At 61.8% G+C, this 110,780-nt stretch overlaps 6 protein-coding genes across 17 annotated transcripts; 4 read left to right on the top strand and 2 right to left on the bottom strand.

Annotated features, from left to right (window-relative positions):
• Positions 1–1,877: 1,877 nt before the first annotated feature.
• LOC135994997 (E3 ubiquitin-protein ligase RNF182-like) lies at positions 1,878–2,591 on the top strand. Its single transcript, XM_065645958.1, has one exon. The coding sequence runs from the start codon at positions 1,878–1,880 to the stop codon at positions 2,589–2,591; it is 714 nt and encodes a 237-aa protein (XP_065502030.1).
• Positions 2,592–7,282: 4,691 nt separating this feature from the next.
• ZNF335 (zinc finger protein 335) lies at positions 7,283–17,240 on the bottom strand. 5 transcript variants are annotated; one of them, XM_065645566.1, is made up of 28 exons: positions 17,132–17,240; positions 16,406–16,628; positions 15,810–16,083; positions 15,357–15,434; positions 14,228–14,557; positions 13,948–14,082; positions 13,725–13,871; positions 13,379–13,637; positions 13,103–13,280; positions 12,917–13,029; positions 12,731–12,749; positions 12,421–12,537; positions 12,259–12,335; positions 11,978–12,138; positions 11,664–11,887; positions 11,482–11,554; positions 11,325–11,404; positions 10,951–11,225; positions 10,706–10,844; positions 10,248–10,637; positions 10,021–10,163; positions 9,571–9,704; positions 9,032–9,135; positions 8,830–8,907; positions 8,598–8,681; positions 8,381–8,446; positions 8,181–8,262; positions 7,283–7,996 (listed from the first exon to the last, which is right to left on the bottom strand). In XM_065645566.1, the coding sequence occupies exons 2-28, from the start codon at positions 16,595–16,597 to the stop codon at positions 7,887–7,889; spliced, it is 4,062 nt and encodes a 1,353-aa protein (XP_065501638.1). In that variant the 5' UTR covers positions 16,598–16,628; positions 17,132–17,240; the 3' UTR covers positions 7,283–7,886. The 5 variants fall into 5 exon arrangements, with proteins under 5 accessions (XP_065501638.1, XP_065501639.1, XP_065501640.1 ...); XM_065645567.1 differs by lacking the exon at positions 17,132–17,240 and adding an exon at positions 17,012–17,036; XM_065645568.1 differs by lacking the exon at positions 17,132–17,240 and having other exon boundaries at positions 7,283–7,993; positions 16,406–16,854.
• Positions 17,241–26,510: 9,270 nt separating this feature from the next.
• Positions 26,511–30,923, top strand: MMP9 (matrix metallopeptidase 9). The gene is made up of 13 exons (XM_065645573.1): positions 26,511–26,692; positions 26,902–27,140; positions 27,483–27,631; positions 27,830–27,958; positions 28,040–28,213; positions 28,296–28,469; positions 28,605–28,778; positions 28,886–29,041; positions 29,130–29,361; positions 29,508–29,647; positions 29,735–29,885; positions 29,992–30,095; positions 30,349–30,923. The coding sequence occupies exons 1-13, from the start codon at positions 26,549–26,551 to the stop codon at positions 30,456–30,458; spliced, it is 2,076 nt and encodes a 691-aa protein (XP_065501645.1). The 5' UTR covers positions 26,511–26,548; the 3' UTR covers positions 30,459–30,923.
• Positions 30,924–31,617: 694 nt separating this feature from the next.
• On the top strand, positions 31,618–59,942 carry SLC12A5 (solute carrier family 12 member 5). Of its 4 annotated transcripts, none has more exons than XM_065645963.1 (27): positions 31,619–31,780; positions 45,732–45,826; positions 46,077–46,208; positions 46,381–46,527; positions 47,152–47,206; positions 48,181–48,311; positions 48,488–48,729; positions 48,805–49,016; positions 51,264–51,431; positions 52,175–52,273; positions 52,431–52,488; positions 53,157–53,331; positions 54,184–54,302; positions 54,647–54,745; positions 54,858–54,977; positions 55,114–55,218; positions 55,290–55,458; positions 56,282–56,477; positions 56,557–56,726; positions 56,812–56,943; positions 57,130–57,237; positions 57,397–57,519; positions 57,600–57,787; positions 58,066–58,080; positions 58,612–58,745; positions 59,234–59,331; positions 59,483–59,942. In XM_065645963.1, exons 1-26 carry the CDS (start codon positions 31,672–31,674, stop codon positions 59,323–59,325), a joined length of 3,393 nt encoding a protein of 1,130 aa, XP_065502035.1. In that variant the 5' UTR covers positions 31,619–31,671; the 3' UTR covers positions 59,326–59,331; positions 59,483–59,942. The 4 variants fall into 4 exon arrangements, with proteins under 4 accessions (XP_065502036.1, XP_065502035.1, XP_065502034.1 ...); XM_065645962.1 differs by having other exon boundaries at positions 59,234–59,344; XM_065645964.1 differs by having other exon boundaries at positions 31,618–31,780; positions 57,397–57,486; positions 59,234–59,942.
• Positions 59,943–64,259: 4,317 nt separating this feature from the next.
• Positions 64,260–81,169, bottom strand: NCOA5 (nuclear receptor coactivator 5). Of its 2 annotated transcripts, XM_065645590.1 has the most exons (8): positions 81,088–81,159; positions 73,520–73,586; positions 70,113–70,436; positions 69,736–69,851; positions 69,414–69,540; positions 67,559–67,758; positions 66,540–66,857; positions 64,260–66,147 (listed from the first exon to the last, which is right to left on the bottom strand). In XM_065645590.1, the coding sequence occupies exons 2-8, from the start codon at positions 73,555–73,557 to the stop codon at positions 65,510–65,512; spliced, it is 1,761 nt and encodes a 586-aa protein (XP_065501662.1). In that variant the 5' UTR covers positions 73,558–73,586; positions 81,088–81,159; the 3' UTR covers positions 64,260–65,509. The 2 variants fall into 2 exon arrangements, with proteins under 2 accessions (XP_065501662.1, XP_065501664.1); XM_065645592.1 differs by lacking the exon at positions 73,520–73,586 and having other exon boundaries at positions 81,088–81,169.
• Positions 81,170–82,663: 1,494 nt separating this feature from the next.
• Positions 82,664–90,548, top strand: CD40 (CD40 molecule). Of its 4 annotated transcripts, none has more exons than XM_065645604.1 (9): positions 82,664–82,814; positions 84,195–84,276; positions 84,923–85,048; positions 85,158–85,301; positions 85,529–85,628; positions 86,554–86,615; positions 86,884–86,982; positions 87,386–87,411; positions 90,105–90,548. In XM_065645604.1, exons 1-9 carry the CDS (start codon positions 82,767–82,769, stop codon positions 90,291–90,293), a joined length of 876 nt encoding a protein of 291 aa, XP_065501676.1. In that variant the 5' UTR covers positions 82,664–82,766; the 3' UTR covers positions 90,294–90,548. The 4 variants fall into 4 exon arrangements, with proteins under 4 accessions (XP_065501676.1, XP_065501678.1, XP_065501679.1 ...); XM_065645606.1 differs by lacking the exon at positions 90,105–90,548 and adding an exon at positions 87,945–88,293; XM_065645607.1 differs by lacking the exon at positions 90,105–90,548 and adding an exon at positions 87,720–88,293.
• Positions 90,549–110,780: the final 20,232 nt, after the last annotated feature.

Raw genomic sequence — 110,780 nt, 5'->3', positions numbered from 1 at the left:
GGGCCCTTCGCCCCAATGGGAGGAGCAGCTGCGGGGCTCTGCTGGGGGCTGTGATGGAAGGGGTCTGTCCCGGGGCTGCTCTGCGCTGTTCATGCACAGACTGTCCCACTGGGCTGCTTGTGCTTCAGCTGCTGCCATTGACCTCGCCCTGTCCCGGGCTGCTGGTTAAAGAACCGTCTCCTCTGGCCTGACCAGGTGAGTGTGGCTCTGGGGATTAAACCAGCGCGGTTGTTCTCTGACCCAGCTGCTCTGGAGTTTGGGAATGTCCCAGCTCTAGAGCCTCCGCTGCCTCTGGATGGGCTGCGCGCTGGTGGGAGCCCTTCCCCCTGGTAAGAGCAGTGCAGTGGGTTAGTGCTGCCCGGCAGCCCTTGGTCCTGCTGGATCCAGCCGCGCGGGGCTGCGTCTCCACATGGATCTAATGGGTTGTTAGGTTTGTTAATTAAAAGCTGGGAGATGAGGAAGTGCTGTGAATCCTGGGTCTGGGTTGTGCACATGATGCTCTGCAACCAGCAGTGCCGGTGCCGTGGCAGTGCCGGTGCCGTGGCAGTGCTGGTGCTGTTCTGTGGTGGGCAGCAGAACCTCGCCTCATGCGCTGCCTGATCCCGCTATCTCCACAGCTCCCAGTGTCTCCACAGCTCCCGGGGCTGCTTTCAGCAGTGGAGATGGGGAGTCATCGGTGTCCGTTAACAGCACTCGGGCCTTCTGGGAGCTCTGGCAGTGAAAGCCGCCGTTTGCAAAGCCTTTTTTTCCATTTATTGTTTTGAGCCAAGGCAGGTTGCTCCCAAAGTGCAGGTGACCAGAGACATTCTGGTGCTGGGAAGTGTCAGGAAACCTACGAGTCCTGAGGCTGATAGCTAATTACCTTGTTAAGTGTTTAATTGCCGTAATGTCACAGGGGAGGTGTGACAGCAGCAGCCCGTAGCCCCATGGCAGAGCCTTCTCTGAAGAACCGCTTGTTCATCCCGGCAAAGCAAGAGATGGTACAAGGGGAGCATCAAGATGACCAGCGTGGGTTGCGTGGGCACTGCCATTGCTGACATCTCATGCAGCTCAGTGAATAGAGCCCTGCATGGAGAAAAGAAAACGTAATTTTCCTGTTAACCGGCATAGACATCCTGTTGTGTGGACCCAAGGGGCTGGGAGCATCAAGAGGTGACCCCATCAGTGACGAGGGGCTGGAGCCCCCGGCAGCGCCTGGCTCAGGCACGTCCCCAGGTTGTCTATTGCTGCATTGGCGTCCCCACCGTCACCCCATGTGTGCGGGTGCTGCTGCCTGCGGCGGGCGCTCGCTGCCGCTCTCCCGCCCGGCAGCGCAGGGGTCCGGTCGGAGCAGCCGCCCCCGGGCCGCGTTGCCGGGCCAACGGCGCTGCCGGCAGCCGGTGCCGCCCGCGCGGCGTGGCGGGCAGCGCGCGCCTCACGCCGCTCATGGGGCTCGCGCCGCCGCCGGCAGCGCCCGCGCGGACCGGGACCGCAGTCCGAACCCCCGCACCGGCCCAACCGGGAGCCCGCGCCGAGCGCAGGTACGGGGGGGGCGGCGCCGGCTCGGGCTGCGGGGCGGGGGGTGCCCCGGGAACCCGCACGCACCGGAGGGACAAACCCAGCAGGACCCTGCGGCACGGCGGGGCCCCGGGGCCGCTCCCGGGCCCCGGGAAAAACGCGCGGATAGGGAGGGCCCGAGTCCCGGCGCCGGCGGCACGGGGCGGTGCTTGGGCCGGGCTGTGCCGCTCCTGCCCGGGGCTGCGGCAGGTGCCGCTCCCGCTCTGTCACCGGGCCCGAGGGGCGACCAGGACCCAGCCCGTGTGTGCAGCAGGACCCGGGAACCCGCTCCCCCCAGCCCTCGCTCACGGCGCCTTCCCTCTCCCGCAGCCCCGGGCAGCATGGCCCAGCGGGGGCCGCGGTCCCCAGCACCCGCTGCCCCCGAGCTGGAGTGCAAGATCTGCTACAGCCGCTACGACGCCCGTGCCCGCAGACCCAAGCGGCTCCGCTGCGGCCACTGCCTCTGTGCCAAGTGCCTGCGCAAGATGGTGGCACTGGGGGACACGTCACCCCACCAGCTCCGTTGCCCCTTCTGCCGCCGGCACAGCCCGGTGCCTGGTGGGGACGTGCAGCGGCTGCAGGATGATGGCGAGGTGCTGGCGCTGCTGACAGGCCGTGAGTGGGCCAAGAAGCGGGATCCCCCTCAGTCCCCTGAGGTTCTCCTCTGCCCAAGCGTGCTGGAGCCAGCACCCAGCCCCGACTGCCTGGTGGTCACCATCCTGGAGGTGCCGGAGGACATGGCCCCGCCGGAGGGCCTGGGCGGGCTGGAGGTGGTGCGGCTGTACCGCCCCACCAGCCTGGGCACGCTGCCCTGCCACAGCCCTGGGCCGAAGTGCCGCTCCTGGGGGTGGAGAGCTGTCCCCCGCTTCATCCTGGGCGTCCTCTGCCTCCTCTACTTCAGCTCTCTGCCCTTCGGCATCTACCTCCTGCTCATCGAGCACCATGGCCTGGGCATCGTCCTGGTCAGCCTTGTGCCCTCCACCCTCCTCCTCTGCATTGTCTACAGCCTCTGCCAGTGTCTGTGCCGGGAGGTCTTTGGGCTCCCCCACTCCTGACCCTGATGGCTGAGCCCTGTGCCCGACCAGGGAGGCTTTGGGCAGCTTGGAGCATTGTCGCTTGAGGTACAGGTGTTCCCTTGCCCACGGCTGACCCACAGCGTGACAGTGTGCCTGGACCACAGGGAGATTCTCAGTGCCTGTTGCCTTCCCTTGAAGAACAGTGTGGGCTTTGCCAAGTGGGAGCCCATGCCGGAGCGGCTGCAGGAGCTCGGTGCAGCCTCCAGGCGTTCAGCCCGACCCTCAGCTCCTCGTCCTGCTCCACAGCAGACAAAGAGCAGGAGCTGGGCTGAGAGCAAAGCAGCAGCTGGGGAACAAACCTCAACTAAGGATGCGAGTGCTCGGCGCCACAGCTGGAGGGGCCCCGGCAGCTGCCGCAGCCAGCACCAGCGGGAGAAGGATGGGCAGAGCCCGGGGGCTCCCGCTGCTGTGTCGGAACCAGCACAGCTCCATGTCCATAGTGTAAATAGTTGTGTCCACGGCGCCCGTGCTCCTGGCAGGGCTGCTCCCGGCAGGGCTGCTCCCATCGCATCCGTGTTTCTTTCCCTTGTGTGTGAGTCCCATGTTTGCTGACGCTGTGTACCGTAGAGGGAGGAGCGGAGCAGAGGAGTTTCTTTGGTGTGTAAAGATGTCTTTGCAGCTGTTTTGTAGTTGTTGTGGTTTTTATGTGGAGCCTCCGGCCTTTATTTAACCTCCTTGGGTTTTGTTTTGTAAGGATTAATTTAACACAGCTAACCATTTTATTACTTTTATCAAGAAGAGCAAAGTCTATTTTTGATTTCTGTTTCACCTCTGGCATGTCTCTCCCTGTGTGTCCCCTCTTGTGCTTCCCTGTGGTGCAGGACTGTGCCACTGGTGACAGCCACCCCATGGGTGACCCTGGATGTCCACGGAGGGGAAAAGGGAGGAGGCATCAGGAAGGCACTGAATCACCTGAAAACGCTGCAGCTCTTCCTCTGCAGAACAGGGGACCCTCTCTGGGGACCCCAGCTGGTGGCAGGGCCAGCAAACCCCTGGCAGCCTGGCCAGGCACACAGCGGGGGGGTGGGGAGCGTGGGGACGTCACCATCGGGCAGAAGGAGCTGGGCTTGGGGCAACTCCAGGGGCTCACGGCAGGACTTGCCCTGCTCCCCGCAGTGGTGGAGCTGCCGGCAGCAGCACAGGCAGTGGAGATGCCCCCATCCCCACTGACATCCCCAGTGACATCCTTGTCACCATCCCCACTGACATCCCCAGTGACATCCCCATCACCATCCCCACTGACACCCCCGCATCCCTGTCAGCACCCCCACATCCCCACTGGCCTCCCCGCCGCAGACAGGTGACACCGGGAGGCCCAAGACAGAGCCACGTTTATTAGTGCCCCGTGTGCCCTCCTACCCACACCTCCCACTCTCTTCAGCTGGGCAGCTGCCGGGTCCTGTGTTGTCTGTCCTGCTCTGCCCAGCCGTGGGGCTGTCCCCAACCCACGGCCACAGCCCTGGCCCCCACCCGGCCCTCAGGGACAGGGCGAAAGTGCCCCAGCCCTATCCCTGCTCTGACACCCCCAGGAAGCGCCCGCTCTCGGTGGAGGGAGATGCCAGCATGGCCGCCACGCTCCAGATCTTGGGTTTCTGGGGCTCCTTGCCCTGCCCAGGGCCTGGCCCCACCTCAGGGCTGCCCCCGCACCTGTCCTGCCCAGGGCTGGGGACTGGGGGGGCACCCGGCGGGGCCCCCTCCCCCTCGCTGTCCTCGCCGTCTGAGGCGCCATGCGGTGCCCAACCAGCCTTGTTCTCCTTCTTGAGGCGCCGGCGGGCGTTGGCGAACCAGGTGGAGACCTGGGTGAGGCTCATCCGGCTGACCAGGGCCAGCATCACCTTCTCCCCCTTGCTGGGGTAGGGGTTCCGAGGGTGCCGTGCCAGCCAGGCCTTCAGCGCCCCGGTGCTCTCCCGTGCCGCCGCTGCCTTCACGCGCCCCGGCTCTGCGGGCAGGGGCTGCCGGCAGCAGGGTGGGCAGAGCCCCGCGCTGGGCAGCAGCCCCAGGGGCACCTCGTAGGCTGGTGACACCTGGAGGGGACACAGGGGTGTCAGGGCAGGATGGGGCAGGGGCACCCACGGCTGGAGGAAAGGGGCTGGGGGACTTGGGGGCTCGTCCCTTTGCACACGGGAAGGGGAAGAGTTGGGTCCTGCCCATCCTCGTCTTCTCCTGTGCCCGGCACTGTGCACCCCAGGGTGCGGGGGGCCAGGGGGATGCCAGGGGCGTGCAGGGGACCCAGGACAGCAGCTCCCCATCCCTGACCCCCCACCGCCCCACAGCCCGATCCCAGGAGGCATCCCGTGTCCCGGCCTCCTGGGAGCTGTCATGTGGCACTTACCGAGGGCTCCAGCAGGCTCAGAGGGGTTGGCAGCAGACTGTAGCCCCCCAGCACGGGACAGGGGCAGGGACAGGGCAGCAGCACTTGGGGGTGCCCCTGCAGGGCTCCCCACGGTCCCCTGCAGCTACCCAGCTGTTGGTGTGAGCTCCCCTCGCCCCGAGGAGCTGCCATGCTGCAGAGAGGAGCTGAGGAGCTGCCTGTGGGGGTTTTATAGCTGCCGGGGTCCACGGTGACTGACAGCTGATTAGGGGGTATTAGCACCCATGGGCAGCAGGCATCAGGGCAGCCGGTGCCTCCCCCTCCCCTGCTATTGTCAGGCAGGGACTGTCCTTCCCACCTGCCCGTCACCAGCCAGGACGTGTCCCTGACCCACACCAGGACCTCGGTCCCCCCAGCCCCCCAACCCTGCGCAGCCCCAGCGATGGGCTGCAGCGGCACTGGGGGCTGGTGCACGGGATCCACCTGAGCCCCATGGACACTCACAGCCCCGGGGACACAGCTGGGACACTGCACACCTGGGGCTCTATTTCAGTGCCAGGAGTCATCAGTCCCCATCCTTGAGCCCAGCGCTGCCCTGGCCCCAAGCAGGGGTCAGCAGAGCCCCCCACACCGCAGCAGGCTGGGCGGGGGGCTGGGGGCTGGTGAGGGAGCTTGTGCCCGGCCCAGCAAGACGTGGGTGGTGCGAGGCGCTGCCTGGCGCCCGCTGCTCCTCCAGCTCAGCCGGGTCTGAGCCCCTGGATTCCTGGGGGAAGTGAAGGGGAAGGGGCCAGGGACCCTTTGCCGGGGGGAACCCACAGACACTGGGGCGTTCCTGGCTGCTGACGGAGCAGGCAGGGTTCGGGGGCAGCTGTGCGAGGGGCCCCGGGAGCCCACAACCCCCTGAGCCACCCGGCTCCTACCGCTGCACCACCCGCTCAGCCCAGGATTATCCCGCAGGTTGTATCCGTCATTAAATACCGACTAATAACGCTCTCAGGATATTAAATATGTAACAAACCCGCTTAGCGCTGGCTGGGGACGGGAAGGGGAAGGTCACCCGTGCTAATGAGCCCTGCGGTGTCCCTGGGCTCCCTGCAGGCCCCCAGTGACAGCACAAGGTCCCAGGGCCAAGGTGGCAGTGTCGGCAGAGAGGGCTGAGTCCCCAGGTACCCTTGCACCCCATGGCCAAGCCCCACAGCACCCGGAGCTCCCCGTGTGCCCTGGTCCCATCCCAGCCCCATCCCCACTGCGGGTTGGTCCCGTCCATCTCAGCCCCACAGCCCATGTCACTGGACGGGAGGGGACAAGGAGGATGGCTGGGACCAGCCCTGGCCACGGCCCCACAGCGGCCCTGTAACCTTGTCCCCATGGGACTCCTCCAGCCCTAATCAGTGCCGTGGATCCGCTTTATTAGATAATGGGGCTGTAATCTAGGAAAGCGCCTGCAGATTGCCACGGCGTGCTATAACCCTGCGCCGCACAGCTGGACAGGGAGTGCCACAGGCAGCCATGGCAGGCAGGCACAGCTGGACAGGGACAGAATGGTTGGGCTTGGAAGGGACCTCTGGAGATCATTTAGTCCGGACAGCTGCACACCAACATGGCGGGCAGGGACAGGGACAGTCACACACCAACAGGGTGGGCAGGGACAGGGCTGCAGCAGAGCGAGGGCAGTGGGACATGACCAGGACAGTGGGACATGACCAGGACAGTCACAAACCACAGGGCTGCTGGCCCAAGGGAGGTGCAGGGCCACCCCCTCCCTTCCCCAGGTGCCCACAGCCCTGAGCCTGGGGACAGTGGCAGCTCCACCAGCAGCCAGGGTGCTGCTGTCACCTCAGGCAGTGCACGGGCTGTGTCTGCAGTGCTGTCCCCAGTGCTGTCCCCGTCCCCTGCATGGGCTGGACCAGGAGGCCGGCGCTGGCACCGCAGTCCCACAGCTGCAGGCTCTGGCCTCACACAGCTCTTGCTGAAGTTGGGTGGTTCCAGCCCTTTTTCCCCTCCATGGATAATCGCTTTAATGCAAAACCACAGAACTAAAACTCTGAGATTAGCTGTTATAATCACATGTAAACACTCCCAGACAATCCGCTCAGGGAGGGGCAGCGTGTGTAGTTTGGGGCAGAGTTACATGGGATTTGGGCTGTTTACCACTCGATTAAATCATGACTCCAGCCCCAAACCCAGTCCTGCACCAGCTGCCTGGTTCATGGCTGGAGTCAAGGTCACCCAGGCAGGAGAAAGCCAAGAGCACGGGGCAGCCATGGTGCAGCGACCGCCCGGCCCCAGCACCGGGCTGGGGGGACCCTGGGGGACACGTGGGAGGTGGCAGCAGGACCACAGACCCCCAAGGCAGGCACAGGTTTCAATCCCTTTTTATTCATAAGCAGAGTCAAAGCTTGAGAATGTCAGAATCGAACCCCTCCCACAACCACCAACGAACCAACTGCAGAGTCCATGACTCTTCAGAAGAAAAATAGAGTATCTTCCACCTCCCTGCTCCGGTTCCTCCAGTCCAAAGCCCCGCTGGTGCCTGCCCGCAGGCCAGAGTAGCCAAGGGGGAGCGGCTGCCCCCGCCCCCAGTGCTGTGGAGCAGGGAGTGTGTGGCCGCGGCTGCACAGCCCTGGCACTGCACCCCACCACTGCGCTCAGCCCCATGGCTCTGCCAGGCAGATGCTGATCCCGGTTTGGCCCACAGACGCGATCCAGGAAAAGGGATTTCAGACCCTCAAGTGCAACAGGTATAAAGACCGTCCAAACGAGAGAGAGCGCTGCCCCGTGCGGCCCGCCTCGCTGCAGAGCAGTCTGCTGGAGACGGCTGCCCACGCGGGGGACGCGCAGGACCCCACAGCACACGGCCATGGCACACAGCCATGGCACTGGCAGCCCCGAAGCGATAAGGCAACTGCTGGCTGAGGCGAATCCTGCCTGGCCACGGTCCTGCCCAGCGGGGTGGCCCAGCACTAGTCCGTCAGCGTGATGACGTCATAGTGGATCCCCTCCTGCAGCTGCTCGGCCGTGGCCTCGGCGCTGAACACGCCCTGCGCCTGCACCATCGCCGCGTCGGCCACTGCTGTGGAGAGAGGGGGGTCAGAGCCGCCTCTGCCCGGGCCCCCTCCACACTTGCCTGTCTCCAGGCGTACAGCAGCAGCACAAGGGCCACCAGGTGTGCACGGGGAGCCGGGCGCTGTTTGCTCTCCACACACACCGGGGTGTCTGCGCCTGCGGCAGCTGCAGCAGCTCCCACACAGGCCTACCTGAGACTGCTGAGTGCGCAGCTGCCTCCAGCTGTGCCTGGGTGACAAGCTGCTGCTCCGGCGAGACTGGCATGTACTGGATCTGCAGGGGGTGACCAAACCGGGGGGGTCCAGCCACAGCCGCGTCACCAATCCCCTTTCCCTTCCAAATTCCTCCCTCCGTGCTGTGCACCCAGAGCCTGTCCCACACCACCCCTCACCTGCGGCTCCGGGAGGAACTGGCCACCCTGCTCATACTGGATGTGGGTGATCTGACCGTCCTGTACCTAGGGACAAGAGCCACAGTGACATTGCACTAGGGCTCACAGGTATCCCTGCTTCTGAGCGAAGTTGTGACTGAATGGAGCAAGCACCAGCCCCACAGGCAACACCACACTAAGCCCCATCCACCGCGCAAACGGAGCAGCTGGCGCTCACCTGGATGTGATGTCCCTCTGGGACCACGACGTACTCGTGGGGAAGCAAGTGCTGTACGCCATCCTGTGCAATGATGTACTGAACCTGCAAACATGGATTCACACCCAAATGGTCTCCACTGTCCACCCTCCACACCAGCACAGGGCTGGTTCTTGTCCATCTTTTGTGCCCATTTCCACCCCACCTCTCTGCCCTGCTCCAGCTGCGCAGAACCTGGACATGTCCCCCTCACCTGGTTGTCAGAGGTCACTAAGTGCTGCACGGTCTGTCCATCAGTGGTTGTGATCTCCTGGATGTACGCGGCCTCCTCCTGTGGGTCAGCAGGAGCCCAATGCTGTTGTGGGGGGGCCTGACTGCCAGCCCCTAGGAGGGAGCCCGTGCAGCTGGCAGGAGCAGCCGCACAGGGCGGGACAACACTGATGGGCCCGACTCACCTGGCTGGTGACACGCTGCTCCTGTGCAACGATGATGTGCTCCTGCCCCAGGGCCTGCTGCAGCTGCTCAGGAGCCAGCACCGCCTGGCCGGCTTGCAGAGCCGCTGCAACACAGAGAGAGCTGGTATGGATGCTGCCAGGGTCCCACCAGCGCTGCTCCCCAGCAGCCCCCACCCCAGTGTGCAGCACAGGATGGACTCATAGCTCTGCTCACGATCAGACACTAAAACAAACACCGCCAACGCGAGGAATACGAGAGGTCACTGTGGGCAAAACACAACCGCCAAGTCAGGCTGCAAACTTCACTTCCTATTTCAGCCCTAAGCTGCTCACAGCACCGCTGCTCCCACAACGACTGGGACCTGCCTGGGGAAACACTGGAGCCCAGCTCTGCACAGACACACAAGTCAGCGCCTTGCCGGGAGAGCTCCCTCCCCAGCCCTGCCAAGGGCAAACCAAACCTACACAGAACCTGCTGCACAGAACCTGCCGCACAGAACCTGCCGCACGGCCAGCCCTGCTCACGAGGACCCTCTTACTCTGCAGGGTGGCCAGCGTGTCCTCGTCACTGTTCAGGATGATGGTCTGCTGGGCAGCAGCCGCCCCTAGCCGCTTCTCCTCGGCGCTGTGCAAGCGCTGCATGTGGAACTTGAGGTGCCCATTACGGTTGAACCTTCGGGAGGAACAGAGCGGGGTGGAGTTTGCCACAGGCAGCACAGGGGCTGTGTGCGCCACACAGGCCCCAGTCACGGGCACACAGCCTGCCCCAGCTCTCAGAATGTTCCCATCAGTGCCCAAGTTCTGAACGCTCCTGTGCAGAAATTCTTGCAGACAAAGCTGGGTCCTCCTGCAGCAGAAACTGTTCCCCAGGGTAGCGTCCCCTCTAGCAGGGGCAGGCTCGGGGCAGCTTTGCCAATGTCCCGTCTCCTCTGGAGCCTTGAAGCTCTACAGGATCTCCCGAAGCAACAACAACCAGCGGCTTCCCTCACCTCTGCCCGCAGATCTGGCAGGCGAAGGGCTTCTCATTGGTGTGTGTCAGCATGTGCCTGCGCAGGTCCTTCTTGTTCTTGGAGGCAAAGCTGCAGTGGGAGCACTTGTGTGGCCGCAGGCTGGCATGCTGGACCATGTGGCTCTGGGGACAGAAGGACAAGCGTGGGGTCAGAGAGCCCGTTTCGACAAACTTCTTGTTCCAGGGCTGACTGTGCAGAGAACCTACCCGAACCTCCGGCCAGAGCGCAGCTGTGAATGGGCAGTCGGGACACTTGAAGGTGCTGGGCCCAACGTGGGCTCTCTTGTGACTCTCCATCTCTGCTCTGCCTGTGAACATGGCTGTGCAAATCTTGCAGGAAAACTTTTTGGCTGTGGAAATCTTGCATGAGATCTTCTTGGCTGTGGAAACCTTGCACAAGAGCTTCTTGGCCACGCCTTGGAGCGCAGGCCACTTGACCTTTGGGGATGAGATTTCCTGCCCCTCGGAGGCTGAGGACAAGAACGAGTCCTTCTGGAGCTGCCTGGTGACACACTGCACCAGGGGCAACTTGATGCCGGCACGCTGTACCTCCTGGCCCTCCACCAGTGAGGGAAAGGCAGGGTCCACGCTGCTGGGCTGCAGGAGAAACACTCAGTCACACCCGTGCACTTCTGCCCGCCGCAGGACAGGGCTCAGCTCCTTACCTCAACAGGAGGGAACTGGCTCCCCGGTGCACCAGATGACACGATATAGTGACTGTTCTGGTCCTTCAGGGCCTCCTCTGCCATCACGGCGTCACCCACTACGACCGTGTGGCAGGTCTCTGCAGGGCTCTCCCCCTCGCTGCGGGAGAGGACAGTGTCAGGGGGGATCTGCCTCATCCCCACCGCTAAAGCTCCTCACCTGGGCTTGGCAGAGCCTCTGCCTCCCCCCGCTGTGCACGGCCGACCTGTACAGTGTGCCTGGAGCTGGGGCCTCTGCGCTGACAGGTGCAATGATGCTGTACTCGGCCGTTCCGCCAAAGGGGACAGTGATCTGCTGCAGCTCCGAGCCACCCAGGGTCACCTCCTCGTAAGCCTCCTGCACCGTGTCCCCAGGCTCTGCCACGTGCAGCGTCACCAGCTTCTGCTGCTCCTCAGAGTCCATCTCTGCACCCTCCTCCTGTGCCTGCGGCTCGCGGGGGGGCTGTGCCTCCCCTGAATCACCCGGCTTCACTACTGCCACCTGCGCGGGGACGGCAGCTCAGCCGAGGACAGTGAGGCTGTTGCAGAACACCCCTGCAGCAGAGCAGGGCTGGGCAGCCTCCCCCGGCACGACCCTCACCTGCAGCTCCCGCTGGGCGCTCATGTTCAGCAGCAGATCCAGCGCCGTCTGTGTGGCCAGCGCTGCCGATCCAGCCACGTCTGCCAGGTCAGGAGAGGGTCAGGCACACGTTCCCACCTCCTCCCCATCCTTGCCCCTTCCCCAGGAGCTCACTCGCCTTGTTGGTAAATGATGGTGGCTCCTCCCAGGGAATCCTGTGAGAGAACACGGGGCTCCGCTCCCAGGGCAGCCTGGACCGTGCAGTGGGTGACGGGGCCAAGAGGCATCTACGTGAGAGAGAACCGACAGCGCGGCCCCGGGAGCACCAGGAGGAGCCAGGGTGCGGGCAGCAGCACTCACCGGTGGGCTGGCCCCCGGCTCGGCCGCAGCCTGGCTGTGCTGTTGCTTCAGCTCCTCGATCTGCTGCAGTGTGAAGAAGGGGCGGCGGCGGCAGGGCGGCTCCTCGGGGTGCCTCTGTGCCCACTCCTCGAAGGAGTCGGCATGGCGGCACTGCACGTGCAGGCGCAGGTTCTTCTTGTGCTTGGTGGTGAAGTGGCAGAACTCACAGGCAAACGGCTTCCCCCCTGCAGGACACAGGGTCAGGAGGGGGTCCCTGAAGGAGGGCAGACACTGGGGGTGAGACGTGGGGGCACGGGGCAGGTGGCTCCGCTCACCCGTGTGCTTGACAGCCATGTGCGAGACCAGGAAGTCCTCCCGGAAGGTGGAATACTTGCAGAAGCTGCACTTGTAGGGCTTGTCGTTCATGTGCGACAGCTGGTGGTTCAGCAGGACCTTCTTGTCCTCGCAGACGTAGTCACAGAACTCGCACTTGAACCTGCCAGGACAACAACAAAGCCACATGTCACCAGGGCAGCAGGGACCTTCTGTCCCCTGCAAGGGGGAGCAGGACATGGGCTCTCCCAGGGCACGCTGTAGGCTGCTGCCAGCCTCCCACCTGCGGTTGGCGATGGCCTGGATGTGCGTCAGCAGGTGCATCTTGAAGGTGTAGCGCTTCTTGAAGGACTTCCCGCACTGTGTGGGAGGAAAGCAAAGCCGTGTTCACCTCCCATCCAGCCCTGCTCGCTGCCAGCCCTTCCCCAGGCTGTGCCCTCCACACCTTGTCACACATGTGAGGTTTCTCCGTGCTGTGCGTCTTCATGTGCTGTGTGAGCCTCTTCTGCATGGGGTAGATGCGATTGCAGACAGGGCACGGGAAGGAATTCAGCTTTGGGGGCTGGAGGGAGAGCAGGAGGATGAGCTCAACTGGGAGGGCTGAGCAGCTTTCCCCCTCTCCCCACCGCAGGACCTGCACTGCCTTTCCTGAGCCGACGCAGAAACACCACCCTGAACCAGGCCCCACACGCTGTGAACACCCAGATGTGCCTCTTCCCGCACAACAGTGCTGAGACAATGGCACCCAGACTCACCGGATCAGCTCTCTTCTTCCTGCAAGAGAAAGAAGAAAAACCCCTCATGTGAGCCACATTCCAGCTTTGAGCGTCCTTGTACCCAGACACCAAAACTGCCCATTTTGGGAAGGGGCAGGGGAAGGGGCAGTGTTGGTGCCACTCAGCCAGGCTGCAGGACAGTGTCTGGGCCGGCACATTCCTCACCTGTCCCGGCTGTGCACCGTGGAGTGCCGGATGACATCCTTCTTGTACACACTGGTGTAACTGCACTCCTCGCACTTGTAGGGCTTGCTGCCCACATGGTTGAACATGTGTTCCTGCAAGGAGCAGAGCAGGTGTGAGCCAGGGGCTCCAGCTGCCTTCGCGGGGAGCGGGGTGGACGGTGCTCACCTTGAGCGAGGACCAGCGCCGGGAGCGGTAGCTGCACTGCAGACACTTGAAGAGCTGCGGGTCATTGGCCTCGTGCGAGTTGACATGGAAACGCAGATCGTCGTGCGTGAGAAACCGCGAGCCGCAGATCCGACACAGGTAGGGCCGCATCAGAGGCTTGGGGGACTTGTAGTAATACCTGTGGGCGGGAGCAGGCTCAGCGCTGGGGGGTGACTGGGCTGGACCGGCCCTGGGCAGCAGCCAGAGGGCCCAGCACCGCCCAGCACACCCCCTCACCTGCGCCCCATGTACTTGCGGTATTTCTTGCCCAGGAAGCGGCGGGAGGGCCGCCCGCGCCGCCGTGGCACCGCGTCTGCCTCCTCGGGGCTGGCGTTGGAGGACGGGTCCTTGTTCTCTGAGTCGGACTGGCTGATGCTGGGCTCCGCAAGGCTCTCGCCGCTCCCGTTCTCCAGCCCAGAGGAACTGGCAGCTTCCACATTCTGCAGCTCGTGGCTTGGTGTGCTCTGGGACGTCACCAGGGGCTCCACGTCCCCTCCTGCTCCAGAGGACAGAGCACAGCGGGGTCATGCATCCTCCCCGTGGCTCCCAGAGGCTCCCGTACTGCTCCCCGCTCCAGCCTCACCCTCGGGCCCGTCCTCCAGACGAGGGAACTTGCGGGGCCTCCCCGGGCGCCGCCGCGGCCTCTCCTCGCTGGACGTGGGGACAGTGTGGCTGTACTTGGGCTGCCGCCCACGGGGCTCATCCTCAGCTGGGTTATAGTCACTGTCCTCTGGAGGAATGTGCCCAAAACATCAGAGCCTGGAAAAAGGCCACGCTACATCAAACGCGGGGAGGACATGTCCTACCTTCAGGGTCATCAATAGCACCAGCATCCATGATATCGTCCTCTTCTTCTTCTTCAGCAACCTCCTCCTCCGCAGTCTTTGGAGCAGATCCCCCTTTTCGCAGACGCCCTTTCTTCAAAGCCAGAGCTGAACCCGCTGCCGCAGAGAACAGAACAAAAACTCTTCACCAGACTGTACAGGGAACACGTCCTTACGCTCGCACTCCTCCCCCTGTTTCTTCCCCAGAGAGGGCAGAGCCCGTCTGTAGGAAGATCAGTCTTCCTTGGGCCTCAGCACACACCTGGCTGGAAGTGCCGCTCTTTCATGTGGTTAATTAGCGTTTTCTTGGAGACACTCTTGTACTGACACATCTTGCACTTGAACTGCTGCACCACCACCACCTCCATCATCTCTTCCAGGGTCTCCATGTCCGGCTGCTCCAGCTCCTCCCCACCGTCTGCCTCTCGGGCCTGACTCGGCCGCGCCGGCAGCTCCAGCACTTCCAGCCGCTTGGGAGGCTCCGAAGGGCCGGGCTGGTCGAGGCAGGTGGAGGTGGGTCCATCAGCAGCAGTTTCTATTGCCAAGCTGCTGGCCAGAGCTGAGGTGGCCACCTGGGACACCATGGGGGCACCTGAAACACCAGAACCCGCTCAGCTGGAGCGCAGACCCTGACCCACCCCTGCTGCCAGGGACAGCCCGATGCAGCTATTGCACTAGTGGGTGGCCTGCTGCTCAGAGAACCTGGTCAGAAACTGCTCTGTAGAATTCTCTTGGCAAAAGAGAGTTTGCTCAGCATAACTTCTGTGAGCTGTGAACCCCTGAATGTTCTGCTTCACTAAGTAAAAAAGGCCACAGGGTCTAGGAGCTAGGAGATAAGGGGAGCTGCGGCCCTAGAGATAAGGAAGAGGCAGAACCGCCGCTAACAGAAGACAAAACAGAAGCATATTTTGGCTGTTACCAAGAACTTATTTTCTCCAGCTGCAGGTGCAGAATAGCAACTGAAGATCAGAACTTTGACTGACAGCCTGCCTGACAAAAATGCAGAGATCTAGTGACAAACGGGCAGACCCCAGCCTCTAATTTTGCAGCTGGCCCAGAGTGACACATAGGCGGTGGGGGCTTGGACTGTGGGGGTAGAATTGTCCCAGTGTATTTCTGCTGAGGGTCCTTCTTCAGGAGGCACCAGCTTGAGCTGCTCTATGCTGTGCCTTGCAAAAAAATTTTTAGAAAAATTCCTGGAATTCATGCCTGAGTCTCTGCTGCAGGAAACTGAAGGAAGAGGAACTTCCATGACACAGGCTGCAGCCAAACCTGGGCACAGGGCTGAGCACAAGCTCCCAGGGTCAGCGCATCCCAGGGACTCGGGACACCCGCTGTAGCCCCATCCGGCAAACAGGCTCAGTGGCAGAGGGGCCGGGGCGCTCCCTTACCGTCATCAGGCCCCTGCAGAATGAGGTACTGTGTTGTCTCAGCCCCGCCATCCTCCACGCTGGTCACGGCGATGCAGCCTGGAGAGAGAGGAGGGCAGAGAGGTAAGTGCTGTGCGTTGGGGGCTGTAGAATCACTGGGACTCTCCCAGGTTCAGGCACAAAAGAGTTGCGGAAGGTCCGGCTCCAGCGACAGAGCCTGCCTGGCGCTGCTGGCACCGTGGCCGAAGGCGCAGCCGCACAGAGTAAGGGGCCGTCCGGCAGTCTCAGGCTCCTCACCAAACCCTCCAGCCATTGTAGCAAGGCAAGAAGTGAAGCCCTCACACATCGAGGTGCACATGTCTGCGCATATGTGGTCCCCCTTGCCTCCTGAGGTCTGGCGTAGCACAGCCCCCTCTGAGCCCAAGGCGGGAGCTGATGGCTCTGCCATGCCAGCAGCCCAGAGCTCACACTCACTCTGGATGATGTCGGGCCCGATCGTGGACTCGATGATTTTGTCGATGGCAGAGCCCAGGTCTGAGGAGGTGGACGCAGTGGAGTCTGAAACGATGGTGGCTCCATCAGTGATGACGCTGGAGTGGACCAGGACTTGCGGGGACTCTGACACCATGATGGACTGGCTCACAGTGGAGACACTGGAGACCAAGGTGGACTGGGCAATGGAGGATGAGTCTGGCAGGTAAATCCGGGGAACAGCATCTGTGCTGGAGCTGCTCTCTGATACCTCTTCCTAGCAGGAAAAAAAAAGGCCAGAAGAGCTCAGCTGGGAGACATTTACGGGGTGAGGGGAGCCAGCACAGCGAGGGGCACTGGTGTGTCATTGTGGAACTACCAGGAGAGGCACCAGAGCAATTCCCTGGGCACTGGCGAGGCCCCCAGGGCTGCTCCTGCTACCAGGAGAGTTCCAGACACCCAGCCGGTGTGACAGCGCCCACAGAGCCACAGAGCTGCTGTGGAGCTTGGGGTCCAGAAACATCCGGAGGAACCTGTGGAACCAGAACCAGCTGCTCTCCCTCAAGCCCACCCTCCCTGCGCTCCCCGTCAGCTCGTACCCCGGAGGCCCTGGCGCTGTCGGAGCTCTGGCCCACGCCGGAATCGTCCGCCCGGGACAGGGGCCCGGGGGCGGCGGCGTCGCTGCTGTCGGCAGACACGGCCTCAGAGCTGCCCACGCCGCTCTCGGGGGGCTCCTCCCGCGCCGCCTGCGGGGCCGCGTCGCTGCTGCTCGGCACCGCATCCTCCTCCATGCCCGCCCGGCCGGGGCCGCCTACGCTGCACCTGCGGGGAGAGGCCGCCGCCGTCAGCGCCGCCGCTCCGGGGGGTCCCGGCTCCGCGCAGCCCGGGCCGGGGACCTGGGCCGCCCTTCGGAGCGCCCGCGGAGGGGCCAGCGGGGCCGCGGCGCCATGGCCGGGGGTCCCGAGGGAACCGGCGGAACCGGCCGCGCTCCCGGGGGGTCCCGGCGCCGCCCGGCGCCCCCGCTCCCGTCATGCCCCGCGGCCCCGCCCGGCCCTCGGCCGCCATCTTGCCGCGGGGTCCCCCCCGCCGCCTCCGCGCGCGCGCACACGGCGGGGCGGCCCCGGTGCGCCGGGGTGAGGGAGCTGCCGCCGCGGCAGGGCGAGGCGTCCCGCCGCTGCCGCCCGCCCGCCGGCCCGCGCCCTCACCCGGCCCGCCGCGGCCTCGCCGCGCCTCCGCCGGGGCCGGCATCACGGCGGCCGCCATGTCCCCCGCCCTCGCGCCGCGCAGCGCTACGGCCGCGCGGGCCCCGCGCCGGGTCTACTTACCCGGGCTCCAGCCCCGGCCGGAGCGCTCGCCGCCGCCGGGACGCGCCGCTCGTTCCGGCCGCCGCCGCAGCCTCCCGGTACCGAGCGGTGCCGCCCGCGGGCTGGGGGTAGGCCTCGGGGCCCCGCCCGGGGACTACTTTCTCCGCGGAAGCATCACGGAGAAGGTGAAGTGACCCTGCGTCATGGCGTCACGAAGCGGCGCCCGGGCCCTGAGCGTCGGCGTCGCGCCGGTTGCATTCGTCATGTGACGAGAAGGCGGAAGTGGCCATGGCGGGACAGGGATCTCGGGCGAGTCGGACCCTTCCGCGACCGTCCCGCCCGCCGCCCCACCGGTCCCGTCCCGCCGCGGGGAGGGCGGCTCTGCGGTACCGGCACCGCGCCCGGCCCTGTCCCGCGGTGCTCCCAATCCTGCCCTTCGCGGCTGCTCGGTGCCCGCGGTGGGCACGGGGCCCGGGGTGGCTCCTGATCCCGTCCGCAGGCCCAGCGGCGCTGATCGGCCCCGGAGCGGCGCGGCCGAGCTGCGGGGGCTCTGCCGGGCCCTCCCTGCGGGGCCCGGGCCCGCCCGGTGGCTGCACAGCCCCGGCCCTTCAGCGCTTTCCCCCCACTCTGCCGGGCCGGGCGGGTTCGCTCTCCCTTGGGAGGCCAAACGTCGCTGTCTTGGCGGTTCCGCGCTCGAACAGCAGCCGCCATCCCCTGTTCTCTCTGACTGAACCGTCACCCGGGCTGGTTTGCTCCAGTGCGGCTGGCGATGGGTGCCTGGGCTGTCGGCATCTCCCGCACAGGCTGTGGCTGCCCCGGCCTGGCCGGGGCTCCCAGCCCCCCTGATGCCGCCGTGTCCCCGCAGGGCTGCGCTCGGGGCCTGCGTCTGCCCCGGCTCTCTGGCAGCACCACGTGTGCCAGCCCTGGAGCTGCACAGATTGTCCAGGCTCAGCCCCACTCCGCACTGACGGCTTTAATGATCCCCGGCTCGGGCGGCTCTTTGCTCTCACCGAAGTTTCTCATGCTGCAGTGGTCGACTGACAACATCTCTGTCCTGGGTTTTTTTGGAAGAAAGGAGCCGTGTTGTGCCTGTGCTCTCCCGAGGCTGGGACATGTTGGGCTGAACCTGCTGCTCGGTCCCTGTGTGTGGACACGATCGCTGGGTGTGGGGCCGAGGCTGCGTGTCCTGGCCGGGCCCCGGGGCCACTGGGCTGCGTCACCTGCACTGCGGCTCCGTGCAGAGCAGCTCTGGGCGGGCGGGCGCCTGGTCTCACTCGCCAGGGTGGCCAGTACAGAGCTGGTGCTGACATGGTGCCAGCGGCAGGAGGACAGACTGTGTCATCTGGCACAGCCTGCGAGTGCAGAGCTGGCCTGCCAAAAACCCGAGGGCCAGCGTTGGACGGCAGGTGGGCCGGGCCAGCACTTGGTGTCTGGCCGTGGTGCTTCTCCAGGGCGAGGGGTGGGGGCCAGATCCAGCCCCAGGCTCTGCTGCTCCCTCAGTCCCTCCGGCACCTCCTGCCCCGGACAAGGTGTCTCAGTGGCGCTGTGCGCCGCTGAACCACCACCCTGGTGCACATGCATCTTCCGGCTCATTTTCAAGCTAATTACATCCACCCTTGGCAGGTTTGTGTCCTCCCTGTCCCAGGGAGGCAGTGCCAGCGGGACTCACCCCAGGCTGCGGCAACGCTGCCCGACGGTGACGCGGGTGCTGAGTCCCTATGCCTGATAGTGACACAGGTGCCAAGTCCCTGTGCCCAGCCAGCTGCTGCCGTCACTGTTATGTCTGAACTGAGAGAGACCAAGGGGCTGGGTTTGGTTTGGTTTGGTTTGTTTTTTTCCATTTCTCCTCTTTAATGCAACCCTGCATAGCTTGGCAGTTGCTGTGAGGGAGGTGGAGCCGGGAGGACACAAGGGGCTCCTGTGGACAATGTCCCCTCCCCATGTCCCCTCTCTGTGGCTCAGGCCAGGGGAGTGGGTGCTGTCTGAGTGCTGGGATGTCCCTGTGCTCCCTGTTGGGGGAAGCTCCGTGTTTCAGGGGGGACAAGGAGGAACCCCTGGCAGAAGCTGCCTCCTGGGTGGAGGGAAGGGGATGGATCCTGTGGGCCTGGTAGGCTCCTCTCTTTGTACCTGTGCTCAGCCACTGAGCCAGATGAGGGATGTTCACCATGGATGGTGGCTCCAGGGGCTCGTGTGGACCCTCCTGATGCTGGTGTGACTGGTGGAAAGTTTCCTAAAGCTTCCCTGTTCCCTGCAGAGGTACTATGTCCACTGCCTCACAGGGCTGTACCGGCAGGAGCTTTGCTGGGATGGTCACCTGCTATTTTTAAAAACACTGCGAGGCCCCGGGCAGGGGTAAGCAGGGAGTTTCCAAGCACAGCTTCTCTGATAGTGCTCTGCCATTGCAGCTCCCATGCCCGAAATCCTTTCAGGGCCAAAGAAAACAAAGAAATCTCGGCAAGAGGCTTAAAAGAATCCAAAAATGGCTGCAGCACACGTTGGGTGTGTGTCCAAATATCTTGGTAGGGGAAGCACCAGGATAGAAGCCTTTTGGGAACTGTTTGAGAAGACAACACGAGCTCTCGTGTCTGGAGAGCAAAGCAATAAGACTTGCGTGGGGTCTGGAGCTGATTTGTACCAGGGCGGGAGCGCTGGTACCCGCAGCAGTTTGTCCCCCGCGCTGCCTGTGAGCTCCCGGCCTCGGTCCCTGTCCCAGATTAGGTGATGGCCGGGGCTGAGTGCGGGGCCCAGCGCAGGGGCCCCCCTGCAACCGGAGCCCTTCCGCAGTCAGGGATTTTTTGTTCGTGCTGTTTGTTCCTCCTTGTTTCCTTTTTTAAAGAAAACATTGCTGGCAATGTTTGTGTAGCTGCAGGGCACGGATCCACATCAACCAGGCTGGTGTTTATATCCCACCTGGGACAGGCAGTTGCATCAGCACATTTTGTAAAACGTTGAGCAAAACAGCCCTTGCTGCAGGAAATGGGTTTTTCTTCACCCCAGATTGCTTCACCGCCCGGATCCTTCCCAGCACCGGCGGCTCCCGAGGACGCTCCCGGGGGATTGCTCCATGCCGGAGTGGCAGCAAGGGGGACAGCGTGTGCCCGGGGAGCAGCATCCCCGCAGTGCCGGCAGCACCAGGCTCTGCGCTGCCAGGGCGCGATGGGAGCGCTGCGGGATAATGCCCACCTGCTGCGGCCCAACCCTGTGATGGACCCTGGGGCACTCCCGAGATAGCAGGAGCTGCTCCTGGCTCTCCCCGGGCTCAGGAGCTGACGAAGGGCCAGGCTGAGGCCACTGACCCCAGTGAGATCTGGCAGGAGGTGGCTCACTGGAGCCCAGCTCTGTCCGTGTGTCCCGCTGCCGCCCTGCCCATGGAGGGGCCCTGCTCGCTCTGTGTGTCCTGGTGCCCCCAGGGCCCTTGGTGCCCACCTGCCCGTGGCCCCAGCGATGGTGCCGAGCCGTGTGCTGCCTCGTGTCTTGTCCTGTCCAGCCAGATCCATGGCTGCCGTTGCCACCAGGCCCTGGGGCCACCAACGTTCGCTCCAGGCTGGGTTAGGAGCTGCTGGACGGGAACAGCCACGGCCCTGCTGGCCCCTCCGCGCTGCCAGATGCGCGGCTGCTGCTGGCTGTTGTTTTCCCTTCTGGAGGAATCCTGTGGTTTCCTTCCCAGAACCTGAGACCTCGGAACCATGGTCCAAGGCCGTCGGCTTCCACCCTCTCCTGTGTTGCTGATTCATCACTGCTGGTTAGTTAAAAAAGAGTAATCAGCAAATTACTGAAATATAAGTAAAAAAAACAAAGCAGGCAGGAGAGCTATGTGTGTGCAGTGCCAGGCTGGTCCCATCACATGCGTGGGGCAGCTTGGCCCTGGTACTGCCACGGGGGCTCCCAGCCCACCCCCACCTCTGCCGGGACCCGGCACAGCTGTCCTGAGACCCACGGCAGCGCCAGCTGCGCTGCTGGTCTGGTCAGTGCCCCCCACCCTGGAGAGGGGGTCGCCGGGCTGCAGGGCTGCTGTGCCGCAAGGTGCTGGGATGTACCTGTGGGGCTGGGGACACAGCAGTTCCTCAGGGCTGGTGGCTCCGGCTCTGCTCTCCAGCCCTTCTTCCCTGGCAACACAGCAGCTCTCGGTGGCCCCGTGGCCTGGCAGCTGCCATACCTGTGTCCCTGCAGCCTGGCAAGCGCCATCCTCTCTCCCATGGCACCCGTGCCTGCAGAAGGGTCTTAGGAGACCCTGCAGTGGTGCAGCCCGGCAGCTCCCGGCTGCCGGGCTGTTTGCCATCCCTGGCTGCCTGGGCTTTGTCCATATGCCTGTGTTGACAACTGAGCTGCTCTGAATTAATTTGGCAGCGAGCATTAGAACAGTTGTCAAATGTTTTACTGAAATTCGAGCATGTTGCATCTACCACTCTTCCTTCTGCTTCTTGTAGTTTACAATTAAATACAACCAGTTTTGCCCATATTTCACCTTCTACAAACCCCCGCTTCTTATTCCTGAGCCGCTTTGTTGCTGGCAACCGGCGGGTTCCTGGCGCCATGCTGTCCCCTCCGTGCGCCGGTCAGGCAGGCAGGTTTGCCGTCATTGTCACAATTGCGGCTCTTCCCGTTTTAGCAGGCAGCTGCTGTGCCCATCTCGCCCCTGGGGAACAAAGCGCTGCCCACCCGTGCCATGCCATGCCAGCGCAGCAGCTGTGCCTCCAGGAGCTCGCGGCCGCCTGGCCCCATCCTGCTCCCCTCCCGGCCCCCATGGGGTGCAGGAGATGGGCCTGATCCTGCGGGTCCCCCCAGTGGGGACGGCTCCGGGTGCCTGAGGGGACAATGGCAGCAGGGCTGCCTGTGAACATCCCTTCCCAAAGCCACCGTAGGTGACAAAGTCTCAGTGCTGCTCCATGCAGCCTGAGGGAGCCAGAGCAGCCCCTGGCCTCTGCGCCCCCCGACGGGTGTGAACCCCCCGTGCTCCTGCAGCCAGGGAGAGCTCGATGGAACACGGGTTGGTCAAAGCTGGAGGCAAAGGCTGAGCCAGGATGAGGTTCAAAGGGAGCTCTTGCAGCCCTTCCCTGCGGCCCAGGGCTGCCTGGGGCTGCTGGGCTGTCTGTGCTGCTCCCCAGCAGATGTGGCAGTCTGGGTGGTTTTCCCTCCGTATCGAAAACCAAGGCCATTTCAGAGGCCTCTAGTTTCTTCAAAGAGGCTGACCGGTTTCTTCAATCTCTTCCCGGATTTCCCAACTGGAGCACTTCCCGGCTGCCAGGAGTGTGGTTTCCTCCCCGTCCCACAGAGGTGAGCAGGCCCAGGTGAGTGCAGGGCTGTGCTGCATAGCGAGGGCTCCATGCAGGCTCTGTGAGGCACAGGGTCCCCTCTGGCACGGCTGTGTCTGGCAGAGCAGGCACTGGCCTCGCCACCCCAAGGAGCAGAGCGCAGGTGGGATCTCCTGGCTCCAGCATCCCCAGGGAACCCCAGCAGATGGGGGATTCCCGGGGTGCCAAGGGGCTGGGGAAGGTGTGGAGGGGTGATGTCCCAGCCCCATGCAGGGGGTGACTGTGCCACCCACCTGGGTGCCGTGTGACGGCCGGAGGATCCGCCATGTGTGGTTAGGAGCTGGGATTTGTGCTGCTGCATGGTGAAACTGCAGTGCTGGTTTCAGTGCCTGCAGGGCAGAGGTGACACCGGCTGCGTCATCCTCCTCATCCTCACCCAGATGAGCAGCTGTGGGGTGCAGTGGTACTGGGGCTGGGGGCAGGATGAGCCTCCCGCCTGGGCAAACTGACAAACAATTCGCAAGCAGCTGTTGAGGGGGTGGGGAGTTCCCCAGGTGAGGCACGGGCAGGCAGGGTCTGGCAGGGGCAGGCAGGGTGATGAGCAGGTGCACCCGCAGAGCAGGGGACACGTGGAACAGGGCAAAGCGGGGCTGGCAGCGTTGCGGGGCCGTGGCATGCAGCACGCTTTGCCAAGAAGGGTCCTGGGCGCAGCTGGAGGATGTGACCCAGCCCATGCGCGGCCCGGCGGCAGGGCAGCAGATACGGGAAGCGTGTGCAGGAATGTTGTTTCTGTCTGGAGCCCTTGAGCAGGAACAATGGGGCTTCCAAGCCTCTGACGCAAAGCTGGTCCCTGTGCCTTCAGTCCCGCTCCCGTGCTGAGAGTCCCAGTGCCACCGCGCCGTGGGGCAGGCGGGTGCTTGCGGGAGTGGCAGCTCTGCTGCCTGGGCTCGAGGCACTGCAGAGCCCATGGCACGGGGCAGCACTGGGCTTGGGGTGCTGTGCTGGGGCTGGGGGCTCATGCTGGTGCCCTGCCTGCCAGCCAGGGCTCCTGGCTGTGCCATGGGGTCTGCCAGGCCTGAACGGTCCCTGCCCTCTGCATGGGCCATGCCTCCCGGCGGTGCCGGTGCTGTGCTCTCCCCGACCTGGTGCTGTCTCACCCGCACAAGATGCTGACTCCCTCCAGCCCCGCTTCCCCTTGCCACCGCATGCCGCCGCGCTCTTGCCCGGCCCTTGCCAGGGCCTACCCTTTGCTCCCACGTCCCCCACCGTCCCCTGCACAGCTCCTTGGGTGCTCAGCTGCAGGGCAGTGACCGTGACAGCCGGGTGTCCCCTTGCCCACCCGCTCCTTGGCTCTGCTTCCAGCTTTGCCACCCTGGTGCACCCCATGGCTGTGGCTGTCGGGCCTCTCCCCTGGCCGGCCGGTGCCAGCGCCCTCCCCAGCTGGGCCCCACTCTGCTTGCTTGCGCTGGGCGAACAGAGCTGGGGAGGGTCCAGGCTCAGCTCGGGGGTTCCTTTCTCCATGCGGGACCCCCAGACCTCGCTGCTGGCCCAGCTGGAGACCCGCAGCCTGGCAGTGGTGCCACCACGTCCCATCAGCTCCCTGGGCAGGGACCCGGGCAGGCGTCCGCCCCAGCCAGGGTCCCAGACCAGTTTCCCATGGGGGTCTGCCTGACGGTGGCCATGACTAAGGGCGTGGGAAGGGGCTGCAGTGGCTGTTCCTTCCCCTTTCAGCAGCTGCGGTGGTGACAGCCAGCCTCGTGGCTCGGGCAGCAGCTGGGACCAAGGATGTCTGCGTGGGTTTTTCCATATCATTTGTCCTCGCGGGGCTCTGAGTGCGAACGGGGCTCCTGGGCAGACATGGGCTGGGCAGAGCCCCTGGGTGGTCCTGATGTCCGTGGCAGCCAAAAGCCATCCCCTGCACTCTCCCTGCTCCCCAGCACCCCGCTCTCCCACCAGTAGCTGCCCTGAGCACCCCGGGCACCTGTTGGTGCTGGGGAGCTGTGCCATAACCAGCTCCTGGCCAGAGCTGCCTCGCGCAGGGCCGGGGCTGCCTGTGGGGCTCATGCTGGCAGTGCCAACCCATCCCCGTGGAGTTCCCCTGCCCAGCACTGAGGCTGCTGGTGCTCCAGACATGGGGGTTTCCCTCCTGCCCCAGCCCTGCCCCTGCTCCCTGCGGAGCCTCCAGAGAGTCACCAGAAATTCCCCCGGGCTGGTGTCAGGAGGAAGCTGGCGAGCGGGGCCATGAGTCAGTGGGAGAGGCTGGGCCGGGAGGCAGAGCTGTGGCCAGCAGCCCCCTGGCACCCTGGCTGTCCAGCTCGAGGGTACTTGGGGCCATGGGCCACAGACCCACCAGTGCACCCCGGAGCCAGCTGGGGCCAACCATGCAGGGGCTGGCAGGACGGGCTGCGTGGCGTGCAGGGCCACAGTTCTCAGCTCCTGCTGCCATCGCTCCCTCCCAGCCCATCCCAGCCAGCACTGCTCAGCTCTGTGGGGCTGTGGCTCTGTGGGGCCACGGCTCTGCCCACAGGGTGCTGCAGGCGCTGCGGTGCAGTGCAGTGTGGTGCAGAGGTCCCTTTGCCTCGGCTGTCCTGGGGCTGCATCACCCCAGGGCTGCCTTTGCATCCAGCTCTAGCACGAGGTCTGTGTGCTGGGGCCTTGGAGCACCTTGGCAGAGCCCCGTCCTCACATGGGGAGCTGCTGCCTCCTGCCTTGCAAGGAGCTGGGCCGCACATGAGGGGCAGCAAGCTGGACCCCGTTGGGAGGAGGCAGTGGGGGTGGCCTGGCTGAGGGGTCCCTGGCCTGCGTCCCGCAGGGGGGGGCTGTGTGCGGGCACCATGGGCCAGACGTGTTTGTCACGCCGGGGTGCAGGACAGCGGATGCTTATGGAGCAACTTCCTCCGCCTGGGAACTGGGGATGCTCTTGCAGGGCTGTGGCGGGGAGTGAGGCAACTCTGCGATTTCTCAGCTCCGCTTCCTCCCAGGGGGGGCTTGCACTGCCTGTGCGTGCCCGGCCGCGGCCCGGGTGTGTGTTTGGCTCAGCCAGAGCCGGGGCAATGCAGGGAGGGGGTGGCTGCAGGGGCACAGGCTATGGCCCTGGGGAGCGCAGGGCAGCAACAGGGCTGGGCTGGGGAGATCATCCTGCTGGGGACAGCTGAGGGCTCAGGGGGGCCCCGCAAGGCTGGGCTTAGCAAGAGCTGGGGTAGGCGGACCTGTACTGGGACCTGTGTCTCTGGCAGCGTTGCTGGGCTGCACTGGCCCTCCTGCCTCGCTCGCTGACACTGCACCTTTCTCTCTGCTTTGCCATCTGTTTTCCCCTCACTCCTGGTCCCTGTTTGCTTTCCCCTTCACCACTCGGGTTCCCACAAGCGTCGGCACTTTGGGAGAAGCAAGAAAACACACGCCAATGGCAAGGTTTGTGCTGCGCCAGGGAACTTGAGTCAGCAGAGCCCTGCGGAACAGCCAGCAGCAAGGACAGGGCATACCATATCCCACGGCATCGCAGGGGGCTTAGAGGTAGCCATGGGGTGATGGGCCATGGGGACCCCCTGTGCCAGGAGTGCTCTGCCCAGCGGGGTGATGCAGCTGTGGTGGAGATGGACGCTGTGTCCCGATGAGGGTGCAAGCACTGGTGCTCGGCTCTGATGCAGAGGAGATGCTGATGGCTCTGGGCAGCTCTTCTGCCAGCTCTGCCTGTGCAGCCCTGGCAGCTGCCCCAGCCCCACAACTCCAGCTCTGGCAGCATCGGCACTCAGCCGGCAAGCTTGACGTAGGCTGGTGCAATGACATGGCTGCGGTGTCCCGAGTGCCTGTCTGGCCTCCGCGACCCACTGCTGTCCTCCCTGCCACCATGACTGTGGGACCGGCAGGACGATGCCCCTTGCCACTGCGCTGCTGTGGGGCAGCCGGGCTGCGCTGTGCCACAGCACAGCCCCCAGCCACTGTACCTCACACCACATGTGGCTGTGGGACCGAGCGTGTTTAGTAAACAAGGTGATGAAACAGTTAAGGCAGGAACAGAGGAGCCTGAGTGTGCATTTCGTCACCGTGGGAAGGGAGCGTGAGTCGGCGCTGGGGGGTCTGAGAGTGACTCACTGCCTCCCCAACGCATAAATAGGAGCGGGAGCCCAGCAGCACCAGGAGCAGAGCGGCAGGGACTCAGCACAGCCACAGCCCTCCTGCCACTACCATGGCCCTTGTCCTGCTGGTCCTACTGGCTGTGGGGCTGCTGGCCCTCTCCTGTGGCGCAGCCCCTCTCCAGAACAAGCCACAGGCACTGGTCACCTTCCCTGGGGAGCTGCTCAGTGGCCTGTCAGACCTGGAGCTGGCCGAGGTGAGGGGAGCATGGGCACACTGCATCTCCTGGCACCCTGAGCAGCTCCTGGTGCGGCAGCACGGGGCTGCGGGCTGAGCTCAGGGCTGCCTGTCCCCCTGCGCCCCGGGGGCTGCCCGGCCTGGTGGTGGGTGCCGGGGTATGTGCTGCCCAGGGCTGCCCAAGCCCCCTCCCGCCCTGCTCAGCCCTCCGGTGCCTTTCCTCCCCAGAGCTACCTGCTGCGCTTCGGCTACACCACAGAGGGGGAGGCGAGGACAGGTGACAAGCAGGTGTCCCTGGCCAAGGCACTGCGCAAGATGCAGAAGCAGCTGGGCCTGGAGGAGACGGGGGAGCTGGACGCCGGCACGCTGGAGGCCATGCGAGCCCCCCGCTGCGGTGTCCCCGACGTGGGAACCTTCCTCACCTTCGAGGGGGACCTCAAGTGGGAACACACGGACCTGACTTACCGGTGAGTCTCTGCCCCAGGAGATCAGCCTCGTGCCCGCGGGGCAATGGTCCCCAGGGGATGCAGACGGGCTCGAGGGCGCAGGCAGGGCAGCAGCCTCAGCTCAGCCTGGCAGCACAGCCGGGTCTCAGCACAGCTGGCCAAGCTGGCACAGGGGCAGCATCTGCTCCCTGGTGCCTGGGAGAGCATCTGAGCCCTGGCCTGAGGGCAGTGGCCAGCTGCTCTGCCCAGCCGTGCCAGCGCTATTGTCCCCTCCCGGGGCGGGGACATGTCCCAGCTGCATGCCCAGAGCAGAGTCACTCCCGCGGCACAAGCTGGGACCTGGCAGTGCTGACCCCCCCACAGGGTGATGAACTACTCCCCTGACCTGGACCGTGCTGTCATTGACGATGCTTTCAAGCGGGCGTTCAAAGTGTGGAGTGACGTGACCCCCCTCACCTTCACCCAGATATACAGCGGCGAGGCGGATATCATGATCATGTTTGGCAGTCAAGGTGACGTCCCATAGCGAGGCCAGGACCTGGCTCAGCTGCGGGGAGGGGGCTGGACATGTGCCCTGCCTGGGGATCTCACCCCTGTCTCTCTGGGCACGCAGGGGCTGCACAGGGTTCACGTGCTCTGGGTCCATGTGCGCGTGGGGCATGTGGAGGCTCCTCTGGGTGGGCTGGCTCTCAGAGTGCTTGTCCCCACAGAGCATGGGGACGGGTACCCGTTCGATGGCAAGGACGGGCTCTTGGCCCATGCCTTTCCCCCGGGCCAGGGGATCCAGGGTGATGCCCACTTCGATGACGATGAGTTCTGGACGCTGGGAACTGGCTTAGGTAAGGGCAGGGCCTGGCGGGTCGGGCGGGCTGGTGATGCCCACCCCAGCCCTGTCACTGAGCTGCCTCTCTCCCGAGCAGTGGTGAAGACCCGCCACGGGAATGCCAACGGGGCCGACTGCCACTTCCCCTTCATCTTCGAGGGCCGCTCCTACTCCCGGTGCATCACGGAGGGGCGCACAGATGGGCTGCCCTGGTGTGCCACCACCGCCAGCTACGACCGGGACAAGAAATATGGCTTCTGCCCCAGCGAACGTGAGTAGCGGCAGCCGTGGCTGCAGCCCCTGCCCAGCCTCGTGGGTGCTGGGGGCCACCCTCACCCCTCCTTGCCCTGCAGTCCTCTACACCAACGGTGGCAACAGCGACGGGTCCCCCTGCGTCTTCCCCTTTGTCTTCGACGGCACCTCCTACAACAGCTGCACCACGGACGGTCGCTCCGATGGCTACCGCTGGTGTGCCACCACCGCCAGTTTCGACCAGGACAAGAAATACGGCTTCTGCCCCAACCGAGGTGCGAGCAGGAAAGGGGTGCGCAGGGTGGCTGGTCCCCAGCCCTGGTGCACAGGGGGGGCTCCCAAGGGCTTCTGGGGCTGTCCTGGGCTCTGCTGGCACAGCCAGGGCCAGCCCCACTGACGCTGCGCTGCAGACACGGCGGTGATCGGCGGCAACTCCCAGGGGGACCCGTGCGTCTTCCCTTTCACCTTCCTGGGGCAGTCATACAGCACCTGCACCAGTGAGGGCCGGCAGGATGGCAAGCTCTGGTGTGCCACCACCAGCAACTATGACACCGACAAGAAGTGGGGCTTCTGCCCGGACAGAGGTACCGGCCTCCCTACCCGCGCCCTCCGGACCCACCCCCACAGGGGTCACAGTCCCCGGCCAGCGTGTCCTGTCCCACCGAATGTTGAGGCCGGCACTTTCTCCCAGGTTACAGCATCTTCCTGGTGGCTGCCCATGAGTTTGGGCACTCGCTGGGGCTGGACCACTCCAGTGTGCGGGAGGCCCTGATGTACCCCATGTACCGCTACGTCCAGGACTTCCAGCTGGACCCGGATGATGTCCAGGGCATCCAGTACCTATATGGTGAGCAGCTGCGCTGCAGCTGGTCAGGTGGGGGTCCTGCTGTGCTGAGCCAGCCCCCAGCCTCGCACCCTCCCCTGTCTTTGTTCAGGTCGTGGCTCTGGCCCTGAGCCCACTGCCCCTTCACCTGTGCCCACTGAGGAGCCCCAGCCCATGCCCACCGAGGCCGGCAGTGCCTCCACCACCGAGGAGGAGGAAGAAGAGGAGACACCGGAGCCCACGGCCCAGCCCATTCCCGTGGACCCCAGCAGGGATGCCTGCATGGAGAAGAACTTTGATGCCATCACGGAGATCAACGGGGAGCTGCATTTCTTCAAGGATGGGTGAGCGGCAGTGCCCAGCGCCTCCTGCCCTGGCAAGTGCCAGGGTGACGAGGGGGAGCAGAGGGACATGGGGCTGTGCGAGGGGCGTGGGGGACAGAGATCTGTGCCAGGCCAAGGTTACCAGCACGGCTGACCTTCCCCACCAGGAAATACTGGACCTACTCGTCCTTCTGGAAGTCAGGCATCCAGGGCGCCTTCTCCATCGCAGACACCTGGCCTGGCCTCCCAGCTGTCATCGACGCCGCTTTCCAGGATGTGCTCACCAAGAGGGTCTTCTTCTTTGCCGGTGAGCTCTGCCCCTGCTGCCCTCAGCCCTGGTGCCGTGCTGGCACCCTCGGGGCCAGCTGACTCTCATGCTCTCTCCCGGCTACAGGTCGGCAGTTCTGGGTGTTTTCTGGCAAGAGTGTGCTGGGCCCCCGGAGGATCGAGAAGCTGGGCATCGGGAAGGAAGCCACCCGCATCTCGGGGGCCCTGCAGCGGGGCCGCGGCAAAGTGCTGCTCTTCAGTGGGGAGAGCTACTGGAGGTGAGCAGGTCCTGATTGCGACGGCGGTGCCCGCTGGCTCTCTGCAGTGAGGGGCTGGGATGGGGGGATCCCAGCAGCCCTCAGCACGGCTCTGCTCTCCCCACAGGCTGGATGTTAAGGTCCAGAGGGTGGACAAGGGCTACCCCCATGCCACCGACGATGTCTTCACCGGCGTCCCCCTCGACGCACACAACGTCTTCCTCTACCAAGGTGAGTGGGGACCTGTTGGGCGGGGGCCATGCTGTCACCCCCAGGCTGCCCCTCCACGCCCGGTGCAGGGCAGGGGCTACACCGTGGGGATCAGCCTTGGGGCAGGGCACACCGTCAGCCCTGCAGTGCCTGTGGTGGGGCTGGCAGGGCCCGTGAGGGGACCAGATTCCTGAGCGCCTGTGCCCCTCGATGGATCCCTGCATGGCCGGCCACTTGCTGACCCTCCATTCCCTCCGCCTCCCTCCTCACCCAGACAAGTACCACTTCTGCCGGGGCAGCTTCTACTGGAGAATGACGCCGCGCTACCAGGTGGACCGGGTGGGCTACGTCAAGTACGACATCCTGCAGTGCCCCGAGCACTGAGGACCTGACTGGCTGCCCGGCTCCGGCCAGCGTGCTGCTCCCTGCCCACCGCTCCCAACCGCTCGGTTCCCATCTAGCAGCCTGACCCGCCGGGGCATTGAGGGCCGCACAGCCTGGCAGCCGTGGGGCAGCCCCCACCGAGGTGGCAGCTTTGCCGTCTCCTCAGCAGGAGGAGGCAGGGAGTCCTGGGGTTGCCCCTTGCGGCACCTTGGCTGGGGAGCAGGACTCTGGCTGCAGCAAGCACGGTGCCGCCTGTGCCAGCGCCGGATGTGCCGCGCAAAGGCGTTTGCCTGGTGCAAACCGCACACAGATCTGTAACAACTTTGTCTTTCTCCTGAGCCAGCCGTGCTGGGTCAGGCTGGACTCCGCTGGGAGGTGGTGCCCGGGAACTCGGCCAGGGCAGAGGCACGGGGCTCTGCCTCCTGCCTGCTGCCCGCTCTGCCAACCTCCACCTGCCCATTTTTAATAAAGACAATCCTTTCAATACAGCCTCCGAGTGCTCTGTCAGCTGGCTGGGGCCACGGCATAGCAAACACCTGAGGTGCCAGGCCGGGGTCATCGCCCCCGAGGTGTGGGGTGCCAGTGTCGGTGGGGAAGGGGGCTCTGGGAGGAGGGGGCTGCAGCCAAGCCCTCCTTCTGCTGAGGGCTCTGGGATCCCTAAGGGACACCGGGGCCCACCGGGGAGAACGTTCCCCGGTCCCAACATCCCCCACCACCAGCCCCAAGCCCTGGGCGGCCCCCGTGCCCCGCCCCCCCTCCAGAGCCCCTCCTGCCCCAGCCCGTCCCGACCCGTCTCAGCGCTGCCCGCGGAGCGCAGCGGGGCCGGGGCCGTGGCAGGGTGGGGCAGCCACAGTCCCGGGGATATAATTAGCTGTAATTAGCAGTCGCAGCTCCGCGCAGGGCGGGGGCAGAGTGCGGTCCCGTCCCGCGGGGTTCGGTCCCAGCACCCCCCGTACGACGGCGGCTGCGGGACGGTGCGGGGCCAGGCGGGGCAGAGCGACTCGCGGTTCGTCCCGTCGAGCCGACCCGAGCCGTGCCGAGCCGACCCGAGCCGTGCCCAGCCGACCCGAGTCAGGCCCAGCCGTGCCAGCCCTGCAGCCGCGGGGGCGGCGCGGCGGGCGGTGCCGCGGGCACTAGGACCCCGGTCAGCACCCGGCGGGGCCGCGCTCAGCGGCCGCCGGGGCCCAGAGCCACTTGTGGAGGCGGCGGGGCCATGAGCCGGCGGTTCACCGTCACCGCGCTGCCCCGCCACGGCCCCGCGCCCGCCCGCGAGCCCGCCCGCGCCGCAGGGAGCGGCCGCCTGCCCGGCCGCGACGGCAGAGGTGAGCGCCCGGGCACGGCCGGCGGGGCGGGCGCCGAGGGGGGCTGCGTGGGGCAGTGTCTCTCGGGCAAGGTCCGGGGGCAGAGTCCGGGGTGGGGGGGGTTGTAGGGCAGAGCCGGCGGATCAGGGTCTGTGGGCAGGACAGGGTCTGTGAGGAGGGTCCACGGTGCAGAGCAGGGGCGGTGGGGCAGGATTCCCAGGGCAGGGGCTGTTGCAGGGGCTGCAGGGCAGGGCCGTCGGGGCACCGTGGGGGTGTGCAGAGTGGCTTTGGGACGGCTGTCAGTCAGCTGGGCACTTCAGAGGCTGCGGGGACCCCTGGAGTGGAGCTAGTGTGGGGCTGCGGGGCTTGAGACATGGGGGGTGCAGAGGAGGGAGTCGGCCTCAGCTGCCTGGGCAGGACCCCTCATCCCTGGGCTCTCCCCAGGGGCTGCCCCCACTCTCCAGGGAGCTCTCCTGCCCATCACCATCCCCATCATCTTTTGGAACAAGGCCCTGCTCCCGCAGGACTGGCAGCGGGATGGAGCCGGGGTTGTGGCTGACACAGGGGGACAGCTGTGGTGTGTGAGGCTACACGCTGCTCCCTGGAGAGCTGTGGCAGAGGGTGGGCTGCAGGGCCCAGGGTGCGGGAGGGCAGGCTGTGCCAGCCCGTGGTGGTGGCGGACCACTGGGCTGCAGTGGGCATCGGCGCTGGGGCCGGCAGGCTGTCGCCTCACGGTGCCTGGGGGACGTGGCAGCAAGGCTGTGCTGTCACCGGAGCCGTATCGATCCCAGAAACCCAGCCGATGGCAGCACCATGCTGCGTGGAGCTGTGACCTTGCACCCTCAGCAAAGGGCACTGGTGGGAGGCAGCGAGCAGCTGGGTGGGCACCACGATGGCCCAGCCAGGCTCTGCCCCTGTGAGTGGGCTCTGGTCCCCGGCATCATGGCCAAGCGGTGAGGGGCTGGACCTGGTGGCGAGCAGGTGCACTTATCACCCCACGGCATCCTAGGGTGGCTGGGCCGGGACCATGGGTTGCTCTGGGGGCAGAGCAGCTGGTGCTGAGCTGGAGCCCTGGCTGGGGCCTGTGGCCCGCCAGGATCGGCTTATCTGCTTGGCAGCTGATCTACTTGTGGAGGGCCAGGTGGGCTGGGCAAGGAGCGGGCCTGGCCAGGGAGGAGCTGGGGTGGGCATGGCACAGGGGCTGTGTCAGGGGAGGCGCAGGAATGACGTCCCTCCCCAGCTGAGCTGTGACCTTGCGCCCTTGCAGAGGACAGTCAGTGGCTCAGCCCTGCTGGCAGGCGCCCCAGGATGGACCCTGCACCTTGGGTTAGCCACAGCCATGGCAGGGTGCGTGCTGAGGAGCTGGGGCAGCACAGAAGACGTGGAGGAGAGACCCCGGGCTGCCCCAATTCATGTCCTGCATTGTGCCATGACCCCAGGGCTGTGGATACAGCCTCCCGAGGGATGGATGGGAGGGGGTGCTGTGGTGCTGGGTGCCTGTGGGACTGGTGTGAGGCTACAGATGGCAGAGCTGCCTGTGCTGCACCGGGGAGGGACCAGGTCCAAGGTGGGTGCTGGGTGCTGCCTGGCCCTTAGCATCACACATGGGGCTGGCAGTGGGGTGGCGATGATGGAGACACAGGGACTATGGAGCAGGTCCCGGGGCAGGAGCAGGTGGGGGCTGCAGCTGGCCGTGCTGCACGGTGCCGCGGCAGCGTGGGAACCCGGCACAGACGCCGGAGCTGCGGGACCACCCGGCCCCCGTGGGGCGCCGCTCCCAGCTGGCCCTGCTCAGGGGCAGCCTGCCCGGCGGGCCGGTGCCGCGCTCCTTGTGCCGTGGTGGGACTGGGGAGCCGCTTTGCTGCCGCCTCTCGCGGTCGCCTCTGCCCACGGGCGGCCCCACGCAGCCGGCACTGGGGAGGCGTTTCAGCCCCTGCGGACCCAGGCTGGGCCAACCTGAGGCTGCCGGGGCGGCCGCAGGAAAGGACTTCCCGGGGCCGGGCGCACGTTGCTGCTGCAGCTCGGGCGGGGCCTGTGCGGGGGCTGTGCGGGGCAGTGCCGGGCCTCGCTACCGTCAGGGGGCGCTGCCGTGGCGGCCTCTGACGGGTGGGTGTGCCCCGCCCGGCCCCGCCCCGCCCGGCCCCGCCCCGCCGGGTCCCTCGGCCCCGCAGCCGTTCGCAGGACCCGGCGGCTGTGGCCGCCCCGCACGAGGGTCTCTCCCGGCGCCCGTGGCGTGGGGGCTCGGGTGAGCCTCCCCTGGGACCCATCCGTGCGGGGCTGGGTCCCGCCGGGACGCTGGCCGTATCCCGCCGTATCCCGCTGCTCCGCATCCCCGGAGCGGAGCTCCCCCGTGTCCCGAGGCAGCCGGGCTCGGCGGCAGTCGCCATGGCAACCAATTGGTTAAGGAGCCTCTTTCGTTGCCATGGAAACCGGGCCCGGTGTCATCCCTGCCGGCGGCTCCTGATGCTGGAGGGGTTCAGCTGCTCGCCCAGACCCGCCAGGGGCGGGCGGGGCCGTGGGGCTGTAGCAGGGCTGTGTGGGGCGGGCGGGGCCGTGGGGCCGTGGCAGGGCTGTGTGGAGCAGCTGTGCTGGGGGCCAGCCCCGGGCAGGGTGGGCACCTGAGAAGGGTGGGCTTGGGCAGTGGCTGGGTCCCGGCCATGTGGCTGCTCCCTGGGAGGGTGGGGTGCAAGGGTGGGGCAGGACCCCTTCAGCCCCTCCTCGAGGCATGGGTGTGCATGTGAGAGGCAGGCTCTGAGGGGGCTACATGGGAGGGGCACCCAGCCTCCTCTGCCCATGGCTCCCCACTGCAGGGGTCCCCCGGCTCCCCCAGTCTCCTGGCTCCCCCAGCCCGGAACCACACAAGGCAGGTTCATGGGAGACAGGGTGTTCTTGGGAGGTGTCATTAAAAGCACCAAGAGGCTGCGCTGTGGAGGGGCCACGTGGCACAAGGTGTGTGGGACTGCTCCTGGGGGAAAATGAGGCAGCCCAAGCCCCCACTGCTGCCTGCAGCACCTTCCCAAGGCCTGTCTGCGTCACTGAACCCACCGTGGGCTGCTCCACCGTGGGGTGCTGGAGGCTGGAGATGTGGGCTGGGCAAAGGGTGCTGTGTGGGATGCCAGACACCCCAGATACTCAGCCAGCTGCACTGCCGCACCCAACCCTGTTGGGAGCAGCTGGCATTGGCTGTGCAGCTGCTCCGCGGCCAGCGTTGTGCCCTGCAGCCCTCAGCTGCGGCAGCCTGGCATCCCTGGGGCTCTGCAGCCAGCATGGGGCTGCCTGGGGGCTCCTTGGCTGCACTGCCTGGGAGCGGGGCTCAGGAGGGGCTCGCTCATGTGGCTGATTCCTGGGCCAGGCTGCCCAGCCACTTGCTGCCATAGCCCCGCTGCTGGCAAAACATCTGGGCAGGGCAGCTAGGGACGCCTCACCAGCTGTGTGTGGTGTGGGGATTTTGTGACATAGGAGCTCATGGCCTCCTGCCGTGCCTCACAGCCCCCTGCCCTGACCCACTGCTGCCCTTCTGCTCTTGGCCTTGGGCAGCTGCACAAGCTCCCAGCTGCCCATGGCTCCGCTCGTGGGTGCACGGGACACTGTCCCTCCCTCCGCATCCTGTCCCACAGCTGGAGCTGGTGGCAGGTCTCAGCTGGCACACATGTCACCTCCAGGCTCTGTTTTTGCCCTGGTGGTGGTGGCAGGGCTCTGACTTGTCTGGACAGGGACAAGCAAGATCCCTCCATCCTGCCGAAGTGCTGCAGGATGTGCTGTCCCTGGGCTCATGGGGCTGGCAGGACAAAGTGGTGCAGGGCACACTGTGATGCAAATCATCTGCATGGCCCCTGGCCGCATGTATGCGTCGCTGCCCTCCATGCCCTGCTGTGCCTCCGAGCTCCCCCTCTCCCTCCATGTCTTCCTGGGATGTCTCCTGCCCCAACTTTTCTTTCTCCTGGAGGCTGCCTGGCCTCATGCCCTCAAGCCCGTGGTGCTGCCAGGAGCACCCTGCAGAGCTGGGACCACGGGGCGTCCCATCCAGGCAGGGTGGGGCATCAGGCAGGCTGCTGACGGTGCCCAGGGATCGCTGTGTGCTGACTGGCATCTCTGCAGCACGGCCACCCCAGCCTCCCAGGCTGGCTACTGCCTGGCTGCCCACTCTGTGCCTTCAGGAGGTTTCCCAGCGCCTCTGCACGTGTCTTGCTCATGGGAGGTTTGACTGCTGCTGCTGACAGGCCAGGACAGGGCTTGCAGCTGGCTGTCAGGACACCTTCCCCAGGAATGGCTGCAGGGACGGTTCCCCACACCCGGGATCTGCGTGGCATGGTGGGTGCAAGGGAGTCTGGGGTGTGTTTGGGGTGCTCTGTGGGGTCTGCAGTGATACAGAGCAGTTTGCAGGGGTGCTGCGTGTACGGGAATGGCTCTGGCTCTTGGAGGTGTCACACAGCTCAGCAGTCTCCATCGCAGGGGGGAGTGCAGAGGTGTCGTGAGGGGTTGTCCAGCTGTGCTGTGCCAACCCCTTGGCCTGGCAGAGGAGCTGCGCAGCTCTCCCTCGTCATTCCTGGGCAGCCTCTTGCAGTTAAGTGGGGCACTGATGCCATGCCTGGCCCCATGCCAGGATCCTGCCTGTGCCCGGGCTCCAGGGCCACTTGCAGCTGATCTTCCCTGTCATGCCCAGGGAAAGCCACCTGCCTCCCTCCATCCCTGGTTCCTCTGCCCATGCCCTCAAGCTCCTTGCAGCCCCCATGCCAGACCCCTTTTTCTGGAGAGGGGTCTGGCATGGGGGCTGCCTGCAGCCCCCAGGCATGGGCACTGCCCAAGCCATGCCAAGCCTCTTTGCTCCTGGCAGCCTGGGGCCATGTACTCCAGTCCCAAGGTGTCACACTCACAGGCCAGGGTTAGACCAGTGCTGTACTGGGGGGGTGAGACCCCTCAGTCTGACTCTGCCCCAGGGACACCCCAATATGCCCCCCCTGATGGTGGTGCGCATGGGCTAAGCAAATGCTGTCAATAGCGTAGCCCCCCTGTGCTGCCAGCAAATCCCAGTCCCTGAAATGGAGCCATAATCTAGGGATTAGGGGATTAGTGGTCTTTCACGTGCTCCCTCCCCCCATCTGTTTTAGCAGGAAAATCCCTCTTGTGCCGTGCCCACGCGCTGCGGCCTCCTGCGCAAAACCACCCTCTCGGCACTCGCCGTGGCAGGCTGCCCCACGCGCAGCCCCCGGCCCACTGCTCCTCTGCCGGCCACCACCCCCATGCAGGGGTGGGCTCTGCAGACCCCCGAGGACCTGCCAGGCAGGGCAGCTCTGCCTGCTGCATCCTGCCTGCAGCCCTGTCTGTGCAGGCAGCTGGGGGGGGCAGTCCCGTCGCTTGGGAGTGGGCCAGCCCCTTGCTCCAGCGCTGGCTTCCGCTCAAGGCCAAGGGATGTGGGGCCGAGGGGACGGTGCTGCTGTGGCGGGGCAGGGGCAGCCCCCCCCACGGCAGGTGCGCAGGGTCCTGGGCAGGGACGGGGACCCGCGGGCCGAGCAAGGGAGGGGTGGCAGTGCTCTGCCCGTGCTGGGGCAGCCTCTGAGCTGCCCACCCTGCCTGCGGGCCATCCTGCATGGTTTGCCGCGGAGCCGGGGCTGTGCTCGTGCAGCTCCCGCGGGACACCAGGCCTGGGTGGTCCCAGCTGCAGTGGGCAAGGCAGAGCTGGGGCTGCCGGTGAGGCCACTGCAAGGGGTCCGGGCCCTCCTGCCCTGCAAGGTGAGGGCCAGGGAGCCTCCGTGCTGCAGAGCAGCTGGCCCCGTACCAGGAGAAAGTAAACAATTAATTATAGCCGTCAAGAAGTAACTAACGCCAGCGGGCTGTCATGATCTCAGCCGGCTCCAGAGGAGATGCCGGCAGCTGCAGCCAGCTCCAGCTCTGGGATCCTCCCGGATTAAGTGGTTGAGAGAAGGGGGTCTGCGAGTGGTCCCAGAGTCAGTGCAGAGTCCTGTCAGCAGCCCCCAGCCCAAGGGCGGCCCTGATCCCTGTGGCCCTGCCGGAGGATGAGCTGTGAGGACAGGGGGCTCTGCAGGAGGGAGCGGGGCCTGCAGGGGTTGGCCCCTTCACAGCCCTCCTCTGGGGTCAGCCCTGAACCTGTCGGGCTGCAGGTCTGAGGGGAAGCTGTGCCGGGGTGTTCCTGGGCGTGGCGTGACCCCAGGCCCCCAGAGACCCGGGGTGTCAGGCTGAGCCCACTCCCATCTGTGGGCAGCGTTTCCTGCTCTGCAGGGCTGCTGCAGCTTCTGCCAGTCCCCTGGCCCCACTGCCAGGTGGTCTAGCTGCCCCTCTTCTCCCCAGGGTGGGCTTGGATGATGGTGGTTGCAGGCCGGTCCTGCTGCTGGGGCAGGGGGGCTTCACCCCCGGCCGGGGCCCTGCTGCCTGCAGAGGGGTCCTCGGTGTGGCTGGCACTACTACCTGGGTCGGAGCTGCGACTGCCCGGGTTGCCCTGACCCCAGGCCTCAGCATCCCTTGGGGATGCGTGCGGCCCGCTGGCCTTGGGTCTGCCCCACTGCACACCTCGAACCGGGTGTACGATTCCGGGGTTCGCTGGGGGCCGGTGCTGGGGGCTGGCGGCGGGGTGCGGGGTCGGTGCGGAGCCCGGTGCGGAGCCGTCCCGCCCGTGCCAGCCGGGCCCGCAGCGCTGCCGTGCCCTAGTTCCTCCCCCCGCCTGACTCCGCCGGGAGGCGGCGTGCGCTCCGCGCCCTCCCCCCGCCGCTGCTCCCCTCCCCACAGCGGCGGGGGCAATGCCTCCTGCATACGTGATGAAGTGAGCGGCCGGGCTGGGCTCCGCCGGCAGCACTGAGACGAGAGCCCGGGCGCCTCCGCACTGCAGCCCCCTCCCAGCGGCGGCGGGGGGCGGCGCGGGGACGCGGCTGGCTGCGGAGCGCGGTGCTCGCAGCTCCCGGGCAGCAGCGTGCGGCCGCGGGCAGCCGGCGCCATGCTGAACAACCTGGCCGACTGCGAGGACGGCGACGGCGGCGCTAGCCAAGGTGAGGAACCGGGGACCGGGACCGCGGGAGCCAGTGGCGACGGCTCCCGCCGGGCTGGGGGTCGGGGCTCGGCGCCGAGCGGGTGGCAGAGGCGGCGCGGAGCCGGCGGCTGCGCAGGCTGGGGGTGCCGCGGCCGCCGGACCCCACCGCGGAGCAGGCGGGCAGCACTGCCGCCGCCCGCGACGGCGGCTCTTGGTCCGCGGCCCCGCGGGGTTGTGGCGGGCGGTGCGGGGCTGCTCGCTCCCGCTGCCGGCCCGCGGCTGCGGCTCCCCGCGGCGGGCACCTCCGCGCAGCCCCAGCCCCGCTCCCGCCGCTGCGGCAGCCCCGAGAAACGGCGAAGCCGCTGGAGCAGCGGCCGCGGCAGGGCCGAGCCGTGCCCGGGGCTTGCCGGGGAGCCTCCTCCCGGACGGGGGCTGCGGGCTGCGCCCTGGGCGATCGCGCCGGGCGCCGGCACCTGCCCTCTCCCGGGCGGTCCCCGGCGGCCGCTGCACCGGCCCGTTCCCGCCAGCCCGGGACCCCCGGAGGGGACCCCGCGCCCGGCTGCCGCCACCCCCCCGCCGCGGCCACCTCCTCCCATCCCTCCTTAGCGCCTCCCCCATCCCCCCTGCCGCCCCCCCAGCCCTCCCTGCTGCCGCCCCCCCATCTCCGGCTGCCGCCCCCCCATCCATCCCTGCCGGCTCCCCCATCCCGGCAGCCGCCCCCCCATTCCTCCATGCTGCCGCCCCCCACACCCGGCAGCCGCCCCCCAGTCCCCGCCGCCCCCCCGTATCCATCGCCCCCCGGGGCTGCCGCCGCTGTCCGCGGTGCTGAAGCGGCCGCCCGGGCCCTGCTCCGGGGCCGGAGAGTCGCTCGGCCCGGGGCCGCTCCGCTCAGCCCCGCTTGTACCGTGCGCTGCCAGCCGGAGCTGGGCCGTTCCCTGCCCACCCAGGCCGGGCCCGCTGCAGCCCCGGCGCAGTGCAGGCTGGCAGGGCCGCTGCGAACGGCGGGCGACGGGCCGGGACTGCAGCCCCGGGGGTTATCCGGCCGCTACGCCCTGACAGCAGCCGCCCGGCTGCTGGTGCTTTAGCCTGAGCTCTCCCCGGGGCACCCGCCAACAGCCGAACTGCTGCGGAGGGTCCTCGGGCCCCTGCGGGGTCACGTCCCGCCCCAGGCACCGGCCAGCAGGGGCGGCGCAGCAGCCTCTCCTGCAGGTGCTTCTGTCGGGCACAGGGATGGGTCAGAGCCAGGGAAATGCAGCGATGTGCCCGAGGGCACCTGCAGTGCCTCTCTGACCCCCTGCAGCCCCTCACCAGATTCTCTTGCCAGGTCCCCTTGCGAAGTTGATTGAAAGCCCCAGCCAGGAGACCTGTGAGGGGACAACCGGCTCTGCCAGTCACTGCAGAAGTCCCCAGCTGTCTGCAGTGAGGCTCTGGGTACAGCCACCATGAGGCTTTTGGTGTTCGCTCTGCTCCGCAGACCTGAGGCTGTTTATTTGCTTGTTTATTCATGGTGCTACGCAAGGTCAGGGCTGGCAGGAGTCTTCTGGGGGCACCTTGCTGGGCTGGGGGGAGCCGAGCTGGCCTCTGGTTGTGCCCTTCCGTGGGCTGTTGCCCTCCCCTTGCCCTCTGCAGCACCAGGATCCATCCCACTCGCTGCATTTCCATCGCAGCAGTGCCAGTGGCACAGCAGCAGACGTTTCTGCCTTGCTGGAGTCTGGCAGGAGAGCTGGACACGGTGCCACTAGGGATGGATCAGGCAGACTGTCCCTTAGCTGGGGCCAGGTGAGATGGTGCCCTGTGGGGCTGGAGGTGGCGGAGGCCCTTGGGGGCTTGGGAGAGCAGGGGAGCGTGTGCAGGAAGGGGCATGGCAGAGCCCCTGCACACATGCAAAGGACGGCCGCTGCAGGGGGGTCGATTGCCCCCCCCGCCAAGGGTCTCACTGAGTTCCCTGCATGGGATTGTCTGAGAGACCATGGACACCCCGGAGGGCAGCAGAGCTGTTGCATACCAGTGAGGATCAGCCTCGTGCATCCTGGCTGCTCCAGCACTGGCCGGATGGTAACTTGCAGAGCCCAGCGGAGCCACTGAAGCCCTGGTGCCACTTAGGCTGTATCTGTCAGGAAGGCTGAGCAGCATCCCCGCCCAGGACCTGCTCTGAACAGCCTGTGAGAGCTCCATGACAAGGGCTGGAAGGGCTCCAGTCCTGGCAGCCTGGCGAGGATTGGGCTGGTGGCAGACCCTTTGGGGAGGTGGTGGGGAGCAGGCAGTGCTGCTGCCTGCACTGTCCAGGCTGGCAGCTTACACTGCTCTGTTTGGAGGTGTGGAAAGGTCAGTTGCAGCCCTGCTGCAGGCTGCCTTACTGGTGCTCCAGTTTGGAGGCACTGGGCTGCCCAAGGAGCAAAGACCTGGGGTCAGGAGGCTTTGCTGGAGCTTGCGTTCGTGGCCATTTCCAAGGCAGAGTTTGGGCTGTTGGGGAATCTGGGAAGCTGTTTAAATGCAGCCAGCCAAAGCGCCTGTGCTGGAAATCCTGCGCCTGCAGGGCCGGCTGATCAAAGGGAGGATAATCCCGGGTTTAGGAAGGAAGAGGATAGTTCAGAAGTAGCAGGTGCTCCCATTTGGGTCAGGCAGTGAAAGAATCCAGTGCAAAAGGCCATTTGCTGTGCCTACCAGCTAGGGGGGCAAAGCACAGCCCTGGGGCAGGGGGAGCATCCCACCCATCCCCGCCCCATCCCACCCCACCACCGCACTGCAGCCAGGAGCTGGCACTGCTGCATGTGCTGCCAGCACAAGCCAGTGCTACTCCAGCCACTGGTGGTCTCTGCCTCTGCAGGGACTCCTGGGGCTCTGTGGCCTCTCTGCGGGTTACCCTTCCCAGGGCAGCTGGCAGACACCCTTGCTCAGGGGAGAAGGAAGCCTGGGTGGGAGCAGAGGTGCCAGCTGCCATAAGAGCCCCTTGGCCATCCCCATCTGCCTTAGATGCCACCAGGCCAGCAACCCAGAGCCAGGCCAGTGGATGTGCAGCCAACCCCTGTTGGTGGCTGGGGATGACAGAACAGCACCATGGCTTCCCTGGCCTGCAGCTCCTGCAAAACAGCAGAAGCTGGGAACAACAGCCAGGGCCACGTGCTCACCCGTCTGCTTGCCGGGCTGCTGGGGTCACCCTGGGGTGCTCCTTGCCGCCGCAGGCAGAGCCCCAGCGAGCGGGAGGAGGCTGCTTGCCAGCCAGTGCTGTCAAACATTCTGGCAAATTCAAGGTGCCCCGTGCGCCTCCAGGAGTGTCCTGGGGCGTCCCCGGGCACCATGAGCAGTCACCACGCTGCTACTGCCCCTGGGGTGCAGAGAGGCCGGTGCAGGAGGGCCCAGCGGCCAGGCCTGTGCAGGGGGTCCTTGAGCTGTCAGCACCCCTGTGCCAGGGCACCCCTGTGCCCACGGGCCCTGCAGCTCTGCAGGAGCACAAACGGAGGCGCAGGAGGAGTGTGGGGCTGGAGCTGCCCTTGCCTGTCCCCACTCGCCCGGTGCTTCCCCCGGCTGGCACCGCAACCCCAGAGCCCGATGTCCCTGGCCAGGGCTCGCCGTGCGCAGCGGCTGCGAGGGATCCGGCCCTGCCAGTGTGCCATGGAGGGGACAGGCTGGCCGCGGCCGGGCGGGAGCAGGCAGCAGCCCCGGCAGCAGCTCTGGTTAATTAGCCCGTAGGGTTTGGCTGCCTGGGTTCCCCCCAGCCGGTGCTCGGTGCCCTGCGCCATGTAAAGCGATTAGGGAGGATTTGGGATAAGGGACATGACGCTTCTCAACCCAATTTAGGGCTGAGTAAAAAGCCAGTAGGAGATCACATTGTGGCGGGTCCTGCAGCCCGAGCGCTGCCCTGTTGGGGTGAGCGAGCTCCCGGGGGGCAAGGATGGTCCCTCGGCTTTGGGGTCCCCGGGCTGCCGGAGCGGACAGCGGGGCTGGCTTTGGGATGCTCCGGGCAGGCAAGGCTGGCGGTAACCCTGCCGTGAGCGGGGCTGCGCGGTGCCCACAGCGGGGCTGCGGGTTCCTGCCAGCAAACCCGCCGTCAGCCCTTCCAGCCGCCGCGGCAAATTAAAAGGCCGATTCATGTTGAGTGATCCCTGGGGAGGGGGGCGGCTGCGCGCCCGGATCGAAGCCTGGCACGGCTCGGCTCGGCTCCGCTCACGCCACCTCTCCCGCGCCGGGCTGCCCCGTCCCGTCCTGCGCTCCTGCCCCGGTGCCACCCGTCCCCGGGCTGTGCGGAGGGAGCGGGGCACGGGAAGGCTCGGCGGGCGCTGGGGGGCTCGGGGGGACCTGGCAGTGTCCCGCGGGTCCCCAAGGCTGGGCAGGGACCGGCCGTGGCAGTGGCGGGTGGGGACGGGGCGAGCCCTGCCCGGGGCGGGCTGCGGTGGCCCTGCCTGCCTCTGCCTGCACAGATACAAATCCTGTGGCAGCTGCCGGGGAGATGCTGCACCAGCCCCTCTGCGGCAAAATGGAGCGGGGAGCGCATCGTCACCTGGGACCCCGCGGCCCTGGCACTTAACTCCTTCCAGCCTGCGGGACCAGGGGCGAGGCGAGTGGCCGGGGGTCCCCGTGTCCCCACCTCTCGCCAGTCCGGGGCCTCTCCCGGTGCCGATCCTGCCGACGGCACCACCGGGCGAGGGGCTGCCGTGCCCCGGGCCGGCCCGAGCGGTGCCCGCGCGAGGTCCCTGCGGTGCCGGGGACGGGCGGTGCCGGCGGAGGGTGGAGGGGCCGCGAGGTTTCGGTGCTGTTGTGGTGCCGGCCGGCACCCCAGGTGCTGCTGGTGTCTGTCATGCGGAGCCGGGCAGTGCCGGCCCGCGGGGTCGGGCGGGCTGGGGCCGGGGCCGGGGCGCGGAGCAGTGCGGGGCCGTCGTCCGGCCGCCTGCGCCGTTACATAAGAGCGGGAGCCGAGGCGGCCGTGGCTCGGAGTTGCCATGGAAACCAGCACGGTGATGTCGTCGGCCGGGTACCAGGCGGTGAGGCGAGGCCCCTGCGGGCTCCACTCTCCCAGTGGGGTCCCCGGGCCTCGCCAGGCTGCGAGTAGAGTCCCCAAGGTGCCGCCCGGTCCCGCTCGGTCCCAGGGAGTGAGGTGGGCTCTGGACTCCCCTGGTCCTGTGCCCTCGTGCCCCTGCACTGGAGACGAGCCCCGCCATTGGCCTGCAGGGCGTCCTCATTGGCATAGTGGACATCTCACATGCACACAGTCGCCGGAGCCAGTGTGGGTGGGTGGGAGCCACGGTGAGCAGGCAGGGGACAGCCTGTGCCGCTGCCGTTACCTAACGAGCACTGAGAGTGTCGCTTTAGACAGAGCCGGAGCAAGGAGCACGTTGGGTCCGCACTGAGAACCCCCCATGCACCCTTCAGTGGGGGACACGGGGCTGGGCACATGCCAGTGGTGCAGCGTGTGGCACTGGGCATGTGCCCAAGGGGACCCTGGAGTGAGTCAGGCCAGACCTGCAGACCAGGGTGTCCGGGTGCTGCCGCCATGGCCATTCCTGCACAGGAGCCTGTGGGCTCTGCCCTGCAGTTTAGCTGAGCCGTCAGGGACATGGCCACCCTGCTGCCCTGTGCCAGAAGAGGCTGGGGACTGGTGGGAGGTGTGGGGTTACCCTGTGGGTTGGTGTCACCTGTGGTGCTTGGGGCTACGCCTCCTGGACAGCCAGGAGCACCGCGTCCGCCGGGGAAATTGCAGATGGTGAATCACTACCACACACAGGCAAAACGGCTCCCAGGATGCCAAATATGAGTCAACTGGCAGGAGGCAGGCAGTCTTCAAAGGGCCGGGCTGCTCCAAACGGTGGCCGGGGTCTGTCCTGGGACAGCCACAGTGCATGGGTGGCTGTGTCGCCCTGGGCCACAGGTGGCCCCTGTGCTGTCCCTGTGCCCATGGGCGCTACCAAGCTCTGTGCTTAAGGCTGGCAGAGGGGACAGCTCTTGCCCTGGGCCCGGGGTGCAGAGCAGATCCATAAGCCTGTCCATGCAGGCAGCCTGCTTGGTGGTGCTGCTGCCATAGGCTGTGCAGCTGCCCTGGCTGCAGGGCCATGGTGCTGGGGATGGGTGTGTGGGAAGCCCCTCTCCTCCCACCCAGGGCTGGGCACCAGGCCTGCCTACTCAGGTTTCCCTGTGCTGTGGGGGCTGTTGCTCTGCCCAGCGCCATGTCCTTTGGCTCCCCAGCCCTCTGCAGCCCCTGCCCCCATCCCTTCTGGGCCTCTGCTCAGGGCTGTGCCGGTCCCGTGGCACTATCCTTGCTGCTGCTCCATTTCCAGCCTGATTTATTTCTGCTGCTCTGCAGCTCGGCTGTTTTCCTTGCTATTAAGCCGACTCCAGGTTTCTTCGGCACGATGTCGTTAATGCAGCGAGCAGCCGCAGCCCTGTCCCAGCAGCATTGCAGGCTCTGTGCTGCTGCAGGTGGCCCCTCTGCCCCGGCAGAGCAGCAGCACCTGCCTCAGCTGGCAGCACCGCCAGACGCCTCCGCATCTTGTGGCACAGCCAGTGAGGCCGCAGCCCCTGCTCCTGTGGTGCACGCCGGGGAGCAGGACCAGACATCCAGCCGCTCGCCCTGTTCCCAGGCACCGTGCTGGGACTGTCCTGCACTGAGCAGCCGGCCAGATCCTGTCCCCTCACCCGCCCTGTGCTGTGAGTTATTGCTGCCAGTCGTCCCGCTGGGAGGATTCCCTCTGGATCCACACTGCTCACCTCACTGCGCGGATGCGCTCCGGCGGGTGCACGCGCCAGGGCAGCATGTGGCTCCTGGGGACAGGCAGCCCCTGTCCGTGCATTGCGTGGGAGGTGATGCTGGCAGCTGGGACACAGGGGCTGCCATCACCTGTCCTGGGATCAGGTGTGAGCATGATGCCCAAGGCTGTGGCAGCCCTCCTGCGAGAGCTGGGGTGCAGCTGTGACCCCTCAGCGGCAGCCCTGCGGGGCAGATGCTCTCCTGGCACGGGCTGCGGCTGGGGCTGCCTGGCTGACCTGGTGGCATCTCTGCAGGTGATGGCAACCCTAAGGAGAGCAGCCCCTTCATCAACAGCACGGATCTGGAGAAGGGCAAAGAGTACGATGGCAAGAACATGGCCCTCTTCGAGGTAGGGTGCGTGGGCGGCCAGGCAGGGAGGGTCCCTGGGAGGAGGCCGAGCTGGGCAGCTGGCCCACTGCACCCTGACCTGTGCCCTGGGCACCACGACACCCTGGAGCCACAGACCAGGGTCTCCCTACTGCCACAGCTGTGCCCAGCAGGGCGGGCAGTGGGGTGGCAACTGGCAAAGTCCCCATGTCCCAGGGCTGGCTGGGGTCCTGAGGGACTGTCCTCACAGCTTGGGGCTCTGCTCTTTGCAGGAGGAGATGGACACCAGCCCCATGGTCTCGTCCCTGCTGAGTGGGCTGGCCAACTACACCAACCTGCCACAGGGCAGCCGGGAGCATGAGGAGGCTGAGAACAATGACGGGGGCAAGAAGAAGCCGGTGCAGGTAAGAGACACAGGAGAGATGTGGCCACAGGCTGCCCTGGGGACAGCCGGGTCCCTTGACCCCTGTCAGGGGGCAGTGTCACCCAGGGTCTCTGGCTGCGCTGCAGGAACGGGACCCCTCGTCCTCTGCCAGCCAGGCCTGTGAGCCCTGCTGACCACCTGCTCCCTCACAGGCCCCGCGGATGGGCACCTTCATGGGCGTCTACCTGCCCTGCCTCCAGAACATCTTTGGGGTCATCCTCTTCCTGCGCCTCACCTGGGTGGTGGGGATCGCCGGCATCATGGAGTCCTTCTGCATGGTCTTCCTCTGCTGCTCCTGTGTGAGTGACGGAGCCGGTGGAGCCCCCGGGTCTGGGGTTGCACCAGCTGGGCTGGCCAGGCTGTGGAGAGGTGCAACCCCTGCCAGCCCGCCCTGCCCTGCCCCTGCTCCTGCCCCTGCTCCTGCCCCTGCCCCACTTACAGAGAGGAGAAGCCTTTGGCTTCCCAAAGGAATCAGCAGCAGAATGGTGCTCAAATGGCGACCCAGACTGGAGCTGCTGTGCAGGTGGGGGGTGTCCCCTGCCCTGGCCCTGTGTGCCATGCTGTAGTGAGCCATCACACCAGGCCAGTGACCCCGGGGCAGAGGCTGTGGGGCTGAACTCCTGAGCAGCCCAGGGACCTCCTGCCCCTTGTGGCACTGCTGGTTCCTCTGAGGGGCTCAGCCCCCCAGCCATGCTGCCTGTGAGCAACCCTGCCAGCCCACCCATCCATCCCTCCATCCATCCCTCAGGTGTCCCAGCCCAGCAGCATGTCTCAGTTACTGCCCCAGAAAGCTGCACATCCCAGCATGGCCCTGGGGAGCCCCATGTCCCAGCACGGCCCCAGCTCTCCCTTCCTGCTCCCGTCCCCCTGCCCCAGCGACAAGGGAGTTCTGCTGGGTGCCGACACTGTGTTTCTTCCCGCAGACGATGCTGACTGCCATTTCCATGAGTGCAATCGCCACCAACGGCGTGGTGCCAGGTAGAGCTGCGCTGGTGCATGTGTGCCTGTGGGAGTCCCTGTGCCCCCAAAGAGCTGGGCTGAGCTTGGCAAAGGGCTTTGCCCAGAGAGCATCCCATGAGGCCATCCCGCTCCCTGGGCTGTGCCGGTGCCATGCACGGGAAGGTGGATGTGGCCGCCAGCCGCTCCCAGGCCTTCTGCCACCAGCCCGCGCAGGTTCCCCATCGCCCGGGGAGAGCGCGGAGCTGGAGCTGCCACCCGTCCCCAGAGCCGCGAGGTGCAGATGGCAGCGAGAGCCGCCAGCCGCGGCTCCTCCCTCCGCCAGACTGGCGAGGCCGCAGGGGAGCCGGTGAGAGATGCCGGCAGGCGGATGGGGAGCCAGGGCTGCCAGGGGCCGGGCAGTGGGGTGGCCTCTCCCGCCAGCCTACCCAAGCCGCGCTGGACACGAGGACGCTGCTGTGCAGTCTCCACCCCCAGAGAGGCACTGGTGGGCTCTGGCTGTGTGGGTGCCCCCAGGCTGCCTCCCCCCAAGCGTGTCCAGCCCCACAGACCCCAGGTAGCTGGGAACGGGTGAGCTGTGCTGGCCCGGCAGCTCTGATGGGCTGGGCATGGCGCTGACAGCACCGGCGCAGGGTATAATTAAAGCTATTTATCATCCTGCTGCAGCAGGACCATTGATCCCAGCCACCCAGCTCTAAGGGCTCCTCTGGGAGGATGGAGCAGGGCATGGCCCATGTCCCTGCAGCTCTAGCACCTGTCTGGCATCCCAGGGGACATGTGTCCCCTTGGCCATCACACCTGGCTGCTGGGCTCCCAGGGAATGGCTTTGCCAGTGTGATTGCTCCTGCTGCTCTGGGGCCCTGGGGACTGCACCCTGCTCCCTGCTGGAGCGGAGTCCGGGGCTGCCCTGGCCCCGTCCTGCCCTCTGGGACCTCTGGCAGGGCTGGGGGTGCTGCTGGGCTCTGACTGGGACCCACCTTTGTTCTCTCTGGCAGCGGGTGGCTCCTACTACATGATCTCACGCTCTCTGGGACCCGAGTTTGGTGGGGCCGTGGGGCTCTGCTTCTACCTGGGAACCACCTTTGCTGGCGCCATGTACATCCTGGGCACCATTGAAATCCTGCTGGTACGTGCCTGGTTCTTTGCTCCGCACAGTGCTGAGGGCTCAAGCCCTGGCAGGACAGCCCTGTGTCTCGCAGCCCAGCAGGGAGCTGAGGCTTTGCAGTGGGGCCAAGGAACCTTTCTCTGGGGTCACCTCCCCGGGGCTGTCAGCTGGTTGGTGATGCCCTGACTCTCTCCCAGGCCTACATCTTCCCAGCCATGGCCATCTTCAAGGCAGAGGACGCCAGCGGGGAGGCAGCTGCGATGCTCAACAACATGCGTGTGTACGGCACCTGCGTGCTGACCTGCATGGCCACCGTGGTGTTTGTGGGGGTCAAGTATGTCAACAAGTTTGCCCTGGTCTTCCTGGGCTGTGTCATCCTCTCCATCCTTGCCATCTACGCTGGAGTCATCAAGTCGGCCTTCGACCCACCGAGCTTCCCGTGAGTACAACATGCCGCGGAGCTGCGGCGAGGCCAGAGTGCACGGGCACACGGCTGACCACGTGCCCTCCCCAGGATCTGCCTCCTGGGCAACAGGACCCTCTCGCGCCACGGCTTCGACCTCTGCACCAAGATGGTGGTGGAGGGGAATGAGACAGTGGGCTCCAAGCTCTGGGAGCTCTTCTGCACCTCCCGCTTCCTCAATGCCACCTGTGACGAGTACTTCACCATGAACAACGTGACCGAAATTGAGGGCATCCCTGGTGCCGCCAGTGGCCTCATCCAAGGTGGGCATGGCGTGGGGGCGGAGGAGTGGGCATGTGGGCATGGGTATGTGGGCATGGGGATGCGGGCGTGGGGACAGAGGTGCAGAACAAGGCCCAGGGGAGCCGTGGCTGGGGCAGTGGCCATGCCTGCCGGGAAGCTTCACTGTCCAGGCTGCTGGAGGGGCCAGTGCTGGGGGAGCCACTGAGCGGGCGGACGGCAGTGCCGGGTCCAGACAAGAGGGTATGCGGGTGATTCCTGCCAAGGGTGATCTCTGCTGAGGGTAATCCCTGCCATGGGTGGTCTCACTGTGGGTGCTCTGCCCCTGGGGCACATTGAGCTGTGCTCATGCTGTACCAGGCAGCAGGATGGGCTCCTGCACCACGGGACCGAGCTGGGCACTCCGGCCACCCACATGTGGTCTGTGCCAGCTGGACCACAGCAGCTTGGGTCTGAAGAATGCCCAAAGGCTGAGGAGGAATAAATCCTCCCTCTGCTTGGGAAAGGCTGGTATCGATCCGAGGTTTTGTGAGGAGTGATTGCCCCTTGGGGACACTTTGCTGCTGCGGCCACAGCTGTGCCAGGAGAGTGGCCAGGGCCGCGGAAAAACTCATGAATTTGCTGGGAGGAGCCACTTTTGACCTGTTTTTCTGGAGCTGCTGGTGCATTTGCCAGGTGCTCATGCTCCGTGGCTAGGCAGTGGAGGATGATGCTCAGTGCCACACTCGGAGGGCGTTTGCAGACCCTTGCTCCATGGAGCAATGCTGGCAGGACCTGCTCTGGGCGCTGTCACGCCAGGATGGGTGTCAGGGCTCAGGAGCAAAGAACTCTTTTGGGCTTCCCTGCCTGTGCAGCCATGAGCAGGATCAGCCCTTCCTCGGCACAGCAGCCAGGCCGGGCGCTCCTGCGGTGCCAGGCTGGGTGTTGGGCGGTGGCTGTGCTGGCTGTGGGGCATGTGTGGTGACCTCACGGTGGCTCCATCTCCAGTGGGTCCCATGGAGCTGGGCAGGGTCCGGGCTGCCCAGGCACAGCTGGCACTTGCCACAGGGCAGCCCTGGCCACGTGTCTCCCCAGCGCCGAGGCTGAGGCTGTGCTGGGGCAGCTGTGGGGCCACTCCAGCCCGTCCCTCCCATGGTGGCTGCACAGACCATGGGGTGGGAGCTCAACTGTTGCTAATCACACAGCACTTGGGCCTACAGGTGCCAGCTGTGTCACGGAGATGTGGTGGAGCACGTTCACTGGGTGTTTAGGAGGTTCTCAATTGCGATTGCACCCCACGCTAAGGTCTCATGGGGCAGATAAGGAGTCCCAGCCTGCTGCTACTGGTAACAGTCCTGCAGGGGTAGGGACATGGACCGCCTGTCCAGCCTGAGTAGTCTTTGTTAGGGTAGCAGACAGTGAATGCTCCTGGCAAAGCCAGGACACTGTTCTGGGGTGGCTGGTGGCAAGGGTGACTGGGCTGGCAGTGTCTTGGGACAGGGTGTCACCGTGCAACCACAGCAGAGGTCGGGCTGGCTGTGCCCAAGGCACTGGGTCTCCCTGTGGGGAGAAATGTGCCTTTCTGGGAGGACAAGCCAGGCAGGGCTGTGTTGGTGGTGGCTGCCAGGCCCATCTATCACCTAGGAGTGGGCAGGAGATGTTATGCAGCTGGGGAGGGGTGCTTGGTGCTGGGTGCTGAGGACTGGTCCTTGTGGGGCTCTTCTGGACTCAATCACCAGCCCCTTTGCAATGCTGTTGTCCTCTCTGTGCTGTGCCCCGGCGCTGGCTGCTCTCTGCTGCTCCAGTTTCTCACTGTGATCTGTGGCCAAGGCAGCACGTGGAAGGATGCTAAGCCTGTGACATCAGCCCTGCACTCGTAATCCCATCAAAAACATTATCAAGTTACTTTGACACGATCCACTTCCCTTAAACCTGTGTTGATCAGCATTAATTATATTACCCTCTTAATTATTTGCTACTGCAATCCCATGTCAGCTGCTCCAGTATCTTGCAGGGATGATGCCAGCGGTAGGATGTACCTGCTCTGGGCTCCCACCTGTGCTGCCAGGCGCGTCCTCAGCCCGGGTGTTTCTGCACATTGGTGACAGGCTGGGGATGCTCTGCCCTTTGCCCACTGGATGCCAGTGGCCCCAGCGGCTCAGCGAGGCCGGAGGGGTGGCAGTGCCGGGTGTCCCCGCCCTCCGTCCCCTCGGGCTGTGGGGCGGGAAGGGGCAGCTCGGCTGCGGGTCGTTCTCCAGTGCATCCTCACCCCGACCTCTTGCTGCTCGCAGAGAACCTGTGGAGCTCGTACCTGACCAAGGGCGTGATCGTGGAGAAGCGGGGGCTGCCGTCCGTGAGTCCCCCCGACACGCCGGTGGACATGGACCAGCCCTACGTGTTCAGCGACATGACCTCGTACTTCACGCTGCTCGTGGGCATCTACTTCCCCTCGGTCACAGGTGGGACCCGCGCACGTGCCGCCGGGCCCGCTCCGCCGAGCCGCACGTGCGCCGGTGGCGGGGGGTGCGGGGGGTGCGGGGGCGCTGCCTCCCACGCAGCCGCCTGCACGCCAGATCTGACGGTGCCGCTCGGCGCTGACGTCCCGCAGCTCCGGTATTTATAGCTCCCTGGGGGCAGCAGAGCCCCCCCCGCCCCATTCCGCCGCGGAGCCCCCGCAGGGCGCAGCCGCCGCGTCCCGCCTGCAGCTCCGCCGGAGCCGGTGGGACCTCCCAGGGTTTGCCCTGGGCACGGCGATCGCTGGCGGGGTCTGGCGCTGCCGGGTCCCCGGCAGGTCCCGGTTGTGCACGGTGCGTGTCCCTCGGTCCCGCGGGTTGAGCCCCGGGACCTGCCGGCGCCGGCTGCGTCCCAGCTCGGCCACCCCCCAGCGCAGTGCCGGGGCCGGACCCTCCCCTGCGCCTGCTGCCGTCACCGGCCCTGCTTCAAATAATTAAGAGCTCATGAGGCAAGTCAGTCAAGAAGCGTTTTGAGCCGAGTCCTTGAGTAGCCTCAGGCTGCGGCTCGGGGGGAAGTGCTGGGGGCAGTCGGGGAGTGGGCTGGAGGACCTAAGCCGCGGCAGCGCCGCTCCCAGCTCCCGCCGAGCTAATGTCCCTCTGCCCCGGTGTCCCTCTGCCCTGCTGTCCCGTTGCCCCGGCCGGGCGGGGGCTGCGGCTCTGCCCGCCTGGCACCGTCCGCTCCTCCGCAGGCATCATGGCCGGCTCCAACCGCTCCGGGGACCTGCGGGACGCCCAGAAGTCCATCCCCACGGGCACCATCCTGGCCATCGCCACCACCTCCGCGGTCTGTATCCTTCAGAGCTCGCCGGGGCTGGGGGCGGGCGGGCTCCTCACTGCGCGGGGCGGACCCTCGGGGGTGCGCCGGGCCAGGACGGGGTCCCCGCGCCCCGCTGCTGGGCCGAGGGGGGCTCCGCATCCCCTCAGCTCTCCTTGACCACCTGGCAGATATCAGCTCCGTCGTGCTCTTCGGGGCATGCATCGAGGGTGTCGTCCTGCGTGACAAGTGAGTGTCCCTGGGGTCGTGCGGGGCCGGAGTGGGGGAGCCCCAGGGAACAGGCTGGGGCAGGGGCAGCGGCAGCCGCGGGGCGATGGAGGGGCAGACGGGAATTGCTGTGAGTTTCCGCTTTGGAAGGGCTTTCGGAGGCCAGAGCTTGTAACAGGCGCTGGGGGCTCGTGTGTGCCCTGATCCCCCCCCGTGTTTTGCGGCACATCCGCAGCGCTCCCTCCCGCTCCAGGGCTGCAGGCAGTGTGCGTGTTTGTCAACAGGCAGGGCTGCCTGTGCTGCCTGCGTATCTGGGGCAGCCCAGCTCGCTGCACGCGGCAGGTGACACTTCTGGGTCGCCAGCACCAACACAAACGGGATCCGACTGCACGCAGCCTTAATTGGCCTCCTCCCGGCACAGGGGATGGGGCGCTTCTGTCCCCCACCTCCCCCTCGTCCGTCCCAGGGCCACAGGCGGGGGATGGGGACAGACCCCAGCTACCTGAGACCTCTATCCCTTGCTCATCCCCCGCAGGGAGTGGGGGCCGTTAGCAGCCGGGGCCGCTCCTGTCCCCCCAAGCGGTGTCCCTCGGTGGCCGACCTGCCCGGGGGGCTGGATTCTGCTGCAGCGATGGTCTCTTGGGGCTCAGCCACGGTTCGGAGCCACGGATGATTCTGGTGCTCCACAGGTTTGGTGAAGCTGTCAATGGGAACCTGGTGGTTGGCACCCTGGCGTGGCCGTCTCCATGGGTCATTGTCATTGGCTCCTTCTTCTCTACGTGTGGCGCTGGACTGCAGAGCCTCACGGGAGCCCCCCGCCTCCTGCAAGCCATCTCCAGGGACGGGATCGTGCCCTTCCTCAGGGTAGGTGTCCCCTGAGCTCAGCACTGCTGGCCCCAAGCACCCTTGGTGGCTGCAGCTCCCGCCAGCATAGGAGACCAGTGGGCACCCGCGCTGCCTCCTCCTGGCACCGCTGCCAGTCAGAGCTGCCCAGCTGCCCATCCTGCCGGCACTGGCACGGTGCTGGGCAGCTGTGGTGCGTTTGGCTGTGGTGTTGGTGGGAGGAGAGCACTGGGAAAGGTCAGGATTGCCTCCCCCCGCTGCTGTGCTGCTTCGTATTTTATCTGCTCTCTGAAGATGTGTTCTCACAACCTCATCTCTCCAAATCCAACCCGACAGCTCCCCCCAGGGAAGAGAGGGCTAATTTTATCCTCCTTCCTTCGCCCTGCCAGCCCCAGCTCTCCCTCGCTCATGCTGCCTGTGCCCTCTAATGCATCCAGACACGCACTCCCAGCCCCTGCCCTCGCACCCGTCCCCTCTCCATGTCCCCCCAGCCGCAAAAGGAGCTGCTCTCAACGGGCAGCGTGTCTGTCCTGAGCACAAGGTGGTCGACTCCACACTGACTGTGGCCAGGCTGAGCTGGGGCTCGTCCCTGGGTGGGAGTCCCGGGGCGGCAGAGGTGGTTCTGCATGCAGGAGGGGCTGTGCGATCTGCCAGGGATGGGGCTGTGTTGGCAGAGAGAGTGCATCCCGCCAGCCCGGGGGGACCTGGCTCAGGACACGTGCCAGCTCGCAGTGGCACTCGCACGGCCCCTGTGCCCTGGTCCCTGCTCCCAGCCAGGGCTGGCACTGAGCTGTGCTGTGGACCCTTGTGCAGGGCTGCACGGCACCGGCAGTGCAGAGCCCTGATGTTCCCCTCTCCCCATCCTGCTCCCAGGTCTTCGGCCACGGCAAAGCCAACGGGGAACCAACATGGGCCCTGCTGCTCACAGCCTGCATCTGCGAGATCGGGATCCTGATTGCCTCCCTGGACGAGGTGGCTCCCATCCTCTCCATGTAGGCAGCATGCTCTGTCCACCTGCACCTTCGTGAGCAGCAGACAGGCGCGCGCCCCCTCACCCCAACCAGGCGGGTGGCACACACATGGGTCTCTGGGGGACACAGTGGCCCCTACCCCTGCCACCCCAGCCCCACCCAGGAAGGGGGGAGCCCTGCAAGGAGCCCAGGGACCCTCCTTGGCTGCTGTTGGGACCTGGCTGCTCCACAGCCCTGGCTTCCCTGTCTGGCGGTGGGGCACACTCTGGCAGTGACCACCCCGTCGCCGGGAGGTTCAGTGGGGCCTGGCTGTGTACCCAGGGTGGCGCAGCACACCCGGCTCAGCCTCATGCTCTCTCCTGCAGGTTTTTCCTCATGTGCTACATGTTTGTCAACCTGGCGTGCGCGGTGCAGACGCTGCTGCGGACGCCTAACTGGCGGCCCAGATTCCGCTACTACCACTGGTGAGCAGGGACAAAATGGGACAGGAATGGATAAGACAGAATGTTTTGCCCTGGGGACCTTGGCACAGCTGCAGGGGCCAGGGTTGCTGTGACAGCACGGTGCTCTCTGCAGGACCCTGTCCTTCCTGGGCATGAGCCTCTGCCTGGCGCTGATGTTCATCTGCTCCTGGTACTACGCACTGGTCGCCATGCTGATCGCTGGCCTCATCTACAAATACATCGAGTACCGCGGGTAAGGGCGGCCCTGGGGCCGCAGACCCTGCCCAGTGCTGGCAGCCGCTGTTCAGCTCCAGGGGTGCTCCGGGTGTCGGCGCGGTGCTCTGTGTCCAGAGCTGTGGGCAGCCCTGACATGCTGCTGGTTCCTGCAGGGCGGAGAAGGAATGGGGTGATGGGATCCGGGGCCTGTCCCTGAGCGCTGCCCGCTACGCCCTGCTGCGGCTGGAGGAGGGTCCCCCCCACACCAAGAACTGGAGGTGAGGCGGGGTTGGGCTGGGGGGCCGAGGGGGCCGCGGTGCAGGTGCTGACCGCAGGAACATCCTTCCAGGCCGCAGCTGCTGGTCCTGGTCCGTGGGGATCAGGAGCAGAATGTGGTGCACCCGCAGCTCCTGTCCTTCACGTCGCAGCTCAAGGCTGGCAAGGGCCTCACCATTGTGGCCTCCGTGCTGGAAGGGACCTTCCTGGACAACCACCCACAGGCGCAGAGGGCAGAGGAGGTGAGAGCTGCCCGTGCCGCACTGCTGCCCGCCCTGGGCAGGGCTCTGCCGGCAGCAGGCACCCACAGGTGTCCCCAGGAGCGTTTCTGGCTCGTGGCCAGAGCTGGTGGCCCCGGCTGGCCAGGAGAGCACCAGGGTGGCACTGGGCAGAGCCTGGAGACTCCACACTTCACCAGTGCTCGGGGCACCCTGGGCACCTCGGGACCCCTGCCCTCCTCCCCAGGCACCAGAGACACCAGCACCAGCTGAGCACTGGTCCCAGTCTTGGGCAGCTGCTGCAGGGCACGGCACGGCTCGGCACAGCACCACGCCTGCTAGGGGCTGCTGTGCTGAGCAGCCTCTAAGCTGCCCTATGGGCATGGCAGCCCTGACCCTCCCCATGGCCCTGGTCCCAGGCAGGGTGGGAGATGGGGGCCTTTCCTCACTGGAGCAGGAGCCACCCCTGCCCTGCACCGCTGCACCAGCTGGGTGGCACTTTAATGAGATTAAGCCCCTGGAAGCAAACAGCTTCTCTCCCATGCAGACATGTTATAATTTCTCTGAGTAAATAACTCTAATTGCCGCTCCATTGCCTGTCAGAGCGCTGGCACGAGGACGCCCTCTGCTTGGCACGGCACAGATCCACGTGCCAGCGCTGCTCACTGCCGGTGTCACCACTGCCTGCCCAGAGCTGCCGGCCTGCCCGGGGGCATGGGGACCTGGGCACCCTGCACCCCCCACCTGGCACCCCACACCCCGCCTGGCCAGAGTGCTGCTGCTTGGTGGCCACCGTGCCTGCTGTCCCTGGGCCCTGTGGCCTCTGACCCCCTTCTCCCACCTCCAGTCCATCCGCCGCCTGATGGAAGCAGAGAAGGTGAAGGGCTTTTGCCAGGTGGTGATCTCCTCCAACCTGCGGGACGGCATGTCCCACCTGATCCAGTCCAGCGGTCTGGGTGGGCTGCAGCACAACACAGTGCTGGTGGGCTGGCCCCGCAGCTGGCGCCAGAAGGAGGACCACCAGACCTGGAGGAACTTCATTGGTAGGCACTGCACGGGGACGGGGCCGCTGGGCTGGGGAGGGCTGAGCCCCCCCGGCTGACTTGGCCCTTCCCCTCCCAGAGCTGGTGCGAGAGACCACGGCTGGGCATCTGGCCTTGTTGGTGGCGAAGAATGTTGCCATGTTCCCAAGCAACCAGGAGCGGTTCTCAGAGGGCCACATTGATGTGTGGTGGATCGTCCACGATGGGGGGATGCTCATGCTGCTGCCCTTCCTCCTGCGGCACCACAAGGTAGCTTGGGCCCCGTGCTGTGGGGTGGGGGTCCGGGGCTGTCCCCACCGATTCGTGCTCATGCCTCTCTCTCTCTCCTGCCCAGGTCTGGCGCAAGTGCAAGATGCGCATCTTCACGGTGGCACAAATGGACGATAACAGCATCCAGATGAAAAAGGACCTGACCACGTTCCTGTACCACCTGCGCATCACTGCCGAGGTGGAGGTGGTGGAGATGGTGAGTGTTGGGATCGGGGCACATGCTCTGGGCTGGGATGCTGCCTGTGGGAGAGCCAGACAGACTGTGCCACAGGGAGACATGCACCAGGGGGACACACGGGTTCACAGGGACTCGCAGGGCCAGGCTGGGAGCAGTGGGTGCATCTCACCCTGCCCCATGGTTTCTCCTGTCCCTCTACTGCAGCATGAGAGTGACATCTCTGCCTACACCTACGAGAAGACGCTAGTGATGGAGCAGCGCTCCCAGATCCTCAAGCAAATGCACCTCACCAAGAACGAGCGGGAGCGGGAGGTGAGGCCACAGGACAGCCTGGCTGGGTCTGGCCCCCGTGGTGACAGAGCTGCCCCCAGGCTGCACACTCGTCCTTCTGGGGAGCTGGGGCTGCAGGCTGGTGTGTGCCCAGCCAGGGCCTCTCCTGCCCCATCCCGCGGCTGACCCCATCCTGCTCAGATCCAGAGCATCACGGATGAGTCCCGTGGCTCCATCCGGCGCAAGAACCCGGCCAACACGCGCCTGCGCCTGAATGTCCCCGAGGAGCAGGTGGGCGATGGCGAGGAGAAGCCGGAGGAGGAGGTGAGGGGCTGCACCAGGATGGGGCCCAGGCAAGCGACTGTCCCTGGCCCCTGCCCACCGTCCCACTCTCCTCTCTGCAGGTTCAGCTCATCCATGACAAGAATGCCACCACCTTCTCCAGCAGCTCCCAGTCACCTGGGGATGAGGTGGAGACGGCCCCGGAGAAGGTGCATCTCACCTGGACCAAGGAGAAGTCTGTTGCAGAGAAGAACAAGAGCAAGAGCCCTGTCAGCCCTGAGGGCATCAAGGACTTCTTCAACATGAAGCCGTATGGCCCTGCATGCTGCCATCCTGTCCCACCTGCGCTCTGGGCCTCAGCCAGCCCTGTCCTCCCCAGCAGCACCGCGCGGCCCTTGTTCTGAGGGGGCTGGGATCCCTGAGCTCAGGCCGCTCAGGCTGGGCGGGGGGTGGGTGGGCTCCCTGTGCCTGTAGGGGACGAGGCACCCATGCAGTGTGCGCTGCAGGACGCGGGGCATGCACCGGGCACTCACCTCCTCTCTCTCTTTCTCTCTTCTCTATCCCTTGGCCTCATGGTGATCCTGGCAGGGAGTGGGAGAACTTGTAAGTCTGGGTTTGGCTGGGTGCCGGGTCCCGGGCGGGGGAGCTGGGCTGCTGCCATCGGGGTTGCCCCGTGCACGAGGGCGGCTTGGTGTGCTGCAACAGCTACTGCCGGCACCCTGTGAGACGGTTCACCCAGGCAGCGTGCGGGGGCCAGGGCTGCCAGCCCCTGCGCAGGCTCTGCACTGTGCGTGCCCCACTGCACGCTCTCTGTCCGCCCTGCACCGCTGCCGGCAGCATCCCACAAACCTGGGCTGGGGCACCCATGGTGACACTTGCACCGTCTACTCCTGCGTGCTCCCACTGAGCTCAGCCGCGCGCAGCGTGGTCCGCTGCTCATGGCCACCAGTGCAGGCTCAGAGCTGCCAGCAGCCGTGCTGGGCAAAGCTCTCGCTGCTCCCTGAGCTCATGCTGCAGCCCAGCCCTGGACCCACTGGGGCAGGAGGCCAGTTCCCGCTGTGGCCCCTTGTCTCTGGTGTGGGGCTGGAATCCAACTGTGCCCGTCCCTTTGCCCATGCGCACTCTCTCCCCCAGGAACCAGTCCAACGTGCGGAGGATGCACACAGCTGTGAAGCTCAATGAGGTGATCGTTAAGAAGTCCCAGGATGCCAAGCTGGTCCTGCTGAACATGCCAGGGCCCCCCCGCAACCGGAAAGGGGATGAGAACTGTATCCTTCCCGTGGGGTGGGTGTCTGACCCTTCTCCACAGGGTGGGCTGAGGGCCAGGGAATGCGACTGCCCCAGGGCTGCTGGATCTTGCAGGTGAGTGATGGTGCAGTGCCAGGTCCAGTGCCTGAGCCTGACCCCCCTGCACCTCCCGCTGGTTCTGACAGCTGTTGTTGGCACCAGCCTGCCTGTCTGGCAGAGGTGACATGTGCAGGACCTGTGTGGGACACGTGAACATTACACCCACACATGCGAACAATGGCACATCGCGAGGCTGCGGCCGGATCCACAGGGCTCGGCTGCCCACTGGGCTCAGCCACAGTCCCTGTCACACGTGTGGCCGGCTCCAGCCTGACTCCACCAGCCCCCGGTGCTGGTGCAGGGGTGTTGTGCCGTGGGCTCAGCTCCCTGGGCATGGGGCTGGGCAGGGATGGCATGGTCTGGTCCCCATGCTCCATCGTGGTGTTAGTCCTCCTTGACGGTCGTGCAGACATGGAGTTCCTTGAGGTGCTGACGGAGCATCTGGACCGAGTACTCCTTGTGCGTGGTGGGGGCCGGGAGGTCATCACCATCTACTCCTGAAACACGGTGCGCAAGAGAGGTTTGTCTGCACGCTGAGAGCCCCGCCACCCCTTTGCACCGAGCTCCTGGAGGGGAGGAGGGGAGGCCTGATGGCAGCCGATGTGCAGAAACTTCACCTGGCTTTGGCCGTGCCCTGATCTCTCCATTCGAACTGCAGCACCAGATCTTCCGGGAGCATCCAGCACCAGAGCAGCTGTTCCTCATTGCAACATCACAGCACTGCTGTCCTTGTTTATATATACATATATACACTGTTCCGTGGACTGAGCACCAGAGCCCAGCGCTGCCGCCACCGCCCGTCCCCAGCAGGGCCAGCCCCGCACTGCTGCTCGCAGCCAGGCCGGGCAGGAGGGCGGCTGCACCAAGATGGGCTTCTGGCCGTGCTGCTGCCCCGGAGTTTGGCTGGATGCGCCCGTGTCCCGTGCCCGCTGCTCATGCCCTGGTCCCAGGAGAAGAGAGAGGCCACCAGCTTTCCTCACCAGACCTTCCTCTCCTGCCTCTGGCAGCGCCCGGGCCTGGACAGCCCCCGCTCCGGTGCCGTCCGTCGCTGGAGGCTGTGGGCTGAGCTGCTGGAGATGCAGCTGATGGTTTGGAGGGGGCAGAGGGTGGGGGGCAGCCACGGGGGATCGGGGCTACGAGCAGCAACTTTGCGACAGCAGGAGCCCCGGCCTGGGGTGGGGGGTGTTCCCGTCCCCTCCCTCGCACTCCAGGCTCTCTCTGCCCTGGTGCTGTCCTGGTGCTTGTGCCGCAGTTGTGGCGTGGAGGTGCAGTGTCCGGAGCCGAGTGGTGGCCCTGCTGTGTGCAGCATGAGCCGGAGCTGCTCTCCAGCCCCTGGAGCTGCGCGGGGGCCACTGACCCCCGAGGCACCAGCACTTGGCCAGAGTGTGGGGGAGTCTGTACCCCGACCTGCTTCCTCACCTTGCTGCTGATCCCCAGGGCTTCACTCCAAACCCAGCCCCAGCTCCAGGCAGTTGCAGATGCTGCAGTGGAGTTGCAGGAAAGTCTGGATCTGTGCATAGTTTTTAACATATGCAAAGTCTGTTTGCTTGGTCTTGACAGCCCTGCTGTGCCAGCTCAGGGGTCCAGCTGGCCCCCGCACGAGGGGCTGTAGGGGTCCCGCCTCCCCTGCCTGGCCCAGGCACTGGCCCCGTGGCCCCTGCAGCCCAAAGCTCGTCCTGTCCCGCCAGCACACGCTGCAGCCCCCACATGCAAGCAGCAGGGCAGCCAGGTTAGTTTAAAGGCGTCTTACCTTTGGCAGCAGCTGCAGGGTCACCTCTCGTCCCCCCCCAGCATCTCTTATGCCGGAGAAACTGAGGAGCTTTTAACAAATGTGAACGGTTCCAGGAACCACGCAGGAAGCGGTGCCGAGGGCAGCCAAGGTGCCTGTGGGCACCCGCCCTGGTCCCATGTACATAGTGTACATAATACAGTAAGTGTATTTTTAAAAGTGATCATATTTATGTTAATAGAACCAGATGAAGTCTATATATAGAGATCTATATCTATTCAGAGAGATGCAGGGCTCTGCTAGCACCAGGCTGTGGGGACGGAGAGCCGAGACAGGCTGCTCCTGCACCAAACGGGCGCCCATCTGTCACAGCACGGGCTCTGGAGCGGTGCTGGTGGCTGCAGCCGGCGCCGGCACCCCCAGGAAAGGGCCAGGTCGCAGGTTCATTCTCTTCTCAATTTTGCTTCTTAAGAGTTTTCAGGGAAAAGAAGTCACAGACTTTTCTGAACTTGTTTCATAGCAGATTTGAGCTTCCACTCAAAGTGTAGCCTGCTAAGAGTTGCCCTCTCCCGGCAGCACTGGCTGCTCTGCACCAGCCTGGCCGCAAGCAGCTTTGTGCCTGCTGGAGCTGAGCCCCGCGCTGGAGCACTCGCCTCCTCCACCCAAACCACTCCCCAGCCCCGCAGCGCAGCAGGACCCGCAGACCCCGGCCAGCACAGAGGGAGTGGGGGCTGCAGCACCCTGCGGGGGCCGAGTACCGGCAGCCCTGGCTGGTACCAGTGCCCTGCACCCTCTGCAGCCCTCCCCTGCTCGTCCAGGTCGAAGCTATTTGGGACTGCTTGGATAAAAAGGAGTGGGGTTTTGATGATTTTTTCTTTTCTTTCTTCTCTCTTTCTTCTTTCTTCTCTCTTCTCTCTTTCTTTCTTCTCTCTTTCTTCTCTCTTCTCTCTCTCTTCTTTCTTCTCTCTTCTTTCTTCTTTCTTCTCTCTTTCTTCTTTCTTCTCTCTTTCTTCTTTCTTCTCTCTTCTCTCTTCTCTCTTCTCTCTTTCTTCTCTCTTCTCTCTTTCTTCTCTCTCTTTCTTCTTTCTTCTCTCCTCTCTCTCTCCTCTCCTCTCTCTCTTCCTCCTCTTCCTTCCTTTTTTCCTTTTTTTTTTTTTCCAGCTTATTTCCTTTTCTTTCCTCTTTTCTTCTTGCTTTATGATCCTGTTCGGACACACTCCCAGACCAAAACCAAGCCCCATCTGTGCCTGCTTATACCTTGCTCCTCCATTTCCATCACCTCCAAAGTGCCTCCCTTCTCTCCAGCAGCAGCCACAGCCAGACTTTGTGCCGTGGTAGCTCGGCCGTCTGCACGGCTGTTTCCCTGTGTCACAGCCTCTGGCATGGGAGCTGGTCCCAAGGGCAGGGGAGCTCGTGGTGGATGGGAGGTGACCATCAGGCTGGGCTGACACACAGTCTCAGCACAGGAGCTCCAGGCTGACGAATGGTGCAGTCACGCAGGGCAGCGCACGCTTGTCCTGCCGCTGCCTCAGCCGCGGGAGCTGGTGCAGGAGCCAGCAGCTGCGAGGGACAAGGGAAGGGCAACCCCACGAGAACCACGATCTGCCAGTGTCCAGCTGCTCTGCCCCTTGGAGCTGGTCCGACACCAGCACACACAAGCTCACGTGCTGTTTGCAGCCTCCCAAAATTACTTGAGGCACTTCTGCAGCAATGGGGGAGGCGTGCACGGCAACCTGCCCACTCATCACAGATGCAAGCACCGCTCTTGTTGGGCCTGGAGCACTTGCCAGCTGCTCTGCCTCTCCAAAAGCTGCCACCCGCTCCCTGCTGTCACCCTCTCATGACAGTGTAGCTGTTGCCCGGCACACGGAGCAGCTCAGGGCCAAGGGGCGAGTGTGGAGCAGGTTCTGCGCAGCACCAGCGGCCGAGACCACAGGCAGCACCTGCCCTTGGCAGCGCAGCAGCAACGTGCTCATCCTTGGGCAGTGGGAGCGACACTGGCCATGGAGCGGTGGTGACAGCAGCCCAGGACGTGCTTCTGTGCTGCTGGGTTTGCTTCGTCACCTCCCCAGCATCATCGACAGATCCAATTTCCCCTCAGCACATCAACCCCCCCATAAAGCTGTGGTCCCGGCTCCCCAGGGAGTGGGAAGGCGACCACTTTCCATCGCTGCCCCAACAAAGGTGTTTCCCTCCCTCATCCCATAGCAAGAACAGGGGCACAGCTCAGACAGGGCCAGGGCTGCCCCGACACCCCGCCAGACAAAATTGGCTGTGGCAAGAAAGGTGCTGACGCCCATGGCAAGGTCTCGCTCCCCGGTGGCCAGAGAGGGCCAGTTTTAGCAGACAGCACTGCATGTTAGTTTACAAACCCAGCCCTGCACGTTCGGCCTCTGTGAGTGTTCGGTTCCCCATGGAGCACCTTCTGCCGTTCCACCTTGGTGAACACAGTGTCCTCCTCCGGTAGACGTGCAAGTTCCTCCTTGGCACATGCGCAGACACGTTTCGGTTTTTGTTCCAGACAGGAAGGTCTTGACCCCCAGGTTTGTTTCTCGGGCAGGTGGCTGCAGCGTCCGGCCTGGGCCGGGGCTGGAAGAGGCGCAGGATGCGATTCTGCACAGGAGTCAGGGTTGCACTAGGAGAGTCAAGACCTTCCTCTGTGTAGCAGGACTAAAAACCAGCAGAAAGACCAAAAGGTCTCAGATTTGCTGGTTACAACACTTTCTGTGCTACATGTGCAATATATTTGTTATGAATGTTACCACAAAGTCAGTTCATTCAATAATCTTTTAATCACTGTAGCTAGATGTTCTACGTTCATTCAAGTGACTTTTATTCGAGTGCAATATTTCAATAGACATGTAGTGACCTAGTATGCTTTGTGTTTTAGAGAATCTGTGTGCAGAGCAATGCAATTAAGTTTAAAACCTTGTAAATAAAACAGGTTGCAAACCAAAAAAAAAAAATAGTTAGGCTTGCATTTAATTTCTGTGTGTTTCAGTATCGTGCATTAGGCCGCCTCAGTACAGCCCTGTGTTCTCTGTGCAGGTATTAATGGAGGAGTGGCTCCTCGGCTGTTGAATGCTCCCTGTTAATGCTTTACTGCTTTAACTGTATTCATTTTTCTAGACTCCTGTCTGCACAAAATGCAATAAATGATTTTATTACACCCTTCACTACTTGCATGGGGAGTTTTCACTTGCTTCCAGGGTCTCCACAGCTATTTTGCACTTGGCTGCTACCCTTTCCATAAGCAGGAGCAAGTCCTGACAGGGAGCAGCAGATTGCAGAAGAAGCAGAACATCAGGACAGGAACAGCCTCTCCCTGCCCCACAGTTCCGTGATTAAGCTCATGCAAAGATGCTTTACCTGTCTGTGGGCTTGTGGAGACAGAGAAAGGCACCTAGCCCAAAGTGGCTGGAGGGAAGCCAGCAGACAGACACACTGACACCCCTCCCACTGCCCCGGAGCCACCAGTTTACTGTGCGAGAATGAGGAGCACGAGGTACTTGCAACCAAAGTGTTACAACAGAGACAGACTCTTGTCACAGCACCCACAGCGAGGTTCGTACACCTTCTGCTGAGCACACAGCGCTGAGCACAGCCGATCTGGAGGGGAGCAATGGCAAACACAGTGGCACAATGGATCTCAGTTGTACTCAAGCTGTCAAGTGTCAAAAATGCAACAAGACGTTTTTCCTGTCTTTTTATTAAAAAGTAATGTCCTCTTGTTAACAGCACAGAGAGAAAAAAAAAAAAGCTACAACACAAACCGCCTGGGACACAGAAAATCCTCGGCTCCAAGAACAGCGCTTGCTTAGTTTCTCTGGGCTCTCTGCAGGAAGCCCACAGACTCTAAGGCTGTGATGGGGAGGACGAAATCATTAAGAGATGTTTTGTGTTCTGGTATCAAAGTATGTTACTGGTTAAAAACACCGTGAAGAATCACTGGCCAATTTTCTACTCAACTGTCTGCTGCTGCTTTCAAAGTGTTGAAAAAAAGTACAAAATTATGGTATTGCATCTTGGCACTGCCTCTCCCCTCTGGCTGGACAAACCAGCAGCCAACAGGGAGATGAGGTTTGCGGAGCAGACACTCACCCCCGGGAGGGCCGGCAGCACCTCAGCGCAGCTGCAGCTGAGCTGGGGGGGCTCCAGTAACCAACCGTCCCAAAGCAGGAAATTCATATGCCAAATTTAACAGATTGATCTTAACAGTGACCACTGGGTGTAGGAAAATCGACAGACCATTTACAATGTCTGCCTTGGCTGGAAGCTCGTGTTTCAGATCTGGTGCAGCGCTCAGACCGAAGCTGCCCGGCACGGTGAGGAGTGATTCTCTGCCTCTGCCGAGACACAACGGCATGGCCCCAAGGTACTGAGCAGTGGCCAGACCTGTGCTTCAGGAGTTCAGCTCTAGCACTACTGCTGGACTTGCCAACTGGCTTATATACCATTAAAAAAAAAAGCAAAGAAAAATAGTGCCCATTCCAAAACAGGGGGTTCTCCAAGAAGGCCCGGTCAGGGTACCACTCTGTTCAGTCCCGTTTCATTTCCTCACCGCTGACCCAACACCACAGTAAGACCATTCAGCGAGAGCAGGCTGCAACATGATGGGGAGATGCACCGCTACTGGGAGTGAGGAAAATGCAGAAGGGCTGTCACTGCAGCAGCTTCTGGGACCGGACAGAACAACCGAATATCCACAGTGGCTCTGAGCACCTCCTGCCACTGAGACAACAGAGCACACTTCTGCAAACACCGCTAACCAGACCGAGGTGACGACGGGCAGCGCGAGCAACAGCAGTGATGCCACTGGGCTGCACTCTCACCGAAACAGAGAGGACATGCACATCCCGGGGCACGTGTCCCGTGTCAGGGACAGGGGACTCTTTGAACAGCTCTAAGTATGGAATGACAAAGGGGAGGGGAAAGGGCCAGGCAGGTTCAGCAGTGTCACTGGTAGGAACCCATGGGCTGCTGGGCGGAGGGCCCGGCTCGCCCCTGGCCCACGGTTTGGCTCACCAGGTGGGAGAGCGCACGACCGCTCTGGATAAGGGTGTCCAAGGCTTTCTGTACACTGGGGTTGTCAAAGTTGATCCCAGAAGATACTGGCCTCTGAGCAGGTACATTGCCAGGTGCAGGGAGGCGATTTGGGTGCTGACCATAGAGTGACTGAGCTTGTGGAGGAGCTCCAGGTCTTGGACCTGCATTTCTTGAAGGGCCCTGGAGGGCAGGAAGCTGTGTGCTCGGAGTCTGCAATCTCTGCTGAGCCTGGTTTAAATTTCCTGCATTCATTGGTGTGGGCCAGGCCTGACTGCTGGCTGTGTTAGCAAAGTTCTGGTTTGGAGTGCCGCCTGAAGCGCCCACAGGGGCTGCAGAACTGCTGTTTGCTACAGCAGCTGCTGTCCCGCTGTTGAAGAGACTGAGGATTTTTGCTTGAAGCTCCTGCTGAGGATTAGAAGAGGACACTGGAACAGAAGGAGCAGGGACCAGAGGCTGTGAACTCTGATGAGCCTGGGAGCTGGGAAGGCTGGACTGACTGCCCAGAGATGGTCCTGAAGGTGCCCCCAAAGGCTGTCTTGACATGGGTGCTGGGAAAGAAAGGAAAGAGGGTTAAAGCTCTGCAACTGCCCTTGAAGGGGCACCTGAAGAGAACTTGTGAAAGAACTACCGAAGACACCCGCATCAAAGAACAGACACCCTCTGGGGAAACCAAACCACTCGGCAGAACTGCTGCCCTTTGTGTAGCGATCAAACCAGTGACAGCAGCCCTGGGGCTTCCCCGAGAGAACCCAGAGCCACCGTTCTTTCACGTGAAACATAGGAATCATCTCAGGACCCCCAAGGACACGTCCATCTCCATAAAATGAGGCGCTGTGTCAGGAGTTATGGCACTGGGACTCCTCTGCAGTCCCAGGAGTGTTTTTGGGTCCCAGCCCACAGAGCTCACAAACCAGACGATGTCTGGGGCTGAAGAACTTACCTTGCGGAGAATCAGCGCTTCCCCTCAATAACCGTTCCTTCCGGTCTCTCAAGTAATTAATGACTTTATCAATCTCCTTAGCGGTTAGATAGCGGTTGTCTGCCAGCAGGTTCAGGAGAGTCTGGATGCCGGGCGGGTGCCCCCCTCGGACACCCTCATCCGCGGGGGGTGGGCGCTCCTGCAGCACTGCTTCATCTGCCATCTTGGCCGCCTGCCGCGCGATCTCCTCACGCTCCTTCTCCCGGCACTCGGTTTTGTAGCGCTCGTAGTTCCTTGCCACCAGCACCATGGCATCAGCTTGGGGCATGTTGCGGTGTTCTGCGCAAGGAAAAGACACGTTTCAGGCAAACCAAAGTGGCGTTAATGCGTGGTGCCTCGCCCTGTGCACACAAGCACGTCCCACTCTGCTGGCAGGCACCGCTTTGGGATCGCAAGCCTGGGCTTGCGAAGCTCCTACAGCAACGCTGCCGCTTCCTGAGCCCACAGAAGGCTCAAGGCCTCACTCAGCAAGGCCAACCTTTTCCTCCATGGCCAAGGGCTCTGAGAAGTTTTTGTATCAGGCCAAGAAGTGTCTTTCTTGCCTCTCACCCAACTAAAAGGGAAAGCAGCTCCCTCTAGCTCTCACATAAATTCTCCGTGCTCCAAGAGGAGACAGTTCCAGCCATTTGACTGCTAAAGCCTTGAACAGAGCCAAAACTTGCCCTCTGAAGGTTGCTGGGGTTCACAACTTGCCCCAAGATGCAAAGGCTGGTGATGTTATGTGCTAAGAATGCAGCCGAGATTCTCTCTTGGCAGAAATTAGACAGTCCTTTTGACAACGGACAAAAAAAGTATTATGGAAACTTGTAAATAATGATATTCACATGCATGACATAGTGTCAAGTCATTAATAACTACTTATGTCACAGTAAGATGAACTTTGTCCTGTGTGACCCTGCTTGACAGCAAGTGTTCTAATGCAGCACTCTGAGTGGCTCAGAGTGACCAGAGAGCAACACAGCACACGGAGACCTTGGTACCTTGTGGGGTGCCAAACATGATGTTAACAGTGCAAGAACGGTGAACTTGGTGCTGCTGGGTGATGACAATGGCAAAAGGAGACCCTCCTCTGCTGACATCGTCCAGGGCTTGCGTCAGTGACATTTCCGTGTTGAGGAAGATCAGGTCCACCACCATACCCAGGTCCCGCACCTTCCGCCCCACCGACTCCGCGTATTCCCTGCCAGAGCAGAGCCAGAGTTCAGTCAGTCCTGCAAAACAAACCCTGCCACATCCCCCCCTCAGCTCACACTTGCCAAACTTCACAGTGTTTAACAGGACAGTACCAAAGCAATCTTATTACGATAACACCAAAGCCCATATCCTACCCTTATTTTGATCTGAATCAGTCAGTTCAGTTTAACTGAGAGATTACAAACCAAGCCTCAGCTTAGTTGAGAAACAAAGAGTTTGCAAAGGGATTTACACTATTATAAATTCACTTACACATAAATGTGTTGAAACCAAACTCATTAAGTGAGATAAGTTATCCCTGAAGAGATCCAAGGGGTAGAGAGCAGAACAGGCAACCCACAGGAGTCGGGTACCTGTGCTGTGTTCGGTATCCTAACTGCTCCAATGTGCCTTGTCCTAATTCACTGCAGCACAGACCAATTAATTTTCAGAGGATAACTGCCCATCCATAAACATTCACTTGAGTTCCAAATACATTTTCTCTTGCTCTTTTGCTCTGCTAGCTGGTTTCTGCTCTAACCCAGCACCAACTGTCCCACAGACTTCCCCTTCCAAACCCAAACCACAGCTCCTACAGCTGAGCTTAAAGCTTTCACGTCTTTTTCTAAGCTGCCATACTAACTGCACAGGCATTCTTTCCACACTTTCTGAAAGAGGTTCAATTTATCGCCTTTGAATGTCAACTTTGTGATTAAACCTTTTCCCCTGCCAACTGTCCTGTTAAGGATTCCCAAGCTACGCTGATCATGTATCTAAGTCACTTGGGAGTCACCTTTGAACAGGTCTACAGTAGGTGACATCAGTTCTTCAATACCCAAGATTTATTAACGTGTTCCAGCTCTTACGGTTTGTAAAGGCACAGACACCAGCAGTGCCACCGTTGCAGCCCATCCCGCTGTCCCCAGCACAGCGCCCACTCTCCAAACTAACCACACAGTAACATTTTTGACACAAGTCCCTTTGACTCCAAAAGTTGTTTCAAGTCCTGACATTCCACGAGAAAGTGCACCATTCTCCAGGGATGCGCGTTTCTCCCTAGATCAACACTCTTGCATTCAGCACACCAAAAAGCCACACTGTGTTTGGGGGGTATGCCTCACAAGTGCTCAGACTGCCACATGAGATGGCCCTGGTTACCCCTTACACATGCTGTTGGTATCATTCACGACCACTTTCAGCAGGAATTTTAAACATCTTCCATGTTGGATTGACAGTATGGACGGGTACCTGACCTTGAATCCACTCTGACGGGAGTGCTGAAACGTACACCCGCCTGCCTGCACCCTGACACTGCTCTGTGCTACCTGCTCACTGCCACGTATTGATAATTCCATATTGGTCACCCATGAATAACAAGTACAGGCCACTACAGCCTGTCATGACATGAAGGGTAGGTAGAAAAGTATCAGGACAAAATATAGTGATAAGTGACAAAAAGGCCGTAAGGGTAAAGCACAAGATACAACATGTCTCCATCTCATCAACATGTATTCCCAGAACAGCAACAGGAGCGGTGGCTTTCTGAGGGCTCTACAGCCGCGCTCCACAACCTGTAAGACAAACAGTCTCAAGGCCAGACTAAGCTTAATTCCATTTTCTTCTACCATGCAATAATAAAATTGGTCATAACTATTTTCTTACTTTGTCTGTTTATTCACCACTATCACAGAACAATCCACAGGTCTCTCTGCATCGAAACGTCTCTTGATTTCCTCATAGTACTGACGGTACAGCTCCTCTCGGCGTCGCTCCTCACGCTTCAGGCGGTCTGAAAGCAAGTCACAGGGACAGAAAAAATTTTGTCCTTTGGAGCTGCTTGGAACAATGAGGTGCACACAGCCAGTCTGTCCATCTCTCAACACCCCGCATCACGGAGCGCTACACACTGGGCACTGCCGGCATCTCTCGCAACCTCCCGGAGGGACAATGTGAATCTGCCTGTTACAGCCTGACAGGTACTCACCGTCTGAATTCCCTGGTGCTCTATCAAAATGCTCTTTGTAACGGTCGTAGTAAGAGTCATCCTTCCGCCGATAGTAGTCTTCACGGCGAAGGTAACGGTCATAACCTTCATCTCGTCTGCAACATTTACAGAAGAACAAGGGTTTCCATGCTCCAGCACGATCTCAGGCAGTAACTTTGGTAAATGCATCACACACCTTCTTCCAGTTTAATTTCTGAAGTACCCACCTGTTCCTCACAAGACACAAAATGGGCACTCAATGTCCCCAGCCAGAGAAATTTCCTTATCTTAATGCCTGACACCACTCGAATCAGCACAGCCACTGCAGCAGGATCACCATAAAAACGTGTTGGCAAATACAATCCCAGGGAAATTACCTGTACATGGGATCCCGAGGGTCTCTCATATCCCGTGGATCCCTGTATCGGTCGTACAGCGGCTCCCGTGGGTCCCGAGGATCTCTGACATCACGAGGGTCCCGCAAGTCTCTCGGATCCCTGATATCCCGTGGGTCTCGCAGGTCCCGTGGGTCCCGGTGGTCTCTGGCATCACGCATGTCTCTACCTCGAATGTCTCGAAGGTCTCTGGAATCTCGCCCATTTCTACCATCCCTGCCATCTCTGGGGTCTCTCCGTGGGCTCCCCCGCAGCGGGGAGCGGTCGCGTCTGCCATCCCGGCCATCCCCGTAGGCATACGGCTCTCTGCAGAAAACACCAGGGAATTCTGTCAGACTGCTAACAGCACGAGCACTGTCATCCCCAGGTCTCTCACCTGACGTGCCAAAACAACCCTGTTCTCAGCAGCTGAATCCTCCCTCCTAGCCCACAACTGCAAGAATTGCCCAAAAAACGTATTTGTTGAAGCAGCCTCAAGCAGCTTCTTAATTCTGATGTTTATCACAGGCAAACAAGACCCAAAAAGCTCCTTAATGGAGCATCACTAAGAGCATAGAGCACCTGTGGAAGAAGTGAACGGGCACCTCAGAAACCACAGTTTCAAGGCCTCCGGCCTCCAACGTCAGCCACAGATCATCCACCAAACATGGTTTTACAAATTCAGTGAGAGAATTCAAGGTGCTGAAGCCTAATAACCACAAATATGCAATACCCAGGAGCATTCAAGGGATCCATTAAAGTCACCAGTCAATGACAGCAGAACACCTGAAATAATTTGTTATTTGTATATGATTTTAAAAGGAGCTTGTTGTGACAAAGACACTGTAGGTTCCATGGTGTGGTTGGGTTTGTGCTGCTAGCAGAAAGCAAGGACAGCTACTGCTGGGTCCTGGATTTGCAGGGACAGTTTCCGTAGAAAGCCAGTCTTATGCTCACAATGCCCTGTGTCAGGAGGGTATAAACCAAGCCAGCACGGTGTCCTGGGCAGCAGCGGGCTCCTTCACACCTGAACCATCCATCTCCTTCACACTTTGTACTGCACAGTCTTCAGAGGCAAGGCAGAATAATGTTCCAGTCTTAATATTTTCCCAAAACAGTAGGCTATTTCCAGGTCATCTTTTGTTTTCCAGGAAAAAAAAAAAAGTAACACAACATAACTTCATTGTAGTCTAAGCAAAATATAAAAAAATCTTGCAGAGAAACGACTAAGCTTCATGAGTTTGGAATGTTCTTTCCCCAAGATACTGACAACCATCAGAAAAAAGAAAAAACAGCTTTTTGAATCTTTTTATTTCCAAAACTTGACAGACTTTGAGTCCTCTAGCAGCCTAATCTAGTTTATGAAAGATAAGCAGAACATAGAGCATTCACGGAGCAGGCATCTGGGAAGCAGCGAGGCAGTGGGACCGAGTTCCGTGTCTGAGGACAACACGAGGTGGATGTGCAGGGATGTGGTGGATCTGGGATACACCGAGCTGGCATTCTCTGTTTTTATGTCAGATACAAAACATCTTGGGAAAAACTACAGAGTTGCCAACAAGAGCATACCTAGCCTCTTCCTGTAGAAGAAACACTGTATTTGCACGCCAGGTGTAAACTCCTCAGCCTCTTGGACACACAAATCTGCCTTGTTTGTGACCTATATTGTAACCACATCCCATGACAGATACATGTCATCGCCCCCTTCCCCCCAGCCTAAAGTGAACGGTGGCAGAAGCTCAGGAGGAACTTCCGATTTGCTGTGATGGATGCTGAGTAACTGATCTTTCCGTAGCTGTAAGACCACACAGGAAAATAGCCAGATGCAGTGTAATTGTTTGGCATATGACATTTATTCCACCTGGAGCGGAGGTGACCAGAACAGGCCACATTATCTGCAGAGACAAAACGGTGCAGAATGAACAATGCACAACTGCAACGAAGCATAGATGTGGCGCGGGTCCCCTCTGCTGCGGCACCTGCATCACTGCTCTGCTGCTCGCGGAGGTGGCACCGCAGTCGCTGCTTCCACAGTCTGCTCCTGCACCCGCTGGATCCCGCCGGCCCGGCACCAGCAGCCGTTGCTTGCACATCTGCAGTACGGCCCAGAATCCACTGCCTGCACCAGCACGGCCACAGCTGTGCCCATGGTGCTGCTTGGGGCCCAGTGCTGGTGACACAGGACAGCCGTGGTGTCTGCAGTGCCAGTTGGAATCCAGTGCCTGTCCCTGGCACCAAAGCCTCTGGCAGCCGCAGGGGTAGCACAGTCCACAGCCCGTGCCCACGGTCACACACGTCCGGCGCTCCTCAGGGCACCTGCTCTCACATACATCAGGGTGACATCGGCGCTGCTGCCCAGCCCTCTGCAGCGTGGTCCGAGGACCAGCACTTGTGGCTGAGGTGTCTGCCCCGAAAACCTGCATCACCGCTCCACACTCCCAGCGTCACACACCTGCAGTGCCACCGAGGCCAAAGACGTGCCACCGGTGCCTGTTGCTGTGCTGGCAGCACTTCTGGGGCCTTGTGCCAGCACTTGGAGCACCTGACACTGCTGTGTCTGCACTGGGACCCACTGTGTGCCCGAGGCACGGCTGGGTGATGCCCACGCCACGGTCTCTGCAGGAGCATCTGGCCCTGTGCAGGATAAGTGCATCATGACTCAGTGATGCCAAGGATGGCAGCTACTCCTGCTTTGGTTTGTGGTGGTAGGTTTCTTGCACAGAAGATGCACACCTCACATCAAGCTGTAACCACAGCACGTCTTCCTGCGCTCCCTAGTAACACCATGGAAAGGAATGTGGAGTTGTCCTGTGACAGGACAGTCCGTGTCTCTGCTCACCTGTGGCTTCACACACAGAGGACATTCAGGAGCCGCATATGCGGTGCCTGCAGCAGGTGGAAAAGCAGAAGCTGGCAGGTACACATCATGGTCACTGCGCAAGAGACGTCTGCTCTGCCTTGTGCTGCGCCCACACGCTCTTTTCCAGTCCCAGTTCAGCACTGGAGCTTGCTACACCAGAAGAGGTAAGATCCCGAAGTCCTCTGCAGCACAGCACTGGGAACGCTACAGGCCCTCGGCCTTCCCTAGATCTGCTTCAGCTTCCCTGAGATTTGAGGCGGGAGCCAAGGTCAAGTGTATTCTTCCTGACAAGTCTCTTACAACCTGTGCTGCAAACAACGCCTAGCTGTAGTAACAGCAGACACGAGGTTTCCCTTGTGCCTCCGTGGTGTCAGTGCCAGATGGGCTCGGAGAGGTGGAGCAGCCACGTCCCGACTGTCTCGCTCGAGCGTCTCCATTGGACTGGGGAGGTGGCGGGAGGGAAGAGACACAGACATTTAGCACAGGCTGCTGGGCTCAACCCAGAAAGCCCGACCTTCCTAGTATAACTCACTGCTTCCAGGTACTTTACCTTCGTGCCGGACTGGACCTTGATGAAGCCTTATTCATATTTCTTCTTTCCACTGCTTTCTTAATATCTGTAAAGAATAATCAACCCATCTGTTCAATGCTATGGAACAAAAAAAAGATCATCAGCACAATTCAAATGAAAGCAACTTAAGCTCAACAACATCCAGATGGTGCAAGAAAAACCATTCAGCAAGGAGACATTGTCATTTTGACAATTTTTTATTAAGTTTAGATAGTACAACATCATTAAATTTTCATGGATTTCTCTGATTTCAAAATAGGGTGGACAGCTCAGGTGAAGTTTTAACCCTTTATGTTCAGGCCTACAGTCAGACTCTTCATTCCATAAGAGAATCTCTTTCTTCTGCAGTCCATGAGCGAGCAGAAAGCAGCTCACGGCCTCCAGGAGAAAAAGCAGAGTCTGCAAAGCCCCAAGAAAGGGAGTGGAGTGGATGGCCAGCGCGGTCTCACATTCCCAGCCAGCTCTGTCTGGTGGAGCACACCCTACCCTTGCTGAACACACCCCCAGTCCTCAGGCGGCACATGCAGCTGGGACTGAGGAGCCTGCAGCACCAGCTCCCCGGGAACTCAGCGCCGTGTAACCCAAACGCTGCTGCTAACGGAGGCGAACCGAGGCAACAGATCAGGAAACTGAAAATGGGTTGGCTTCAGAGCGTCTCCATGGAAAACACCATTAAGTGAAATACAAGGAAGTAAGAGCTGGAGAAACAGCCTTGTCCTCAGCCAGAAACAGTGGAGCTGGCAGGGCGCGCATGGCTCTACTGTGAAGAAAGCAAACCTCCTGCGCCAGCCATCGAGGAGAAATAGTGTACTGGGGGGACAGGAACAGACAGAAAGGACTGCAGATGTTTCACTCTGAAAACCTTTTAAGGAAAGGAACAAACCACCCTAGGTCCTGTCTGCTCCCTGAGAATCTATCAACAATTAAAATTTCTTATTAGCTATTTACATTAACTTTTTTCAGACTCTTGCAAGTGAATAAACATCCCATAATATCTTCAGGCAGACTCAGTCTTAACATCTTCTGTAACATCCCAAACTAACCTTCATTACTTGCAAGATTTAAACTGGAATTAAGGGGTTAGTTCTAATTTGTGCTCTCGTTGTCAATCAAGAAGCAGCGTGTTCTCTTTTCTGGGGGGAGAGGCAAGCGCAATGTGAACATTCACTGCAGCGCAGAACAACATCCCGGAGCAGCCGCAGCCTCTCCAGAGCAGAGGCAGCTGCACTGGCTGCTGCCAATGATTAAATTCCATGGACATTTATTCCCTACACAGTTTGACTCATTACAGATATGAAAACACTTCTGTCAATTTGTGGAAGTATTAGTATAATGCAACATTGGAGTTAAACTCTCCCAAAGCCTCTTACTGTTTCATGTTATTAGCAATTATATTTAATACTCAGACTGCGTAACTGAGGAAACTGTTCTCCTTGCGTTTATTTAGTTGAGAATTTCCCTCCCACCTTAAAGTCAAGTATTATCTTTAAGCAAGACACTATCTGCTTTCTTTGGTTTAAGATTATTTTTATTTTCTGTTTTAAGATGCCATTGCAGAAAACTATTATGATTTTTACACTCAATACCATACATTTCTTTCAAATTCAAAAAAGTACTTAAATCTGAACAAAAATATTTGACTAGAAGAAAAAACACCTTTGACAGGGATCCTTCTCTTGTGCAAAACGAACAGATTTAATAACATTTTATTTAATGCCAACAGCATTTACATGTTAAGTATTTTAACACTGACAAAACTTCTGAGGGAAGGAGAAAAAAAAAAAAAGTCTTCTGTCCCGAAGGATTTTGAGATGACAGGGCCACTGTAACCATACAGTGTCACCTCCTGAACAAACACGCATGACAGTTTCTTGAATCACGTTCCTATCCCAAGTGCAGCAGTGGCACTGAACTGGAGCTTCTCTTTTAGCAAAACATCCAATTCCAATTTAAAAGTCTCCAAAGCACAGAAACCACCAGAGCTCAAATAAGTTATTCCAGAATTAAATGGCTTTGCTGTTAAAAAAAGCTATTTATTTCCATTTATGGACTTGTCATACTTATGCCTACTAGATGAAAACTCTCTTGTCTCCAGTCTGCCTGTAACACACAGATCACATCACTCCTGTATCCTGAGGCTTTTGCTAGGGCTTGTTCTTCAACTCTTTAAGACTTTTTCAGATTTTTCTGAGGCTTCTCCAAGGTACATTACCCTGTTTGAAGCAGGCACAGCAACACTGAGCAGCCCCACGGTCCCACCTGCAGCTCACTGGGCTGAGCCTCTGCTTGGGCTTTACTGACAGCTTAGCTCTGCCAGCACTGGCTTAGGAACAAGTTCAGCTCATTTCACCATCACTGACTCAACCTTCATCATTTCACTCTCTTTGTAAAACATTATCATGTGTTTGTTTTCCAAGTCACTGACAACAGCACTTCATGGCCAGGAATCCATTTTTCCAGAGCAGCACTCAAAGCACTGAGCAATTCCATCTATGTGACACCAAGATTCATTTGAAATCCATTTAACCCTATCTTGGTTTTAACTGTTCTAGTTTATTAATCCAATCAAACGTCTTACAGAAGATACTGCTCCTTTCAGCCATAAAACTGGCAGTACCGTGAGTCAGCCAGGGTTTATTTGGCATTAGTGAACCCCTCAGTGAGGTGAAGCCCGTTTGCTGCAGAGCCGATCGCTCACCCCAGCACAGCCACAGCCACATGCGGGCGCTGCAAACCCTGTTTCCAAGGCTGTGGAAACCCAACGCTAACGCCTGGCAGGGCTTCACCTCACTGAGCCGCACAGGTGCTGGTTTGCTGGAGAGTGGCACTTTTGATAACTGCTCCTTTGCCCTTTTCAGTTTGCTACTGAAATGGAAATTATATGAAAAACACCTTCTGCTTCTTCAAAAATAGAGAGCAGGAACATTAACTGAAGGCTAGGTAGTCCCTTCCCGTTAGAAATGTTATCATTTCCAGACAGTTACACCTCAGCTTCTAGAACAGCCATAGTTGTTCCTGTTTAAGCTCCCAGACTTTAGCAATGTCAGCCATTATTTCTTCTTGTATTCTACCCTCCTTGCCTACTTGCCTCTCTTTCCATCTTCAAGCTCATATTTGCTGCTGTGTACACATCTGCCCACAAGGCATTTTCATTCCTTTCTAAGTCAAACCACTTTTCCTCAAATTAGTATATGCTTCCTTCAAAAGTAATTTTTTTGTTTGCATTTAATAGATTACTCTTAGATTTCTAACCACTGATTTCTGTTTAAGTTTGCTCCCAATACATTTAAGAGAATTATTTTCATCTTTATGAAAATGGCCTTTTGAAAGCACCTAGTATTTATCGCACTACTTACAGATTGATTTTACATGTGCAAAAAAATAATCCAAGTTAAGATTACTTATCTAACAAGGCACTAAGTGCTGTGACCAATTTCTCTGAACCTGTCAAGATGAAGCGCAATATTGGTTTACAAATGTTTTTAAAACTAAGCACATTAACCTTTTCTTACACAGTGTAATAGAGCTTTTGAAATACTAACACATAAAAATAACTTCAGTTCAAGACCTGGGCAGCAAGAGAAAATACTGCAGGTGAACCACACAGCACTGACAGCAAACAACTCGGAAGGCAAATCCATAGCCCATAAAGCAATTCAGAGTAACGGCAGGCAGGTCTCACACAGCGCTCTGTCCAGAGCTTCACACCAAAGCACCTTCCACTGAACGCATGCTGGGTCAGGAGAGCGCGGAGCAGTGGTCCTTACCTAATCTATACCCTTTATAAAGGCGACCATTCTCACCGGCCAGAGCGGCCTGGACATCTTCTAGATGGTCATACTGCACGAACCCATAGCCATGGTACATGCTGAGGGCTGGAAAAGTTAACAGCAGGGCAAGAGCAGTTACACGATGGGACAGACTCCCCGCGCCCCGGCCGTCGCACACCCCAGGAATGGCCACTAGTGTCCCGTGAAACCCGCGCCTGCCAGGGCCAGAACGCAGAGCTCAAACACTCTGAAATACACTGCGCGGATCAGCTGCCTTCTGACAAGGCAGTGACCCATTTGATGAAGAGACTAGGAAAGCATACTGTAACATCACCCTGTGACCCCAAAAGCTAAAGCAGAGCTGATACATACACGTTACATTTCAGCTGTATCGAAGGAATCGCTTTTCAGAGAAAGTGCAGGCAGAGGAAATTACCATTAAAAGGTCACTTTTTAGGCACAACATCAGTAACTCCTCTCATCATCATCAAACAGCATTTGACAAGCATGAAAGTTATATTTCTCACTGAATTCCCAGCCACAAAAAGGCATAAGATAATATACTAACCCCTGATTTTGCCATATTTTGAAAATAGCTCTTCCATTTCTTCACGAGTCATGTAGTCTGTGGGCAAATTGCCGACAAAAAGTCTTCTCTCTAAATCCTGAGGCTTGGTGCTGTTAGTGAAGTCGCTCTGATTGATGCTATTGCTCTTGCGTCCTTGAGCCATTTTGCTTTTGTCCCAAATCCAACTCTTCGCAAAAAAGAAAAACGGCCATGCATATAATTTCAATCCATGACACCAAAATTAAACTGGAACAAGATTAAACTTAACAGCTTTGCAGACTAGAAGCCAACTGGGTCTGCTTGACGCAAACTTCACTCCAGAGAAATTTAATACAGGGGATATAGAGGTCTGGCAAAAACGTATAGCGCAGCATTTTGGTTGAGCTTTTCTGTGATACCGAAAGGTAGCAAACCTAATTATTTTGCAGATAAGTTTTAATGGTTTAACTCCAAACTGAAATGCAAATAAAACTCATTTTCCACTAAAACATCTTAACTTTAAGCTTTTCAATACACCCATTGTTGTCACGTCTATTTCTTTAGTCCAGTGGTAAGAAGTGTTGAAATTTATGCAATATTTTAATGCGCGGAGAGGAAACACTCATCACAACATTGCATAACGGGACCCAAATATTTCAATGCGGGCTCTGAACAAGGAAGCACCGTTTAAATGCTCTAAATAACCATGCTCGGATCACTTTTCTAAGTGTGAAATCTGAACTTCCCAACCCCAGAAAACACAGTTTCTCCCTCATCCCCCTCCTGAGCAGCATATCCTGGTCCCCACCAAAACATCGGCTCCCACAGCAGGCGGGTCCATGGCTGGAAAGTACCCACCCAGGTCAATGCGGTACTGGCACCTCATCCCCGCAGGGAGCACACCTGGTCACCCACACTGGGCAGACAGAGCCGGAACACCTGCACAGACCTACCCAGAGAATCACAGCAAAAAACCCCAAACAAAAAAACCCCCACAACATAACATGTTCTACCAAGCACGAAAAAAATTCCACCAAACCCCACCCAGGATTCATACTTTCTAGTTTGAAAGTTATCATTACGTAAAGCTTATTAAAAAAAAACCCCACACAAACATGCTGAAACTTTCAAGAAGAACTTCAAAAGTTTGAAAACTATTTGATAAAGTCGTCATACTTCCTAAACGTTCATCTGCAGAAATGCAGGATGGGATTTTCCATCTATAATATGCAAGAAACCTGGAAAAAGAAAGCTGATAAAATTGAGTATATCAACAGAAACTTCTGCTGTTAATCATGAGATGCCAACAGCCAACACACTCCCTAACAGCAACCTGTATTCATTACAATTTGAAAGTAGCCTCTACATAATCAAGTCAAACATCCAAAAATACAAAACAGCTCTACATAAGTACTTCTACAACACTTAACCAGCATGAAAGGTACACCTACTCCAGATTTGAGACATAAAATTTTGTTGGTTTATTTGTTTGTTTTTAATATCAATCAACTGCATGTTTGTATCACTTTTCTCTTTCTTTTAGGAAACCCTGCAGGGACTGAAGGCAGAGAACGCCTCCCAGTCCAATAAACGTTTTAAAATTAACTGAACCGCCAGAACAGGGAGGACAAAAAAAACCCCCAACGCTGAAACCAAAATCAAACAAAAAAAGCCATTTCTTCTGCCATATTTGCCTCACTTCTCCTGTAAGTTTGTCTGCACACACAGTTTTACCTTCCCTGTCAGAAGTACCAAATCTCGTCCCATTTTTCTGTACAGAAGCACTAGACTTCTATTCTACTATTGCAGCTCAAATTCTCTTCAGCTGAGGGGAAAGAAGTTTTCAGAATTCTCCCAAAATGAAGTGGCTACAAAACACAGAAAGATCCATCCAGTCCGAGCCCCTCTCGGAGCAGGGTGGTGTCACTGGTTCCTCCAGGCGGCTCCAACACCATGGGACGGGCCACAGAGCCCCCGCTCGGGCAGCACAGCCAGCGGGATGTCACACAGGGCAACAGGAGCTGCCACTGCTGCTGGCAGGACGCAAAACACACGGTGTGAAAAGCAGTTAAGAAATTCCCTTTTCTTTTTCTGAAGGGTGAGGATAGTGGGTGATGACCGCAAAAGAGGGTGCAAGAGCTTTCCATATGAAGAAAAACAGGGAGCTATTTTCCCCACTTGCAGGTCACTTTTAAAACAGCAATATATCCCAAACACTCAAACAGATTGAATTACTAGAGAACTTCTATAAAAGAGCATTTACTGCCTCTGACCATTTTCCACTTGGTAGGTTATACAGTTAAGGGCCACTCAGCAATCACGAGACCAGAATAACTGAACGTTGTCCCAGCTTTAGGCACCAGCCCACTGCACACCTGGCTCAAAGATGCCAATCCCCGCACACGGGAACTGACCAGGCCCTACAGAAGGACAGTCCAGCTCCGGTTATTGCCAGTAAATCCTCTGGAAGTTCGATAAAGCCACATTACCCTAAAAATCTTCTCTTCAAAACCAAAGTTATTAATAGTGCTACAGCTTCAAAAAGCGACACAGAGCTGAAGTGGATGTTGAAACTGATGTGACACAAGTGAAACATCACACAGAGTCTGCAAAAAGTTCCCGGGCAAAGCAAAACCGCAGCCGGCGCCGCAGGACGGAGCGGGGCCGAGGAGCTGCCAGCGGGCCCCGGGCAGCGCCCGGCGCTCGGAGCCGCTGCCGGCCGGGACCCGCACCCGGGCAGCGCCCGCACCCCCGGGCCGCAGGCGGACGCGGGGCTGCCCCCGAGGGAACGTTCGCACGGGGAACGGCCGCCCCGCCCCGGACCCGCCGCTGCTGCGGGGCCGGAGCCGCCCCGGGCGCTCCCGGCCCCCCGGCCGGGCCCTCGCGGCTCCTCAGGCAGCGCAGGGGAAACCGGGGAGCGAGCTGCACTGCGGCCGCGGCCTCGCCCCGGGCCCGTTCCCCCGCCACGGCCGCACCCCCGCGCTCGCCTCCGTTATCCCCGCGCACCGGCCGGACCCGGCGGAACAGCCCCGGCGAGCTGCGGTCCCTTCCCGGACGCCCGGGCGGGAGGCGGAGGCGCCGCCCGCCCGCAGGCCGCGGGGCACGCCCGGCGCGGCGCCGGGAAGGACTCAGCCCTCCGCGAGGTCGCGGTGGTACGTCTTCAATTCGACCGCTCCGCCGCCCGGAGCCGCGGGCCCCGCCGCCCCCCGCTGCCTGCCGGCCGGACTTACCGCCGCGCCGGGCCCGCTCCGCCTCAGGCCGCCGCCCGCCAGGACAAAGGCGCCAACTGCCGCTGCCGCACGGCACCGTCGCAAAGCGGAGAGGAAGCCCCACCGGGAACGACGACGCCTCGCGCTTTGCGGCGCGCTGACGTACCGCCCGCCGCCATTCCTGCCGAGGCACAGGCCCGGCGTGCGGCGCTTGCCTGGCTCCCGGCGTGCCCCGCGAGCCCCCGGCACCGCAAGGCAGGCTGGGATTTGTAGTCCCGCGGGGCGCTACGGGCCGAGGCCGCTGGGTGGCGCCACCAGACCCCGCGCGGGGCGGGGCGGGGCGGGGCGGGGCGGGGCGCGGTGCCCAGGGCCGGGACCGGGACCGGGACCGGGCGGCCGGGGCTCCCACCGCCTGAGCAGCCCCAGCTGGGCGAGGACCACCGGGCCCTGCCGCCCCCGGACCCCTCGGGGCTGGATCGGGGCCGGGAGCACTCGGAGCCACAAACTCGTCCTCCTGTGCAGCCAGTGCCTGGAGCTGCGGGGACTTCCCAGGCCCGACCCGCAGGAGCTGGGCCCAGAAATCCCCTCCCCACCGTTCCCTCCGTGTCTCTGCCCTCGAGACTCCCCTGGGACCCTTTGCACTCTCGAGTGCGTCAGTTTTGGGAAGTGAGGGCAGGACGGGGAATCCAGAGCACGCGGTCCCGCGGCTGCCCGCCCGCCGTGGCTCTCGGGGAAGCACCGTGCCGTGCCTGCCCTGCCTGCCCTGCCTGCGCTGCCTGCCCTGCCTGCCGTGCCTGCCCTGCCTGCGCTGCCTGCGCTGCCTGCCCTGTGCCGGAGCAGCAGTTGGCCCGGCAGAGGCCTCGGACAGCCCCCGAGCAGTGACCGTAGTGGCTGTTCCTGCAGCGCGGACATGGGGGGACGAGGTGGCAGCACCATGTGTGACCGGGGATGCTGAGGTGACAGCTCCCTGCCCGGCCGCACGCTGCGGTGAGACGGGGAGCCCGGGGAAAGTCTCCAGCGAAGGCAGGGGAGCCTGGAACTTCCCCAGGGACCGCTTGGGGACTCCTCAGAGGGAACTGAGCCAGAGGCAGGTGGCCTGTCCAGGCCTCCAGCGCTTTTCCCCCTTCCTATTTCTGGACTGACGTATTTGTAGGGACTCTGCGCAGAGGCCAGGGGCTCTCCAGGGCCATGTCTCTGAGCTGGGAAAATGAAATGAAATCTCGAACTTGTGCCTCAGGAATGGGGCAGTGGGGCCAGGGCAAATGCTTTCCTCGCCGTGGCCCGCAGGTGACTCTTGCCCCTGCCCGCTCCCCATTCACCCCAGGAAGCGCAGGCAGCGGCTCGGCAAGGCTGGCAGGGAGCAGGCAGGAGCCAGCTTCCCACCTCGGGTGGCAGCAAGATGTTCGCACAGAGCCACCGCGGAGGGACTCCCAGCCCGGGCGGCAGGCGGGGCCCGGCCCAGGTGTCCCGCAGGGACGGCTGCTCCTGCGCCGGGACGGCGGCAGCGAGCCTGGGTGGGCGCCCTTCCCGCTGGGCCCGGAGTACGGGCGGGCTGGCGGGCGCTGCCCCGGCCGGGCGCTGCGGGGCTCCTCGGGGCTGGAGCAGCGCGGGGAAGCCCCGGGGCGGCCCAACGCCCCTTCCTGGGCGGGAACGGGCCGCTGCGTTATAGAGCGGGCGGCCGCAGCTCGGGGCGCAGCGTCATGAAGCAGCTCGGGCTGCTGGGGCTCCTCGGCGCGGTGCTGCTGGGCGTGAGTGGGGCTGGGGGCGGGCAGGGCGCAGCTCTCCTTCCCTTTCCCCCTCTCTCCTTCTCTTTTCCCCTCTCTGATTTTCTTTCCCGCTCTCCCTCCCTCGGGGCTGCGCCTCGGCCCGCAGCCGTCGGGCTTTCCGGGAAGGGGCACGGTCCGGCGGCGCTGGCCCGTCCCCTCGGCGCGGCCCGCCCCCGCAGGAGGCCCACGGGCAGGGCCGTGCGGAGCCGTGCCGAGCAGCCGGGTCCTGCCTCGCCCGGGACCCCCCGCCGGGGCGGAGGGGAGGGCAGCGCGGGCAGGACAGGCAGCGCGGGCAGGGCGGGCAGGTCTGTGCCCGCCAGCCCCTCAGCACGACCGTACTTTCGCTTTTCACCCGCGACAGCGGCGCCCGGCGGGGGCTGCAGCCCGGGCCTGTCCAGGCTGGGACGGGGGTCGAGCCCCCGCGGGCAGGGACGGGCAGCGCCGAGCCCCGGGGCTCCGCAGCCCTGGGCACAGGCCAGGCTCTCGGACGGGGTCCCCCAAGCCCGGGGCGCAGTTTGAGAGGCCGGGGGGATGCAGGGACAGCCCTGCCTGCCTCCGTTTCACTTCCCTTTCTGCCCAGGGTCGGATGCGTGTGACAGCGGGGACAGTTCCCTTCTGCAGAGTCGGGCGTCCCCAGGTCGGACCTCCCGGTGTCCCACAGCCCCATCACTGCCCGTGGAGCCAGGGCTGCCCAAGGGGCCGTTCGGGGGTGGGCAGTGCCCCGCGCCCAGCCCTCCCGCAGCCCCACTGGCTGCAGGGCTCTGCCGAGCCCCCGTCCTGCACTCTGCGACGGTCGGGACCTGCCAGGCTGCTGTGGATGGGCAGTGCAGGGCTCGCTCTGTGCAAGGGTACGGTGCTGTGGGTGCCCTCCTGCTCCAGACTGGCCTGAGATCTGATTCCCTTCCCCAAGCACAGCCCCCTGCAAGGAGCAGCAAGAAAGGGCCCTGGCTGACTTTGCGTGGACGATATACTTGCCTGGGGCTTTCCTGCCTCTAAGGGGCAGTGCATCAGCCTTGGGAAGGGGTTGGCAGTTAACACCGCTCCCCCTGCCCAGGACTGCAGCACCGTGGGCAGGGGCACAGTGCGATGCGAGATCAGCATCTATTAGGAAACCTGGGGAAATGTGAGGCCACCCTACCGGAATCACTGCCACCCCACTTCAAAGAGAGTGCTGGTGGCATCAGGCAGTGCAGGCGGCTCTGCTGCGGTCTGTGGTTAGCGCAGGCATGGGAAGAGCGTTGTGAGGAGCCCTCACCTCGGGTCATGGGTTAGCACACAGGTTAGCACGCATGTGCTCGCAGAGGTGAGGCAGTGCCTGAGTGCTGGGGAGTGGCATGAATTCACAGGTCTTGTTTCTTCCAGTGCTGGGAGCCTGGTGATGCCATGAGGTGCTTTGACAAGCAGTATGAACACAAGGGCAGGTGCTGCAACCGGTGTCAGCCAGGTACGGAGACCCCTACCCCGTCCTGGGGCCCCAGCACCCGGCTGTGCCAGGGCCCCCTGCCCAGACACCGCGGAGCAGCTCGGGGTCACCGGGCCCTCACCACCCTGTTGCCAGCAGTGCCAATGGCTTCACCTCCCTGTGTCACCTCAGTGCTAGAGCCACTGGGGACCTTGGGTGCCCTTGGTGATCCCCTGGACCTCACTGAACCTGCCACAGCTCTCTTGGGACTGCCTGTGCCCCTGCAGCCACAGGACCCCATGGCATGGGCAGCTTGCAGGGAGAGTGCTGCCACTGGCACTACCAGATCATGATGGTGTTTACCAGATCGCGATGGTGATTGCCAGCTCCTGCTGTCACTGTCTGATCATTTCCCAGTCCTTGTAGTGCTGGAGGCAGTGAACAGCCCCTCTGCTCTCATGCCCCATCACTCAGCAGTCCTCCCCAGCTGGCCCTGTGCAGTGTGTGCAGCCACAGGACAAGCTGGCACCTGCAGCCCTGGCTGGTGGAGCAGCATGGGGCTACTGAGCAGCGTGCTGCAGTGACCATGGCAACCACAGCCACCAGTGCTCCCCTGTCCTGCTGGCAGAGCTGCTGCTTGGAGAGGGGGAGAATCCCCTCATCCCCTCCTCATCAGCCTGTGTTGCAGGGGAAAAGCTGGTCTCTGAATGCAACAGCACAGAAGACTCGGTCTGCACCCGCTGTGAGAGTGGACACTATCAGCAGGGCTGGACCAGGGAGAAGCACTGTGCCCCACATGATATCTGTGATGACAGTAAGTGCTCCCTGTGCCCACCAGCCCCGGGCTGTGGGGGCTGCAGGGGCTGGTGTCCCTCAGGCTCACCTGCCAGGTGCCTCACCTTGCCCACTCTCACTCTGCCCAGACACTGGCCTCATTGTGAAGACGCAAGGAAACGCAACACACAACACGGTGTGCCAGTGCCGGGCCGGCATGCACTGCTCTGACACCAGCTGCCAGACCTGTGTGGAGAACCAGCCGTGCCAGCGCGGCTTCGGCTTTGTGGCAGGTGAGTCTGACCAGCTCCTCCCTCTCCGTGAGACCGCTGCCCTGGCAGCACTGACCTCCAGGGAAAGGGGAACTCCCGCAGCAAGGTACCCGTGGCAGGGCTTTGGGAAGGCTCTGCCTGCGCTGTGCCTGGCAGCATTGCCACCGGGAGTGCTGCTTGCCTGATCCCACAGCCCCGCACCTCCCGCAGCCCGTACTGACCCTCCTGCAACCTCTGCTCCTCTCCAGCCAAGGCTGTGGCCCGGATGTCATCCCCCTGCGAGCCCTGTGCAGAAGGCACCTTCTCCAATGTCTCTTCTAAAACCGAGCCATGCCATCCCTGGACAAGGTATTATCTGAGGGCTGACCACATCCTCTGCGCGTCCCCAGCTGCACCCCATCCCCGGGACCATGTCCTCTGCTGCCAGCCTCCTTAGTGGCCTTGGGAACTGGGCAACCAAGATGGCCTCTGAGGGATACAGCATTGGGCTGGCATAGGGCACAAGCAAGAGCAGCAAAGCTGTGAGCACAGTGAGGTCCAGGGCGACGTGGCTGAGCTCAAGGCAGACATCCAGGCGCTTGTGACCGTCCCTCAGCATGTGTGTGGAGAGCATGCCCCTCTGGGGATGTCCATGCTGTTGTCTGCAGTAGGGAGCAAAGGATGAGGGGTTACAGGGACCCTGTGCCCTGTCCAGGCTCTCCCTCCCCGCACGCTCCTTGGCCGCAGTCATCAGCAGAGGCACCAGCCCTCTCTGTGGGGAGTCTGGCCTGGAGAATGCCATGGGCTGGCAGGTCATCCCCGTCTTTAGAAAGCTGCTCGAGGGTTAATCGCACTCCCTGGAAGAAACGTGAGCCTTATTTCCAGGCTGAATTAGTCTCGCTTCAGCTGCCAGCCATTGGATTTCACTTTGCTTTTATCTGTGCCCAGAAATTACCTCCCCATGGAGCCACTTGTAGCCTGTCATCGAGTCATCTCCAAGCTGTTCTGCAATAGCTGCAGTGCCTGAGCCCTAGGGCCTCCTTGACCGGGCAGGTCTCAAATATCTGCTTCCTCTTATGCCTTGTCCCCATCTTCAGCAGTTTCAGCAACTCCAGACCAGGGCCCTGGGTGGGACACTGCCATGTACCTTGGGTCTGTGGCCCCCGGCAGCACCCAGCAGACTCAGCACAAGACGCAGCCCTGCAGCCTGCCCAGCCCCGGCCATTCCTGCTTTGTGGCTTTTCCGTGTGCTCAGCCTGCTGCTGTGGTTACCTGGTCTCATTCTTCCCTGCAGCTGTGAGGAAAAGGGGCTGGTGGTGAAGGTGCAAGGGACAAACACTTCGGATGTGATCTGTGGTAAGTGCCTGCTGCCTGGGGCTGGGCTGGTGCTGAGCAGAGATCTCCTGGTGCTCCAGCTCCTGCAGCACTTGGAGGAGCTGGCCTGGCCCGTGGGTGTTTTTGGGAGAGAAAGTTCTGACCACACTTCTGGAATGATCTCTTCCTGCCTCTCTCTGTCCCCGTGAGGGATCCCCGTGGGACTGGGCCTGGGGCTGAGGCAGCTTGGGGCACTCGGGGTCTCGGTGGAGCGTCATGGGGGTGCTCACTGACCCCATCTCCCTTGCAGAGTCCAGCAGGCGCTCCTCGCTGTCTGTGTTGATCCCCATCACGGCCGCAGTCGTCACGTGCCTCCTGGGCATCTGCATCTACTGTCTGGTGCACACAGGTGAGGGGCTGGGACACGGGAAGTGATGCCCTGGCCAGGGGGCCATGCAGGGCTGAGGAGGGGCCAAGCAGGGAGGGTGGCGGCGGCTCTGGGGATATGGCCAGGGCACGGCTCCCTGAGCCCCCCACCCTGCCGAGTCAGCGGACTCTGTCCTCGGGAGAGGCACGTTTGTGTTGCTGCAGCCCAAGCCGGGCCAGCTCTTGGAGGAAAGCGCCAGTGCCATGTGGGTCCAGCCCGGCTCCCGTGCCAAGTGACCACTGCTCCAGCCTGGCAGTGGCAGCAGACGCAACACGAGCTGCAGGCCCTGCGGTGCAGCAGCACCAGCTCTGACCCTTGAGAGCTCACAGCAGGGCAGGGATGCTCCCCCCTGACTGTTGCCTTCTCTGTCCGTCTTTCCATCCAGATCCCAGACGACAGAGGCAGAAGCAGGTGAGTCTGCCCAGAGCCCTCCTCTGGGTTGGGGTCCCTCCTGGGCACAGCCACGCATGTGCCAGCAGCAGGGCAGGGGCTGGGTCTCTGCAGGGTAGCAGGAGGGGTGGTGGCTGTCCTGGGGCTGCCTGCCTGGGACAGAACAGGGCTGGGGCAACCCTGGGATGCTGTTGGCCAATGCTGAGACATGAGGGACCTGCACAGAGTGAGGCCCTGCTCTGCACAGGAGCGTGGCAGGAGCCTGGGAAAGACGTGGCCGCAGAGGTGGGGGATGCAGCTGCCTGCCGCTGACCCCTGCCCCTGTGCAGATAGGGACCAGGAAGCCCAGAGAGCTGGAGGACCAGCAGCAGCCCATAGAGATGGAGGAGGAACCCTTCCCTGTGCAGGAAACCCTGCTCAGGGGCCAGCCCGTGGCCCAGGAGGACGGCAAGGAGAGCCGCATGTCGGAGCAGGAGAGGCCGTGAGGGTGCAGGGCGCTGCCTCCGGCAGGAGCACAGACCAGGCCAGCACTGTCTCCTCTGTCCCCTCTCCAGCAGGGAGAGAAATCTGGCATCTGTCCTGGCTGCCAGTGATGATGTGACACTGCAGTGGACCATGGCACGCCCACCCCCATGGGGACACCGCAGCAGCGCCTGTTCTGGCCGCCCGCCCGGGTGTTGCGGCACGGTACAGCGCGGCTGCTCGCCCTGAGACCCCCGGCAGACCCCGGGCTGCCCGGAGCACGGGGGCTGCTGGTGCGGGACCCCAGCGGCAGAGAAACTCCGCCACCCGCCCAGCGAGGCTACGGCAGCGCCCAGCTGGGCTACCCGTGCGAGGGTCCGTGTGGGCCGGGCTTCGGTCCCGCCGCGCCCGCAGCCCCCGGGCCGGGACCGCCCCCTTGCGCCGCGGCGGCCGGCAGATGGCGCTGCGGGAGCGGCGGAGCGCGGCACGGCCCACGCGCGGGTCCGGGCTCCCCCCGCCGCGGGGCGCGGGGGCAGCCCCCCCGGCACGTGCGCTGGCGGCGGCACGCGCTGCTGGCCACGTGCCGCGCAGGCCACGCGGGGGGAGCGGCCACGCCCGCGGCCACACCCACGGCGGGAGCGGCCACACCCACGGCCCGTGCGCCGCGCCCCGCGGGGAGCGGCGGGACTCGGTCGTTCCGCATCGCCCCCCGGCAGAAGCTGCGATTAAACTCGTTATCCCGTGTGCGTGAGCAGCGCGGCCCTGCAGCGCCCCCGCCCTCCCCGCCCGGCTGCCGCCCCCCAGCGCTCCTGACTGATGGTCCCAGCTCTGCTGCGCCCGGGGGATGCCCTGGGACAGGTGCTCCCACGGGAGGAGGGAAGGGAAGACGCCGCGACCCCAGAGCCCCCCTACACCGTCCCCCAGTCTCCAGCACACCCTGAGCCCGGGCGTGCTCCCCCTGCATCCGCAGCCGGCGTTCCCCGAGAGTGCCAGGCAATGTGACAGCCCCACCGCCGAGCCCTGCCTGCAGAGCGCACAGGAGCTCTGATCCAACAGCCCCCCTGCCCCCTGCCGCAGGGGACCGGGCATACGGGCAGGGCTGCCTGCAGCGGGCAGGCTCAGTCACCTCGCCTTGCGGGGCCATCGTCACCTGCACCGCGTGGGGCCCGTGTCACTGTGCTGGGCAGCAGCAGCAGAGCTGCTGTGGGCCCTGTCTCACTGCCGCGGGCTCCAGGTACCGGGGAGCAGCTGCAGCTGATGACCCACCACCACCCAGGCACACAGAGTGGCCTAAGAAAGGCCATAAATCCCAGATCCAGGAGCAGCTGGAACACAAAATGATTTTTCACTGTAAAGGCAGCAGCACATTGTTTAAGGCTCCTCTTAAAATCTAATGTTAGGTTTAATAAGGGAGATAAAAGCCTGTCAGCAGCTCTCCCCCTCAGAGCTCGGTGCTCCTGGCGGTGCTGGGGGTGGTCCCGGGGCTGGGCGGCATCCCCACAGCACCAGCCCAGTGAACCCCCTGCCCCGGGGACAGACGTGACCTCGATTCCTGTGGTCCTGCTGGCAGAGAGGGACAACATCCCGCAGGCCACAAACACAGAGCCTTTGGCCCCAAACGGCCCCCAAAGCACCATCCCCTGCCTGGGCAGCCCCTCGGGCTCACTGCCCCCCGGCACTGACCTCCCTGCCTGCACAGTGTGTGTAACACCCGCTCTTGCGTCTCAGACGTGCCATCTCATTAGCATGTCTGTCCCCAAAAGTGAGAAGGGAGAGTGCGTGAGACCTAATTGAATGTAGCTAATTATTCACTCCGCAAATGCTCTGTTTAAATGGGATTGTGAGGGACAGAATTACTCATTCTGAAAAGGGGAGAGAAAGAGAGAAAGACAGAGAGAAAACAAATAGAGGCGGATGCTGGAGCTGCAGCTCCCTCTCTCCCCAGAATACCAATTACCGGATGAAGTGATTGTATAAATCTTCACCAAGTGAACGAACTGTACTAGTCACTTACTCCTGTCCTCTTGTTACGAGGAAGCAATGAAAAATCATCCCACTCTCCAGTCCAGTTCAGGGCTCCCAGTCGGTGTCTTGGATGCTGCTGACAGCTGGGGAGCTTGTCCCGGGGCTTTCCCAGGTGGGGGTTCCTGCAGAGACAGGGCTGAGCGCTTGGCAGAGCTGCAACACACTCCCGCTCTCAAGGTCATGCTGCCCGCCCTGGTGACACCCGGCCTGTCCCACGCTCCCCACAGGAGACACCAGGACCCCGCTCACCACAAGGCACCCAGCACCCTGGGGGGCTGGTTTACCAGGACCAAGGCCACCCAGGCTCCACGTCTTGCTGCCACCAGGAACAGAAACACTGCAGCCCTGCGACCACACTGCTGCGAGGACATCCTGGGACCCTGCACGCTGCAGGTGCTGCGCTCAGCTGGGGGTGAAAGCTGCTGGAGAAGTTGTGCGTTGGGTCACTGTGGGGAAAACAGACCAGCAGCAAGTCAGCAAGGAGAGGGCAAAACCTCCAGCCTGTCCTGCCTTGTATGGGATGGGGATTTAATTGTCACCAGCAGCGAGTTTCCATGCACTGGGGATGTGCATGCGTGGGTGTGAGGGAGAGATAACATTGTCATCATAACAAATGCAGCTGTGCAGCTCCATTCTGTGCTTATTGGCTTTCTTCTGTTTATAAATAATTGCAGGGACACAATAGACTTTTAAGACTGCCAAAGAGTTTGTCTCCCTCCAGCAACCATATTGCCACAGTGCTGCCACCTTACCTGCTTGTAGAAAGATGAGGGTGGGAAAAATATTTACTGTCAGGGATATTTGTCATCTGCAAATTACCTCTGCCTACAACGTGCACCGGGGTAGGCCTGACAGCGCTGATGTGTATTGCAGGCATGAGAGCGCCAGGTACCTCCATGCTGCCCCAGACCCACCTTAGCCTCCTCCTCATGACCTGGCAGGGTGGGCAGCTCTGTGCCTGCAAATCCACTGTGCATGCAAATCCACACCATGGACTGCAACAGCAGCTCAAAGGGATGAGGGAAGTGGCAGATGATGCTAAAGCAGGTGCCCAGCAAGTGGCTGATACAGAGGGGCACCTTGACAGGACACCTGGAGCACTATGCTCCAGGGGATTAGCTCAGAGGTTTGCAATGTTTGCAGCACCTCTCTGAGCACACACCTGCACCCCCACACTGTGCAGCCACGGCAGCGTCCCCCCAGCACAGCACCCCCAGCCCCACTGCTCTCCCACAAGGGACAAATGCGCCACACGCCCCTGCCGCTCTCTTGGCACTTGACATCCCCACCAGCCCCGCTGTTGCCAGTCCCAGGAGCCTCACTCACCATCGGGATTCCTCATCTCCTGCAGCCCAGAGGCTTTTGCACAGCACTTATCACTGCAGTATCCAAGAACAGATCTAATTGATGTGACACCAATTATTCAAGTATCACTAAATGCAGAACTAATGCATCTGTGTGTACAAACCTCTTAGACCCTGACCATGAGATTATAACTCTGATGTGTAAGGAGCCAGCGTGGGAGCACCTGGTCTCAGCTGCGCCCCAGCCACCGCAGCACTGGCCAGCCCTGCCAGGACATGGCCGTGCCGAGAGGCAGCATGGCACGGGACACCAGTGGCACATCCACACCCAGCATGGCACGGGACACCAGTGGCACGGGACACCAGTGGCACTTCCATGTCCAGCTGCCAGCACCAAGAGTCAGGGCCCGTGGCTCCGCACAGACCACACTGTATCTGCAGTGGGTCCTGCACAGCTGGGCTGGCAGAGCTGCTGTGGCTGCTGTGACAGCCGGCCTGTGGAGCTGCAAGCTCTTGCAGGACAGTGCAAGAGCCATATCTGGGCTGCTCAGTGCAGCCCATGCAGTGAGCAAAGCTCTTGGCTTGTACATGGACCAGTGCTGGGAAAAGCCATTCATTGCATTTAAAATTTTACAGTGAAATTAAGATATGCCTGGACACGCAGAGCTTGGCATAGGCAGCAGTTGGTATTTTGTAAATTGCTTTCTACAATCAATTAGAGAGAAGAGATGGCTGGTGGCCTGTGGATGCAGGGTGGCTCCAGGTCCCTGCTGTGCAGCCCCAGGAGCAGTCCCTGCCCCAGCGGAGCAGCCTGGGCAGTAAAGCAGAGAGGTCCCAGGTGAACTGGGGATCACAGCGAGGTACAGCCAACATGGCAAAGCTCTGGCACCATCTCCGATCACATCTGGACAGCAAGCATGGCGAGCGCAGCGCAAGTGTCGGGCTGCTTGGATGGCCGAGGGCTCAGCCTGGTTCTGGTTTGCTCAATGCTTTCATTAAGGACCTGGATGATGGAATAGAGAAAGTGCTTATTAAATTTGCAGATGACACAAAGCTGGGAGGGACTACAAGTATCTTGGACGACAGGATTAGAATTCAAAATGATCTTGACAAATTGGAGAAATGGACTGGAAAAAATAGGATGAAATTCAACAGAGACAAGTGCAAGGCAGTACGCTGTGCTGGGAACAATCAGCTGTGCAAACACAGGCTGGGGATGGCAAGGCTGGCGGCGCAGAGCCCAGCTGGGCGTGAGAGCGGGGCTGTGCAGGCAGGAGGCGCGGGCAGGCAGGAGGCGCGGGCAGGCAGGAGCATGCTGCCTGCTTGGCATGGAGCTCCTTTAGGAACCAGAGGAGCAGGGACCGTGGGGAGGCAGGAGGAGCAGATGCAGGGAGAGGGTCTGCAGAGGGGAGAAGAACTGCCTCTGGTCTCCATCAGCCTGACCCCTAAGAACCATCATGGGCTCACCGGGATCCCGCATGCCTCCCACACCGGCCAGGAACTGCAGTAAGGTCTGGCTGGACCCCAGGCTCCGCGCACAGTGGAAGCGGGTTTGGGCAGGGTCACCCCCGGCTCTGCTGTCCCCCTGCCATTGCCAGCTCAGAGCCAGGGCAGCCGCTGCCATCAGTGCCAACCTAAACCCTTTCCCATTGCAGCCCCGCTGTGGCAGAGCCCCGGCACAGCCCAGCACCGGCAGTTTTGCTCCGAAGGTGCTGCCTGTGCCTGGGGCTCAGCCGGCAGCCTGGCCGCAGCCCCCGCCCCACGGTGACCCCTGGCAGCGCAGCCGTGCCCGGGCTGGACGTGGCTGCCTGGCCTGGGCTGAGCGCCCGTGCAGCCCCCCTTGCTCCTTCCCTGGGCTCCAGCAATTAGAGTTCCAGCCAGCACCCTCCCAGCCTGCGCAAACACTGAGACTCATTTAAATAAATTAAGAAGACATAATAAATCAAAGGGAAATGAGGGGCTGTGCCTGGGGGCAGGCGAGTCACTCGAGTGTAATTACATTGGCAAGCCTCTTGCAAGGAAAGCACAGCGAGTCCCACACACGGCGAGCACAGATGTGCAGGAGTGGGCAGAGCCTCATGGCAAGGCTGGCGGCACCGCCGTGCAGCCCGTGCCCAGCACAGCACCGGCACAGCACCAGCTCTGCCGGTAGCACCCAGGTGTGTGCCTGTAGAGGCAGCTCCTGGCAGCAGCTGCTCATGGTGCCCATGTGGGCATCTCGTGTCCTGGTGGCACCGTGAGAGCCCCGGCACATAGCCACAGGCAGCTCCGTGGAGCCGCTGGCAGCAGCCAGTCCCACAGGGGAGCAGCCGGGGCAGCCGCAGGGTCCTGCCTGCCCCGGACCCCGTCCGTGCCCCTGCCCGGGCCCACCGGCACCGCCGATGCTCGGGAAGCAGTGGCACTGGCAGCACCTCTCTGCCGCCGCGTAAGATTTACAGCCCGTCCCCTGTTGTTTAAAGACTCTCGCTCACAGCTGCAGTTGCGACTCCAGAACGAGCTTTGCGTAGAGGCAGCAAATTTATGAGACTGGCTCTGAATCCCCAGTCACATCAGGGGCCAATTCGTCTTCCCAGGGCTAAGGATGAAATTAAATTATTGTAAAATAAATCTGTAAAAATGATGAAAAGACCATCACCCAGCAGCAAGGGTGGGGCGCTGGGAACACACGCGCGGCCGTGACGGATGGGGCTCACCGGGTGATAAAGCGCCCCGGACCCAGCAGCTCAGGGATTTTTGCTGTAATCTCACCAAAGAGATGTTGTTTACAGGAAAAAGGGTACTTTGGGGAGGAAATTGCATTTCAAGGTTAAAGGAAAAAAATGGAGCAAGTCTCCCAGGGAGCCTGCTTTCGTGCAAAATGGTGGCAGACAGAGACAAGTGCGCAGATGCTGGAGAGCAGCAAGGCCAGGACACGGGCTGCAGGCAGCACCTTGCACACGAGTGTGCAAAGGGCCAAGGTCACATGTGTGCCAGCCAGCCTGGCCACGGCTGGAGTGGGGAGCAGGCGCCGGCACCGCTGATGCCACCTGCCGAGGTTCCCTGCCCAGGCACAAGACAGGAGCGGCAGGAAGCGGATGCTGGTGATAATTTTTTTTTTTTTCTGGGCGGACGGGAAAAAATAATGACTTAATCTTATACTGTTTTGGCTGTCTATTTAACAATGGGCCATTAGCACAGCTCAGCATGGGGAAGGGATTTATTTAGGGGACACAGTGGCAGAGACAACCCAGCACCAGGTGCTTAATAGTGTTTCAGAGGTATCAGAGTGTTGCAGTGCTCAGAAAATGCAGCTGTAGGGAGTTTGGAGACTTTATTCTTCACTTCTGTGAAATCCCACAATACCAGTAGCAATTTCTCAGCTCTGCCCTAAGCACAAAAGCAGCGTGGAGAAATCAGCAGCTTTGCAGAGCCAAAGTGCCAGCCAGCTGCCAGCTATGGCACATCGCGGCCACCCAGCGCCAGCAGGACCTGGCACCGGCACACCTGCATCCTTGTCCCTGCCCAGGGCCCTGCTGAACACAGGGGCTCCCCTCTGCCCCCAGCAAACACCCCCAGCACTACGCAGGGGAGGGAAACATCCCCCCAGCCCGAGGAAAGCCCTGTCCTCCCAGGGCTGCTTGTGCCGCTGCCCAGGCAGCCCCAGGGCACATCAGGCTCTGCCGGAGCCTTCCCCACGCTTCAATGGGCTGACCAGACACCGTCACCTGCCAGACACTGTCACCTGCCAAGAGCCTCCTGGCTCCTGCAAACTCTGCAGCACAGCCCCAGCCCCAGCCCCGGGGCAGCTCGGGAGCACCAGCAGGTCTCTTCCCTGTGACTAGAACAGAGCCCTGAGAGCGGGATGCGGTGCTGGGGAAACCATCACACCCACCCACACTGCACAGCCCCTGCCAGGACAACCCAGGGGTCTCCCGGCACCCGGGGTCCCTGCAGCTCAGCGAGAGGTGCTGAGTGGGCAGCCAGAGCAACCAGCCCCTTCCCCAGCACAGCCCTAGAGAGACAGCATGAAGAGGGAAAGTTGAGCACCGCGGGGATCCAGCCCTGCAGGCCCCAAGCAGGCAGAGCTGGAGCCCAGTGAGAAGAGACTCACCTGTACAGGTACGGAGCTACGGCACACAGCACCAGCATGGCAAATGTGCAGGGAGCTGGTGGCATGGGCACCCATGGCAGTGCAGCACCATCACACCCCAGGGACACCTGCACCCTCCTGCAAAGCCCTGCGCCCCCCTGCACAGTGCTGCTCCCCCCACCAGCCCCCTCTCTGGAGGGGCAGGCAGGGCGCCTCTCTGCTCTTCTTAGCAGCTGGCAGGGGTGTGCCCAGCACTGCCCTCAATCAGCCCCATGTACACCTGACGGCCTGGTCACACCCCCACCCAGTGCACAGGTGAGCTCCAGCTGCTGTCCCTGCTGCTCACACAGCCCCCCAGTGTGACCCAGTGCATCCCAGTGTGTCCCATGTCTTGCCCAGGGCTCCCACAGCTGAGCAGCTCCTGCCCTTCCCCAGCCCCGTGGCCAGCAGAGCGGAGCCCGGGACAGGCTCTTTGCTGAGCCCCTCGCCCGCAGCCCCTCGCATGTGCAAGGGGTCCCGCGGCAGCAGGCGGTGAGGCAGCAGTGTGCCGAGGTGGAAGTAAAGAGTTACTGAGCAAGCAGACATTCAATAATTCATGGTCACTGAACTGCAACAGGAACAACGACAAATAATAATACAGGAAAATGGGGAAAAACCTGAAATCGTTAGGCCAATGGTTCAAGCATGAAGAAAGCGTGCTGAAGGAGCAAGGCAGCAGTCACGTTATGCGTGGGCAGAGGAGTCGATGACAGCCGCCCCATGGCACCCCTGGCCTGAGGGACCCCATCGCCCACAGGGCTGTTCTGGGACACGTGCCCGGCTCGGGGGACGCCGGACAGCGCCGCGTGCCAGCTCTCAGCGCCTGGTCGGCATGCAGGGAGCTTGTTCACGTCTCCAGGAGGCAGGGAAGGCAGATCTGCTCTCCCTAATTATAATTAGTGATGCTTACCATGGGAGTTTGCAAACACGGTTTAATTAGAGCAGCCGGGCTTCCTCCACAGGCTGCACCCTCCCCGGGGTCAAGGACAGAGCAGAGCAAGAGAAGCAGGAGCTGGGGGATGCTTGGCAGAGTTTGGCTGCTGGGCTCACGCGGGATTTGCCCCTTCTCTTTGCCCACAGCCGTGGCCCGGAGGGCTGCCAGGGCTCAGCTTGGCTCAGTTGGGCTGGCAGGGATTTCCCCCCTCTGTACAGACCCTCCTGAGGACCCAGCAGTGCCGCTCTCTGCTCCTGGGGACGGGGAGGACACTCGTGCACAGCGACTCAGCCAGAGGCCAGCAGACACTGTGCTGGGAAATTTAATCTACAGCTACAAGAAAGGGCTGTGGAGTCTCTAGATGCACGAGCCTGCTGCTTCTGTCAAGAAGAAAAATAGGAAAGGGGTGCAGGGAATTAGACATGAAGCAGAGAGGGCGGGTGGTGGGGAGTCAGGGTGAGCAGGCGGTGGCTGATGGCAGCCCCAGCGCAGGGCAGAGCCCACGGCGGGAAGGACTTGGCTGTCCCTGTCCCCAGCTCTGCGGGCAGCGGGGCAGACAGCGTTCAGGGCTGTCCCAGCCTGTCCTGTCACCTGCAAGAGCTGCAGGACGCTCATCTGCGCTGCCCCAACCTCACTCGGGGAAGACAGGGCTGGGGATGTCCTTGCACTTGCTGAGGCTGAGATGCCGTGTGTGGCGGTGTCGCCGAGCACGGTGCGGGGGTCATGCAGGTCCCTGCTGCTGGCAGCACGAGGGGACCTGGCGAGGGTCTTTGCTGGGACATGCTGGGGGGGGCCCGGGTCCAGCTCACTCTGGGGCCGGGTGGACACGGGTGCCCCCCCGCTGTGCACGGTGCTCCCGCTGCCCCGCGAGGCCATGCGGCGGAGCCCAGCTCGGTGTCTGGGTGACAGGTTTACAAATCACCATTGCAGCGTGAAGAGGGAGCTTGGCTGCCTCTGCATTCATCCCTGCGCTAATTACTGCCTCCCCGAGGAACCTGATCCATCTCACTGTAATTGACAAAAGGCAATTAAAAAGCAGTTGTGAATAAAGGGGGACATCTCTGGAGGGCCTGGCAGGAGAGATTTAGGTGCTCTGCTCCCTGGCACCTTGGATACCTTCCAGCAGCATGGCTCAGGAGCGATGCTCGGGGCAGCCGTGCCCCTCCTGCCCGGCTGCCTGCCCAGCCCTGAGTGCTCTGTCCTGTGCCCAGCCCAGCGCTTGCCCGCGTCTCCTCCTGCCCTGCCAGTCGCATGACCGGCCCTTTGCCCCACTCCAGGTCTCTGTACAGACCTGGACACCCAGCCAGCCGCGTCCTCTCTGGCCCCCTCCCCGCGGCAGGGACCGGGCGGCAGCAGCAGCGCTCTGCACCACGCGGAGCCAACGCCAGCGGCCGGCAGAGCCCAGCCCAGGGGTTTCCGTCCAGCCTGTGCTGGGACAAGCCCCCAGAGCTGGGACAGCCCCAGCATCTTCCCCCGCCAGGAGCTTTAGGAGACAGGAGGGACACGGGGAGAGGTAGCAGAGCAGCGCTGGGAGCACCCCGGCCCCACTGCCTGCGCCGTCACAGAGCGCAGCCTGGCAGGAGACAAAGGGCAATCAGCAGCGAGTGGCACGGAGCTGGGCGTGAAGAGCAGCTGATTGAGGAAGAGACGTCAGATGCCTCTTGTGCAGAGCGATCTGCTGATTGTGGAGAGCCGCAGGTGCGGGTGCTGCCAGCTCACCTGCGGAGACACAGCCCTGCTGAAGGGGAGGGCGGGCAGCATGCGGGCAGGAGCAGCCCCTGGGCACAGCAGAGCCCCTCACTCCAGGCCAGGGCTCACAAGAGCTGCCCAGGGAGGCACAAAACTGTGCTGGGCAGAGCTGCAGCCCCGAAAACCCCGGTGCACGTGGCTCCGGCAGCCCTGGCCCCTCTGGCTCCTGTTGCGGACAACCTGCCTGCCCATGGCCCCGCGGTGAGGGTGACAGGGGGGCTGCTGTGGGGCACGTGGGTCTGGCAGGGCCGCCCCGCTCTCCAGCAGTGGCAGATGGCAGATGTGCTGATGCTGGGATGTTCTTCACCATCTGTTGGGTCTAATTGACTTCCTGCAGAAGTTCTTAAAAAAAATTAAACCAGTTGCAAGAACAAAATTGTTAATTAAAAGGCCTTTTGATTAGATAGACAAATATTTACCAATTATGAGTGACCTCGGTGACTCTATTTTTTGTCTGCAAACTCCACAATCAGCAGTTATCTCAGCAATTACGTCTGCAGCGGCAATTCCCCTGTGTAACCCCTCCCTGGGGGTGTCCCTGCAGCAGGGGACAGGCCAGCAGCAGGAGGTCCCCAGTGCTGCTGGGCAGAGAGGTGAGCTCCCCCCAACACCACCCTGCGCAGGGACCCCGCTCCTGCTGTGGGTGCCGAGGGCTGTGCCAGGACCCCACTCACAGCCACCGGAGCCGCAAACCCTCCTGCCCCCGCCGCGCTGGCACCACGTGCCCGTGGGCTGTGGCCCCGCTCGCAGAGGGACCCGTGGGCTGCGCCGCGCCGAGGGGCGCACGGAGGGCGTCACGGGGAGCAGCACCAGCTGCATGCTCCCAGGGTGGGACGTCGGTTTTAATGTGGTAAGAAATTGATGGATGATTCTGAGCAAGTGGATGTTCAGTGTAAATTACCCATGTTAGGTTCCAATCCGTGGCTAATTCATTAGACACATGTTTCTACACAAAAATAAAAAGCCTTCTGCGTGCATTGTTCACCAAATGCTCTAAAGAAAAGATGTGGGGAGGCGAGGCAGGCTCTTGACCCACTCTTCTGGTTAAATCCTAATTCCCAGCCTCTCTGCTCCCACCGCGATGAGTGGGAACGGCTCCAGCCCAGCCGTGCGGCTGCCAGGGAAGCACTGCCAGCGCCTGCCCATCCCCAGAGCCACCCCGGCCTGGGGCTCGAGAGCAGAGGGGCTGAGGGGGAGCACGGGGAGAACCCACCACCCGCCGAAACCCTGGGCATCCAGCCTGGCAAAACCCCAGGGTGGCTGTGATGGCCCATTCCCAGGATCTAGCACTATGTAGAGTCTTATTAATGGAGTGGGAAAGCTAATTGTGATTAAAGTAACGATGGTGCTAAACAGATAATTCTGCACTGAAGGGCAAGATATATTTTGTTAAAGTGAATATAAAAGGAAAAGATGGAGTAACCAGTCTTTAAAAATACAGAGGTTGGTAAGTGAGGATTCATTTTTGTATTAGCACAGGGATCTCCGGGGAGGCATGCATCTGCATCCCCAGAGCCCGAGACTGCACAGCTCTTAATAAATGGCACAGCAGCAATGCTGGGCCTGCCCGCTTCATTACCATGACTACTGTACTCGGCTTTTACAGAAAACTAAATATTGAACAGAGAGCAGATGTGTGGAGGATCCCAGCCCTCCCCAGTCATCAGCACCATCTCCGCGGGCAGCTGTGACCCCAGGAGGGAGTGCTCGGCCACGGGGCCACAGGCCAGGTGAGGTGGCCAGCGTCCCCATCCTGGGCCAGGAGAGGTGGCCAGCGTCCCCATCCTGGGCCAGCTGTGGGAGCCCTCACACCCAGCCAGGGGAGCGGGGACCAGGCCAAGCCCTGGGCCACGGGCTCAGCAGGACACCCTTCTCCAGACAGCACAACCCAACTGCCTGCGCGGAGCAGAGCTCTGTTTGCTCCCGCAGAGCTGGGACCCTGCCTCACTACGAAGGCTGCAGGAGCAAGCCCCTCCCGGCGCCCGGGACTCTCGTCCCTGTGCTGGCGGTTTGGCCATGTCTGCCAGGGGGGCGCTCGGCACGCTGGCCTGGGGACGGTGCACCCCAGAACGAAGGACGCCTGGCACAGACACCCGCGTCCAGCCGCCCCGCGGGGCTCGACCGCTGATTCCAGCAGACCCCAGGACCCAAAACTTGGCAAACGTCCCGTGGCTCCTTCTTCCCGCAACGACTAGCACAGGAGGCAGCGGGGAGGGAGTTAGCATATCAGGACTGCTGGAGGTTATTGCTTTCATAAATAGATAGCATGCAGGCGCTCGAGGTATGCAAGACAGGAGCGGAGCCCATGTCTCAGCACGGCTCCTGCTTGCAGATGCCTTCGCCTGGTCTTGCATCTCAAGAGCTCCCCAGGGCCCATCTCTGCCCTGCAGCTACTGATTCCTGCTCCCTAGGTGCCCCGGGGCATCCTGCTCCCCTGTGCTCTCCCACCCTCACTGCGCATTTCTATTCACCCCTCTAAATGTTCTAATACTGTAAAAGACCCATCAGAAACCTTCCACTCCAGAGGGATATATATTATCTAAATTTGATAAGACAACTTAATTTCTCTCCGTGTCTGTTACTGCCGATAAAACTGGGAGACTTTTATGACCTGGAGTCCTCTGTAAGATTGTCAGGAACTTATTATACAAGGTATAACTGGATTTCTCTCCACAGATGGCTCGCAGCCATGAGCTGTAACGCAATTCTGCAGCACATTTGGTAGAATAAATGCAAAGAGCTTGTTACAGTGAGTTAGATAAGAGAGACGGGAACATGGCTCTCGGAGGCTCATTCGGCATCTGATGTGCCTTTTCCCTCACTGTGAAGGACGACTTGGAAAAGTGCATTTCGCACCGATGAAGCAGCCAAGCCCTTCCCAGAGCCACCTGGACCGGCGCAGCACATCGCGGGGATGGGCCCCGGTGAGCTGTGGCAGAGCCGCCCACCCGGCCCCCCCCACGCAGCAAGCGCTGCCCCAGCAAACAGCCCTGCAGCCACCGTCCCTCTCCTGGGCCCTTACGGCAGGCTCATCCGTTATAGTTATCACACGGCCCATTCAGGCCCTGACCAGATAAAGGCTGGTGATTTTTTATTTACTGATTTTTTATTTCAGCATCCTGTAGGCAGGATGCCATGCAGCACACTCATTTATCTCAATTTGCTCCCTCCTACCTCCCATCCCTATTTTTTCAGTAGAGCCTTGGAGGTGAAAGCCTTATCTGTACGGTTCTCTTGCACGCAGAAAGCAATCGTGGCCCCTCCTTGTAGGGACCCTGACAGGGCTATTTACTGTGGGAGCAGTGGCTACGTGGCCTGGAGATGCAATCAGTCCCTCCGTGGCCACAGCACCCTTGGCCAAGCCAGACCCTGCACTGCTGTGCCGGCAGCTGCAGCGTGGCTCATGCACGGGCTGCCAAGGCTCCCGGCCACGCAGCCGCTCTGCAGCGACCATCCCAGAACACCAAATACCCCCAAACTCAGACCATGTTAGAGCAAACAGCAATGGCTGGAAACCATCAGCCAGCAACAGCACCTTCTTCCCGTGGTGGTTCGGGCCACCCATTCTCGTGCAGCCCCTCAGCCTCCCCAGCTGCTGCCTTCGCACCACTGCGGGCAGCCCCTGCGGCCAGTGGGCAAAGCAACACTGGTCCCCAGCCCTCAGACCCCAGGAGGCATCATGGGGCCAGGAGCCTGGCTCAGAGAGGAGGCTGCAGCACAACGTGGCCGCACTAATGCTGGATGAAATGTGTTGTTATGTGCATCAGGTTTTGTAATGGAACACGTTTAAAATTCAATAGAAAGAAAGATTAAAAAATAAGTTTCTTATCTAAAGGAGCCATAGAGCCAGTGAGGAAATTATGAATGTCTCGTTGTCCAAGGTTAAAGAGTGAGAGCTGAGGCATAAAAAGGCAGGAGATAAGATGAAACGTTTTCTGTTCAAATGAATGGGCTCCACTCTGCTCCGTAATAAACGATCAGTGTCAATATGACAAATTAATTCTGCATTGAGCTCCATTCAGCGTGTGCAGGGCGAGGAGGGGCTGTAGGAGCAGCACAGTCCTGGCCACAGCCTCCACTGCCAGATCGGCGCTCTCGGGTGAAGCCGGCACTTTGCAATCTGTTGCTCCAGGAGCGTGTCCTGGAGGGCAGCACAGGAGAGACCCTGCACCGCCAGCCTTGCAGCCCCGCCACGGCTGGCAGAGCCCCCGGCAAGCGCTGGGGCTGGCAGAGCGGCCGTTGCCCGAACAGGGACGGTCCCGCTGCCCCAGAGCCGCCTGTGACGCTGGCTGGAGCCCGGCCCAGCCGGGGCTGCTGCTCCACAGGGGTCTGCTCTGCCCACGGTCCCACAGGTTGAGGAGGGGGTGCCTGGGCTTCAACCATGGGCTGCAGGGCCCGGTGGGGGCTGCAGCCTCCCCGGGCAACCCCCTGGGCCGAGCTCTGTGCGCTCCGCTGCCCCTGGGGAGATGGGGACTACGGCAGGACCCCAAGGACGAGGGGACAAGATGACGTGTCCCAGGCTGGCAGCTGTGATGGCTGCAGCAGAGCTGTGCCAGCACAAGGAGCTGCTGGCAGAGCAGCCAGGTGACCCCGAGGAAGAGATTGGACCTTTTAAAAGAGACAGTGACAAATGAAGCTCCCTTCCAGCTCGAGGCGTGGAGGAAGGAGGCAGAGAGGCGCTTCCAGGAGCAGTGAGCTGAAGGTCACTCAGGAGCTGGATGATGCTGCCACGGGGTGCGGGGAGCCCGGGGAGGGCGGCACGGGATGGGAGGGTGTGAGCAGGTGGGATGGTGGGTGCAGGATGCAGATGGGCAGCACCAGAGCTGTAGCAGCAGTGGGAGGAGAGGGGGAGAAAGAGCCATCTCCACCCTGGGAGAGGACAAGCAGGGACTGGGGGGCTGAGGATGATGCTCCTGGGCATCGCGGTGTCCAGGGCTGCGGCCCGGCTGTGCCAGCCCTGCCAGACCCACCGCAGTCCTACCCGAGCCCCCACACTGGTGAGCAATGCTGCTGCAGACTCGTTTCCCACTGATGAGCAGTGAAGCCAGGGATGGGAACACAATTCCTGACGGTGGGAAGCAGGCTGTCCACCCTGGCAAAGCCAGTGAACCAGCCACCAGCCCTGCCGCTCTCCAGGCACTGCTCCTGCTGCAGCCGAGCCCAGTGCTGCGGCCCAGTGGAGCGGGAGCCGGCACCAGGGTCTGTGCCACGGAGGGCAGGGAGGGGATGGCCACACCAGCCCAGTGGATCCCAGCAGAGTGGCTGCTGTTACTATTCATGGGAGATCCTCAGCGCAAGACACACTCTTGCAGAAGACAAATCACAGCCGACACACAACACTGTTACTCCATGTTTATCTCCAGCTGCCTCAGGGCAAGAGCAGGTGGAGTTAGAGCAGCTGCGGAACGAGAGATGCCGCAGCCCCAAGCGGATCCACGGCCCCGTCCTGCCCCAGCACCAGGCTGGCTCACCACCAGGCTCTGCCCAACCAGGCGGGCACCGCAGGGATGGAGCCGGGCGGCAGAGCTGCTTTTGAGGCACAGCAAGTGCCCCTGCGGCAGCGCCAGCCACCCCGGAGAGGCCGGGCAGGGCTGCCCTCGCCACGGTGCCCCCCACGCCGCGGCGCCTCTGCCACAGCCCCCTGCCAGGACAGGGCCTGGGGAGCTGCAGCAGCCACACTGCAAGACCAGCTCCTGGAAGGGCTCCTTCCCCATCTTGTTCTCAAACACTGACACTGGAGCTGGAATGGAAACAGCATCTCAACAGCTGAGATTAAAACAAGAAAATGAGTATAGAAATGGTGTTTGTTAAAGTGAAACAGCTAATATAATCCTCAAAGGATTTTTCCTTTTGACTTAAAAAAAAAATCTAATATCTTCATTTCCATACCTTTTTTAAGCTAATTTGTGGAAAATTAAAATGGTGAGCCCACAAAGGCTGCAGTTTAATTGAATCTTGCATCAGCCCTTGGTGAGCAGTCTCTCTTGGATTCCTTGATTAGTTCCCTCCATTAAATCATTTTTGCATCGTTTAGCTGAGATACTGTCTTCTGGCGGGTCTGGGACTCAGGGACCTGGATAACTCAGTCTCCATCTGAGCAGATGTAAAACGACACACCATGCTCTGGAGAACTGTCTTACTTGGCCTCCTGCGTCTGCGGGACTCGCTCTTCGCTGGCGCGGGCAGGCAGCACTGGGTAGGGCTGGGGCGCGGGACTCGCGCAGGGAGCAGCCGGAGAGAGCGCGGAGGCGGCGGGATGGGGGCGGCGGGAGCCATGCTCAGCACCAGATGCTCAGAGCAGGCGCTGGCCCAGCCGTGGGGACACGAGGTGCAGCAAGGAGCGCAGTGTAACTACCCGGCAGGGGATGTCCTCCCGCTCTGCCTGCCCCCGTGCTCGGTACACACACAGGATGTGGCCACAGCCCTGGGAGCCATGCGGAGTTCACCTTCTGCCTCTCCCTGCTGAACATCCCCTCTAAGTGCAGATAAATTACACCTACCAGGGAGAGTGCACAACCTAGTAGGAAGAGCATTTAAAGCCTCCCCGTCCCATGGCACAATGTCCTGACAGGGACAGAACCACTAAATCTCTCTGAAGCCACCAGCAGCAGCTGCATGCCAGGACAGCCAGCACAGCTCCAGCCCAGCAAGCCGCATCTCAGCCCCACTGGTCACCGTTGCGCTACAGAGATGTGGGTGCTCACCGAGCCAGCTCACCCCTGCGCATCATCCAAGGAACCCCAGCACCTCTCCCTGCCCCCGCCACGGTGCACGAGTTTTCTGATGGCCTTGTCAGGCTATCATGTCCTGTAGATTAAAACAGATTTATCTAAAGTCCTTTTCACCCCATTAGATTACTCTGGATTAACCTTGATCTCAGTAATAGATGCTATAAATGTAAGTCCCGCTCAGGGGGATTTTATCCATATGTTCTTGGAAGGCAGAAAGTAGATAAATTCTTAGAGAAGGTCTTACTGAGTGATTAGAAAGATTTAACCTCTTCAGAGCCAGCTGGAGCTGCATGCCCCTCTGCAGGCAAGTGCCCAGCCCCGCTGCCCTGGGCAGTGCCCCCCACGGCCCCACCAGCCCGGCCCCACGCTGGGGCACGTCCTGCCCTGACACTGGGGAAGGGGACAGAGCGTGCGGTGCGACACTGGCCTGACACTGCTGCTGTGCAGAGCCGCCCCGACAGTGAGCTCAGCCTGTGCACAGCACGCACCTGCGGCTGCCCCACCTGCTCCCGAGGGATGCTGCCTGTGCATGGCAGGGTCGAGCAGGCAGGCTGTGCAGGCAGGGCTGTGTGGGCAGGGTATACCACTGACCAGCATTCTGGCTCTGTTAAAGCCTTGACCTTCCACCTGAGTGAGAGTCTCACAACAATTTCCTCCTGTGTCCCTTAGGACTGTGAGTGCCCCAGAGCAGCAGCTGCCACCAAGCACCTGAGCTCTGCTGGCGTGTCCTGCACTGCCCCTTCAGAGCCAAGGGCTGCCTGATGCTGCTCCTGCCCTGATTTACAGCCTGTGGTTTCCTTGATGAGAGCTTCATGCTTTTTCCATCACCAGAAGGGAAAAGCCTGTTGTGTAGAGCAGACTGCAGTCCTTTCAGTGTTTGATGGCCAAGAAACAGTTAATTCAAGGAGTCCTGAAGGCAGAAGGAGGAAATTCAAGCAGCCATGAGAGCAGAGGAAGGAGGGAGCCAGCACATCCCTGTGCATGGCACCAGGAGTGCACCCACAGGTGTGGCCTGAAGGAGTGGAAGGAGCCAAAATGAATTCCCCATGCCCTCCTGCTGCTGATGTTCAATTTCTCTAAGTGCAGGCTAGAGCCAGAGCAAAGCTCAGCTCTTTCAGGAGAGCCTGGCCAGCAAGCTGCCTTTTTGCTTGCTGATCAGAGATGCACCTAAGGGAGGAAGAAGAGTTTGGCGCTGGACTGGGCTGCACAGCAAGGGCACACACTGGCCTGCACAGGGGGCAGGGAGGTCACGGCTCTGTCCCCAGCACAGGGACTGCCTGCTCGGCCAGGTCTCCCTGCAGCGTGCCACAGCAGAGGCTGCAGGAGCTCAGCTGCCAGGCTGTGCCACAGACTGTCCTGTGCCCTGCACCTGCCCCGCCACAAGGTGCAGCCCTGCTAGCTCAGGGGCACTCGTTGCACCAGATTTCAGCCGCGCTGGTGGTGCCCCCACAGACCCGCCTGCAGCCGAGGGCAGGGAGAGCGTCGCCCACCCTGCGCATCCCCCCAGCCAGGCTGCGCCATGCAGGCACCTCTGCGCACGTGGCAGACGTGAGCACTGGAGGGGGACTCGCACCACTCACAGGGTTTGAGGAAAATGCGTGCAGTCGGCAGTGCCCTGCAGTCAGGACCTCCACCTGATGAGCTGCGGCACAGGGACAGTTGAGCCAATCAAGCTGACAAGAACAGGAGCTCTGTGCTAGGCAGCTGGCACACGGGATGCAGAGTGAATAATACATCGGCCGCCCTCAAAGGGCAGTGTGTTCGTTAGCGCCCTGACCTCGCTGCCTCCCTGACCTGCCAGTATCCACAGCACAGCTGCAGCCATGCATCTCCCAGGGAGGGGAAGCCTCACGTCCCTCACGTCAACCAGGGCCCACGCTCTGTCCTGGCACTTCTCCTCCTGCAACAGGAGACGTGTCCCATGCTGGCTTGTGTGTCCTTCTGCAGGGCTATGTCATTCCTGATACCCGGCAAGGACCCCAGCCAGCCAGAAAGCAGTATTTGCACGACAGTGTGTGCTGCTGGGCTCTCCTTAGCTCATGGGAGAAGAGGCTGGTGACTGCTCCCCCATAACCGTCAGCTGGGTCAGGGCTGCTGCCAGCAGCTCTAGCCGGAGAATCTCTCTCAATAGCCTGCTCCTCCCTGGCCCCGAGCAGCCCTGCCAACCGCTGCACAGCACCAATGCTGCTGCCCCTGTGACTATGCAGACATCTGTGCATGCCCTGACAGGCCGCCAGGTTCCCCATCTGGAGGCACATCCCTCCGGAGGCAGCTCTGCGGGCTGGCTGTGCCACATCTTTCTTCCTTGCCTCCCTGGGCCACCGGTTCCTCCAGGAGCCTCTGCTCATCGGACCTCTCCTCACGACGTGGCTGCCCCAGCCATCACCAAAAGGTCGGGGTGTGCCAACCCCCTGCGCAGAGTCAGTGAGAACCCCCAGCACCCACAAGACACAGTCACCAGCAATGGGGAGCAGAGAGAGCCCCAGCCCAGCACGGCGCAGTCCCAGGCGGCACCGTCCCCAGCCACCGCCTCGAGGTGCCAGGGTTTATCCTGCTGTGCTCCTCCTCCCAGGGGGGCCAGGAGGTCTTACTGAGACATACAGAAATTCTGCCTGCTGCCATGAGCTGTCACCTCTGATTCTGCTGAATATTTAAAAACTGCCTGAATCTGAAGTGACAAATCCATCATTGACCATCTGCCACTCTGCACGGTCACCCTGCAGCAGTCCCTGACATTTCCAGCTCTGCCCTGACACGAGCCACTAACTCGGAGATGAAAGGCAGCAGCCTCAGCAGGCTGACAGGCGCTGCCCCCCGCCAGCCCCAGGCCCCTTTGTGTCCCTCACGGAAGGGACAGTCGGGTACAGGGGTCCCTCCTGCCCCTCCCTGGCGCAGACTTGGTGACTGCGCTGACTCCTGCTGAGCACACGGCTCCACACACGCCAGCCCAACTCCCAGAACAATCTGCAGGACAGAGCCCATGAGACACCCCGCTAAGTGCACAGCTGTCCCCAGAGGTGGCTGGGAGCAGCACCCCGGCCACCCAGAGAGCTGCTGTCCCCAGGGACAGGAGCTGCTGCACGCCCGCAGGCAGTGCCGTGCCCTCTGCAACTGTGCCGCAAGTTCCCCCAGCTCAGCCAAGTGCAGGGGGCTCCAGCCAGGGTCCCCAGCAGCCGGTCCGTCCTCAGGGCTGCACAGGAGCTCTCCCGCATCCCCAGTGCAGGTTTGCGCAGCTGCACCGACACGTGGTCTGCACAAGGATCTGAGTGGACATCTGCTTGCGGACAAAGGACAACCCACCCCAGGCCTCCTCCCTGTCACCTGTCCGTCCTCTTTACTGCAGGCAGGTCAGCGCGGGCACCTTGCAGACCCACAGCTCCAGGGGACAGGCTGCTTCCAGGCAGGGTCATTCCTGTAAAGAGCAAACATTGATTGCCACTCGTCCCATTGGCAGCAAAACACTCAGACTCGGCTGCTTGGCTACAGCAGCTCCTGCAAGGTGAGCCCACGCTCAGCCCTGTCCCTCCCTCCCGCCCCGGGGACAGGTGAGGGGCTTCCCTGGCTGCCAGGTGCCCTCCCCCAGCTGCTCCCCATGGGCTGCAGGAGAGTTACAACTATCAGCTTCCCAGCAAGGCTGCCGCACTCTGGAAACGTGGACTGGGACTCTGCAACAGAGGCAGGCGGTAGCACCGCTCGTCCCGGGCCCTGCGGGGCTCAGGGGGCTCTGGCCGGGGCGCGGGTGCTCCCGGGCGGGCAGCGTTCCCACCCCCGGCGCCCCGAGGGGCCGCCAGTCCCGCCGTGGAAGCCGTGCCAGTGCCTGTGGGGCTGCTCCTGGCAGCTGCCCGCAGAGGAACGGCGCTGCAGCGAACCCACGGGCTCCACCACCTCCCAGGGCCCACAGCAGCCCCCGGGCGGGGGGAGTGGGGCCGGGTGCCAGGAGACCCCCGGGGGCCGCCGGAGCCGCGGCCCCACCGCCCCAGCCCGGCTGCGGGAGCTCCCGCTCGCTCCGCGCCTGTGGCTGGCAGAGCTGCAATTTACAATCAACCTGCTGTTTGAGCTAATTGTGCTCTAATTGCTGAGCTGTGCTCCCTCCTGTTTCACCAGAAAGCAGCAGTTCTTACACTGCTATCGGCAAGCCGGTCGGCCCCATCGCATGTGCTCCTAGCCCGGTCGTTCCCCAGGCAGGGGCAGTTTTCCTTTCACCCCCTCTGCCAGCAAACCCCATGTCCTGTGCCAGGAGCCCCCACCGCCAGTGGCTGCGGGGGCGCGGGGTGACCCGGCACTGCCCACCGCAGGCTGCTCGGATGGGCAGGCACAAGGCACTGCTCCAAAGACACCTCTCCCTCCTCAGAAGGCATCTCGCCAATGTTTCATTTTGATTAGATATTAGACCAGGTTATCAACTGTAATTAAAGGACAGTGTCAGTGGAGGGGCTCGGCTGGTTCCCAGCAGCTCCCTGTCACTCACCTGTGCTGACGCTGCAGAAATGGTACATCCTCCGTGCTATTTAAAAATCCCGTCTTCCATAACTGGGAGAGATCAGGGACCCGCAGGACACGCACGGGACATCCGGCACCAAGGGGACAAGCGGGGGGAGCAGCGAGGGCAGCGCCGGGCTGGAGGCGGGGGGAGCTCTCGCCGCTGCGGGGTGGCGCGGGCGCAATCAGCACTAATCAGGTAGCTCGCTAATTGCTGGGCCTCCCGCAGGGCGGTGATGGCTGAGGGCGCTGCCGCGGCGGGGGTGTGGGGCGGCCCCGGCCCCCCCGCTCCTCCGGGCCGGGTGTCGGTCTGTTGTCTAAAAGCGGATATAAGGAATGCGAGTTAAAAACTCACAAAGCGCCGCGATTCTTGCAAGCGAACGTGGTTTTAAAAGGCAGCTTTTTCTGAGAAAAGACAATTTTTCTGAGAAAACTTGCACCTCTTCCATGTCCCAAGGGTTTTACTCAAAGAGCCGTGCTTCCCACCAGGTCTTGCTATGCGGTTCCCATGCTGAGCGTGCGAGGGGCTGCAGCCTCTCAGCCCCGTCCCGCAGGGTGCCCGGTGCTGATGCACTGGCCGGGGTGTCCCGCGCTCCCCGGGCCACCTGCCCGGCACACGGGGCTCAGCAGGACACCCACAGCTTGTTCCTCACACACATCTCCACCTGACAAGCTGGGCCCTATGTAAATTCCCACCATAATCACACTGAGAGCCATCAAACTATCTAATTTAATTTCTTTGTGAAAATAAATAGCTAAAGTGGCCCTAGGTACATGCATAAATACTTCAGCTTTATGTTTGGCCTGTTATTACTTCTCCCAGCTTGTGTAGTTGTAATGCACACTTAAAAAGTACATATTTATTGCATGTCTTGTCCTGGTGGAATAGTGAGGAGTTTTTGCTGAATAAGCGGGAAAACAGCTTAGTCCGTAATAAAAAAGGGAGGGAGTAAAAAGAAAATATGCTGGGTAATTAATGATTTGGCTTTGAATAGCCATAATTTTTTATTAAGCAAGTATGCAAATATGGCATAAGTGGCTGTGTTAGTATTCAACAGCATTTTTTAAACATTGATGGCTGATCTCTGGTAAGACTCTTTTTCTGTATGCCTGTCTGCACAAAGACATGATGGTGAGCAAACGTGAGCATTTCTGCGTGTCCGTGCAGGCACTTGGGAGCATGTACACAGGCAGCGTGCACACGGGCAGCGTGCACACAGGCCACGTGCATTGCTCACGTGCAGCCCTGGCCAGCAAGTGCACTTATGGCTTCGTGCTGCTCCCCAGCTCTGCACAATACACTGCCTTATCTCCTTCCTCGCCTGCTGTCATTCATTGTCTCAGTCTTTCTGCTGCTTGCTATGCTTTGCCTATACATTTGTTGCATGCTTCATTAATCTTGATAAATATGTGGATCAGTGCTACAAAAGGCCTGGGGAGACTGGGCTGAGAGAAGAAGTTCCAGGGATGCTGCCACCACTGATCTTCCAGTGCCCACTGGGAGTACCAGCACCCATCGGGCTGCCCGTCCACCTGCCGTGCCCAATGGGGCTGCCACGTCCTTGCTGCATCCCCTGGGACAAGTCTTGCTGCGTACT

Source organism: Caloenas nicobarica, chromosome 15 (assembly GCF_036013445.1).
Source record: "Caloenas nicobarica isolate bCalNic1 chromosome 15, bCalNic1.hap1, whole genome shotgun sequence".
Classification (NCBI taxonomy): Eukaryota; Metazoa; Chordata; class Aves; order Columbiformes; family Columbidae; genus Caloenas; species Caloenas nicobarica.
Note: the sequence above shows the minus strand (reverse complement) of the source record. Positions and strands in the feature narration are given on the sequence as shown.

What these genes read in the sequence shown, in the direction of transcription:
- LOC135994997 (XM_065645958.1), top strand. Translation starts at nt 1,878, where the DNA reads ATGGCCCAGCGGGGGCCGCGGTCCCCAGCACCCGCTGCCCCCGAGCTG.
- ZNF335 (XM_065645566.1), bottom strand. Translation starts at nt 16,597, where the DNA reads ATGGAGGAGGATGCGGTGCCGAGCAGCAGCGACGCGGCCCCGCAGGCG. An exon ending in CACCATCATTTACCAACAAG is followed by an intron (nt 11,405 to 11,481) that starts GCGAGTGAGCTC and finishes CTGACCTGGCAG; the next exon opens with ACGTGGCTGGATCGGCAGCG. An exon ending in GCTCCAGGCACACTGTACAG is followed by an intron (nt 10,845 to 10,950) that starts GTCGGCCGTGCA and finishes CCTCTCCCGCAG; the next exon opens with CGAGGGGGAGAGCCCTGCAG.
- MMP9 (XM_065645573.1), top strand. Translation starts at nt 26,549, where the DNA reads ATGGCCCTTGTCCTGCTGGTCCTACTGGCTGTGGGGCTGCTGGCCCTC. An exon ending in GGGCATCCAGTACCTATATG is followed by an intron (nt 29,042 to 29,129) that starts GTGAGCAGCTGC and finishes GTCTTTGTTCAG; the next exon opens with GTCGTGGCTCTGGCCCTGAG. An exon ending in AGTGGGGAGAGCTACTGGAG is followed by an intron (nt 29,886 to 29,991) that starts GTGAGCAGGTCC and finishes CTCTCCCCACAG; the next exon opens with GCTGGATGTTAAGGTCCAGA.
- SLC12A5 (XM_065645963.1), top strand. Translation starts at nt 31,672, where the DNA reads ATGAGCCGGCGGTTCACCGTCACCGCGCTGCCCCGCCACGGCCCCGCG. An exon ending in CCCCACACCAAGAACTGGAG is followed by an intron (nt 55,219 to 55,289) that starts GTGAGGCGGGGT and finishes ACATCCTTCCAG; the next exon opens with GCCGCAGCTGCTGGTCCTGG. An exon ending in AGAACGAGCGGGAGCGGGAG is followed by an intron (nt 57,238 to 57,396) that starts GTGAGGCCACAG and finishes CATCCTGCTCAG; the next exon opens with ATCCAGAGCATCACGGATGA.
- NCOA5 (XM_065645590.1), bottom strand. Translation starts at nt 73,557, where the DNA reads ATGAATAAGGCTTCATCAAGGTCCAGTCCGGCACGAAG. An exon ending in CCTCGGGATCCCATGTACAG is followed by an intron (nt 69,852 to 70,112) that starts GTAATTTCCCTG and finishes TAAATGTTGCAG; the next exon opens with ACGAGATGAAGGTTATGACC. An exon ending in GTGGTGAATAAACAGACAAA is followed by an intron (nt 67,759 to 69,413) that starts GTAAGAAAATAG and finishes CTGCTCTGGCAG; the next exon opens with GGAATACGCGGAGTCGGTGG.
- CD40 (XM_065645604.1), top strand. Translation starts at nt 82,767, where the DNA reads ATGAAGCAGCTCGGGCTGCTGGGGCTCCTCGGCGCGGTGCTGCTGGGC. An exon ending in CTGCAACCGGTGTCAGCCAG is followed by an intron (nt 84,277 to 84,922) that starts GTACGGAGACCC and finishes CCTGTGTTGCAG; the next exon opens with GGGAAAAGCTGGTCTCTGAA. An exon ending in CACTTCGGATGTGATCTGTG is followed by an intron (nt 86,616 to 86,883) that starts GTAAGTGCCTGC and finishes TCTCCCTTGCAG; the next exon opens with AGTCCAGCAGGCGCTCCTCG.